The 121,896-nt window shown below is 43.5% G+C and overlaps 2 protein-coding genes and 4 non-coding genes across 8 annotated transcripts; all 6 read right to left on the reverse strand.

Moving 5' to 3' along the window:
- Positions 1-27,215: 27,215 nt before the first annotated feature.
- RPS17 (ribosomal protein S17) lies at positions 27,216-36,110 on the reverse strand. The gene is made up of 5 exons (XM_066592436.1): positions 36,027-36,110; positions 34,306-34,457; positions 32,916-33,021; positions 28,846-28,911; positions 27,216-27,338 (listed from the first exon to the last, which is right to left on the reverse strand). The coding sequence occupies exons 1-5, from the start codon at positions 36,027-36,029 to the stop codon at positions 27,258-27,260; spliced, it is 408 nt and encodes a 135-aa protein (XP_066448533.1). The 5' UTR covers positions 36,030-36,110; the 3' UTR covers positions 27,216-27,257.
- Positions 28,653-28,778, reverse strand: LOC136613688 (small nucleolar RNA SNORA71). Its single transcript, XR_010790912.1, has one exon. It is a non-coding gene; the product is annotated as a small nucleolar RNA SNORA71 (small nucleolar RNA).
- LOC136613689 (small nucleolar RNA SNORA71) lies at positions 31,786-31,913 on the reverse strand. Its single transcript, XR_010790913.1, has one exon. It is a non-coding gene; the product is annotated as a small nucleolar RNA SNORA71 (small nucleolar RNA).
- LOC136613690 (small nucleolar RNA SNORA71) lies at positions 33,099-33,226 on the reverse strand. Its single transcript, XR_010790914.1, has one exon. It is a non-coding gene; the product is annotated as a small nucleolar RNA SNORA71 (small nucleolar RNA).
- LOC136613691 (small nucleolar RNA SNORA71) lies at positions 35,414-35,543 on the reverse strand. Its single transcript, XR_010790915.1, has one exon. It is a non-coding gene; the product is annotated as a small nucleolar RNA SNORA71 (small nucleolar RNA).
- Positions 36,111-71,171: 35,061 nt separating the features above from the next.
- CPEB1 (cytoplasmic polyadenylation element binding protein 1) lies at positions 71,172-117,043 on the reverse strand. Of its 3 annotated transcripts, none has more exons than XM_066592439.1 (11): positions 116,887-117,043; positions 114,145-114,345; positions 101,800-102,017; positions 101,326-101,578; positions 100,607-100,720; positions 98,427-98,516; positions 94,384-94,520; positions 79,257-79,455; positions 78,744-78,838; positions 73,159-73,239; positions 71,172-72,650 (listed from the first exon to the last, which is right to left on the reverse strand). In XM_066592439.1, exons 1-11 carry the CDS (start codon positions 116,960-116,962, stop codon positions 72,540-72,542), a joined length of 1,575 nt encoding a protein of 524 aa, XP_066448536.1. In that variant the 5' UTR covers positions 116,963-117,043; the 3' UTR covers positions 71,172-72,539. The 3 variants fall into 3 exon arrangements, with proteins under 3 accessions (XP_066448536.1, XP_066448535.1, XP_066448534.1); XM_066592438.1 differs by having other exon boundaries at positions 98,412-98,516; XM_066592437.1 differs by lacking the exon at positions 116,887-117,043 and adding an exon at positions 114,593-114,666 and having other exon boundaries at positions 98,412-98,516.
- Between the last annotated feature and the right edge of the window lie 4,853 nt (positions 117,044-121,896).

Consider the following 121,896-nt stretch of genomic DNA (forward strand, 5'->3'; position numbering starts at 1 on the left):
GGAGTATAAGCCAAGGGGAGCTTTTTCAGCATAAAAAATGTGCAAAAAAAGTCGGCTTATACTCGAGTATATGCGGTAAATTAGTTAAACTCCACCCCCTCTAGTCTATAACTCCCTATAGCCCTAACTCACTTAACCCTAGTGAGAGTCAATTCTCAAGTAAGTTTAATTAAAGGGAGAGAAAGTTCTGCTGTTGTTAGGACTAATGGTCCTTTTACATGGGACAAGCTGTTGGGCAAACGATGCCCAACAGCTTGTCCTAGTGATGCTCAGAGTTATGCTGTTAAACAAAAGCGAGTATCGCTGGCATCACTCAAAGGAAGGATAAGATAATCCTTTAAGCACGACTAAAAGATCCTATTGCTAAATGGGTCATAGTGCGAACGAGTTAGCAGTGACATCACTCGTTCGATTGCTTGTTCAAACGAGAATTCGCTCGTCTAAAAGGACCCCAAGTATTAGGGGATTTATTCTTTATAAATCTCTTTACCAAAGACTCCTGAAATAGTTTTCTACCTAAGGAGGCTGACAAAGCTGAAATTTGGACCTTAAATGTGGAGACACTAAGGCCCCTATCAAGACTGTCCTGTAAAAACTCTTAGATACTGCTGACTCCTGGCTCTTATGTGCAAATTTGTCTGTCTTGACACCAAGCTGAAAAAGTCCTCTTTATCCTAGCCTAAGTCCTCTTGGTAGAGTCTCATCTAGAATGGGCTAACGTTCTCAAGACAGCTTGTGATAGCCATCTTGTATTTAGTAGAGACTAATCAACCTCCTGGCTGTCAGGTTGAGGCTCTTGAGATGAGTGCAGAGCTGAGTACCCTGGGACATCAGGTACTAAATGGGGGGCAGCCTCCAGTATTGCCCTCGGTTCATGCAGATGAGCTGAGTGAACCAGGACCTGGAATAATAGCTATAACTGTAGCCTGCTCGTGCCTGATTTTTATCAATACTTTTGGTATCATGGAAATTGGAGGGAAAATGTAGGCCGGCCTGAACCACCATGGAATGGACAGAGCATACATCGTTAGAGGATTTTCCTCTTGATACAGGGAGCAAAATGTCTCCACTTTGGTGTTGAATCATGTCGCTATGAGATCTCTGGCATAACCCATCTGAACATGATCTGATGGAAGATTATCAGATTCAGAGACCATTCCTCTGCCTGTGTGACCTTTGCTCAAACGAATTGCCACCACGTACAGCGTGCCATGGATGTGGATTGCTGATAGATGGGTCAGAGTCTGTCAAATCAAAACTCTGCCTGTTTCCTCCTAAAGGGGACAGGAACAGGTGCCTCCCTGTTTGTTGATGTAATGAACGGCTGTACTGTTGTCTATCTTTATTCTTATTACCTTCATCTTGATCTGAGAATAAAAATGAAGACATGCTAGGCTAACTGCTCTGAGTTCTCTCAAGTTTGAGGCAGCTTGTCTCTCTAAACACATCCAGGTTCCCTGAACTGGCTTGTCTTCTAAATATGCTCCCCAACCTGACTGGGAAGCATCTGTGGTCAACAGGATCCAGCGAGGCAGACTGTGCACCTCCCATACGTTACGGAGCTCCACCATCTTAGGGAGCAGCGTGTCCGATAAGATAGGGCATATCTTTTGTTAAGTCCACTCGGAGTGTCATCCCACTGAGCTAAAGTCTCCCTCAGAAGAGGTCTCAAATTAAAAAGGGCCCAGGGAGCTACATCCTTTTGACTGCCAATAGATGCAGCACCTTCATCAGGGTTCAAATAGGAACCTTTCTGGATACTGGTAGGAATTTGGTAGCTGTTTCAAACCTGTTTTTTTTGGTGGAGGAAGGTAGATTTGAATGCCATCTATTATCAAGACTAAAAATCTTCTTCTGATGGCTGGAACCACCTCTAACTTTTCACAGTTTATAATCCATCCTAGTTACTTGTAGATGATCTAGTAATAACTGACTTGATTCTGCTAACATTAGTCAGTCATCTAGGTAAGGTATGATAGAAAGGCATTGTACCCTGAGGATTGCTGCAACTGCCAAGATTACCTTGGTAAACACACATCACCTGGCAGCAGGGGCGTAACTATAGAGGATGCAGGGGATGCGGTTTCACTCGGGCCCAAGAGCCTTAAGGGGCCCATAAGGCCTCTCTTCTCCATACAGGGAGCCCAGTACTATGAATAAAGCATTATATTTGGGGGCCCCGTTCCAGGTTTTGCATTGGGGCCCAGGAGCTTCAAGTTACGCCTCTGCCTGGCAGCCTCCAGTGAGTGCTAAGCTTCTGGTCAGGTAATGCCGATTCCAAATCACCTGACCAGTGGCTCAATGCTCATTACAGGCTGATGGGTCACATGTGACGGGGTGCAATGTATTGTAAGGTGAGGTGGAACTCTGTAGTTGCTAAAATCAGCTGCAGATACGCACTTGATTCCTGGTTCAAAATCCACAGATTTTGACACTTTATTTATGCAGAAATGCTGCGGAATGTGCCGCTGAATTTTCTGCTGCAGAAATCCTGCAGTATTTCCACTATATGGGAAAGTACCCCAAAGCAAACTATAAGCCTGGGGTTGCAACAGAAAACAATGTGCTGGAACGTTTGTGATGGTTGCAAGATCCCTTGCAACATTTCCCACCATAGAGCATAGTTGGAGCTATATTGTGGCCACAATCCTCACACTTTTTATGTAGGCACATAGCCCTAGCCAATATGGTATAAAATAACAATAACAACATTGTTATAGACCATAAATCAGACTTCACCAACCTTTAGTAATAAGTAGGTCTCTTATCTCCCTCATACATTTATGTAACCGTTCTGAGAGCCACAATAACTCTTTATGACGATCACCATTGTCAGAAGTTTCCACCATTGCTGCTTCTTCCTCTAATGAACGGAATGTAGGTCGTGACTAAAGAGACACCAAAAGAGATGGCTAATACTCCTTAGAAGTTTACACATCTTGTGACTACTGTAGAGTATGTTCATGATATATAAAACATCTAATCAACAGATTCTTTGCAGAAAAATGTCTATAAATATATTCAAAGTTGCTTCAGTAAAAGGTCTAATGTTACAAAACCAGGTACAGAAAAGCTTTCATTGGGCACTAAAATCCTTTGTGGTGATAGCTCCTTTTACTATAGGGCCTCGTATGGCGCTAGAGTGTTAAGGCAGCAGAAATGCAGCCCTCAGCTCTCGCTCACGACCTGAAGGTTGCGGATTCAATCCCTGCTTGCTTCAGGTAGCTGATTCAAGGTTGACTCAGCCTTCCATTCTTCCGAGGTAAGTACAATTAGTACCCAGCTTGCTGGGGGGGCAAAAGGTGACTGGGGAAGGCAATGGCAAACTATCCCGCAAAAACAGGCTGCCAAGAAAACGTCACAATGTGACGTTACCCTAGGAGTCAGTCATGACTTGGTGCTTGCACCAGGGGCCTTTATCTATACCTCCTGTTACTATAGGGAACAAGCCCAACAATCTATCATTATAAACTGTTAAAACCCATGTCACTTTATCTACAGTAAATTAAACTTACTACTGGTCCCATGCTCTCCAATTTAGTCTTGGACTTGCAAACTTCTATCCTGTGAGTCTGTTAGGCTTAAAGCTGTCATCTAAGAATGAATACATTTAAAAAAAATTGCCTGCAAATGCATTAAAATAATAAAAGAAGCAGTAGTGACCTATCCTCTTCCCCGACGATCCAGCACTGCACCTACCGTGGTCCTCTCGGTCTTTGTTTACATACAGCTGCCACCTGACTACTGCAGACAAACAGAGGCACCAGTGGTTACATGACATTCTCCTGGCATCACTGCTTATATGCTGAAAGGCATGATGCCAGGTGAACGCACTGCTGGTGACCGCTGCAACACATCACTGACCACCATGGTAATATGCCAAACCCCTGGTTTTTTTGGCAACCATCGCTGAGTAGTGATGCCAGTAGTAGTGCACATGACCACTGTGGCAACTGACTGGCTGTTGCGGTCACATAGTGCCCGATTGTAGGAATAGACCAGATGGACCACCGGAACTGTAGAGCTGGAATACCAGGAAATGGGGAAGGGGTCAAGGGTAAAGGGCTTTGGTTGAGTCAGACAGAGACACAACTGGAAACTCCTGGGCCCCTATGCAAAACCTGTAACATGGCCCCCATTTACAATGCTTTATTCATAGTACTGGGCTCCCTCTATGGAGAAGAGAGGCCTTATGGGCTCCCTAAGGTTCCTGGGCCCATGTGCAACCGCATCCCCTATAGTTACACCAGTGGGTTCAGTCCTAGTCACCCTAACCTTGTGGGCAAACCTGACTATGAGAAGAAGTTAGAAAATACGTTTCTAAACTGTTCCAATCAATAAGCAAACAATAACCTATGATGTAGCCTAAACATTGTAAACTAACCAAGCAGAAATACCTCATTTCCGGTTTCAAGAAGACTATTGCTCAGTGATTCAGATGACTGGTGTCTAGAATCAGTACTGATGGAGACGATGGATTTCTCAGTTTTTTTTTCTGTAACTTTTGCTTTTGGTGATTCAGTAGGATGGGTTTCTGCAAGAACAGTGTGATCTCAAAACTTGTCAACAGCACTTGATGTTCTTGTTTTATATTTTTTAAATTACTTCAACCTTTATATCATATTGACAAGAAAATGAGGATAGTGGAAATAATATCTTAAGGAGAAAAGCTATGAAAATATAGAAGAAGAAGAAAGGCATAGAATGATGGATTAAAGCAATTGCTTATTTGTTAATGTTAATACCCTGGGGTAGGCTTAAAATTATATGTAGGTCATTCTTTTTGGTCAATAGTTACCTACTACTTATTATTTTCTGTGTTATTCTTTACTTCTTAACTTTGCTCCAAAACATTACCTTTTCTGTCACACCTATGATCGGTATCTGCAGTATTGCAACGTGTCTGGTTCTTCCCCATACTTTGAACTGTAGCTTTACTCGTTCAATGCAAATGGGTCAGTTTATAGCTTAGCAATAGGCAACACAATTATGAAAGTGCTAAAATGTAATAACTGTTAAAAGTAACTATACAGTTACGTATACAGTATATGGATGCAAATGAGTATTAACAGGGTTTAACAGGCAAATACTATTGATAACTTATCCTTTGGAAAGGGAGAGAATCTCTAAAGGCACATTACATTCACAATCAGCAGGAGGCATAGATGCTATTTATATTTCTTTTTCAAAATTGTCATAATATGCACATTTTATTATAATGCCCTAAAATGTCTAAGTTAAATTACTGCTATTTATCTATTCACCTATAACCATAATTATCTAACATGGCTATACAGATTAATTACCTGTTAATGAATTTGACGCAGTACAAAGACTCTGATCCATAGTAATAGTTATATTAGTTACAGGAATTGTTGCGAATGATTGGATGCTGTTGCTCAACGTATTCAGCTCAGTGGTGCGATGGATCGGCGAAAGTGAGTCAAAATATTGAGTTTCCTTGTCAGTTGGTGAAAGTAATATGTTATCATTGGCATCTTTGTCAGGCCCAGAGACTGAAGTAGTGTATGTATTGTCAGTTGATGCTACCATAACGTCAGCAGCTCTAAGAACTCCGTAGGTATTTTCATCCAAAATTGGATTTTTCAAATGGGTATCTGTATTGGGTATATCAGTTGACATCAAAGGATTTACGTCCTCATCAGGCTTGAGTGGTAAGATGGAGGTGGACCTATTGGTGGGAATAAGATGGTTAATTTCACTTTTATTGGCCTGAAAACTCTCTGCTGCCTCATTAGAAATTATATTGTTGTACCTTTTCCTTGAAGAGTTAGCATGGTGTACTTGATCAGTCTCATTGTATGGTGCAGTAGTATCAGATCCATTGCCGGGCAAAGTGAAGGACACATTGCTATGATTTGTTACTTCTTGTGAGTTTGGCTGGGATACTGCAGACTGACTATTTTCATTTGTCAAATAAAGTGGACTAATCTCTTGGGAAACATCAAAACATGTAGCAAAGTTAATTTGTGAACCATCATTGTCTGTCTGATCAGTTTGTATTGTTGGTAAGCTAGGTGGTCTCATGGAAGACTGGTTTGCAGACAGATGTGATGTTGAGTTGTCCTCCTCCACATTAGATAATGTATGCATAGGGGTATCCTTCTCTGTTATTGGGGTCAATGATGTAGTTGAAATATTCTCTTCAAACTCAGAAAAAGATGGACCAGTAAATTCCTTGGACTCAGGTTTTGTCATATCATCCATAGGATTATTGTCAGTGTTTATAGAACCCAATTCCATTGTAAAGCCCTCCATATCATTGTTCTTGTTGTTGATGTCCTACAAGGATCAGGAAATGGGGCATTATTGATAAGAAATACTCAAGTTTTTACTAAACAAGTGTCTTCTCAGCCTAGCAGATTCCATTAAAAAGTACCATGTTAAACAATGTAATCATTTGTCTAATGTGGTATTTTTCCCAATTAACACTAGAGTTTGCATGATTCCTGTCCGCATAACCGCGGTGCCATTTTACAACCTCAATGGTTCTATTATATGGATCTTAGTGATATGCAGTTCCAAATCATGTGACCGCGCGGCATGACGCACTTCCCAACCACGTCATGTGGCCGGACCACTGTGTGTCACCTGATGGAAAATTGTAATTGTTTTTGGCTGTATTTTTGTTACAACCCCTCCCTTTCATGTTCCCCCTATTTATAAAGCTACTATTTGTTCAGCACCCTATACTTAATCAAGGAGGCCCTCTGACCTCTGAAACGTGTTGCATTATCTTTACATTATATATATTTTGGATTTTCTTTGTAGGTCTAATTTCGTCTTCCTGCATATTATAAAATAAATTGGAAAAAGCATTCATGGACTTGGCGTTAACCTTTGGGGTTTTCAGTGGTGACCGAGATAATAGAGGAGTCCTTCCGGTTGAATCAACTCCTCTACAAAGTAAGTGGTGTGGTCCTTTCTATCTAATATTGGTCATCACTTTACATATTACATACCCACCCAGAGTACATGAATTTTTTCTTCTAATTTCTAAGAGTTTCATGCTTGTAACATAATGGAAATTCATGTAAGTAATACTGTACTGCCATCATTTTTTTAAAAGGGAAATGCTTGAACTATTCACATTTGAGTTTACTTCTTTAAGGATGGTTTCACACGCAGGTTTTTGTGGCAGTTTTGGTGATAAATTCAGAGGTGGATGCAATAGAAAGTAGAAGTATAAGTCTTTCTTTTATAATCCCCACATTTTTTTCAATCAATTTTTGGCTTTGGTTTAAAAAACTGCATGAAAAAACATCCACAAAATGCTGTGTATGTGAAACTGCCCTTAAATCGAAATATTACAGAAAAGTATGTCAGAAGGAATGAGGTAGTGAGAAGTAGATAGCATGAGGTAGTGGGAAAATACTGTATATTATAGCCAGGTACTCAAGTAAAGAGAACATAGTAACATTTTATTATATACCCACAATATTGGCTTATGTCGTTATTATCATAACACTGGAAGTATGTGTGTTTATAATATCTTGTATTGGTCAAGAGAGTACTTGTAGAAATCTTATAGAAAGTGGTATTTGAGAGAAATCTGAGTCATTATACATTCATTTTAAAGTAAACATGATAAGAGCTCTACTTTCTGTTGTATGCTGACAGTTTCGTGACGATTAGGTCTTTGAGGTCTCATGCCACCCTTCTTGTTGCTGGTACCAGACTGTGCCTTCCCCAGCGTATCTGTGTGCCATGCTACTCCTTTCCAAGTTTGTCTTTCTCTGGAGTCTCATATCAGTCACACACACTTCAGTGAAGTCTGCTCCCAAATGTTTGTTTTACTACTACAGATCTACAGTAGGATGTGCAGTAAACTTAGTTATAGATTTAGTAACATAACCATGGCATTCAGATAATTATAGCACTCAAAATGCTCATTCTAATATCTGACTATATGAGTTTAACATCATGGAGAAACAGATAACTTAATTCCAGTATATTATCTGCTTGTGCACTACTACCTTTCTGCGTAGGAAGACTTCTCACAACCTCAAGGATCTCAGTGTCACTTACTGTAAGGGGTGTTTCTTGAGCTGCTTCCATAGATTCCTCCAAGTTTGCATCCTCATTATTGGCTGTAATGTTCTCATCACTGCAATCCATTATTTCCCACTAATTGGTAAAAAAGTATAATATTAAAAAATCACATGTGGTGAGAAATGTCTCCTGCCCATGCACACACAGATCTTACCATCTAGCATGAACATTGCACGAAAGGGTTAATGTGCAATTCATAGACATATGTGGCAAATTGATAGGGACTTGCAAATTCCAGCTTTTTGCAAAACCTTGTCGGTATTCAGAATTATTTTCTACCATACTAATATTGACCTGTGTGCTCTGAAAGGATTTTATTGGGCACCAATGAAAAAAAATCAAAAAATGTAATAATATATTGAAACACAACAAATGGTTTGGGGTGCTATGAAACATCAGCATAGGAGAGGTGACACTGACAATGCTTTCACCTACCTGAGTACTGGAGTCAGTAAGCTGTTCTTTAAGAACCTTTTGACTTTCAAGCACTTCCAGTTGTCCAGCTTGTCTCCTAATTTCAGTCTCTAATAGGGAACGTTGAATTACTGTTTCCTCTTGTAAAATTTGCAGACTTTTCTGGAAAACAAAAAATGTCTTTGTGTGACGGAAATTTTGTATCAAAAAGTAACCAAAATAACAAGGATACTAGAAGCCAAACAACAGTTTTATGTTCCCTTGTTAGTCTGTCATCCAATAGGTGTACTTGATGACAGTATCTAGAAAAAAAAGAAGAGCAACTCAAAGGAGATTCAGTTACAGCACAATAGACAGGGCTTTTCATCTTTATGGGAAAATGGACAAACTGTGTTATGCCAAGCGCAGAATGTGAAGAGGTGCTGTGATGCATGACTTCTGTCTTTGGTGTTCCCCCAGGCCCTGCACTAGGCATAGCACAGTGTATCTGACACACTTACATTTGGCCTCTTCTTGATTATGGATCAAAGAAGCAACTAGATTCATTTGTATCAAGGAAGCTATGGTTGATGATTAAGGTAGCACTTAAAACTTTACTAAAAACGGGCATCTATGGATTTACAAAATCTGATCTGGTAAATCTGAAGCTTACCATACACATAAGCACACGGTGCGATGCTGCTAACTGCCCCATTAAAAACAATAGGTGGTGCAATGCGAGAGCACGCAAAGATAAGAGATGCCGCTATGTGGTTCCCGCATCGTGGTGCCATGTGAGAAAGCATTACTCATGTATGACCTCATTCAAAAAAATCTTATATGATTTTCTCGCCAATGTGGAGTTAGCCTTAGGGATATTTCACATTTAGGATTTTTTAGAAAAGCGCAACAGTTTTTGTGGCAGTTTTAAATGCAGTCTTTTGAGACAAATCCAGGAATGGAGTAAAAAAGAATTAGAAATATAAAGAGCAAACCTCTACTTTCTGCTGGATCCCCTTCTGGCTTTGACTAAAAAAACTAATTGAAAACTGCAGTATTGTCTTTCCAAAGAACACTGTGTAAATCCATCCTTATGATAGTACTTCAACAGATGTTATTTCTCAGTTGTGGTTATACGACTACAACGTGTCAATCTTTTGTTAGGGAAATGACAAATGAAGTATTATCAATAGGGATGAGCGAGTATACTCGCTAAGGCACTACTCGCTCGAGTAATGTGCCTTAGCCGAGTATCTCCCTGCTCGTCCCTAAAGATTCGGGGGCCGCTGGGGAGCGGGGAGCTGCGGAGGAGAGCGGGGAGGAACGGAGGGGAGATCTCTCTCTCCCTCTCTCCCGCCCGCTTCCCCCCGTTCCCCACCGCAACTCACCTGTCAGCTGCGGTGGGTCCCGAATCTTCAGGGACGAGCAGGGAAATACTCGTCTAAAGCACATTACTCGAGCGAGTAGTGCTTTAGCGAGTATAATCGCTCATCCCTAATTATCAACATCTAGTATACTTACTTTTGTGACTTCCATTTGGCTTTTAACATGATGGATCTCCATGACTCTTGTTTCATTTTGCTTCTGGAGCTCCTTCATCTGTTCTGTTTTTAATGTTAGCTCTAAATAGGATGATGAGTAAATAAAAAGATTTTAATGCATTGTCAAACACACCCGGATGTGGTATAATATATCTACATTACTAAAAAATTCTGTAGTGCTCCAAAGATGGTAGGGTATGATTGTATATTACTGCAATATAAAGTCAGCTGATGCACCTTTTTTGATATCCAAATCAACAGATAATCATGTGTGGCAGATATGGTATGAAGGAGGAACAGTTATATATATGTTCTTAAATGGGTATTTCATCTCATATATTTATGGCATATCCACAGGATATGCCATAAATGTATTATGTATAAGCGTCCCACCTCTGGGACCCATAATTCTCAGCAGACCTATCAACCTATCAACCCGTCCTGACTCACCACTAGTGGCCAGGATTATGGAAGCAGCTGAACTGGCTGTTCTGCAATGTTTCTGTAACTCCCATAGAAGTTAATGGAAGTTACAGAAATAGTGTAGCACAGCAAGCTATGCTGTTTCCACAACTCCAGAGTTACAGACACAATGTCATTCCCTGTACTAGGCCGTTTCCTTAACTTCCATTCACTTCTATGGGAGTTACAAAACCAGCGTAGGATAGCCAGCTTGGCTGTTTCCATATTCCTGTCACTGGTGGTAGCAGCATTAGGGTGGTTATCTCCATCTCGGCTATGACTGGCAGAAATGGGAATACCCTTTTAATGCAGCACAGTACTTGTGAAATTTTTCCCTGATTTTACATGTGGTAGGTAGTTGTTAGTGGGGAAAGACATCCTTCTACTCTCTCCTTTCATCCCCACATTCCTCAGTTACACAAATCATTCAATAAAAACATTTTTATAAAGTAGGAGGATTGAAAATAATGTTACTAATGTTATGCAACATGTGGCATAAAATATGTTTACATATCCAAAAAAAGCTCATTCTAGGTATAGATGTTACTATTAACTTCCTGTTCAATTGTTACATAAATAGATATACTTATACGTTCTTTAGATAACAGGGACAATATAAAAAGGAAGAACTACATTAACAGATATGTAAGTCTGAGTTTTGTCTCGCTCACCACCTTCCCACCTCAAACTGTCTACTTTAAACTTCTGCCTCATGTCATCTTAAATAAGAATTAAATTCTGGCAGTAGCACTGTTTCAGTACTGTTACTTTGTTACTATATGATTTTACTTGTTTATTGAATAAGTGTGTGGTATTACAATATAGGCATTATATTATCAAAATACTAAAGACAACCTATCCGTCCGTGCGTGAGTGAGCAGCGAGTGGGATTGTGAGTGACTTACATGCTCCGCCCCTGATCACATGACGGTGACACCATCAAACGTCTTTCATCCTCAGTGAGGCAGTTACATGCTCCGCCTCGATCACATGACGGCGACATCATCACAGGTTCGTTGATATTCCATAGCAACTGAGGCCACAGGTGTTTGTAGTCCTTCCGTAATCTGCACAAGGATGCAGGACCTGTGATGACGTCACCGTCATGTGATCAGGGGCAGAGCATGTAACTCCCTCACTGGGGATGAAGGACCTTTGATGAGCGTCACCATCATGTAATCAGGAGTTGAGCGTGATGGTGACATTATCACAGGTCATTCATCTCCACTGCTGTGCTGCTTCTGATCCCTGTTGTATGGGATGAACCATGTATGTAGCAGAGCTCTGTGTGTGACGTGTATGTAGCACAGCTTTGTGGCGCATTGCACCACCAGAAAGTCTGGTACTATAATTTCCTAATAATTACTAGTAAAATTATATGGACTGCATGTTTGCTTTACCTTCATTTGGCACTAAATGATGGATTCATCTAGCAGCACTTACTTGGCAGTTATTATTTTCATATTTCCCAAAAGTGGTAGTTGGGCCCACATGCATATTTTCACTAAGCTGTGTAAATACCTCCAGTTGGTAGTTTGAGGGGCAATCACCCGAAACAGCTGTCTGTACGTTATCCTTTTCTTCTGCAGATGATTTTGTCTTTGGCTCACAATTTCCAGTCATTGTCATAAAACTTGTTAAAAAATTTGACATTAACTGGAAAGAATGAGGCCTTCCAATAGGTGGCGCTGCAGAGGTATTGTTCCATCCTTGTATTTGCATATTTTCCAGAGGAGCATAGATGGCCTTATAAGTCTCCTCACAACTTTTAAGTGTTCTCCCTAAGGAGAAATGATACCCTTCCTATCCAGCTTTCTTGATAGAACCATATGGATGGGAGCCATTGCCTTTGACCATGATTTATTTCTTCACCATTTTACATTTTTTCTTGCACTTGAGTGCCTCAAATGAGTGCTGCACATGGCTGACAGACACTATGCCTCTAACACTGCATGACTATATAGTCAACCTCTGCCTCTAATAAAAAATAATGGCAAAAAACTGCTTACCTTCCTGTGTCTGTAGCAACTGATCAGTCAGCTGTCGTATGTCTTGTCTGGCTTGGTCTAGCAATTTGTCTAGCTTCTTCCTGCCTCTGTATGGACAATAACCATGTTGAGAAATACATATGTTATAATATGATGTGAGGAATATTATGATATTTAAATATTCCTGATAGGTTTGAACTCATATCAGTGTTTGCCTGAATCGGCAGTGCTAAGTCACATACCTATCGTCTAAAGGTTTCCTGTAAAACAGAAGCAGAGGAACAAATATATTAATGTATTAGGAGTTTCCCAATGTCATAATTACTTTATATAAACTGCCTGTGCGAGCTAAATATTTTACTTGTGTTATGTGTGAACATTTGGGCTGTGTGTTCAACACAGTAAAACTGGCAATTTATTTTTAACAAGACTTTACAAAGGGCAAAGGGACATTCTTTACTTTTGGAGTAAAGGCAATTTAAACATCTGCATAGGAAAGGGTTCTTTACAGTGAAGAGTAGTCAAAGAGTGGAACACCCTACCCAAGCTACCACCAGTCTGGAGAGCCCTTACTAAAAAATGGAAAAAAATATTACGAGATAAGTATACTTTTTGCAGAACTTGTCTATAAGACAGACCTATTAAAATAAGAACAGCATTATGGTGCCCTAATAGGGTTATACTAGGTGTAATTGCGTCCAAAGTGCCAATCATGGGATCAAAGATACGAGAGGGACTGTTGAGCACTTTTTCCCTTCTGCTCTATTGTAATCTCCGCAGGAGATGCATCTGTTGTTATGTCTGATCTCTCTGCTCAGTAAGAAGAGCACTTGTAGAAATTATTTATCAGCAAATCTAAAAGGAGATTTCCTAATGAATAATTTAAATAAGAAATGTTTTTTTCTCTGAATCTTCTCTTTGGATCACACTTTGTTTTTTCTTTATGGCTTTTCAGCTGTGTTAATTTGGATTATAGCTTACCATATGTGCTGAGATTCTATTATTACACAATGTATCAGTTGCTTGTACATTTCAGTTATGGCCTACAGTCTCACAAATTGTCATGTTTTTATGGCATTATGAGTCATTATGAAGACAAAGACTAATTTGAAAATAACCAAATACGCAGAAGAAGTGCAAATTATTATGTATCAAATAACCTATGGTACCAATTATCAACAATATTATACATAGTTGTATATTGACCCCCGGAGAGCTGCAAAATTTACCGTTTAGCCTGAGTCCCTGCAGATACTGCCTGACCCAGATGGCTCATGAGTACTTTGTGCAGCTCAGTAAGACGAGACATTGCAGCTTCTGCAGATCTCACTGCTCCAGTTACCTGTTAACAGTTCAGTAGGAGCTAATTATTACCTCAATTTAGATTTTTTTTTTCATTGATTTGTATTAAAAAGTATACAAATACACATTATAGAAGCTGTCAGCATAGATTTTGGACATTCTGTTACAGAGAATAGAAAAATAGTCATATGCTTTTATGCAATCATCATTATTACATAAAAAGTGAAGGAACATAATAAACAATACCAAACAATCATGTTTCTTGGTTAGATACTATGTAATACAGAACTAAAACTAGCAATTAAACTACCAGGAACGCTGTGAATCAACTCAAATTAGGTTTTAGCCATTGTTATCTCTATCAAATTTTGAAGATGTGAGTTTTAGTGCAGGGGTGTCCAACCTTATGATGTCTCTGAGCCACACTGGAAGAAGAAGAGTTGTCTTGGGCCATACATTAAATACACAAACAATAACAATGCAGGGTATCATCCTCCACACAACCCCCACTGTTCTCCAAACAATCCTGCATGGTCCTCCATTGTCCTCCAAACAACGCCCACCACTGCAGTTTGTGGCCACAGGACCATTTCTGGAGGAGAGATACACAGTATCAGCTGGCCAAGATGAGACCACCATCTCTTGTCTTCACCTCGATACTGGGTAGAAGCAGTCAGGAAGGAGAATCGTTGCTGCATGTTGGAACCTGGACCCAAAGTGACTGATTGAGACAGACAATCACAGAGCTGCAAGTGGCGTCCACAGCCTTGTTATCTGTATGAGCCTTTCTGTGAGTGGAAGGCTCACAACCTGCTGCTGCCTGATACCGCCTGCAGCCTCGCCTCCTCCAGATTTAGCCTGCATGGGCCTCACTCCCATTTGAGCTGCATTCATAGCCATCCTGGGCTGCATGCGGCCTGCAGATTGGACACCCTTGTTTTAGGGAATACAGTTGAGGCATGATTTTTGTTTTTCCACAAGGAAATAAATTCTTAGATGTAAGCAAAAACTGTATGGTGCATAATCTCATATGTATCATACAGGTACCATACTCTCTTTTGGCATGTTTGGCTAATAGAAACTTATGGGCATGTAACAGAATAGTATATGTTTAAATATTTTTTAAGTTCTTTTTACTAACCAAATATTTCTGACATAACCAAAAAATGTGATATGAAAGTAGCCTAACAAGAGCAACACTAAAAAACTGGGGTTATATATGCAGCAAGTAGTATTAGGGTCATTCACATGGAAATGATTGAGACTGTAAATCAATTCTATTCATCTGAATGAGCTTGTTTAGGCATGACTGATTGATTTTTTTAAGCGGTGGCATAGCAATATGGGGGAGAGTATGCAGAGATGAATACTAGCTGAAAGGAGTCATCATAACGGTCTGGGCATGGGTAGAGAAAAAAACCCAAAGTGAATGAAGCCAATCAGAAAAGATGTCACTTGTAATCGCTGGAGGGAACTGCACTGTAATCAATATTACTGCATAGATCTGGTATCTTACAATTATGTGGTGACTGCATTATTTAGAGATATAGCACCCCTGCTGCTAGAACTACATCAGTGGGTGTTTAAGAGACCCAGTGATGCAGTTTAAAGTTGCGGGGAGACCACAGCCGGCAGTGTTGAGGAGTAGTTGGAACGTGTGGGGCCCCAAGCATATAGGGACCTGCCTTTAAAGGGGTTGCTCAGGTGGTATTTTTTCAAGAAAACCCGTTCCCCATGCTATAACATAACTAACTAGCATATACTCACCTCTCCCTGTGTCTCACGCCCCCACAATGGGTATGCAAATATAGTACTAGAAGACAAAAGGTTTTGGGGAGCAGGGAGAAGATCTAAAAGGTGAGAATGTGTTTTCTAATTGTTTTACAGAATTTTTTTTATTTTACAAATGTCCCTTCCTGCAGATTTTGAAGCGGCTCATGAGTAGTCCTCAGTAGCAGATTTGAATTTGCTATGGATTTTGACTCTTATATTCAACTCAATGGTGAAAATCTGCATCCCATCCGCAGCATGAATTGACATGGATTTAAAATCTGTATCGCAAGTCAATTCACACTGCAGATTTTTTACACAGCTTGTGAATGAGAGTTCTGTGAATCCCACTCACTTTGCTGATTCTGCAATATGCAGTGAATTTTCCACAAAACTGCAACACAGCTCTTCTTCGTGTGAAACTAGTGTACCCTAATAAAGTAAAAAAATTGAGCTAGGAAGCTGTAAATTGCAGGGTGTACTTGTCTATTTGTTTATATTCAATGATGCAAAAATCAACTACCTGTGATTTTAACTTATCTTTTTTTTCCGGTCCAAAGTGAACATGGCGGCATCTCTAAAAACGTTCAGTGAGGAAGAGCATAGGACATAATCAAGTTCCTGTTTCTCCAAGGGAAAGGTGCAAAGCAGATCCATGATGAAATGTCACAAACTTTGGGTGACAGCGGCCCTTCATATGCAACAGTTAAACGTTGGGTTGAACACCTGGCTCCGTCTGACTCCGTTCCCCAATCTCAAAAAACACCTAAAGGGACAACGGTCTAGGAGTGTTTTGGAGGCAACTAATACTGCAATGAGTGGCTTGAACAGCAGTTGGAAGACTTCTATTTGCAGGGACTTAAAAAGCTGCAGGAGAGATGTGGCAAGTGCATTAACATCCTGGGGTAATGGGTAGAATAGTGTGGCAATTTTAGCTTCCAAGCTCAAGTTTTTCTGGGTATGGCTCAATACTTATCAGCACCCCCTCATATGTTTACTAGAGATGAGCGAACATGTCCGTTACGGACACATCCGCACCCGGACACCGGCTTTGCCGAACACTGCAGTGTTCGCGCGTAAAGGTCCGGGTGCCGCCGGGGGGCGGGGAGATGCGCGGCGGCGCGGGCGGCAGTAGCGGGGAACAGGGGGGAGCCCTCTCTCTCTCCCTCTCCCCCCCACTCCCCGCCGCACCCCCCCGCGCTGCCACGGCGGCCCCCGAACTTTTTCGCCCGAACACTGAAGTGTTCGCAAAGTTCGGTGTCCGGGCGAAAAAGGGGCGGGGCCGAACGTGTTCGCTCATCTCTAATGTTTACCACTACTGTAAGGATATGCTCACATAGGAATTCGTCTGTTTCATTATTTTTTATTGTGTACTGTGCAATTTAAGCCCCTATTGTGGTTTTTTTTATTTTTTCCACTGTATGCTTTGTCCCTGGCATTCTTGTAAATGAAAGATACAATGAAATGTGACTTACATTTTTCAATACAAAATCACTTTGGAAACACTATTTGCCTCATATATAAAAGCTAGCACAAACAAGAACTGGAAATGTTGCCATAGAAACCTATCAGAATGCAGCTTTTACTTCTTTCAAAGCTGGTATAAATGTGACACGACGTTCCATGAGGTTGCGGGTTCCCTGAAGGATAGTCACAAGCAGAAGGACAAACACAATGGTAGAGAGAGTTTAAAAGTTTCTTGCAAACTTTACTTGAACCTATGTACAACATAAATCAGCTCCCAACGCTCACTCTCACTTGGCAGGGTTACACTCAATATCACTTGACTCCTCTTTTGCACAAACAATACAAACACATTTACATTACAATTTACAGTTAGATGAAATTCACACAAGTTTGTTTTTGATATTTACAATTTGTCAAACCAAAGAGTGTATAAAAATAGTAAGATAAGCCTTTGCTTTATAAATGCCTTCCCTTGTAGGGTCTACTCATGGCTTTGACTAGAAAAAATACATTGAAAAAAGCTTTACCAAACTGACCTGTATAACGTAGGCCTCTTAGTGCTGCTCTTTTAATTGAACTACAACCTCACCTGAAATGCTATCCCATCCATATCCATACAAGGCTGTTCGAGATATTGATCCCCTTCCAATTCATTCAAGTTAGAATAGATACTGAAAAACTGAACAGATTTTGTGTTAGGTAGGATGCTTACAAAATCTGAAGCCCTGGTAATCATTATGGTCATTCAAGTGTGTCCATTCTTCTAGACTTATGTCATTGGGAAATACTGTATTTTATTGAATTTTCAGAGGTTTATCACATTTAAGAAGACCTCAGTGGATGGAATGGGACATACAGAGTAAATGTTTTTTTTTAAGTTTTATATAAATACATCCTGATCATTGTAGAAAATGGCTTCCGCACGTGCATAATTGGCTATGAAATACCCAGTAAACCTTAGATTTTGGTACTTTCAAATACATTATGTCCTGTGAACACAGTTTGCGAAGTATGAAGTGTGGCTCTATACAGCAACCCGCAAGGAATGGATTACAATTAGCTATGTGTGGCTTCACATAAGCTCCACAGAATGCTTGCTCAATGTAGAAAGGTTATTCCTTCCCTGATAGGAAATGATGTGTTGCTGGAGTCTCTGTTGGGGTCATTATCCCCTACCCAGTAGCCCTGCCATGCCTTATCATAGCGATCATAAGCTCTGTGCTGCAAGTCTCTCAGAGGGACTCAAATAGTGTAAAAAAAAGAAAAGAAAAATGTAAAAAAAAGAAAAATGTAAAAAAAAGAAAAATGTCAAAAATAATGTAAAAAAAACCCTTTTTGTGCTTTTTCTAATATTAGCATAAAAAAAGGTAAAAAAAATTAAAATGGCACATATTCGGTATTGACGCGTCTGTAATGACATGTACAAAAAGTTGAACATACTTTTTATTTTGTACGGCAAAAAGCGTTAAAAAAACCCCCTAAAAAACAGAGGCAAAATGCTAATTTTTAGCATTTTGCCTCCCAAAAATGCAATAAATGTGATCAAAAAAGCCATATATTCCCCCAAATGGTACCAATAAAAACTACAGCTTGTCTCGCAAAAAATAAGCCCTCATAGAGCTCCGTACATTGATAAATAAAAAAGTTACAGGACTTTGAATGCAGTGATGGAGAAAAAAAAAGATTTCCAAAAAAAGGGGTTTTGATTGCAAAAAAGTGGAAAAACCTAAAAAAAATATAAGAATTTTGGTATCGTTGTAACCGTACTGACCCGCAGAAAAAATGTATTGTGACATTTATGCTGCATGATTAATGCTGTAAAAAAAACACCCAAAAATCTATGGCAGAATTGATGCGTTTTCTCTCCGTTATCATTAAAAAAATAATAACAGTTTTACGATATAGTCTATGTACCCAAAAGTGGCACCGATGAAAACTACAGCTCGCCACGCAAAAAACAAACCCTTATACAGCCATGTCGATGGAAAAATAAAAAAGTTATGGCTTTTGAAAAATGGAGATGAAAATCCGCCAAAAATCGTTGCGTCCTTAAAGGGGTGTGCGGTCTTCTGCTGTGTTCAATGGAGACGCTCCGGCGTGCTCGTGCCGGAGAGCTGGTCTGCGCATGCGCAGAAGACCTCGGCAGCGCGAGCATGCCGGAGCGGCTCCATTGAACACAGAAGACCGCACAGCGCAAGCGCATCTAAATGGAAGGAGAAGACAGCATTAGACGGCACCATGGAGACGAGGACGCCAGCACCGGAGCAGGTAAGTGTATAACTTCTGTATGGCTCATATTTAATGCACGATGTATATTACAAAGTGCATTAATATGGCCATACAGAAGTGTATAACCCCACTTGTTTCCGCGAGACAACCCCTTTAAGCCCAAAATACGCCATGTCATTAAGGGGTTAATCTTGGTTAAGAACATGCTGCTCATACAATAAAAAATTTTCCAAGGATACTATACTCTTATTAAATAGTTTCAAGAAAGGCAAATTGGACTTTAAACTATGTCTTAGATGCCTGGCCCAAGAGAATGTCTTCTTGCACCTTTTGAGAGAGCCCCCATTTACTGGGCTTGTTCTAAAGTGTTTATGTATCTAAAAGTTGGCCTACCTTTTGTCTTTAGATTCCATGTTGAATTTTCTGCTCCTAGTCTAGCAATACCCCCCAAAAACTATACTCATAATGTGAAAAACATCCTCAACTTCCCAAAGTTTACAAGACTGCTTAAAAAAAAATCATTATTTGCTTAATCTTCAGAAATACGGATAAGAAAGGAAGATTTAATGTCACAACAATGTATATACACTCTATGCTGAAACGGACCTCTTGTAATTGTGTCAGAAGATGTCTCCTCTGTCCGCAAGTCTCCTGAAATCCCACAATGAAGACAGTCAACTTTTCCTTGTATTTTCTCTTCTGATCCTGATCATGCAGGACATTCTCAAGCTCATCCTGTACTCAAAACACAGCACAAAACCAGTTGTCTGTATACCAATGCATATGAGGGAACAAGTAACACTTAGTTTGGATATTGTCTGTGTTCTACTATAGTTAAATAAATAATTTAAATTGATTCTCCATACTATAGTGGTCACAGAGCACTGGAAGCTAAATAGTAGTATCAACACAGTACTATGAGTCAAACAGAATGGCTCATACAAGTGTGTCAATGTAATACAATTCTAACACATACAGTATTACTGCCCAAGAAGTATTTCTTGCTATAAGGGTACAATTGTGCAAAATACCCAGCATAGCGCAAGCTATAGAGAACTTAAATAAATGTGCCAATCACATTAGGTTCCATTAAAATATTTTTTGTAAATTCCCTATTGCTCACCATATTCTCCATGATCTCCATGTCAGGTTCAGGCCCCAGCCTGCTGCTTAAAACCCCATGGTTTCTTTCAAAGCTATGAATCATCTGATTGAGGGGAAAAATGTTATTTTACATAGAGAACCATTGTACCTGACTTCTTGTTCTTATATATAGTATGTCTCCGTATTATCTAGGTAAACAGAAGACGAAAGTAGGTTGGCATGTAAACAAAATGAGTTACCATAACTGAAAAAAACATAATTCACTGCAGAGAATGGTGCATGACTGGAAGTCGCTGGGTGCCAAACCAATATCTGCCATTAGTTGACAGGTAAGCAAACAATACTTGGCGACTGGACTCAAATTTACTTGTATACATTCACTCATCATGATCTTGGCCTCCAACCACTATTCTGTCATCTGCTAAAACTCATTACAGTTTTCTTGCACGTTACCCTATCCCACAATACAATGTTACTATTTTTGTTATATAGTCCTACATTTAATAAATCTTGGTCCTGTATTCTTTCTTTGTCTACCACAGGACTAACCATTTGAGATGACGTATTTGGAAAACTTACCCTATCCACCCTTTGTTTTATCTTGCTCACTTCCTCTGTGATCTGCTCGGCTCTTCGTGCCATTTTGGATAAGGTGTTAGATACTAGAACAGCTACTGCTGGTTCATCAGTACCATCAATCCAATCTGGTCTGTAATCCATTCCAATATGGTCTATATCATACCATACATACAATATAATTACATTTGACACTTGTATTATGCAAAGCTGAACATTTATTAGACATTTGCCTACAAAGTCGATCAAAGCCTCAGATTCATGCTAAGTAACTCATATATAACTAATGCCAGCCTACTGACCTGCAATGGCTATTGTTAAAAACAATTTAGTTTACATGGCTCAAACACATTACAATTTTTGAGAAGGTCTACACTTTGGAAGTTGATCATCTGAAAATCTTTGGGGTTCACATGCATGTTAAAAGTACAATCTATCTTCAGTTGTAGAGGACTTTTAATAAAGTGAAAGTTTTATCTCTGACACCAGTTTCAAGCTACATTTTTAGTGTTTGTTATATGCGTATATTTGCCAATATGGGCCCTAAGCATATAAATATATGAAAACCTTTATACTGCCATTTCAATGGCCATTAACAACAAGCAATACTCTATGTATCTACAAAGCATACAATGATAGCTATTATTTTGTATCAAGCAACAGCTTTCTAGATTGCCCTATGAGATGCATGCTTGCCTGTTGAGAATATCACCTTTGTGACTGTACTATACAGTAGTCTGCTCTGCACCACCTTATAACGATTATAGAAATTAGCGTAGAAGAGACAACTTTTCTTCAGCACTTACCTGTGGATGTGCACCTGTGAACACTAGGGAGCTGTTCCCTGCACGTTACTATAAACAGGTATGCTGTAACCTTGCTACTCTGTCAACTAGCAGCTTTTATTCAATACACACCCTCTAATATAGGATTCATGAAAGGGCATCGGTTCATTTAAAGTCTTGAGAGAAATAAAGATTTAGAAGAGCAGCTATAAAGTACAAAATGATTACATGAAAGTAAGAGATGAAAATCACATTGAAGGGGTATACCTGGAATTCCACTTTTTCTAAGATGACCAGTGGGGTGCCGTAGCTCGATATTTCTGACGATCAGCTGATTCCTAGTTCCGGTCTCACTGATTCAGCACAGGAAGCAGAAAGCACTGACCATACCGCAGCAGCCCGGGTTGGCATTATAGGCGGAGCTCCTGTTGAATTTAATAACTCGGGCCACTGCGCTATGCTCAGTGCTTTCTGCACTGACCTAAGTGACAGTAGCACTGGCAATCAGCTGATTGATGGGGATCCCAAGCAAGTGACCCCCGCCTGTCATCAATAGAAAAATTTTTTAAAAGCCCTGGAATACCCCTTTTCTGCAAACTTTATGCAGCTGTACTAAGTTGGCATCTCGGTCTAAAGGACAGGAAGCAATGAGGAATAACCCCTCCAATTACATTCTTTAGTAATAACATTAGACATATATTTTGGGCATTCGGCTCAAAAGATAGGGAGCAATAAAACGGTCTTCGTTGAGGTTACAGGAAATTTAATAACCAAGTAATTTTTATATTTTCTGTACAGCTCCATGATAGGGTTTTCATACCAATGAAACAGCCTGTGTGACTGTTATGGGGCTCCTGGAGAAAGCGGGTTGATTTTTTTTTTTTTTATTTGAGTAGATGGTCAGAGCTTGCATGGGAATGTGCAAACTGAATGTTTTATGAGCAATGAAATTGAGATGGGTAATGGGTGGAGTGTCGTAACATCTGCAAGGGGTCTAATATTTATGTTTGTCATCTGTCTCCTTTGTACGTCACATCCTAAGTCAGATGTAGCAGGAGGAATTAGGCTGGATTCCCATGGGACCGCATAGAAATTCAGCGAGATTTCTGCAGCAGAAAGGCCGCTTCAAAACCCATGCCACTTGGCACTGGTTTGAACCGACTTATTACACTGCGGATATCTCTTCCCAATAGCAATACACAAGCTTCCGGTAGTGTGTGAACGAGATTTTTGCAAATCTTGTCCAATTTTCTGCTTAGTCTCGGGCTTAAAAATGCATGCGGAAAGGCCGCCCTGTGTGAACCCAGCCTAACTTAGAAGCACACCTCTTTATGGGACAGCTGCTGATAGAACTTTACTTGTAATGTCTTAAAAATTCAGACTTGACCTTGTTGCTACCCTGCAGACCTGCTCTATGGAGACAGAACATGTAGAATGGGTCTTCAGCAAATTTGCAAGATAATTCTCTATGAGCAGTTAAAGGGATGGTTCACAAAGGTGGAGGAGGAGAAAAAAAGAGGGGTGGAAAAAACCTGTACAGTTATGTTTGTTGTGAACAATGATACTACATAAGTGGTGGAGAGTGAAGTGGTAACTTCAATAGTGGAGGTGCTGCCTGACCAGATGATGCACCCCCTTTGGGTCCCAAAAGGAACGTCTCCTGCTCTTGCCCTGGCTGACCCGCACTCCACAGGCAAATAAGAGGATTAACCCTTTTGGGACCCACCAATTGCCTGTATGTTTTAAAACACAAGCTGAACTGACGAAGGGGTTATCCCCGAAACGCGTTTTTATAAGCTGTTCACATACTTTATTAAATAAAAGGAGAAGTTTTCCACATCTTTGGTCACTTCCTACTTGCTTTAACCTGAAGTGTTGCGCCTTCTCTACTGCCAGATTTTTAGTCCCATTCTCTTACTCTGTCCACAAAGGTGGAAATTTTACCTGCATTTGTGGTGCTGGAACCTCCACTTCTGGCCTGGTTCTAAAACCTTATGTGGTATGGAGTTTCTCTGAGACCCCCATATGATTGAAGGAGGCTGGCTGTTATGCTCATTAGAATAAATAAGCCAGTCTCCTTCCTTGTCATGGCTGATGCAGACACACAAGAGGGCTGGCTTAATTAAAATGAGCAGAACAGCCATCATCCTCCAATGACACAACCCAGTGATGGAAACAGAGGTTCAGGTAAGGATTCTGCCTCTAGACTACTTTAAAGTGACCCTCCGACCTTGGACAGATGACCCCACCGCTTGTCTGTGTACCTGATGCACACTGTAATAGTATGCATCAGTAGTCTAAGACACTACATGCTGATCCCATTGGTCAGCACGGTTCACATGCGCAGCACTGTTTAATCAAAGCAGGTGTAAGGTCTTAGACCAAAGATGCATACTAATACAGTGTGCATCCAGTAGTCAGAGAAGCAGGTGACACCATCTTGGTTTGTCCAGGCCCAAAAAGTTGCTTTAAGGCCTTCACCAAAGTAGCTGTTTGAGTGTTACCAGAAAGGCTCAGGCACAACTTACGAGTCCATGTGCTGTCCGATTTACTGAGTCAGGAACGCTATCTTTTCTCCCTAGGTAGAGCACCTAGAAGGTGAGTGAGGAGACTTATAAAAAGGCCAGTCATGCTACTCTGGGTAATATGCAAATAAGGGAGATGGAACAATCCCTCTGCAGCACCACCTATTAGAAGGCAGCATTCCCGGGACTATGCACATTGACATGTCCTATTTCTAGTCTGTGAAGCAGGTGGAATAGCACATGCCATGAGCCCTTTACAAAGACTATCAGTCCATGTGAGGGAAAACAAAGAAAATCACAGAAGTTTAACACGTAGGCTATAATGGGACTGTGTGATTTACATGGATTAACGCTGACAGCACGCAGTCCCAAATAGAAAAACGTGCACCCAGCCCAAGGGCTCACACAGGCATATTGTGTAAGAATTTATAGAATATTTATGGACCAACACACTCTGCTTCACAGCGTATCGCTTCCTATTGTTTTTTTTATTTTTTACACGTGTTCATACGCAGCATATTTACGTATATTAAAAAAAAACAAAAAAAAAACGAATCTTATTGATTTATTGTACTTAGGTTTCCTGCATATTTAAGCCAGCCCAATGGGCTATTTCAGCGCCTTATACACACCAAAATAGGTCTTGCTGCTTTTTTTTCATGTGACTGAAAAATACACAGCTGCGAATAAACCCATTGAAAACTATTTGCTATATTCACTATGTATTAAGTGCATAGAAAAAAAAAAATACACGCTGTAAATATGGCCATATGAATGAGCCCAAAGACCGAACTTGTGACCCTTACCCATCTAGTGTTGGATGTCTTGCTAGCGAAAAAAAAAATTTCAAATCAGCTATCCTTTATTTTCAGATTAGCTTTTTAAAGACTCTTTAATGGGCATAAGTTGCTGTGTGAGCATGCAGCAAGTACACAATGACATGCATACTTAGTGTATGAAGATTATTGGCACGCACTATCTTAGCATGTAATACATGCCAAGATGGTGCATGCCCACCGAATATTAGAAATATGTGGCAGCATCAAAGGCGTTTAAAAAAAAAAAAAAACTTCTTTATTGCTCCATGGGCTTGGATATTTTTCCTCTGCAAGACTTGCATATGTATTGAGTGCTGCAGGAGTTCGTTTCTATACCAAAGATGCATGCCATGATTTTTCTTGGGCGCACATATTCTCTGCAGTTTTGAGAGAAAACATGGAGTGTATGGGAGATTGGTACTGCATGTATAATACACAGTGTCCATACGCTCGTCTGAGAGGCCTAAGGCGTGTTTCATACTTAAATGGAATGGAGGACGGATTCTAAAAGGTCACCTTCATGAATCGGTATCCAACCATAAAACAATTTTTTTATTAAGCAAATGCTATGTGCGCACACCAACCATGCAAGTAGCCAAAGGAGGTGTTGGAAAACCCTCCCGGAGTGCATGTTAACACTTTTCTATGCATCAATTCATCAGACAGAGGGCAGAAGAGTGTCCTTTCTGACCAGTATGCATAGGCATTCAACTGTATGGGAAAACACAGCAGACTGAGCTTACCTATACAGTGGGCAACACTGAAGACTATTTAGGGACTTTTCAGTTATTTCACAGGACATTGCAGAATTTGTATCATCCTGCAACAAATTCTACACCAAAATCTACATTGCTAACGCACAGATCTTGATGCAGAAATGAAAATGGCTTAATTCTGACAGCAATTTTGTATCAAAATCCACATTTAGATTTGCAGATTTCCATAAAGGCAAATTCCGCACCATTATGCAGAACATTTGCATCCATGTGAAAGGTCCCTTGAGGTCTCATCCAAATATTATTGACAGTCACAAGACCTGAACCTCACAACATTGCTATATGTATGAGGCCTCAGGCAACATGTATGGGTGTGGCTTTCTTACGTTATTTTAAGCATGTCCCTCCAATAGGTAAAAAGAGTAAATACATCCTTGACTTGCCCGTCTTGTCAGTTTTTATCAATTTCTTTTACACTCCTTTAATGGCTGGGTGCTCTAATACCATACTTCTGCAGCTGGAAGCATGGCAGTCAGTTGAGCATCAGCAGGTACTTAGAGGTGTTATTATACATTGGTAACCTCTAAAGGTAGCCATACACTTGAAATAAAAGTCACCTGAAATGGCTGAATTTGGCCATTTCAAGCAGTCATCAGCCACAACATTTACAATTTTCATGATGGCCGACTTTTGTCTGCAGAAAAAAAAAAAATTAATCCGTCACATTGGAAAATTCCCAATCAAATTGGGCCAAAAACGCTAGCTAATGACTTGATAAGCCGAATTCTGCCAACCACGCAAAAATTTGCAAGCCGCTGATTGATGTAAAAATAAAGAAATAAAGTCTATACTCAAAGTCCATACTTGAGTATAGACTCAAATAAGGGGGACACTTAAGTGTCCCCCTCACCCAGCGCAGGAGTCCTGGTTACTGCCACTCTAAACCCAGAAGCTAGTAGGGGGCAAAATGGTGATCACTGTGCACATGACTCCTACCAGCTTCTTACAGGCTAGGAATGGCAGTGACAAAGGGCTCCCTGCACTGGATAGGAGGACACTTAGAGTAGACTGACTATTTTATACCATGGCCATTGAGCCCCGGAATCTTTACTCTAGGTATGAACAAAACAGATGAGCAAATTCTTAAATCTATGGCTAGGTTTCCACATGAAATCTGAATCATGATTTTACCGCAAAACACCACCTTTTTCAGCTGTAGAAGTCAATCAGCTAAAAACAGTATTACAAAAACAGATGTGCTTTTTAGACCTCATTTTTGATGTGCAATTAAAAAAGTGTCCGATGAGAGTAGAATCTGAACCTTGGGTGCAACTCGCTAACACAGCAAGTGTGCCCCCGGCCTGACAGCAGCGACAGTCAGTATCCATTCGTTTTATCTCAAAGAATTTACATGTCAAATTTTTTCAGGGTCCAACATAACCAATAGACAACACTCGCACAAGCACTTGGTTTTCCGAAATTTATTGGAAATTGTATGATACAAACATTTAAACAGCCCCCCGTGGTGTTTTGAAGTTCATCCCAACAGTAGGCTGTGTCACTTGCAGGTTGGACAGACCGCCAAAGTCCTGAAATTTGGAGGAGACAAAAAAAAAAAATAAATTATATATTATTCGAAAGATGCTTTAGATTTCTACAATGTGTATTCATAAGTAAATCATTCTTCCTCATAAAAAAAACATCCAACACTCACCTCCAGAGTTTAAACGTCCAGGATAAGAAAAACATGGCCGACTTCTTCCAAGCCACCCTTGTTCATAGGGTTGTGTGTGGCATTGCAGCTCAGCTCTATTAAAGTGAATGGGAGCCGAGTTGCAATACCAGACACAATGTAATATAAGAAGTCACGGTTGCATCTCACGACCAGCAGCACATGCTCTGCTGCACAATCAAAAAATAACAGGTCAGCACACAGCTTTCATAAAAAAAACTTTTCTATATTTTATTACAGTTAAAGATGTTACAGTACAAAAGAGATGAGTATCCAATGTGAAGCAGACAGGTGGAAGGCATACACCATATCAAGTTCATAGAATTAGGTATATGCTCAAAAACTGCATGCAAAATCATATATGAAACATTTAATTGTATAAAATGACACATCGAGCATTGAATCTATGCATAGGAGCATATATAGATTCAATGCTGTGTATACTGGATGCGTCATTTTATACGATTAAAGGTTTCATATATGATTTTGCATGCATGCAGTTTTTTATACTTCAATCTATAAACTTGATATGTTATATGCCTTCCTTCCACCTGTCTGCTGCACATTGGATACTCATCTCTTTTGTACTGTAACAGTTTTAACTGTACTAAAACTTTTTTTTTTATGGAAGCTTTGCACGCTGACCTATTATTTTTTAATACCAGACAACCCTATGGAAATAGGTGATGCTGTGTTTAGAAGAAAGAAGCCATGCTTTGTTGTTTTTTTTAACCCTGGACAACCTTATTTTACGGATAAAAAACAGTTCAACAATAAAAATGTAAGATATTTTTTTGTTGAACTATTAGTAGTGTAGAGGCGCATTCTTATTATTTGTGCACACAAACAAGCAAACAATTATGTCTTGATGTTCATATTAAGCAATCTGGAACATTTTTTTATTGTACAATGTAAAAGCTTAGGTAATGAGATGCTGAAATGGACTAGGCCTTAATAGAAGACATCAATGTCTTCTAATCAGGTCATAGATGGTATGTACTATATGTGCATGAGGTGTTTTTCACTTCTTTTTTTTTAACAAACACAGAAACCTGAAAAATATTGCCTTGATATTTTTGCTAAACACAACAAAAAAAAGACCCATGGCAAAATTCCATGTGTGAACATATCTCCATGCTGATGGAGTTCAGACAGTAACCCCCCTTTTTTTTGTTTGAAAGGAACAGGGTTTGGGATGTACAGGTGACAGCCAAACACGGGAAAATCTTTCATATACTTTCCCTGCATTATCAATGACTGGGTCACTGATCAAACCACAATCACTTTCGATGCAGGTGCCAGGAGAAAAACACTAGTACTAATGTGTACAGCTTGCAAGAAAAATGAATTTGCGCAACACCTACCAGCAACTTCAGCATTTCCTTGGTGTCGGGGTCAACCTCGATAATCTCTTGATCTAGGGCAGACACCTGAAAAAGAAAAATTTTAAAAATCACTTATTTCAGTCATAAACCACCTGCAAGGCATTGTCTTGTTTTGGCCAGCTGAGCTATATATCTGGTTTAAAGGGAACCTGTCAAATCCCTACAGCGCCCCAAACTAAAAGTTATGGCGCCGTTGGGATAGGTGACGTGTAACTGGGTGATTTTATTTTATTTTTTTTTTTTAAAAACATACCCACCTCCTCTTAAGCCCCCACTACTCATGAAAATATGATTACTTTTTCAGAGTCCCGTGCCACGCTCTGCCATACAAGTCCATGGGAGAGCACACACTTGAGACTGAAGACTGCAGGACAGGATCTTGTTCTCGAGATCGGCAGTAGCCTCAGCAGTGAGACCCTCACCAATCAGCAAGCTATTCCCTATCCCGTGAATAGGCGATAACTTGTAAATAGGGTAAAACCCCTTTCAAGGGATATTCCCATTATAAACTGAACTCTCTCCTGCTGGCCGACACATCTGAGCTCCAAAATGCAACCAGGTTTTATGGAAACAGCTTGATCCTCTTATACTACATCCTTTCCATAATTTCCATTACCTTCTATGAAAGTTAAGTAAATAGCATAGCACAGTGAACTTAGTGTTGAAGCATCTCAGAAGTTACAGAAACCGCATAGTTCAACGTTTTAACTCAACTACCTTTCACTTCTATGGAAGTTACAGAAACAGCGTAGAACAGGGTCCATAAAACATGACCAAGTGTTGGACTCCAAATGCGGCAGCCATTGAGAATACCTTCTATTAAGTCTCTGTACAACTGACTTTGTACAGAGCCATAATACACTTGTATGTACAAGTCCTAGCTTTGTATACATAGCAGAAGCACTTAAAAGCACTAATCGATTTGCCAAGTTTTAAAGCCTCATCCTGTATGTCCATATCAAAAGGCTTGCTAAAGTCACTTTAAACTCAAGTTACACTTTTGCCATTCATGTTAAAGGGATATTCTATACTTTAATATACTGTCTTCACCAAAATACCTATTTACTTTTTTTGTCTTGAGATCGTATGTGGAGAGTTGAAAACTAGTAGCTTGCGTCAAGAAAACAGACATGCTGTGTTTTAGACAGACAACCAAATATACATAAGATTGCATATGCAACAAAAAAAGGACCAACTTAGGCCCAGCTGAACACAGCAGAGCTGGATTCCCGCAGTGGAATCTTGCTCCGACACCAGCCGGCGACCCCACGTACCTGCTAGTTTTGTATTGAGGATGACTGCGGATGCTCGCTGTGGGTCATGTGCAGCACAGATTTTTTTTTAAACGTTTTTCCTGCGCCGTCGTCAGGCAATGACGCAGTTACTCGCAGCCTATCTGCAATGTCAATTGCGCATGGGCTGCGGGTTAGGGCGGCTTCCATTTCACACAGAAATAGAACATGCGGCGATTTTAAATCCACTCGCAGAAATCACAACCGCTATCCGCTCATCTGAGAGGACTGGTCAATGGTTGATTTTTTTTTCAATAAGCATGAAATAAAGCGTAATGTCTGTGCAGGTGACGATCGCAGATTCTGCAATTGAAATCCAGTCGTGTGAAGCCGGCCTTATGCTGTATAAACTAAAGTTATTACGTTCTGTTACTAGAGCACAAAACACACCAGTATGGCCCTCCGTGGCGAGTTTTCCTAGAGAATTTTGCCCGTGCCCGCATGCACAGGATTGAATCACAAAACGAAATCCCATGCAGACGGCCGCGATTTGTCCGCGTGAAAACACATGTGGAGAACAAATTGCAGCATGCTCTATTTCTGTGTGGGTCCCGCAGAGGCCCGCACAGAAAGGTCTCTTCCAGCACCCAGGCTCCGCTCTGCACATGCACCGGCTGGGCGGCAGCCGGCACATCGCAAAGCCAGAGCTGCAGGAACAGGTGAGACCCGCAGTGGTCCCTGCAGGGAAGGGGGTCGAGTCCCACCGAGAATTCTCGCAGGGGATCCGACCGGGCCGTCTGCAGGCGTCCTAAATCAGAAGAAAAATTCTTTTATAAGATGCAATTTTACTTTTGTGCAACAAATGCAGAACCAAAACAAACTCCTCCCTCAAGGATAGCTAGCAGCTCGTTAAGGGTGTGCTCATACTTAACGGAGCTGTGCCAAATTTCAACTGAAATAGTGAATTCTGCTGCAGATCCACATCAAAATCCCACCAAACGGTGCGATTTTTATGTGGATCCACACTAAATATGGCACATGTGAACGCACCCTTAGGTCAACTTCACACAGGCATATTTACGTACGCAATATGCAGAGAATAGAACCCATTGATTTTAATGGGTTCATACACATTTCTGTATGTTACGTGTGCACTTCGGTTGCACAAAATAAAAAAAACAAAAAAACAAAAACAAAAAAAAACAAAAAACCACACAACACACCATGCTCAATTTTCCAACGCATTTGCACAACAAGGGGCCCCATAGAAGCCAATGGCATGTACGCAAAATACGCAGAGATGCGTGAAACCCTGCGTAATTGTGCTGGAAATATAACAAATCTGGAACCAATTCGCTATTTCAAATGGGTGCAATTGCTTGCCGTGCACAAATGAATATGCCTGCGGGCAGAACAAGTACAGTAAAATAACCTCAGTGCACATATACGTTGTGCTAAGGCAAGCGCTATAGCACATACATTTGGGTAAAGCCAGCCTTAGATTTTTAATCAGAGAACCTTTCGGGTGGGGCAAAAGCCACCATGCATATGTTCTGCTTTGTATCGTTGCCGACAAGTGGAAAGGAAACAAAAATACATGTTCTAGCAAGCTTTCAGATCTTTTATGGACCCTTCCTCAGGCTTAAGCAAACCTTATTTATAAAACATATCACCCAGAAGTAAGTGCTGTCTGAACGTTACAGGGTTTGATAGGTACCACGTAACCCACAAACACGGGAAATCGTTCACTTATGCTTTTCCTGCATTATCAATGACCGGGTTACAAGAAGAGCCACAATCACTTTCGATGCAGGTACCAGCGGGGGCTCGTGTGTTGGTCGTTACTAGTACTGCTAGAATAAGGTTATCAGACGTTCCAATTAGGCAGGACAATCCCTAAGTGGGACAGCCATTTGTCCCACTTTTGGGAAGTAGGGTCACCATGAAAGGGATTACCAGCCAGGGTGCCACGGCTCCCCAGCTGGAAATCACTCAGTGACACTGCTACGGGTGCACAAACTGTGTGCACCCGGGTTTCCCTACCCCTGATCTTTCCTTCGGTCTCACAGAAAGAAAGGAGAATGGAGGAGGAGTCCGGATGGACATACTTCCACCTGCAGCAGTGCTGAACAGAGGCTCATTGAAGACAAGGAGGAGGTTAGTATATCAATATGGGGGCGCTATTACTACTGGGGCCGATATAGGGGACACCATTACTAGAGGCTACTGTGGGGGCCATTACTGCTACTGTGGTCACTGTAGGTAGCAGCATACCTCAAGCTGACTTAGGTGGATTTCACACAGCCGTGAAAACCGCATACGATTTGTGTTGCAAGCCGCATGACTATGAACCCCATTATTTTGAATGGGCTCAAATACATAGGTGATTTTTTCCCGTATTGCGGTGCAGGAAAAATTTGCGGCATGTCCTATCTTGGGGCTCTCCCTCGGAACGCATCGCGTTTAATGAGACAGGAAAACAGATCGGACGGCGTGTGATGAAGGCTTTCCGATTGAAAACAATTGCCAATCCTCCAACACGGCTGAAAGGATACCCAACACAGAATCTTATGTCCAGGTAGGGATGTGCATGAAATTGTTAAGATTATTCACATCCTAAGAATCGAACATAAAATATCCTTGAGATTACCCTTATTTTTCCTCTCTCTAACTTGTTGATTCCCATCCACTGGCAATGTTACTGTATTAGACGCCCTTAACATGGATTTTGAGTCTTGAAAACATCTTTTATCTCTTTCTAACAAATATTAGCTTGCACAAACAGCAGCACCCCTCCCTGTATGCCAGGATCCTTACCTCTGGGACATAGTTATCCCTCCTCTCCCTCTCCTCCTCCTGCAGTTTGATAGAGATGCCTCTGACAGGGCCTCTCTGGATGCGCTTCATTAGATGTGTGACATACCTGCAAAATAAAATTCAGTATACAATGTAACATAATGCAAACCTCATCTATAAACGTATCACCCAGAAGTTAAGTGCTGTCTGAACGTTACAGGGTTTGAGAGGTACCACGTAACCCACAAACACGGGAAATCGTTCATTAATGCTTTTCCTGCATTATCAATGACCGGGTTACAAGAAGAGCCACAATCACTTTCGATGCAGGTGAACATGATACAAGTATAACAATACATGAAGGTCCTTTATTTAGTCCAAACGTTGGAGATTGATACATTTCAGATTCATTCTTGGGCCTCCTTCCCACAGGAGGATTTGAATTGCGAAATCTGGAGCGGGATTCCATCTCTGGATTCTGCAGCAAATCCAGCCCACAGCATGCTACGAGAATACACAATTTCCTGCCCACGAGCGAAAATAGATTGCAATTTTCCGCTCGTGTGTGGGAAAAAGAAAAAAAGAAAAAAAAATAATAAAAAAAATTAAAAAAAAAAATCGCAGCAGGCTGCAATTGTGCGCGAGCTAGGCCCGGCTGGCTTCCATTGAAGTCAGTGGAAGCTGTCCATGCCGCAGCCATTCTGCAATCATTGCAAAACGGTCTCGAGAGCTGCATCATTGCCATAGAGATGGCACGGCGTCTGCTGTACTGCGCCATCCTGCACATGCGCAGTAGAGGGGAAGACCAGCAGACAGGTAAGCGGGAGTCACCTGGTCGAACTCCGCTGCAGGAATCCTGCATGCGGGATCTGACCCACTCATGTGCAGGCGGCCTTTTCCATGACCTCTGTTAATGAGACCAATAAATAACAAGATGGTCGTTGTTCAGTTACCTCAGCAACATCGCCACCCAGCATGTCTCCATACCTGAGGTCAGACGTAGTAAGGTAATATAGTTTATACGGGGGTACAGGCTGAAATGAAGCATCTCAAGTAGAACCCAACTTCAGCTCGCCTCACGCTAGTGAGGAAATCTGAAGGAGAATGATGCAAATCACCTCGAGAGACAGACCCTCTCTGATCAGAATCTTGTATCAACTCCATCCCCCCGGGTTCCGTAATTGCAGAGACTGACATCTACTATCCAGGGCAGTTTTCTAGTCGCCATCCTCCTCAAGATGGTAGCCAGGTGTATTAGTGATCTACAAAAGCTGCAGAATACGAACCTACAGGCACTTCACTTATTTCCAAGCAATGACCCAAATACCAGCTACGATTAGTCACAAAAGCCAAATGTTCCATTTTTCTGCACGTTTGCTAGTGAAGATTGCCTCTTGGCAGCATCTCTTACCCAGCGATCTTGTTGCGCAGCTTTTTACTAGGGATGATGGCGATCTCCTCACACACCCGCTTGTTGGTGTGGAAGTCATTGCCCAACCGGGTGTAGTACTTTTCAATGATGACCCGAGCGGCCTTCTTCACGGTCTTTGTTCGGACGCGTCCCTATATAAACAAAAAAAAGTCACAAGTAAGCAACGTACAATTAACAACAAGTGTGCCGCGAGGCTGCGCCGTCCACGGAAACACCCGGCTGCGCACAGGTCCGTCTGCCAAGCGGATTATACGAGCGCAACTACTAAATGGAGCCTAAAAGGGTTATCCGGATTATTGATGACGCATCGGCAGGATGGGGTTGATCAGCAGGGGTGAGCTGCTGCTCGGGATCCGCAGATAACTGTCCGTCTTACAGCACCGACTGTAGATGCCGAGCGTACGATCCCAGCTGATCAGCCATCGATAACCAATCCTGAGGACAAGTCATCAATAGTATTTCCGTGGAAAACCCCTTTAACTACTCAACGTACAGATGGAGCAAACATTAACTGGACATTTATTATGTTTCACACTTGCGCTGGGGATTTCGCTTTCCTGCTCTGTTCGGGGAGCAGGAAACGGGAATCCCCGCAGCCAAGCGGTTCCATCGCTAGACAGAACCGAACAGTGCTAGGCGGACCCCACTGACTATAATGGGGGCCGCCCGCTTTCTGCCGGAAGAAAAAGCACTGCAGCACTTTTCCGCCGGATCGGCGATGGAACCTCCAACGCAGATGTGAAACCGGCCTAAGGCTGCATGTCCACGGGCGATGATCCGCCGGCAGATCACGCTGTGTGAAGCTTTCCATAGCGTTGCCATGGAAAGCACAGCACCGGCGTCCGTGAGTGGAGGATCATACTGATTCTCCGCTCGCGGGATCAGAATCGCGGCATGCTGCGACGAGCCTAGCTGTTAGATAGGCTCACTGCTGAGACCTGACAGTGCTCCCTCCATGGAATACATTCCGCCTCGGCCGTGGACAGGGGGCCTTAAAGTACCACATCGCTGGAAGTGGAGTTATGATGCGCCACTCCGGGGATCACCGCCACATGGGTACAACACTGGCACGCAGCAACCGTATAAGTGTGTGAAAGTCACAGGGTTCGGAAGCCACCGGGAGTCACCCCAAACACGGGAAAAGCTTTCACAGGCTTGTCTACCTGCAGTATCGATGACCGGGCCACGGCAGAACCGCGGTCACTTTCGATGCAGGTTATGCATATAACAACCAATATCTACATACAAACAGCAGCAGCCTACGGAAGTAACATATACCCAGCAAACACCGCCATACACAAGCCACATATATACCGCACCACACACTAGGCCCCGAACCACACAGGATGCGGCTCCCCCCACCAGCGGCTATAAGCGTCGTCCGGCTGTAGGCCCAGCCCGGCCGCTACCGCAGGAGCTCCTCACCGGGCCGCTCAGGACACAGCGGACGAGGTAACCGACAGCTCCACCTCACCAACACTTCCCACAAGGCCTCACACCGCCGGCCAGCCGCCTACAAGCGGGTCTCCATGACACCCTCACAGGCAGCGGCCCATAGCCCCGTCCGCCGCTAATATCTGCTGCCGCCGCATGACGGGGGTGTCCGGGAGCCTCCGCCGGGCCGAACCAGCCGAGGCTCAGCAGCCAGAGTGCGGATGATGAAGGATTGTACGGAACACAGACTAACATCGCAGACCCACCATGTTGGACCGAGCTGGTAGAAGAGGGCAAAGGATGCCGGGAGCGAGACTATAAACAAGGCGGAAGAGGGGTTGGGAAGGACTCCGGCAGTGGCGGCCTCTAGCGGCTCGGAGGGAGGTTGCAGCAGTAATACACTGGAGAGGCCTGTAATGAAGGTTCTCCCTGTAGATTTATATTTGCGTTGGTAGTGTTCTGCCATGGCCTCACTCTTCCCACAATGTACGGCTGCTGGGGGGTTTACTAAACACAAGTATAGTTTTATATAGTTTATATTTAGTTGTTCTGTACTGTTTCTCATAACCCCAATGGTAGTAAGGGCTCATTCACATGACCGTATCCGCAGCGGTTTACCAGTCGCTATCGCCATGTAGGGCAATGATAGTGCATTGCGGACGGCCGCATATCTCGCGCACGGTCATACGCAGTGTGACTTTTTTAAATAAATTACCGCTCAGTTTCATAGCAGGGCCGTGTATGAATGACCACCCATGCGTCATGTATTGTGTATGAACAGCGTATACAAAAGTATAGGGCTCATGCGCCATGATACTCGGAGAAATGGAGCAGCTGCGATCTTATTCTACACGCAGTGTTTACACGCTAATGAGAACGGATCAATGAAAGCCCATGTACTTTCATCGGCTCCATTCACTGCGTGCCGCATGGCCGTAATACGCACCGAAATCACCGTTGTGTGAATGAGCCCTTACAGAAACATTGTAGCACGGCCAACTACACCGTTTGCACACCTTGGGAATTACGGAAACAGCAAACCTGAGGCCGGCTTCACACAGACGTATCTGCGCACGCGTTACGCTGTGAATAAAACCCATTGATTTCAATGGGTTTTTTCACGTGCTTGTTTTGCATGGGCATTTAGGCTACACAAAAAAAGATAGAAGATGCTCTATTTTCCTGTGTATTTGCACACCAAAGTCCCCATAGAAGTCAATGGAGATGTACAAATGCGTATGCAATACGCAAGAAGATGCATGAAACACTGCATAATTGCGCTTATTCACACAAGCGTATATCAGACACCATTTTCACGGCCGGATGATATATGCTACCATCTGATGCATTGGATTCCAATGTATCATATCGAGCAGACGTATTCCCACGGGGTAAAAGCGCCCGGCCGGCCAATATAGCGGCAGGCAGGAAAGATAGTCCTAGAACTATATTGCTGTCCGGAATTGCTTCCTACGGAAGCCTATGACAGCGGCCGGAGAAGGGGGGGGGGAGAGTTTAGCAGCGTGACCTGCCCCTTTCATGCTCCTCCTTTCCGACTTTGCAATTGGAGGGTGTGGAGCTTAGCTCCGCCCCACCTTCTCCCTTTGTTGGCTGCAGACAGGGGGTGGGTGCGTAGCTCCACCCACACCCCCTCTCATTGCAAACAGCCAGAGGGGAGGAGAGAGGCAGAGAGAGGGGGAGGAGAGAGGCAGAGAGAGGGGGAGGAGAGAGGCAGAGAGAGGGGGAGGGAAGGGGGAGAGAGGGGGAGGGAAGGGGGAGAGAGGGGGAGGGAAGGGGGAGGGAAGGGGGAGAGAGGGGGAGGGAAGGGGGAGAGAGGGGGAGGGAAGGGGGAGAGAGGGGGAGGGAAGGGGAGGGAAGGGGGAGACAGCTTAGCAAACTAAACGGTCTCTCCCCACCCAACAGCATTGCGGCCTCGGCGTATATGCGCCGGGCCTATGCCGTCTGAACGGGCATACAAACGTTAGATTTGTGTGCCCATTCACACGTTTTTTAGGGCACGGTGGGCACACGTAAAAACACCTACAGCCATGTGAAAGAGCTCTAACAAACAGGTTTTAGGTGAATTGAGCACTTAGGGCCCGCTGTCCACGGCCTTTGTGGATTATCGCCAGCGATATTCCGCCATGGGGACCAAGGAGGGAGCACTGACAGGTCTCAGTGGTGAGGCTATCTGACAGATAGGCTCACCACAGAGAATCGCGGCATGCCGTGATTTAGATCCCGTGAGCGGAGAATCGCTATGATTCTCTGCTCGTGGACACCGCGGCTACGCTTTCCATAGCAACGCCCGTGAACATGCAGCCTAAAGGGGTTTTCCATGGAAATACTATTGATGACCTATTCCCAGGATAGGTCATGAATAGTTGATCAGCCGGGGCAGAAGCTTTGTAACTGTAACTGAAATCAATGAGAGCCGTGTCTGCAGTTAGAAGCGCTGGTCACTACATGGGAGGTCGGCGCTCCAAGTACACAGAGGTCAGAGTGGAACCCTCCGTACCGACCCCCATTGATTTAAATGAGAACTAATGTGAACCGATGAATGTAAATGCATGTACTTTCATTGACTCCATGCACGGGGTGTCATGCAGCCATGCCTTGCGTGCATAATAGCTCCTGTCAGCACTGCATCTAGCTCCTGCTCACTGTCTGTACTCAGACCAGCGACAGAGGAAGAAGTCTCCAAATTGCTCTTCTCTGCTCGCCCCACCACCTGCGCTAGCGACCCTCTCCCCTCACACCTCCTCCGTTCCTTCTCCCCAGTGGTCATCTCCCATCTCACCACTATATTCAACCTCTCTCTGACCTCTGGCATCTTTCCCTCTTCTTTCAAACACGCCATCATATCCCCACTGCTAAAGAAACCGACTCTGGACGCGACTGATGCTGCCAACTACAGACCCATCTCAAACCTCCCCTTCATCTCCAAACTACTAGAACGCCTAGTTTACTCCCGCCTTGTAAGCTATTTATCAGAGAACTCTCTCCTAGACCCCCTACAGTCTGGCTTCCGACCTCAACACTCGACAGAAACTGCCCTTACTAGGGTATCCAATGACCTACTGACAGCCAAATCGAGGGGCGATTACTCCCTACTGATCCTCCTCGACCTTTCTGCAGCGTTTGACACTGTTGACCACAAACTCCTCCTCAGTATGCTACGCTCCATTGGCCTAAAGGACACTGCCCTCTCCTGGTTCTCCTCTTACCTATCTGACCGCTCTTTCAGTGTCTCCTTTGCTGGCTCTACCTCCCCTCCTCTTCCCCTTGCTGTTGGGGTCCCCCAGGGCTCGGTCCTTGGCCCCCTTCTCTTCTCTATCTACACAGCCCCTATTGGACAAACCATCAGGAGTTTTGGCCTCAAATACCACCTGTACGCTGATGACACCCAGCTATACACCTCTGCCCGTGACATCTCTGCACCCTTCCTCCAAAACATCACTAACTGTCTGTCCGCTGTCTCTAACACCATGTCCTCTCTCTACCTAAAACTAAACCTCTCTAAAACTGACTTACTGGTATTTCCACCCTCCACTAACCGACCTCATCCTGACATCTCCATCTCAGTGTGTGGCGCCACCATAACTCCTAGACAACACGCCCGCTGCCTTGGGGTCATATTTGACTCTGATCTCTCTTTTGCCCCCTACATCCAATCTCTGGCCCGAACATGTCAGCTGCACCTCAAGAACATCGCAAGAATCCGCTCTTTTCTCACTGTGGAGACGTTAAAAACGCTTATTGTCGCCCTCATCCACTCCCGGCTCGATTATTGCAACTCGTTGCTGATCGGCCTTCCCTGCACCAGACTCTACCCTCTCCAGTCCATCCTGAATGCGGCAGCCAGGCTCATCTTCCTGTCCAGCCGCTACTCGGACGCCTCTGTCCTGTGCCGGTCACTGCACTGGCTGCCCGTTAAATACAGAATTCAATTCAAACTCGCTACCTTCATCCACAAAGCCCTCCACAGTACAGCGCCACCCTATATCGCCTCCCTCATCTCAATCCATCAACCAGCCCGGGCTCTCCGCTCTGCTAATGAAACCAGACTGAGCGCCCCTTTAATTCGAACTTCTCATTCCCGCCTCCAAGACTTCTCCAGAGCAGCACCGGTCCTCTGGAACGCACTACCAAAGGCTACCCGAGCAATCCAGGACTCGCAGAACTTCAGGCGTGCTCTAAAAACGCACCTCTTCAGGGAGGCATACCGCATTCCCTAAACAAACCTCTCTGTACTCCGCCTGATAACATGCTCCCTGACCTACTGACTGCAATCCCTGCTAGCCATCATAAACCGCTCCTGCAGTCACACCGTTTCTGCCGTCACACGGCTAAATGTCTGACCATTGTCTATGTGTATAGCATCGCTCACTCTCCACCTCGCCATACTGTGCACATCTCCAGCCCCTTTACCCTCTGTATCACCCCATTACTTGTAGTATGTAAGCTCGTTGGAGCAGGACCCTCACCCCTATTGTTTCCATCAACTGATTACTATATGTAACCGTGGTTCTGTAATGTTTGTATTTTGTCTTTCTGTATTCCCCCCTGTCTATGTAAGCGCTGCGGAATATGTTGGCGCTATACAAATAAAGATTATTATTATTATTATTATTATTATAATACGCGCTTAAACCATGGGCATGTAAATTAGCCCTAATAGTTTTGCTTCTGGAAACTACTTTAATGATCTTGAGGATGGAACTGAAAGTAAAGTATTTTTTTTGTCAATGATGCAAAACTTTCTAGGGTATTTAAAACTCAGCTTAATTGTAAAATATTGCAGAAAAACCTAGATAAACTTGGAAGGGTGTGCAAGAACATGGTAGAAGAGTTTTAATATACATATATAGACTTGATTTGATGCATTCTTCTCCAGGAAAGTCACAGGTTTAACACCATCAGCCCCCCTGGAAGGATTTTAAATATACCTCAATCCATCAACTCAGCAATGAAATTCTGTCCTGCCTTTTAATCTATTCTCTACCTTCGGCACTGGGTATACATAACACTCTACTCTGCAAGATTTTTCCATTTAGACCCCCTGTCCACGGGCGATGCAAAGTCCTGCGGCGGGAGCTGCCGTCCGGGAGCAGGAGCCGCCGCCGATTCTCCGCCGGTCAGCCCTATCTGATAGATAGGCTGGCCACGGGGAATCGGTGCAATTCGCAGCATGCTGCGAATTGCCCACCGTGAGCGGAGAATAACAATGATTCTCCGCTCGTGTACAGGTGACGGCGCTTTCCATAGCAATGCTATGGAAAGCGTCGGCCGGCGTGATTCGCCAGCGGTTTACTGCCGGCGAAATCGCGCCTGTGGACTGGCACCCTTAGAGTCTAATTTATGACCAATTGGTTTATTTGTCATACTTTGGAATGTAGTCCTTCCACTGACCTCAAATGATAACCTCCTTTTAACTTCACACAGTCTTATAGAAGAGACTTCTCTTGTGCCTCCTCAGTGTTTCACCATTATGGAACTCTCCATCTATCCATCCCACATTCTCCAACCCTACAATCATATAACCTGTCCTTCAACTGGCATTGATCTGCGCTTCCACATAACATTGTATTGTATGAACAATGTTCACTTGTCTGCAACAATCAGTTATTCCTAATATATCAGTGTTCTGCTATTTAAAGTGCTACACTAAGATGCCAAAAGTCATGGGAGAGGAACGAATTTGTAGGATCTACTCTAGCCCAGTGAAGTGCGGCATTGATTCCATAAGCGGATGGAAGGCGTCTGGAGGGTGGTTGAGCCATGTTGTCTGAATAGCCATCCACAAGCTCCATGATATTTGTAGGTGTAGGAAATGGACTTCTCAACCACATACCATAAATGCTCAATTGTGATTATGTCAGGTGAACATGTAAGTCACACTATTTGTTGAAACACTCTAGAATGCTTCTTGAACCAGTTCTAGACATCATGGACCTGATGGCACAGTGCATTACCCTGCTGGAATATCCCAACACTTTGGGGGCACGAGGTCCATGAAGGGCTGCAAATGGTCACCAAGCAGTGAAAGGCAGCGGGCACCGGTCCATGACATGTTCAAGCAGACTAGTAGTTGCAACCAATGCCATGAGAGCACACCCTACTCCAGCATAGAACCATCATCAATCTGTACAGTGCCTTATTGACAACTAGGGTTCATGGCTTCATGGGGTCTTCGCAACACACAAACCCTACCATCAACCTGAAACAATTGGTACTGTAACTTGTTTGACCATGCCACATGTTGACAGTCCAATTAGCAACCTCTCAAGGCCAGCTGAGGCACTGTATCTGGTGGTGTTGTATTAACAGAGGTACTCAAGTGAGACTTTTGCTTTAACATACCGTAGAAGCTAAAGAACATTGCACTGATTGGTGGGATATGCATGTGGGGCCTCCTGTATTGAATGTGGATGCGATGTCTACGGGAAGGCTTATTTTTTCGCCAGACAACTCTAGCCAGAAGGTTCAGTCGTGATCATTAAACACCCATGGGAAGCCACTGTGCTGTCCATTGTGATTAGTAATGCCTTCAGTGTTCTTTTCCTGGGACATATGTGAAACTTTGAATCAAATAATGCTAAATGCCTGCACAACTTCGGAACTGGAATGTCCCATCTGTCTGCCACCTACTATCATGCCTGACTGAATACTTAACTGTTTGTTCCACTGCAGGCCTAAAATAGTTGGCAGCATATACTGCCGCACAAAAGATACATAGAAATACACATCCTAGAAGTAGAGTTAGTGAGACTGGTTATGGCCTCATACATGGGGAAGTGTTCTGACTTTTTACAACCAAGTTGTACAGAACCATAATAGGGTACCTACAGCACTCTACGGGGTAATGTTGTACATCTTTATGTCTCTGATTTTCGTCAGAAACCAAATGCACAACCGGTCATTTTATTATGAAAGTATTCTCCCCTAGATGTAAGAACTACTATGTTTCCCTGTAGATAAGACCCTGCTTTATAATAATCTTTTGCCCCAAAAGAGGCACAGGGTCTTATTTTCAGGGGAGGTCATGCCCAGTCCGGGGCCTCACGCTGCTCTCCGGAGCTCCGACACGCTGAGCCGTGGCATTGATTGGACAATTCATAAATCCCGCTCAGCCAATCAATGCAGTGCTCAATGAACCAATCACAGCCATCACATTGGTCATCAAGCGCTACATTGGTTCTTGAGCACTGCTCAGCCAATCAATCAGAGCCAACGCTTCTTGGAGGTGGGATTTATGAATCTCGTAACCAGGAAGTGATCTTCCATGGGTGAATGAGGACTGCAGGACGCACAGTGGAGCTCCAGACAGCAGTAGGAGGACCAAGACTGAGCCTACTAGGTAAGTATGCCTTTATAAAAAAAAGTTATGTAATGCAGCTAGGGCTTATTTTCAGGGTAGGTCTTATATTCCAAGCCTCTCCAAAAGTCATGAACCATAAGGGTAGGGCTTATTTTCAGGGTAGGTCCTATTTTCAGTGAAACTGGGCACATGTGCATATATTACATGTATGGGATGGGTTCATCTTCGCTTACATTTGACTTTTCAAAAAACATTGCTATAGAGCAGTATTAGCATTAGCACTTTTTACATTCGCCCCACCAATTGCATTTAAGACTGTATAGCAGACTTTATAACTAGATTACCTAAAATAAGACGTTTATTTAGTGGGTATATTGAATAAAAAAGGCATACATCACAATACAAAACATTTTATTCACACTATTATTACCAACACTGTTCTGTTCGAGCATAACAACCAGTCCAAGTACAGCTTTAATTTTTCCAGAGCTGTATAAGAAATGATAACGGAGTTCTAATTGATTGCTCATTGATTTTTTTTTTTATTCTTCTATGCTTCTGCTTAATCATAAGAGTTCATCTTTATGTAGTTTAGATAGTTTAAATGCTTAATCATGTGCTGTGCTACAATCACATGTCCAGATGTTACAATGTCAACAGCACAGGTGTCTGTAGATAACAAAATTTGACAAATTGCGAATTCTGCGATTGCCGTCTCCGGGGCATTGAAAGGCTTGAACTTTCAAATTTTCGCTCACTCACAGGGACGAATAGCGTATTCTGCGAGCGGAAGAAAAATCACAGCATGCTCTATTTTGGCACGAATTCCGCACGGAAGTTCTCCATTTAAAGGGGTTGTCCCGCGCCGAAACGGGTTTTTTTTTTATTCAATAGGCCCCCCGTTCGGCGCGAGACAAACCCAAGGGATGGGTTAAAAAAAAAAAGGTTTAGTACTTACCCGAATCCCCGCGCTGCGGCGACTTACCTTACCAAGATGGCCGCCGGGATCTTCACCCACGATGCACCGCGGGTCTTCTCCCATGGTGCACCGTGGGCTCTGTGCTTTCCATTGCCGATTCCAGCCTCCTGATTGGCTGGAATCGGCACATGTGACGGGGCGGAGCTACGAGGACCAGCTCTCCGGCATGAGCGGCCCCATTCACCAGGGAGAAGACCGGACTGCGCAAGCGCGTCTAATCGGGCGATTAGACGCTGAAATTAGACGGCACCATGGCGACGGGGACGCTAGCAACGGAACAGGTAAGTGAATAACTTCTGTATGGCTCATAATTAATGCACGATGTATATTAGAAAGTGCATTAATATGGCCATACAGAAGTGCTGAACCCCACTTTCTTTCGCGGGACAACCCCTTTAAGTCAATGGATGCGTGTCTTCCGTCACCCATCGTTTGGAACTAGATATGGGAGGAGAGAGAAAAGATATATATAATCAATCACTTGAGGTATGTTCTTCTACTTTCTGGTGTTGTTTCGCTACCTATGATAGGTTTTCCTCGCAGACGATAGATTGTGCATTGCAAGTACTTTCCATGATGTATTGCTGGTCTTCCGCTGCGTCAATCCTACCCTAACAGCTTTATATTGACTACTTCTAAAGTTCTAAAGTTACATTTCAAAAGATTTCAGGTTATTGTTTCCTTCTAAAGGGTCTGTGCTTCTATTTGTTGGCTAAGGTAAGCGATAATTCCTTTTCTTGGTCTTCAGAAATTACGTATATTGTCTACAAGATAAATTTTGCCTACTTGAAACTTCTAGTCCATGGAAGAATGTTATTGGAGTCTCTGGATGCCTTTTTGATGTTGGTCTTGTATTAGATTCTTGAGATGAATGCGCAAGTCTATATACATTGGGTGTATTTTACATCTTCAGCTTGTGTGAGGATTCTATTGGAGTCTCTACCTTTCTTAATGATGTTGAGCTAGTGCTTCGCATTCTTGTTTTAAAGTTGATGCTTAGACTTGACAGAGTTTCTGACATTTCTGAAGATTGTGAAGAACAAGATCTATTTTCCTCAGAGCTTTGGAATGAGTTACAAGAACTTGTATGGGACTCCTCCAGGGAGGTTTCAAAGTTCTGATCTGAATCTTCCAAAGACGTAGGTGTTTTTCTTGAACTTTTAAGTTTTGTTCTACACTCATTACGTGGCTGAGAGTTTTTGCTCATACACTCTTCCTGGGAGGTGTCCTTTCGCTCTGTAATATGTTCTCTTCCTGCAGAAGCCACTTCAGAAAATCGCTTAGCACAATTCTTGGGTTTACCAAAAGACTTTTGATCTGATGGAGATTTTGCCTGGTCTTTATAGTTCACTTTCTCCGATGTTACACTGATGACTGTTCCTCTATTACCCAACCTGGACTTCTGTCCCAAAGGGCAATGGACTTTATCCTCAAAGTCCTTCTCAACTAGTTTTTCAGAGTACATTGGAGTCAGTCTTTTTCTGCTATCTACATAACTTAATTGCTCTTTTTTTCTATGATGACCTGCTCTTTTTGGGATGCTTACAAGTTTTGTGGCTCCTAGAGAAATAACAATATACAATTGTAATGAGTTTACACGTAACTTTAAAACGATTTAATTAATTCTCTAACTTCCCTTTCCTGAGGCACACAATCAGTCTTTTCAGTGTCTAGGTCTCTCCCTGGACATCTCTCTAGCTTCCAGCCCAGGTCTCTCTCTGGACCTCTTTCTGGCTTCCAGCCCACTTTACCACTGAATGTAGCCGGAATGAACACCTATATCCTACTTTCCGTCCACACCCGTGGGTGTTTTCCCTTGTCTCAGGCACCAGAATGCTGTCTGTTGCCCCCTACAGGCCATTCTGTGTAGTGCACCTCTACTAATATATATATATATTTATTTTTTTTAAATTTATTAACAATTACAGTTACATTATAACAAAAGAAATCATCCATAAATCAGCACATATCAGTTTAAATCATCCATTCATACTTCATGATAGAAGATAGATCTACAGGAAATTATAGGCATAGTGCATGTTGGGGGAGCATTTTCACTTTTTGTGTGACCATTTCTGTTACTCACCATTTTGTGTGCTGTCTGTCTCACTTTCTTCAAACAGATTTTGGATGTCCCTATTTCTTTTATAGTCCATAAATGAGACTCTGTGCTGTCTTGCCTGGGAAATACATAATGCACTGTATTCAATATCTATTGTTTTAGATCAAGTTTTACTATCCATCAACCCTTTATGTTTGAATTTAAAAAAAGATGATGAAAAAAATGGTGAAAACATGGTTCAGCAATTAAGGTGCAAAATAAGCCAGTCACTAAGTGGTAAAGGTATTTTATCAATGGCCTTCTGTGGCTGAGATCTCTAGAACTGAACACAGTATTGCAGTGAGGATTGCACATCATCCCTCTTTCTACTGGCTATGTCTCTATGCAGCCGAGCGTCACTGTGGACTCAAATAAAATGTGTTGACTCAAATAAATGTATGGCGTTAGAAATAGTAATTGTAAATAGCTTTCCATTGCTCAGTAATTCTTTTCTCAGCTTCCTGATCTTTAATTGAATTCTATTGAATGATTATATGAATATGAATATAATTATCAATTGTATTGTATTTGATCTCCATAATCTAATATAACTGAAGTCATTACATTATGGTGGTCAGGACAGAGAGAAACGAATAAACCATTTTTTGTGGCAGTTTTTTTCTTATGGCTACCTACACACAGGCGAGCACGATATTGGGACAAGAAACTCAGCCGAACATCGTGCTTGCCAGCTTGCATTTTGACGCCGATGTGAGAATCGGCAAGTGTTTCCCAATGTTTTCAATGAGAAACCTCACATTGCACTTCCATACCAGGCAATGTGTTTTACTGTCCCATTAAAAACAATGGGTAATGCGTTCTGAGGAACACAGAAAAATAGGACATGTAGCGCATCACTTATGTATATGACTATTTAAAAGAATGAGGTTCAGATTCACACATCTTGCAATGCACAAATCCCACACGAGTTTCTCGGCCACGTGAAACCAGCCTAAGTCTGTATGTGAAATTGTACTGAACACAAACTTGATTGAAAAAGTACCTGCACCTTCAGAAAACCTTTGACAAGTCATAGAGAGATGTAAAAAGTATTGATCAGTGAGGTCCCACTGCTGAGACCCCTGGTGATCGCTAAAATGAGGGGGCTGCAGCGCTCACCAAGTGCCGTGTCCCCTCAGCTGTGTTTGCTTGTTTTCGGCTGCTTCTGGCAGCTGCAGACTGCCTCCTAGAGATGTATAGAAGTTTACTAGGTTTTTAAAACAAAGAACTGTGGTTTGTCTCTAGGTAAACTATATTTCAAAAGTGGAGAAGCCCTGTGTGGCGTGAGCACGCCGGAGCGGCCCCTTCAGCGCAAGCGCGTCTAATCCAGGGAGAAGGCGGCTTTGGTCTGCGCCATGGAGACGGGGACGCCAGCACCGGAGGGGGTAAGTGTATAACTTCTGTATGGCCAATATTTAATGCACGATGTATATTACAAAGTACATTAATATGGCCATACAGAAGTGCTTAACCCCACTTGCTATCGCGGGACAACCCCTTTAAGTAGTTAAGTATACTTTTTCCCAGTGACAAATGTATTGAGAAGCACAAGCCTCTTAATAAATTTGGAATGAACTCAATAATAATAAATGCAAATTAGCGTACTCACTAGAGATGAGCGAGCATACTCGCTAAGGACAATTGCTCGAGCGAACATTGTCCTTAGCGAGTACCTGCCCGCTCGGAAGAAAAGGTTCGGGTGCCGGCGCGGGTGAGCGGTGAGTTGCGGGGGTAAGCAGGGGGGAGAGAGAGATCTCCCCTCCGTTCCCCCCTGCTCTTCCCCGACGCTCCCTGCCGGCACCTGAACCTTTTCTTCCGAGCGGGCAGGTACTCGCTAAGGACAATGCTCGCTCGAGCAATTGTCCTTAGCGAGTATGCTCGCTCATCTCTAGTACTCACAACTCCATGGAATCGATGATTGATGGAGTACATGTGAAGTGGTGTTCACTGCAATTTATTTTATGCACTTTTAACCCATTAAGGACCAAGCACCGTAGATGTACAGCGCTTGCTCCAGGTCATTCATTCTGCGTAATTATTTGTAAAAATATGGAGCATATCGCAGGGGCAGAGGACTCAAGAAAAATTATAAAATTTGTCAATGAAGAGATTCCTAAAACGTAACCTTTAATTTATTTCCGTAAAATTTGGCTTCCAAACACACAAACATATGAGAATAAATGTGTGAATATCCCCACCACCTTGCGTTTGGTCCTAGTGGCTTATTAGGACCACCAGATCAGAGCATTAAATCTATAGGGTGGAAAACCTCTACTGGGTTGATGCAATATCACCTCCCAACTTCTTAGTTGATACCCTCAGAGAATATCAATTGTTCTAGGGACCTATTACAACCATGAACAATTGATAATCTCTGAGGGTATCAACTACAGAGTAAAATCAAAATCTGTATAAAAGAAAAACGACCCATCGCTCACGTAGACTGTCGCAATATCTGTCCCGTAATTCGAGACTGTACATATATATCAAAAACATCTAAAACAAGATGTTGGACCTATTCCTCTACTTTATTTGTAAATGTAATCATTTTAAAAATTTAAAACTATAAAACTTTATTTTTTCATGGGCAGCCCAATAAAAAAAATAGGGCCATAAAACCACCACATTTGTAAAATTGCTAAAAAGGGTCTAGCCCTTTAAGATCAAAACACTCTGGTCTTTAAGAGGTTAAACTGTGTTTTTGTGAGTATTATCTCTAAATTCATATTAAATTAACCCTAAAAGGTACTGCACTACATGCAGGGGCGTAGCTACAATCATGGGCCTGAGTGTAAAAGTTCAGTTTTATAATATGAAGTAGAGTAATTTTGAGTTGTGACTAGAGATGAGCGAGCATACTCACTAAGGGCAATTGCTCGATGAGCATTGCCCTTAGCGAGTACCTGCCCGCTCGAGAGAAAAGGTTCGGCTGCCGGCACGGGTGACAGTTGAATTGCAGCAGTGAGCAAGGGGAGCGCGGGGGGGGGGGGGGGGGGGTTAGAGAGATCTCTCCCCTCCGTTCCTCCCCGCCGTTCCCTGACAGCCGCCGGCAGCCGAACCTTTTCTCTCGAGCGGGCAGGTACTCGCTAAGGGCAATGCTCGCTCGAGGAATGGCCCTTAGCGAGTATGCTCGCTCATCACTAGTTGTGACCCTACATGAGTGAGATGAAAACTATAAAGGTTTCTGTAGGAATGTCATTTTTTTAATCATCTGAGATCTCATTTTATGTTCTCCTAAAAATGTGTCATTGTTTATATTCCTATAGTTTAGCGTGGGAACCATTTGCAGCCAAAATACTGCTAGAGATACATCTGTGGATATCAGTTCCTGTTACACAGAAAAACATCCTTGTGAATGGAAACATGGGAATCTATTACACAATGCTGTTTGACTGACTGTTCACTCGAATGAATAAATCATGCATTCCTATCCTGTATCTCCTTTGTATAAAATGGAAGTACAGATTCGGTTTTTATTGACAGATAATAGCATGAGCTCTGTGTATATGTCTGTCTTTCAATTATACTAAAATGTTAACATTAATATAACCACATGAAAAAATGCATTTGTCTCTTACCCAAGTAACTTGCGAATAGCGGGATATATTAGTTTGGATTTGTTTCACCTTTTCCCACTCTGACTCCCATTGTCCATATTCAGACTCTCGTCTCAGGATCCTCTCTAATATTTTTCCATTTTCATAGGAAATCTTATTTAAGTTTTGACGTTGTTGGGCTGCATTAAGACTGCTCATGCAAAAACATAAAAAATGTAAAAAAGACAAGAATAGTAAGGTTTAATTGTAAGCTACATATATTGTTGCAGTAAGCAACACAGGAACCAGAGAGAATACCACTGATGACCTATCCTCATAGTTGATCGGCTGGAATCCATTGCTCAGGACCCTGACTGATCTGCTGATTGTATACATGTTGTCAGTACCACAAATACACAAAGGTCGGAACAGAAGTCTCCACGCCAACCTCTGTGTAGTGGCCGACGCTTGCAACTGCAGCCTCTGTGGAGGCTCTGCAGAGCTGACAACATGCGCCCACTCAGCTGATTGGTCGAGGTCCCGAGGACGGACCCCAGCCGATCAACTATTGACTAAGGATAGGTCATCGGTAGTATTCTCCCTGGAAAACCCCTTTAACTAGCAGGACTGCTTGCTATCTAACAGCAGTTATTCATGTGTGCACGCTTTGTTTGTTATGATACCTAGTTTTTCTATTCAGGTACCTCCGCTGGGGGTAGAAGTTCCAGTTGTCTAGTCGTCCATGAGATTGACGTATAGCACTCAGTTTGTTTGAATGAATGAGATTTTGTTGTTGTATTAGTGTTTGTTGTTTTCTATCCATCTAGGATATAATCAAACGTAACAAATAAAAGTAAATTCACTTGTTGCACAAATGTTAAAGGCAGTAACACAATCCATAGTCTAAAATTGTGACATTTAAAATTAGGTTCAGTTCTTTTTTTGCCTTATAATGGTAATTTGAATCTATTTGTACAAAATCAAAATTTATGTAAATGTTAAATAGTCTTTTATAAAAAACAAAAAAGGTATTATAGAGGTGATCCCTTTATTTGCTAACCAGAAAAAAATATATTTGCAAGCTGTCAGAGCCCAATAGGTTCCTTCATCAGGCATATAACAAATGAAAACAGAGAGAAATGCACAGCCTTTAAATGATGTTAAATCAAGACATTAGTACATAGGCTGCTGTATCATTAAAATAAGTCAGAGCAATAAAAATGGGATTTGTGTATAGATTGAAGTGCAAAAGGTCGCTTAGGATGTCATAGATCTGGACTAAGTAAGGTCATAAATCCAGGGGTTAAATTACATCCTTGTGTCCATAACTGAACTGTTATCAGTTTCAATTCCTGGATTTTTCTCTCCATAGTCAATAAAATGACCTTTCAGAGTGTCCTTTAAATCTGTCACACTGTGGTCTGGTGTAGAGAAATGTTTGCTCTTGTATCAAGCTTCTTCGTTATTGTATGTTTGTGCAAATTCATCCTGAATTGTAGTTTTTGCTTTTTTTCTCCAATGCAGATTCCTTCTGGGCACCTTGTATACCGTATCATGTATACCATATTGGAGGATGTACATGAGAAAGAATAAAAGTAATATATGAACGGCGCCTCGTGGGTCCTGGATAAATAGTAGATTTCTCTATTGCTAGAATGATATATACGAGGACTCACCTGGTGCCTGGTAGGGTTACCAGTGGAATGGGAAGTCCACCAGCACCTAGAGTCCGGGTTCATGTGAAAGTAGCAATCCCCTTCCATGATCCAGAGAGATAACTGGAGAAGCATCCTGGAGTAGGTAAAAGGCTCACCAGACTTAGGGAGCCTTGTAGTAAAATGGAAATCAATAGAATAAAAAATGTGCTCCGTGCTCCTCGGGTTAGGAAAAATTGTTAAAGTAGTCCAAATTGGATGTAGGTTATTAAACCATACTTTATTTAAAGCGATGGCATCATGCTTGAAAAATGCGTCTTAATGCGCCAAAACGCGTTGCAGTCGCTTTGATAAAGTATGGTTTATTAACCTACATCCAATTTGGACTATTTTAACAATTTTCCCCAACCCGTGGAGCAGTTTTTTCCATTGATATACATGAGAAAGTCAGTGATTCTATAATCCTGTTGTGTGTTTCGTATAGTTATTGACACAGAGTGAATATAACCTGTTGATTTGACTCATTACATGGGCACTTCACAGTCATCAGCCTGAGACCAGATCTGCGAACTCCTAAGTCATCACCTTTTCACTTCCATATATACGGAAATTCCATTTTAATGCTCTGGCTTATTTTAAGACTGTATCACCCCATGTACAATATCTCAATTGAAAATCATTTAAAAGTTCCGCATTTCTCTCAGTTTTCCATTTCTTAGGTTCCTCCATAATGCAAATTATGTGGAGGTCTGAAATCCCCATGATTGCTTCCTCATGGAAAAAGAAGGGGCCGTACATTTTGCTACAGGTTACAGCTGAAAACACCTTCACCCTGGCGAAGTCACGCATATGCTCCACATAGATGTGGGGATTTCCCTCCCCCAGATTCTGACATTTCGTTTAACCATACCCCAAAGGTTGAAGGTGGCTTCATCACTAAGCACTAAAGATTCCATGAAACTATTGGTTTCCATTACAGTTTGCATACTCCTGGCAGAAAGAACGTCACCTCACTTTGCAATCAGTGACGTCACAAACGTTTACGCAGAAACTTCTACACAGTTGGCTGTGAAATGTACAATTCTCTGCTTGCTCTGATACTGGACATCTGAGGCTTTGTATGAAACTTGCAAAAACAAACCTGGTGGGTGTCTGCTCTTTTTAACAGCTGACAGCCATGGAGTTTACTCCAATTGCTGTCCTTAATGCCTAAGATGCCACAGCATCTAAGCACTTAGTGAAGGGGTAGCCCCTTCTGTCACACCATGAGCTACCCCTGCTATGAAAATGTAGGGTGCCAATGGGTTGCATTGGCATGGCAGCTCAGGGTCTAGTAAAGGCTCCCATGGCTGCCTGTAGCAGAGCTAAATAAGAAAAAAGCTAAAGTAATGAGTATTAGTGACCAAATGATTGAGTTCAAGTACCCCATCAAAAATTTTAAAAAAAGGAAAAAAAAGTTCATATAATTTTTTAAAAAATTAAAAAATATCACCCTTTAAAAAAAAATCCCTTTTTTGAATTCTCCCATAAAAATGTAAACCAAAAATGAAATTGGTATCCTTGCGTTCATAAAAATGCCTGAACTATTAAAATATTCCACTATTTATCCCCCACACTGAATACCATAAGAAAAAATAGACAACACCACACTTGTATATTTTGGGGCACCCTGTCTCTTTAAAACAAAAACTGAGTAAAAAGTGATCAAGAAAAAGTTATTGGTGGCAGAATATGGCAACAAGTTTTTTTTTTGCTTTTTTTTAAAGTACTACCACATAAAATTACTTTATAAAATTTGCTATAGCTGAAATCATACTGACGTGCATGAAAGAAGCAAACGTAATTTTTACTGCACTTTGAATGTCGTTGAAATAAACCCTTCCAAAATGGTGCAATTATGTTTTTTTAATCACACCCAATTTAAAAATGTTATTAGGGTTTTTCCAAACATTATGTAATACATTAAATGATGCCACTAAAGATACAACTCGTCTGCAAACAAGAGGTCATACAGCCATGTTGACGTGAAAATAAAAAAAATGTTATGGCTCTTGGAAGGCAGAGCAAAAAAAACAAAAATGAAAAGCCAAAAAAATCTCTGGTCTTGGAAAGGTTAAACTGTAATAAATTATACAGTTTGCCAAACACAAAGAGGCTGCTCATTTTTCATACTACTGTATAGTATATACAGCAGTGATGGCGAACCTTTTAGAGACCGAGTGCCCAAACTGCAAACCAAAACCCACATATTTATGGCAAAGTGCCAACACGTCAGGGGGCGGAGCTTATCACGACATATGATTTTACCCCAATCGTTCTAAAAAGGAAAGGGCCGCTTCAAAATAGACAGCATGCAGATTTTGACTGCTTTTTGGATGCCGAAATGCTGCAGAATGTCCTCAGCAGAAATTTCTGTGGTAATAGTGACCCACCCACAGCGGCCCCAGCGATAATAGTGACCCCCCCACAGCGGCCCCAGCTATAATAGTGACCATCCACAGCGGCCCCAGCGATAATAGTGACCATCCACAGCGGCCCCCCACGTGACAGCGACATCCCACAGCGGCCCTCAGCATGACAGCGACATCCCACAGCGGCCCTCAGCATGACAGCGACATCCCACAGCGGCCCTTAGCATGACAGCGACATCCCACAGCGGCCCTCAGCATGACAGCGACACCCCACAGCGGCCCCCAGCGTGACAGCGACACTTCACAGCGGCCCCAGTGTGACAGCGACACCCCACAGCGTACCTCAGTGTAATAGCGACACCCCACAGCGTACCCCAGCATAACAGCGACACCCCACAGCGTACCCCAGCGCAACAGCAACACCCCACAGTGACCCCCAGCGTAACAGCGACACCCCACAGCGGCCCCCAGCGTAATAGTGACACCCCACAGTGACCCCCAGCGTAACAGCGACACCCCACAGCGGCCCCCAGCATAATAGTGACACCCCACACCCCCCTTCTTTGAGACCCATATACTTACCGGCTCCTCCTCTGCTCGGCGTTGCCTCTGGCATTGATCCCGGTGCAGACTGTGACGTCGCTGTGCTGCCGGACGCCTCCTCCCCTGCTCTCGCGAAACTAAGTAGTAGGAGACGTCGGAGGAGAGGGGAGGATCCCGGCTGCACACGGACGTCACAGTGTGCGCCGGAATCAGCGCTGCTGGCAGTGCAGCTGAGTGAATTCCAGCAGGGGAACCGCGGCCCCTGCCAGTATTTACAAGTGGTGAGCGGCAGATGGCGGCGCGTGCCATCAGGGAGGGCCCTGTGTGCCGCCTCTGGCACGCATGCAATAGGTTCGCCACCATTGATTTACAGTATCCCCCATTCTTCGAACATGTAGTTGTGTGCAGCACTCTAGAAATGTACTTGCCTTACATCATGATAAACGGGAAGGCCAACTAAACTAGTATGTGCAGTTGCCTTAGACTACATGGTAACAAGTGTGTAAAAACCCTCCACAATAATGTGTTAGATGCAGAGAAGGAACAAGATATCATAAAATGTGAACACCAAATCTTACCTGCACTTTTTTCATATTCACAAGGAGATGTGTGGGCATTTCCAAGCCTTTGGTGTCTACTGCAGGTACAGCCATTGCTACCTAAAATGAGAAATGTAATTTAAATGGCTTTGTGTGTACTAACATGTATCAAATATAGCGAACAATAAGAACTAAGATACAGAATGTTAATTTAGACTAAGCACTTACTTACAAATCTAAATTTCATGTTCTTTTTAATAGGAATCTGTCAGCTTGAACACGCTGTCCAAACCACAGGCATGTTATAGAGCAGATGGATCTAGAATTTTATGGCAAGAGAGTCAGTATAACTTTATTTTATATATTTATATCTTTAGTAATTCTGCGTTGAACAGACCTATGGGCGGTCCTATCAGTGATTGACAGCTACCGCTGTATGTACAGTCATACACAGATAGTTGTCAATCACTGATCAATCAATGACTGCCCAATGGACCGTTCAGCCCAGAATAAGCAAAGATGTAAATGTATAAAATACAAGTTACACTGAGAAATCCAGCTCAATGTGTGGCTTGTCAACGTGCGTTTTACCCGCGAATGCAAGGCTCTTTTCAGGTAAGAACGTCTCGCATCACTTCTGTGAAATTGTGATCCTCTGGCTATTGTTTCACGGGCGTCGGAGGATCAGCAAGTGTATCCCATTGATTTACGTGGGAAACCTCACACTTGCGTGCAAATGGCATGGCATGCAATGTAAGGTCTTTGACTGTCCCATTGTAAACTATGGGAAATGTGCTCTAAGGAAATACACAAAATTAGGACATGCAGCGATTTTTTTTTTTAACCCCACAACAGCGGCTCTAGTGTCCTGGCCCAACAGCGGCTCAAGTGACTCAAACTTGGATCATCATAAGAATCTATGAGGTTCTGAGTTTGCGTCACTAGATCTGTGGTTGGGCCAGGACACTTGTCCGTATTATGGATGAAGAAATGTGACAGTCATGTGAAACTTGCCTTAGGGTGGATTTACACGTGGCATAAATATATGCCACAAATTCACGGTTTACATGCAGATTGTGATGTAAAAATGGTACGTAATCCAGCATTTGTATGGCAAATCCTCATATAACATACGGATTTTGTGACAGACTTCTTTGTGGTATATTTTTACAATATGCGTAAATCCATCTTTACAGTTTATGTTCTGTCACTTCAGAATCTCACTGTCTACTTTAAATGCTTGCACTAAACAAATGAAGTACCTATAAAAACTTACTATAATACAAGGCTCCTTACCTTTTTCCTGTGTGTTTCATATCTACTTCTATCCCACTTATCCTGCAAGTATAGGCTTGCTGTTGGCAAAATGGGCTGATATGCTCTGTACATTGTGGAAATACAAGAGGCAACTGCATCAGTTCTGAAGAACCATCAAACCCATTCCTTACATGACAAAAGGTTAGGATTGTGTGTCATGGAACAAAGAAATTACAGAACAAAATCAAGTACTCAAGAATGGTGCATCTGATATCCTGCAAATGGTCAAATGTACTGTAGTGCAGCTGCTAAGGTTACCTCTTGCTAAATAGTTAAATAGCTACTGAGCACTGGTTAGCTTCTATAGAGTAAATAGAGGGTTCAGTTCTCTCTATTGCAAACAAGGTACAGTGTAGGATATTTGGCAAAACAGGGGCGAAGAAAAAGTGGTGTAGTTGCCTGTCAGTAGCCAATAAGTGACTGTTCAAGTTACAGTGGCCTCGGGGTACAATATTATTGCATACAACAGTCTTGTTTGGGCCCTTGTAACTTCAGATTCAGCATACAATGCCACACGCAGTCTGGACTGGTGGCACAAGCATTTTGATGGAAAATTCAACCTGGGCATTTCACTGATAAAACAGTAGCATTACTAAAGTGCATGCACTGATTGGCTCTCTAGCACCTTTATCACTATATACTTATGTATACACACATGTGCAGATGCTAAGGTGGGAATCCAGTATTCTCATTACCAATCACAATGTTCTTGGGTCGAAATCACTGCAATAGCTATTATTCTATGCACAGTTCTAGTCTTGAGTTAACCAAAACAGTCGAGCCCTCTTTTGGGTCAAACTTTGCTAAAGGTTCGGTTCAGCACAAACTCAAACCTTGGGTGGTAAGTCTCTGCCGAATCCATTAAAATGACACCTGCTACATAGCAAAAAAGAAAAGAAGGTGCCTGGATCACATGACAACGAAAACCATGATCATAAACAACCATGGCAGTATATGGTGCAGTTGGAACCAACCACGCCTTCAGAAAGGATGGCGAGCTGTATGCTTTGTTGTTTGTGCACCCAGAGCTGTATAGTTACCATGAAGCAAAGAGATGACTAATGGATAGTCACACCTTTAGATCATTGTTATAAAATCAAGCAAGACCCTACAGAAGCAGGAAAAAAAATTGTTTTTTTTTTTACATAAAAATCTGTGTAAATGAAAAACGAGAAAATGAGTTAATGAGCTTTTAATATTTTTGAATTTTTAATCCTACTAGGGGCTTTACCATACGATCACTTGTATAATACACTCCAGTACTTCTTTACTGCAGTGCACTGTGCCAATCAGTGTTATGCCCTGTGTAATAGGAGTATTATGGTGGCAGACCTGAAAAGGGTGCTTCCTGCTTAGATGCCACGGTCACTATTGACTACAGCATCTACGAAATTAGACAACCAAGGTAAGAGTTCCAATCTCATCTGCTGCACCTGGACACAAGGAGCAGGCTCTGCTCCTGAGCCTGCTCCATCCACTCCCCTGTGGCATCTGATAGTTAATTGAAGCAGAACTCCTTGAAGTCAAATTGTTATGAAACAAATGCGTTTATAACTAAGATTATGTTAAGGCATCACAGTAGAATGTGCAGCTTTTTCTTTTCCGTAATTGCAGTTAAAAGTAACTTAGCTTGTTTAAAGGGGTTGTCCAGTTGCAGACTAGTGATGGGCCCATCCTCAGGGTAGGCCATCAACAGCAAATCAGTGAGGATTTGCTACCTGAACTCCCTACTGGTCAACTGTCTTCTGGGTCGATGCGCTCATGCACCAAGCTGATTTCTACAGGAGGTAGACAGCTGTGTTCGCATTGCAGTGACCAAGTTTGGTATTGCAGGCCAAGTTGCCAATGAAGTGAAATAAGTAATAACAAGCCAGCCACTGCAGTTGGACACAGCTGTCTTGCAGAAATTGTCTCAGTCCATGAGCACAGTTGCCCAGAAAACAGCTGATGAGTGAAGGTCCTAGGCAGTGGAGCCCCACCAATCTACCATTTTATTTTCTGCAAGACTAGAAGTAATTTATGTAGTTACCACAGTATTATATATATGCAGTAGTGTAATTTATATTACTTTTTGCTAATGTGCATAAATAAAGCAATTCTGTAGCAGTTTTTTATGGCATACGCTGATTAATGTTAGACATTCATTGCAAAATAGTATGTGCTAATAATACAAAGGCAGTAGTTAGCTTATAACCAAGTATGTCCCAACATAAAATATGCTCAGTTCTACAATGGATAGTGGTCTGTCTGCTCACACCAGGTTTGGCCCTGTTATATAAAATAGAATACATATATTACTATATCTTTTCAGATGTTTCTCCCATCAACCTATGCAAACACACACACACACACATTATATATATATATATATATATATATATATATATATATATATATATATATATTCTTCCTTCTTAGTAAATAACAGCATCTAAATGGTTAACCTATTCAATATTATACACTGGAATGTATTAGATTCTTGTATCTACCTCCCACAGGCTTTTCTCACAAACAGTTCTATATTCTGATAAGGGGAGCTACTCCCCCCCCCCCTCCTCGCATTCCTTAGGCCAAGCAGGGATATTAATAAGTCTACTCTCCGTTAAGTTTCACTTATAGGAAATCACGTGTTTTAGTAGTAACACACATCTTAAGGCATTAACATATATTAGTCATTGCAAACTAAGTCAATCATGAGTTATGACTTTGGGGGCATGTATTTCTATTACTGCATCATTTGGGGTATATTTGTACGCAAGGTTATTAATAAATCAGAAGCATATTGATGTTGACAAGCATTGTGTCAAATTCAGTGACTCTGCATGCATGCACTTCACTGTATTGCTCCAAATTGGTTATGAGAAGTCCGAGGGATGATTTATTTCCCATAACAGCCCCTAGATAAGGAATCCCCCTGGTCTGATCAAGAGGCGGTTCCCATTCAGACTCTCACTTTGTATGATGTAATCAGTGAATCGGTCATCTTGGTGTTTTTTATGGTACTTTTAGACAAAACAAAATCAACTTGTTAAATTGAGTGTCTATAAGCAACTGATACCCTACCGTGCCTTTTCCCTCCAACACCGGCATCTTGGGAGGTGGGTGGGGAAGGAGGGGGGAGGGGGAAGGGAAGCAAAAAAATTCAGTATAGATTTTTCAGAAATAGGGGATTAGGTGTGACCAATATACTTTTCAGTGCATTAACATAAAAAAAAAAACAACTTTAATACACATTTATCAGTGCAAAGTATTTTAGGCGTCACTGGCAAAGGCCTTGTTCGCACTAGTACTTTGGGTTCCATTTTCCTAATTTGTTACGGGACCAGAAAATGGTAGACACTGGCTGAACACAACTGAACAGCCCCATTGACTATAATAGGGTCTGCTCAGTTTCTGGATGGCATATTACAAAATGAAATAGTGCTGAATACAGTTACCTTTGACCTTTATTTTAATGGAGATCAACAATGGAGGCGCGAAACAGAACCTCCAACACGGATGTGAACAGGACCTTAGTTAAAGCAACGTATTTCCAAAGTTGCCTGACTGTAGAGTTTACTTACTATTTCTTTGCAGACCTGCATTCTGGGAGCTTGAGTTTTCACACCAGTTACAGTAATTTGATGTATGAAACCTGTTCTATGACATGAAAGAAATTAAGGCAAAGGATTGTCCTACAAAAGTAACACTTGTCCACTAGATAAGTGCTTGATAGTTGGTGGTACAAAGCTGGGACCTCCACCGATCACGGAAACAGAGGGTTCCAAAATGACTAGAGCAGCAGACATGTCCAGCTGCTCCATACATCTCTATGGGACTGCTGGACATAGCCCCATACAATCACTCATCCATCTCTGGCAGCTCAGACTTTTATACTGTTATAATTATCTGTGACGATAAATGTTAAAATTTGCAGATAGCAGCAGTCTAGCCTCTTGAAAGACTTTTTTTTTAGATTGACCATTAAGAGTTGTCCCCTTGAAAAATAGGTTTAGAATCATATCCAGCCTGTAAGCGCTTGTATTTACATTAAACAATATTTGCATCCTCTGATATTGCACGACTAATGCTAGAATAGCGGTACCTGCCATTTCTATTCTGTGTCAACTTCAGTCTTACTTCCCTCTCTTCTCGACTGGGTTTGTGGAGGGATCCCCAATGTGGTGAGCAGCTGCTTCTGAAGTTACTGCATCTTCTCATATCAGAAGAAATGCTGAGCAAAATGATGAGAGTCTTGCTACTCTGCAGTATTGCTAAGTAGATGTGACCACCTTGGAACATTTACTGAAGACTGAAATGAAGCCAACAGACTCCATAGAAACAGCAGGTGATGCTATTCAAACATTAGTCCTGAAATTTTGGGGGTAAAAAAAAAACAAAAAACTTTATTAAAAGGGTACTTTACATGGGGCCATTATCACCCAAATTCTTGCAGAAAATAACCGTCCCATGTACACACAGCAGTCGACAGGACAATGAGCAAGAAGTCGCTCACCTGTTAGAGTTGCTTGGTTTTTAGCAGAGCTATGTTTGAGCAACTCCTGTTTACTGTGAATGGAGGCAGGCGGGCCGGAATAATTCTAGTCCGCTTCGCCTTTCACTTAAGTAACTATCACTTCTAGACAAGCACAGGAGCGATAGTTGGGCGATAGATAGTTGTACTGTGTAAAAGCACATTTAGTGTAAATAAATATGAAAAGTAAGCAATGTTTACAGTAGAATAATGCTATTAACTTTACAGGTCATGTTCTAAGATTGCTGAAAGTATATATAGATTTTATTTATTGCAACCAGGAATTGCTGGATTTTCTTTTACTTTTTAGGTACATGCACATTGGCAAGTTAAAAGTTGCACCTGAGATTCTTAGACAGAGCTCGTATCAGACAACACTCGGACATCGTTGCATCTATTGGTATATCATACGTGTCCGATATCACGCTCAGCCATGTGTAGGAGGCCTTAGGCCGGCTTCCCACGGCCGTGACGGGCTCCGCCGAGGAATTCCGCGGTGGAGCCCGTCACGGCGCCCCCCCAGGCACCCCAATACTTACCTCCGGATCCGGCGTCTTCCGTCCCACATGACGCTTCGGCGCGCATGCGCAATAGAGCATGTGACGCGCAGGCTGGGTCATATGACACGCCCAAAATGTCATATGACGCAGCTGGCAGGGAAGTGGTTTCACGCTATCTTCCGCTGTGCTACAGCAGAAGATAGCGTGACGGACGGCTTCCATTGACTGCAATGGAAGCCATCCGCGCGTACATCCGCGGCAAATAGAGCATGCCGCGGGTGAGGTCGGGTGATTTCACGGTGCGGAATTCTGCAATGGAATTCCGCACCGTGAGCATTGAGCTATTAGGTTCAATAGAGCCTAATAGCTGCAGGCAACGCGGCAGAAATTCGTCCGTGGGAAGGAGCCCTTAACCGAATAGGTGGAATTTGGATTAAATCAACAGTATAAATGAACAGGCTATAAAACTTAAAGCCTGCAGGTCCATGAATTTTTTTTTTTTTCCCCATACAGCACATGGATGTGGTTTCTTCAAATCTCATGCACTTAGCCCTAGGCTGGACTCACACGAGCGTATTTCAATAGTGTATTACCCATGTATAAAGCCCCATTTACACAGGATAAGTGTCTGGCAAACGATGCCCGAAACTCGTCCCAGTGTCTCTGGGCTCCCGTGCTCCAATTATATTGCGTATGTGCCGAGTTTTTACGCAACGTTACCAAGAGCAGATGAGAGGAAGAGAAGGAAGAGAAAAAAAACAAAAAAACCCCCCAGGAAGCCAATGAATGATAGCGTGTGCAAGATATGCTGTCATGCACAGGCAAAAAACCTGTAAAAATACTGGGTTTTACCATACCATTCTTGTGAGCCCGCCCTCAGGGCATGTTCACATGTTGCAGAAAATCTGCTGGATTTTACAGTACAGGCAATGTTCACTCAGGGCAGATTTGCCACATTTTATGTGCAGACCTTCTGCATGGAAAATCCATGACATTTACTGTAACATTAAAGTGAATTAGATTTTAAAACTGGGGAATAAAAAATTATTTGCTGCAGAAATAGACATGCAGTGCAGAATTTAAATCTGTAGCTTGTCAGATTTTCAGTGCAGATTCCACCTCTTCAATCACTTTTCAAAAGCCGTAGCTTCATTTCAGTCTGTCAATTTAGCTGTATATGGATTTGTATGTTGCATTGTTAGTTTTTTTTAGTGGCACTATTGTTGGGGTACATATGTATTGCACAACTTTTTTTTGAAGGGCAGGCTAAGAAAGAAATCAATTCTGCATTCAGTATGCAGTATAAATGACAGTCGCACTGACACATTAAAATTATGACAATACCAAAAGAAATTTAGGTTTTTCACTTTTACAATAAAAACGTTTGAATTTTATTGAATGAGGCAGTAGTCTATGTCAGTTATTATAGCCCTTCACAGAGTAGACTAAACCATTAAACCTAAAATTTATTAGATAATTTTAAAAACATAGCACGATTTGGGCACAAAAAAAAGACAAATTATTATAGGCTGTGACGGACTATCTTAATAACCGTTGCCCAATGTTAGGGTATCTTACTGTATGATTATCTGACCATTAGAGGTGTGTCTGTCAGGTAGGTCTTATGATTTGGCTTTAGTAAACCTAGTGATATTATTCTGGCACTAGGTATAGATTCAAAAACAAACAAACAAAAAAAAGATTTGGTTATCGGAGTTAAATTTGAGCACATATCTCCGAAAAAAGTTACAAGAAAAGATAAATAGGCGCAATCATCCTAATTGTCAGCTGGATGACAGCACCCAATAACCATTGTGATTCTTGTGCTCATTTATAAAACTTCAACGTGTTTCACCATTTATCACATTGGTGATTAGGGAGTCAAATAAGCTCCTTTAAAATGTGTTATTAGCATATATCAAGAGTTCAGGTAGGCTCCTTTAAGAAGGTTGCTTATACCTACCCGATAAATTGGGTTTTCGGGAGTCTCCACGACAGCACCACCTGAGACAGCCTCCTCCTGGTTGGACAGGAACACACCGACAGGTTAAAAGCTCCCCCGTCTCCCACCTTCCTCAGTGACTTCTAATGAATTGCCGGGGATAGGAGCTTAACTTAAGAATCTTTACATAACTGGTATTTTATCTGTTTCTTCTTAATTGGAAAGAAAATTTCTCTATCATTTTTTTTTAGGGGAGAAATGTACGGGTGCTGTCGTGGAGACTCCCTAAAACCCAATTTTCGGGTAGGTATAATCAACCTTTTCCCAGTCGTCTCCACACCAGCACCACCTGGGACGTACCAACTAAAAATTCTAGGGTGGGATTGCTGCCGAGAGGACCTTACGGCCAAAGGTTATGGCCTCGTCTAGCTGCACTTTTAAGCTATAATGTTTAACAAAAGTGTGCGGCTTCTTCCAAACTGCGGCCTTACATATCTGTTCAACGGACGCTCAACTATGCTCGGCCCATGAAGAAGCTACTGCCCTTGTGGAGTGGGATTTAAGTTCCGAGGGGACTTCTTTATTTAGTGCCTTATAAGCCTCCGTAATAGCCAGGCGAATCTATCTGGCTATGGAGCTCTTTGCTGCTTTCTTCCCCTTGTTTGGGCCGAAAAACTAAACAAGTTGTTGTCTCGTCTCCACTGACTTGTGGCGTTAAAGGAGATGTCCCGCGCCGAAACGGGTTTTTTTTTTTTTAAAACCCCCCCCCCGTTCGGCGCGAGACAACCCCGATGCAGGGGTTAAAAAAACCACCCGCACAGCGCTTACCTGAATCCCGGCGCTCCGGTGACTTCTCTACTCACCGCTGAAGATGGCCTCTTCCTCCGTGGACCGCAGCTCTTCTGTGCGGTCCACTGCCGATTCCAGCCTCCTGATTGGCTGGAATCGGCACGTGACAGGGCGGAGCTACACGGAGCTACACGGAGCCCCATAGAGAACAGCAGAAGACCCGGACTGCGCAAGCGCGGCTAATTTGGCCATCGGAGGCCAAAAATTAGTCGGCACCATGGAGACCAGGACGCTAGCAACGGAGCAGGTAAGTAAAAAACTTTTTATAACTTCTGTATGGCTCATAATTAATGCACAATGTATATTACAAAGTGCATTATTATGGCCATACAGAAGTGTATAACCCCACTTGCTGCCTCGGGACATCTCCTTTAATATAATTTAGGACTGCTCTCCTGACATCCAGACAACTAAGGACTCTTTCCCCAGCAACCCTGGGTTTATAAAAAAAAACCGAGAGGATCACTACATTCTGGGCTCTACGGAAAGGCGACACCACTTTAGGCATAAATGCTGGGTCTGATTTAAACACTAGCTTTGTGTCGGTGATGTGAAGAATGGGGTGGCGGATAGAAAGCGCCTGCAGTTCACTAACCCACCTTGCCGAGGTAATGGCCACTAGGAAGACTGTCTTTATCGTTAGTATTCCTATTGGAAGTGACTCGATCGGCTCAAATGGATCTGATGACATAGCCCTCAGGACCCAATTTAGGTTCTAGTCGGGAAATAGATTTGTGGGCCTGGGTCGCAACCTGTCTGCTGCGGTCATCAATCTGCTGATCCACCTAATCTCTGACAGTTTGGTGTCAAACAGGGCACTAAGGGCCGCTACCTGAACCCTCAAAGTGCTTGGAGAGAGGCCCATATCCAGGCCTTCCTGCAACAATTGTAAGATTGAGGGGATGTCCAGGGAGGAACCCTGGGATTCCCTCTCCTGCCCCCATAAGATATACTTTCTCCAGACATTCTGGTAGATATTAGTTGTTCTTTTCCTACTAGACATTAAGGTCTGTATTACTCTTTTGGAGAACCCCCTCCCCCTTAGTATGGATTCCTCAAAATCCAAGCTGATAGGTGGAGTCTGTCTATGTTTGGGTAGTTTAGAGGGCCCTGCGTCAGTAGGTCCACCTGGGCAGGGAAGATGACTGGGTCCTGGATACTTAGATTTTTTAAAAGTCAGAACCAGCTCCTCGCCCCCTCCCAAAAAAGGAGCTACTAGAATCAGAGTGCATTTCTTGGATTTAAAGTATTGTAGCACCCTCTGGATTAGAGGTATTGGAGGAAAGGCATAAATAAGTCTTTTGCCCCAGTTTTGATTTAGTGCATCCACTGCTGTTGGCTGGTCCCCTGGTCTGAGGGAGAAGAAGTTGTTCTTCACTATGAAGTTCTCTCTTGTTGCGAATAGATCTAATTGTGGGGCTCCCCACCTGTCCGTCAGGAACTTGAAAGCCTCCTGAGAGAGGGACCACTCTCCCGGGTCTACGCGCCTTCTGCCGAGGAAGTCTGCCCTCTGATTCAGCGACCCTTTTAAATGTGTTGCTGAGACAGACAGGACTTGAGCCTCTGCCCAGCGGAAGATCCTCTGTGAGATGACCTGTAGGGCTGAAGACCTTGTTCCTCCTTGGTGTCGAATGTGGGCTACCGCCGTAGTATAGTCCGACAGGATCCTTGGGTGGTGATTGCGTACTGAGTCCCCTAGCTGTTGAAGGGCCTCCGACACTGCCTGGAGTTCCCTGTAGTTTAACGACTGGTTTCTTATTCCCGGGGGCCAAGGACCCTGTAGAAACTGATCTCCTACATGCGCCTGCCCAGGCACTTGAGTCTGTTGTGACGCATGTGGCCGGATTCTGAACCCAGTGAACTCCCCTTAGCAGGTTCACAGATGAGGTCCACCAGCACAGGGATATCTTTATCGAATTTTCTATGCGCATCCTTGTCCCTAGAGAGGACTGTCTTCTGTCCCAGGCTGAAAGGAATGCATTCTGTAGAGGTCTGGTATGTGCTTGCGCCCATGCTACTCCTGGGATGCAAGATGTCAGGCTCCCTAAGAGGGACATGGCCACCTGTATTGTACATGACCGTCTCCCTAAAAACTTTCTCGACCAGCTGTTGAATTTTCCGCACCTTTGCCTCGGGGAGAAAGGAGCATTGGGTCTCTGAATTGAGCATGATTGCCAGGAATACTTTCTCTTTGCTGGGATTTAGGCTGGATTTCTCCCAGTTTACTATCCACCCCAGAAACTGAAGCAGGTTGAGGATCGTCGCTTCCACTAAATGGAAGATGTTCCACTAAAAGCTCTCTGGTTTCTGCTACTATTAGGATGTCATCTAGGTAAGGCACTATTAAGATTGACCTTTGCCTTACGTAGGCCGCTACCTCCGCCATGATCTTTGTAAAGATTCGGAGCACTGATGAAATCCCGAAAAGGAAGACATCTGAACTGGAGGTGACCTGTTCTTCTGCCCATGTGTAGCGCGAATCTCAGGCAGTCTGGGACTCCCTGTGGATCGGCACATGAAAATGTGTCGTTTAGGTCTGTGGACGCCATGCCCCCTTTGGTATCCGCTTCATTGTTGAGGAAATTGACTCCATCTTGAACTTCCGATACCTGATGTAGGTGTTCAGGGGTTTTAGATTGATTATCATGCGTGACTTCCCGCAAGGTTTTCTTATCAAGAAGAGTCTGGAGTAGTGGCCCAGGGTTTCTTTGTTCGGTGGTACAAAAGATACTGCCTGTAGATGTAATAAGTCCCTAACTCCTTGTTGGAGTAGGCACACTTGTTGTGCCGAGCCCCTTGTGGTTACAAATTTTCTTTTGGGGAGGGACACCAGTTCTATTTGGTAACCCTGCTTCAGAACCTCAGGGATCCATGAGCCCTCGCAAATTGAGGCCCATTGGTCCGCAAAGTTCCCCAGCCTCGCCCCGACTGGGATGGCGTCCGGGTTCTTGCTTGGCCGGGTCCCCCTGATGGGGGTTAAAGAGAAAATTCCTTCCCTTAAACCCCCCCCCGCGCGAGGGTTACTCCATCTGCCCGTCTTTCCCTTGCCCCTATAGGACTCGGAATGCTGTGTTGGGGCCCGAAAAAAGGTTTTCCCTTTTTCCTCCGGAAAACCCCTCTACCTGTTGTCTGCCTTCGAGAATCTTGTCAAGGCCTGGGCCGAAAAGGAATTTTCCGTAGAACAGGAGCGAGCACAACTTATTTTTTGAAGTTAGGTCACCTGACCAGGATTTTAGCCACAAAACCCTTCTGGCAGAATTAGAGCAGTCGCCCGTGCTGAGAATTTTGAGAATCAGGAGAGAGTTTAGGATCTGCTCCCTTGGGGTCTTGTTGGATATATGGAGCTCCAGTTGCTCCAACCATACTCCTAAGGTCCTGGCCACGCAAGTGGCTGCTACCCGGGCCTAAGGATGTTAGCTGTTGCTTTCCAGGACCTCCTCGGGAGACCCTCAGTTTTCCGGTCCATCGGGTCTCAGCTTTGTGGCGTCCTCGAAGGGCAGTGTTGATCTCTTCGCCACCTTGGCCACAGGGATGTCGACTGGGTATTTCTTCTCAATTTGCACACACCTTCAAACGGGTAGAGTCTCTTAATGCCCCTGGTGGAAAAGGTTCCGTCAGGTTTTTTCCTTTCTTTCTGGATTAATTTAGATATATTATGCACCGGAAAGGTATGCCTGCGCCTCTCTCCTAATCCACCGAAGATCTCATTTTGGATGGTGCGCGTCTTCCTGGGCTCCTCCAGCTTGAGGGTGGCCCTCACTCATTTTATGAGCTCCGCTAAATCTTCCTGGTGAAACGGGTAATACTTGAAGTCTTCCTAGTCCGCAGATTCCTCCGGAGCTGGTTCTTACCAGACCGAACTCTTTTTGGAGTCCGAATCTCTTTCTGAACTATATGGCCTCTTGTGGTGCCTGGACCTGGAAGCCTGTCAGCGGCACCGTCTGTAGTGTTAGCTGATCATACCTCTTCCTTAACCAGCTTCCTGATGTCCTCTAGGAAAGCACCTGTTTCCTCTTTAACTAGCCTGTCCACACATGCCTTGCATAGAGGCCTGTCATAGAGGCCTGTCATACGTAGCCGGTAGCCTTCTTCTGCACTGTGCGCATTTTTTTTCCAAGCTTTGTTCTGGGAGGGGCGTCTTTATCCCCCTGGCAAACAGACAGAGGTACGCAGGTAAGTATGCAATATCCCTGGAAACAGTGGACTTCTGCATTTTTCCCATCACGGGCTACTTACGACCCCCACTGTGGCTGACGACTTAGCGTTGTCCAGTGCTGGAGTACTCCTTTAGAAATTGGCACTGCAGTCTCGCTGGAGCAATTAAGCCAGTTATAGCAATGGCTTACCTCGTCCTGTATGCTCAAGATTCGTTTTAATTTTTTTGAATTTGGCGCCCCCTCCTTGCAGGACACCAACTCAATGAAGTCATGCCAGTCATGTAATGCAGTACCCCACCCCTCAGCACAGTGCCTAAGTGAGCCAGAGAATGCCACGCCCGGCCCTATGCTGCAGCAGACCTAGGGAGCTCACGGCCCCGGACGGAAGAAGCCGAGGCCCCCCACTTTAAACCTCCCATGGGCCACCGTGGGAGATATCTGGCCTGGGGGAAACCCCATGTGGCGTCCCAGGAGACGATCCTCAGGAAGGGAGGACAGGCTGCAGACCACTGCCCTCTATGATCTTAGGAAGGAGACTTGCCTGCAATGGATCAGAGATGCTGGTGAACACTGGAGGAAGGTGGGGGAGAGAGGGGGGGGGGGGGGGGGGGGGGGAAGGAGCGCTTTTAACCTCGGTGTGTTCGCACAAAAAAAAAAAAGTTGTGCCAGAGGACCACTACAACAATTAGTGACTTTTCTTAAATGGCTGACAGGATATCATGTGCTCTGTCTAATACTGGTATAATGGAGTCTACTACTTGTCAAATCACAGGGGATTAGGGACAAGTCATTGCCGCAGGCCGATGAGCATATAGTGCGGCAGGAAGCCCTGGCTCTGTATTCTTCTTGAGAGCCATCTACATTATGTGCCACATTTTGAATGGCTGAGTGCGTATTCTTGTCATTCAAGTCTCTTCCCCTTTTGTTGATCAAGCAAGGTGGATTAAAAATCCTTACAGCAGGTTAGCTAGATAGTAGTAATGGCTAGGATGCCTGTATTAATCTAATACACACATGACAGACTGCCTATGAATATAGTTCTACCTGCAACAAGAGCTTAGGCCTGCTTCCCTATTCAATGAAGTTCAGCCCCCTTTTAGAGTTAAATTCAGTAGATGGAGAAAAAAAACAAAAAAACTCATAGCTCAGATGGTAGACTAGAGTATACTCTAGCCTACCATCTGGGCCGAGTGATTTTTTAAAAACTTCCTTATCTACCAAATTGAACCCTATGACAGAGCCTTGTGGTACCCCCACTCGATACATTCTTCCACTTGGATGTGTGCTCACATATGACCACTGAGTACAATCATTCAGCCAGTTGTGAATCCACCTAACAGTTGCCTTGTCAATCGCATATTTGGTCATTTTTTTCAATAATTATAGTATGAGAAACATTGTCAAATGCTTTACAAAGGTCGAGATACTATATCCACTGCATTCCCATAATCAACCTAGTCAGCGATACTGTCATGGAACAAAATTAGATTAGTCTGGGATGACTTGTTACAAACCCATGTGGGCTCTAGTTAATTACTCCATTTTTCATCCAAGTACTTGCATACATGCTGTTTAATAGTTTGTTCAAACCTCTTTCCTGATATAGAAGTCAGGCTCACAGGCCTGTAGTTTCCTGGATCCACCTTTTTCCTTTTTTGAAGATGGGGAAATTTGAAAATTTCTGGAACAGGAAAAGTCCCAGAAGACTGGAAAATGAGCAAAGATTATGGCGAGCGGTTCAGGAATTACCTCTGCTGCTTCCTTTAGTATCCTAGGATGCAATTTTTCTAGACCATGAGACTTGAATTCATTTAAGTAAGTTAGCTATGGTGTTCCCTCACCATCTGCTTCTAGATTGCCTGCATTTTTAACCCCTACCCCCCCCCCCCCAATTGCACAGGGAACATGAATTGGTGTTCTGTCTACTGAGAGAAAGCAGATACAAAATAGGAATTTAAAGGTTCAGCCTCATCATTCTTAACCAGTTCACCGTTTCTATCTGGTAAGCATCCAACATCTTTGACGTTTCTTTTGACATACCCCAAAATCCTATTGCTTTTGGCCTCTATTGTAAGCCTCAAATCATTAGCTTTTGACACTTCCCACAGTTTCTGCATACCATATTCTATTTTTTAGTTATCACCCCCACCCCCTTTTCCATTTGATAAAACAGAACTTTCACACGTGTTACAAACGTAGAATAATCTGTGCTTATTCATCCTGATTTTTAAATGCTTCCCCATGCTTCCTTTCAGGCATTGTTAATGATTAGGAATTATTGCAAAAATTCTCAAGGACAGATGTCCAAGAAGGTTGTGCTTTAACATCCAGCTATTGGATTCTTCCCACCCTCTGAGTTCATTAAAATCTGCCTTTCTGAAATCCAAGCTTGAGGTCTGAGTTCTCAGGTCTTCCTCTTTTTATCCAAAATTCAAGGATAGCATGATCACTACCTTTTAAGGTCCCAGCCACCCTGACCATATTGCTGAGCTGTCATTGTACCACTACTAGGAGTGAGTCAATCCTGCCTGCCCCCACTGCTGGTGTGATAGTCTGGAGGAGCCATCATATGCAACAGCCAGCCAGAAATGTCCAAACTAAACCTGGATTCGTTACCAAAGATAACCAGGTTTCACTCTAGTTTAGTTGTTCATTACACTACTGTAAATGAAGGGGTTGGGTGTTAAATTCAGTACCCATAATGGGCCTCGTCAGATCAAGTGTCCTTTAGCCATGCACCCAAAATTGTTCCAACAGACACAAGGACATTTACCACCTGTCTCTGAATGGCACAATGAAACAGTTGGAGCTGCTTGTGCTCAGCAGATCCTCTACTGGTGGCATGTCAAGGGCATCCTGAGTTTGGTTGTCTTGTGCCATCTGAACGGGATGGGTTCTGTAGCATGTGCATATATATTTTTAAAGCAAATTTCCACAAAAAGTATGTTAGAGTGAAAATGCAATAAATTTACAACTTGTCAGAGATTGTGTAATATTAACATCTATAAAAGGGATTCACAAATATGAACAGAAACAATCACTGCTTCAATGTGTTTATTATGTGCCAAACAAAAAGAAAAATGACACCACATCTGTAGGTTAAGTGCATTTTCTGCTTGCATAACTACAATGAGGTAGAGACTTTACACACGCAGCTTCACAGAAATACCCATTTAGGGCAGCTAGTGCAGACTTAGCTTAGCATGTACTGGAAAAAAAAAAAAAAAAGAGGGGGCTACAGACAGTGGGATCTTTGGCACAGAGCTTCCAAACAGAGGGGGGTACTGAAATTAAAAAAGAAAAAACCATGGACACAAATTTTAAAGGCTTGCAACGATTTGCATAAGTCAGCTGCTTCCTATAACAAAATAAATCAAACTAAGAGCATGGGCTCTTTCCCTCCAGGAGAAAGGACTCATCTCTTGCCTCTACCCCATTCTCAAAGAAAATACACAAGAAAAACAAAACAAAAACAGCCCTTTTCTGTCCAGCCAAATTGGAAGTGATTAAAAACTACCATCCCCTGAAGTGCAAATTAAAAAAAGTGCAACATCCTTAAAACTATATATACACACACACACTAATCATCTGTTTCAGCCAAGGCCCCAAGTCTGTCATTTTGTTGCAAATTCTGTTGTACGAACAGCATTTTATTTTTAGGTATTTTTCTTCAACTAGCAGCTCCCAGGAACGGAACACTTGCAATAATGTTAAAAGCTGCCAGGAAAGAAAAAAAAAAATGGACTTAAAAACCATTTAAGAGTGTAAAAAGGAACTGGTAAAAATCCCACAGAGGGTAAAATATGAAATATGATTTTTGGTTTAAATTAAGAGCAGATCCTGCTATTGTTGTTTCAGTAAAAATGCCAACTGAACAGCCTGTTTATATGGTTCAGAAGGACCTTAAAGAACTTAGAAGGCACTGTATGGCAACGGCAAAAATCTGGGTAACAGCTTAGTGAAATATGCATCACCCACAGTATTTGCAAGGAATGTAAAAAAGCGCCTGTAATAAAAAAGGGGAGAAAAAAAAAGACCCAAAGCAAAGATAAATCAGATACTGTCCACACTGCTTACATTCAGCAAGTGTTGCAGCTCAATATGGGTACTGCAAAAATAATGGGGGAAGAGAACTATGCCCCATTACCATAAAGGGAAAAACAAACAAAAGCCGTCAAAAACGACAGTATCCTGGGCAAAACTTCACTGTGCACAAGTGCCGAAGACCATTACAAAAAAGGTACAGCAAACAGTAAGTGCCAAACAAAATTAAGTGACTCCCCACCACCTGCTGACTTTCACAATCCTGAAGAGATTTATGAATGCTCCTCGTGCTGTCTGGAGGGACATAGGGCGCAGTGTCCTTTTCAGCACATTCATTGTGAATTTGATTTTAGCTGGCAATTTATTATTTTTTTAACTGGAGTCACGGCTCTTCTGATTGCGCATTAGAGGGCGGTGGTGACGCAGAACTTCCATGGAGTGTTGCCAATGCCAGCAAGAACGGCAGAAGTACTTGAAGCATACCTTAAAAAAAAAAAAAAAAAGGTTATTAGAGCTTCACATAAGATAAGTTAATTACAAGGTTAACTAAAGCACTCCATGTGCTATGAAAGCCTTGTTTGTATTGAACATGAAGTATACAGCCTACTTTTGATTACTAACCTCAATTCTGAAAAATTAAGTACACCCTTACTGCTTCTGCATTTTGGCCTAGTTTATTAAATTACATGTAGTTTGCCTTGTGTGTATCTGAAGTTGTAAAACCTCCAATGGATTATATTGTATGATCTGATACATAGAATTCAAAAAGCAGGTGCACTTATTTCAATTTGCTCTTATAGCCTTTAATCTTGTATAATCATCAACACCCCACTACCACAGAAACAAAAAGACACCAGCAACTAGGTTCAGTGCCAGGATTTTTAGCTTTGCCAAGTACGGTTAGCCCGTAGCCTGCCTTTAAAACATTAGTTTTACTAGACATGGTGTACATTACAAACCATATTGTAGTGCAGCAAAGAATTTGAGCTACCTGGTCTCTGCAGAAGAAAGGACCTGGCTGAGAATTGCAAATCTGGCACATGGAGTCTTCAAGGTAAGGGTCAATCTGAACCTAAAGTGAAATATATGAATAGAGTAAAATCCAAAGTTTAGAATTCACAGAGAGATCTCCCTCCCCCACCCAGACAAGAATGCAGTTGTTTGAGGCTCGCTCGAGTAACTGACTTATCGGAGTGTGATCGCTCATCTACTGGGCACCAGCTCTTAGAGTAGAGAATGGAGAGGACCCCTGATATCTGCTGTTTAACCCTTTACATGCCGCAGTCTGACCACAGCATGTAAAGGACTGTCACCATTGGACCCCTGCAAGGTGATCAGGGGGTCCTGGTGGTTTCTGTATTAGTCCTTTAACCCCTTTAGTGGAAGATTTCTTACCACAGTGTCAGAGCTACCATGGTGTTTTTTTTTGTAAATTGGAAAATTAGTTGTTGAATGATTGGCCCGTCACGTTCCAAGAGCCATAACTAATTTTTTTATCGACAGCCATATGAGGGCTTGTTTTTTGCAGTTATGCAATACATTATATATCCAAAAATGATGCAATTAAAGTACAACTTTTGTAAAAATAAAATCTGTAGGGAGATTGGGGGAAAAAAAATAAAAATTCTGCCATTTGTTTTTTGGATTTCATATGGCATCCAGAATAATGCGATATTATTCTGAGTCACAATTCCAGCGATACCAAGTTTACAGTTTTAGGTTTTGCCATTTTTGTACATTAAAACATTTTTTCTCAAAGGTTTGCTTTTGTGTTGCCACATTCCAAGAGCCATATTAATTTTTTTCCATTGCCAGAGCTCTAGAAGGCCTTGTTTTTTGCAGGATGAACTCTAGTCTTCATTTATCTACTTTTTAGGAACATAAGAAAAAAAAATGGAATAGAAACATGCAAAATAAAAATTTTACAAGGGCAAGACTAACAAAATCTGTAATTGTCATTTTTATTTTTCACTGCATTCTCTGAGCAGTATATTAAAAGTAATTCTACAGGCCAGTACAATTATGCTAATACCAAATAATTTACTACTTTTTCAGTTTGAATGCAGTGATAAAAAAAATTTAAAGGCCACTAGCATTTATTATTTTTTTTTATCAACGGATCTGTTTAAGGATTTCACTCTGTGGGATGAGTTGTACTTTTTATTAGTACCATTTATTGATCTGTGCATAATTTTGATCACTTTCTATTCTGTTTTTTTTGTATGGTGCGATAGGCTAAAATAGCTATTAACCTCTTCCTACTCCAGGACGTACATTTATGTCCTGCAGTGTCAGGGTATGCATGAAGAGAGATCGCGGCGCGACCCCTCTTCATACAGCACGGGCGTCAGCTGTTTATCACAGCTGACTTCCATGGGCAATAACTGCAATTGTACAGCATTATGTCACACTGCATGATTGCTAGTTGGTCCCCCAGGGGGCTTAAAAAAAATAAAAATCAAGATCAAGTTTTTTACAATAAATAGAAAAGTCTTAAAATCACCCTCCTTTGGCCTTATGTATTTTATAAGATTTTTTATCGCCATGTCCGTAAAAGTCCAAGCTATCAAAGTAGTGCATTATTTACCCCACACGGTGAATGTAGTCCAAAAAATAAATAAACACTAGAAATGCACTTTGTCACCCTGTCGCCAGAAAAAAAAAAAAAATTAAAAAAGATCAAAAAGTCGTATGTATTCCGAATTGGTACTAATGTAAACTACAAAACTTCCCACAAAAAAAAAAAAAACAAAAAAAAAACCCCTTGATCAACTAAGTTGACGGAAAACTAAGTTATTGCGTGCAGATGATGCAACAGAAAATTTAAAAAATCTAATCTTTAAAAAAGTACTATAGCAAAAACAAACAAACAAAAAAAAAAAAAAACATACAAGTTTGTTATCATAGCAATCGCACTTACCCATAGAATAAAGTTATGTCATTTTTTGTTGGTTTGTGCGCTGTAGAAGTAAGACACTGAAAGATGGTGGAATGTCTTCCCATTTTACTCCACTTAGAATTTAGTAAAAGTTTCAGTACATTATATGGTACTTTAAATAGCACCATTGAAATATGCAGCAACGATGTAGTTATGATTTTTTAAAAGGAAAAAAAATGAATTGGTTAAATAATGTACTAACTTCCTTCTCTGGATCATTACGAACGCAGGGATACCACATTGTAAAAAATTAAAACAAAATTACACAAGGGAGAAAGGTGATTATTTTCTCAATTTTACTATTTAACTTTTTGTCCCTTTAGGAGGCTTCCACAGAGACCCATCAGGACCCCCTGATCACATTCCAGGGGTCCGATGTGTCAGCCCTTTACATGCTGCAGTTGCATAGACTGCTGCATGTAAAATGTTAACAGCAGAGATCGGAGGTTTCCCCATTCTCTGCTGTGTAAGAAAAAAAAAAATTTTATGTGGCAAAAATTACACAGCTCCAATAAGACAAATTCAAGTGCTAAGGGGTCTTTGATTGCAGGAATTTAAAAAAAAAATTTTAAACTGAAAAGTAAAAAACTATTACAATTTGGTATTGGCATAATCATATTGGTCTATAGAATGACTATTTATAAAAAACAAACAAAAACCATGCCAGAATTGCAGATTTTGTTAATCTTGCCCTTAAAAATAGATAAACGATCCAAATTTTACATGTTCCTAAAAATTAGATAAATGAAGACTAGTTCATCCTGCAAAAAAAAAACCCAAGACCTTCTAGAGCTCTGACAATGGAAAAAAATTAATATGGCTCTTGGAATGTAGTGACAAAAGCAAACCTTTAAAAAAAAATAAATGAAGTTTTGAATGTAGAAAAATAGCAAAGCATAAAAGAAAAACAAACTGTATAAACTTGGTATCACCAGAATAGTGTTGACTCAGAATAATGTTATCACTTTATTCTGTGTGCTGTTAAAATGAAGTCCAAAAGACAAATTGCTGAATCCCCCCCCCCCTACAAGTTTTTCAAAAGTTATACAATACATTATATTTACCCAAAGATGCCACCAAAAAAAAAAAATAAAAAAAAATAGGACTTGTCCTGCAAAAGGCAAGCCCTCATATGGCTGTGTCAATGGAAAAGTTATGGCTCTTGGAATGCGACTAAAATTAGTTGAAATTAAATGACTGGCCCATTTAAAAATCTGTCCTGGCAGGCCTGACAGGGTGGTAAGAAACCTGCCGCTAAAGGGTTAAAAGGTGAAATTATTAACTTAAGCAGGCCAGAGCCAGCAGATCCAGCTAAATTGTGTTATGCACCGTCATAGGACATGCACATGACTAACCCATTAAGGACCAAGTGCCATTAAATATGCAGCATTTTGTCCTGGATTTAATCCCAGCTGATAAAAATACAGCATGGGTATAAAGCTCAGCAATCCAGTAGGAGCAGGTGATGTGCTTGGCTGTCAGACAGCAGAGGATCCAAACAAGACAGGAGTAGTGTATAACTGCTTCTGCCTTCTTTTGCAGGCTACAGAGCTCTCTAAGCACTGAGGGAAGGGAGGGAGTAGGGGAGAAAAAAAAAGTGCAGATTCCTCTACTGGACCTGGCGATCACTAGGCCAGCCAGTGACTTACTACACTTATGCCACCTGCAGATGGCTGGGTCGGATCCGGCTGCGAGAATTCTCAGTGTGACCCGAGCCGATCCCCTGCAGAGCCCAGCGAGGCACTCCCCTGCTCCTGCTCTTTGATGTGCCAGCTGCCGGTGCATATGCAGACAGGTGCTGGCGTCCGGGGAGTGACAAATAGAGCATGCCGAAATTTGTTTTAAGCGCGTGATTTTGCGCAGAGAATTGCGTCCGTTTGCCTAGGATTGCGTTAGACGCAATCCTATGGCAGCTTCCATAGGCAGAAATTCTGCGGGAAATCCAACTGTGGAATTTCTGCCTGTGTGCAGGGGGCCTAAGGATTATTTTACTTCGTAAATGGGGATCCTATGGAGGCTCCAATTACAATGGAAAACTGACACAAACACGGGGGAATAAAGTAAAAGTGAAAGAACTACCCACACCAACCTGAGCAGTCAGCATATTTACGCTAATCTGAGATTCCTCTATTTTAGCATAATTATACCAATTTAAATTAAGACTAACATGAGCAGAAATAAATTGAAATTTTGCACCCCCAAAAAGACAGGATGCTCTAGTTGTGCAGGCACCACGAGGATGGCTTCGATTGGACTCCATGGAAGCCATCTGACCAATGGCATTTCTAAAGTGACATTGTGAAAAGGTTGCATGGGAAAAGCGGGGATTTAAACAAAAAAAGCCTGCACTGCGCATGTCAGATGGTGAGCCGTGCGGACCTTCCACAGCACAGGAAAAGCAGGCAAGTGCGGACGCTGGCTGGGCACAGGGTCTAATTCCGCATCCAAATTCGACCAGTTTGTGTGCAGCTGGCCTTAAAACAGTTGTTACATACGGTACTAGTGCATCTTGTCTCAACCAGAAGAAATTGTGGAGACATGGGTTGTCCTGTACAAGTTCTAGGGGGAAGGGCAGGTAACAGGCACAATAGACGATTGGCTGCTGGACATAGAGGTGTATCCTACTTTTATCTGTGGCAATGTTCCTGTGCCACCTTGACATCTCAGCATGACAGGCCACTGTTAGTCTTCTCCCTGGCATCTGCACATCACACCATTCTCACTGTTGTGTTGTTTACTGGCACGTCGGCTGTAGCACATGTAGTGTTCCCCCTGGCCTCCCATGTGTGGTGCAATGGTTCCTTTAGTCTGGCTTTCAAGCCACCGCTGTAACATGGCTGCATGTATGGAGCCTCTGTCACTTAACCTGGCAATGCTGATGCCTGTACATCAGGGACAGATGAGCCCCCATCAGGTGTGCCACTGTCCCTCCCTGGAGCCATGTCATCCACACAGGAACATGTAATCCCCCCAGGCAGTGTATGGCTGGCCCGCTGTCTCTCCCTGGCACGTGGCGTGCACTTTAGCCAACGGCAGAAATGTAGCTCAGTGTCCTTGCCAAAAGCAGACCCCACAGCACAGCGGGGTGGTGAGCACATGGCCAAGCCTACCCCCAACACTAACTACGCCTGGGGCGTTCCGTCACTGTGGCTGTCCAACCTATGTCTCCACCCCTCGTTCCAGTGGAGACAAGATGCACCAAGTACCTACACATACTATACTGTGGCCCTTTTCTTGAAGTCCATTGGAATAAACTATAGAAATGGATGACCCAGCATGTTATGGCATTGTCCATGTGGATCACCCCTGCTAGCTGAAGATTGATTTTTTTTCTTCTTAGGAACAGTTTCTAGCTGCATAGCTGAATAGGGGGTTTCTAAGCAGATTTTGCAAAAATGCCTAACTGGCCTATTCTGTACATTTAAAACTAAGTTACTTTTTAGCTTGGCCTGGAGTTGCCATGATGCCACAACTTCTGTGCATGGACATTAAGACTAAATTAGTCTTATTACCATGACAACCCCAGAAGCAGTAATTTTAAAGAAACCATCTATGAACTTAAGTATGATCACATACAGACATTAAGACAAAATCCCATTCTAACAAGACACAAGTATGCCTGTGTCCTTTCACTTTACCTTCTTGGTAAACTTGGCAGTTTTTATCTCCACAAATGCAGCACTAACAGCCTTTAGATAACTGCGCTGGTTGTTGAAAGTCACACGGCCAGATCCTATTTTACAGAGAAAAGAAAGTTCAGCAGTTCAATAATCAAGTTAGCGCTCGTTCACTTTGGCATATGCACATTTCAGTTGTGTAAATATGCTGCATGATAATGTGATCGTAAATAGACTAGACCTGCGTGTTTTGCCTACTCCTGCAAGTTTGTGTATGCAGTGTGTATTTGTGCATGCAGAAAAATATGTAGAAGAGCCCATTATCTGAACTAATACTCATGTTTCCTGCATATTGTTACAGGCCCATTCTCTTCAATGTCTTATTGTGGTGTATAGTACACAAAAATAGGACATGCCATGCATTCTGCACAATTGAACATTCATTTGAGTAGTTTTTCATGCAATCTATTGAAAATTACTGCACAAATACACTTGCGTGAACGAGCCCTTAGAATAGAGGGAACAGAGACATACCAATTGGGTACTTGTGCTTATCTGTGTCAATGCCAGCATAGACCACACCACTGAACAGATCATTCATTATAGAGGCAAGAGCTTCGGCATTCAGCATTCCATGCAAAGCCCCAACGAAAACTGTTTTACTGGGATCCAGACGCTGAGATGGACTACGAACGAAGTTGCTGTCTGCTAGCACCCAAGGAATGACCTGCACCTACAAAAAATAAAAAAGTAGTTTCGGTGCAATTGTGTCCTACATAGCTGTAACATTCATCTGGATGTATTCACAAGCTTTCATCTCCAGCATAATTAATTCCCAGTAAATATATATGATGTACTTTGCAGTGCAACTCACTATGAGTAAGGTTGCTCACACTGGCTGTTTATTGCAATTAGTGTTGCATCTCGAGCACTGTGCTAAATCACAATATTATGCTCTCTCAGACCTGAGCTTGAATGCAGGGTTTCTAATGTGATTTGAGCGCTGCCTGTTCCATTTGTGTTTTTGCATTTAACGCACCTCATTACCCATCACAATAATGGGATGCATTAAAAAGTGCTGTCAGACGCTATAACATGCGTTTAGCTAGACCCTGCTCGAAATTGCAGCATTTTACAATGATTTTGAACAGGGTTTTTAAACGCATGTGCGAGAGTGGTTTTAGACCCAAGTATCAAGGTAACCTTGAAGGTGTTCCATACCAACAGATTGATGCTTAGCACAAGATCAAATGTGCAGCAATATAAACTGTATTCAGTTCGCTGACCTTATACAAAGAGGATGGGATGAAAGCTCTATGTTAAAGGGGTTGTCCCGCGCCGAAACGGGTTTTTTTTTTTTAAACCCCCCCCCCCCCCCCCCCGTTCGGCGCGAGACAACCCTGATGCAGGGGTTAAAAAAAAACCAACCGCACAGCGCTTACCTGAATCCCGGCGGTCCGGCGTCTTCATACTCACCTGCTGAAGATGGCTGCCGGGATCCTCTGTCTTCATGGACCGCAGGGCTTCTGTGCGGTCCATTGCCGATTCCAGCCTCCTGATTGGCTGGAATCGGCACGTGACGGGGCGGAGCTACACGGAGCCCCATTCAGAAAAGAAGAAGACCCGGACTGCGCAAGCGCGGCTAATTTGGCCATCGGAGGGCGAAAATTAGTCGGCTCCATGGAGACGAGGACGCCAGCAACGGAGCAGGTAAGTATAAAACTTTTGATAACTTCTGTATGGCTCATAATTAATGCACAATGTACATTACAAAGTGCATTATTATGGCCATACAGAAGTGTATAGACCCACTTGCTGCCTCGGGACAACCCCTTTAAGCTTTATTTGTAATCTTGTAAACATTTGGGAATTGGTCTGTTTAGAACACCTATACTTTTGGTATATAAGGCATGACTGACAGAAATTAGATGTTGTGAGTGACTGGAGAGGTGAATGGACCTATGAGAATCACTGTCAGGGACATGAGTTTTAAAGTGGTTTGTGTTCATGTCATTAGAGATTCTAAAATGGTCACTTTATTGCAGTTTTCACGAAACACACATGATCATTCCAACCTGAGCCAAAGTTTGTGCTGCAACATTTTAGAATTCATACAGAATTAACTCTACAGGTTGACGACATTTAAGTGAAAGTGCCTTTTTAAAAGAGGTTTCTGTACAAAAAAAATCACATCAGCCAATCAAGTGTTAAATACTCTTGTATTAAAGACAGAGGCAATACCTTTACTGGCCAACTAGAAAAGTTATACATTTGCAAGCTTTCAAGGCTGCTTACCCAGTTAAGGACCAGAAATAACAGCTGCATAAGATTTGCTAGGACCCTGCAGCTCTGCTGTGACAGGGGCACCTGGCAGTCACTATTGCTGGGTCGAATGGCAGAACACTTCTGCTTTCTCTGCACTACATTGCACTCAGAGAGCTATGTAGCCTGTAAAAGGCAGAATTAGTTAACTCCTGCCTTCCCCAACCGAGGACCCAATCAGTTTCATTGCAGGAGCTTTAATCCTGCACTGTATTCTTGCCATTTGCTAGGATTAAACCCCAAAACCAAGTGCTGCAAGTTTTCTGCACTGGTCCTTAAAAGATTACCCCTCTTCAGACAAATATTTTGTAATGGCAGGTTGATGAGGAAACCTAAGGAGCCTCAAAAAGTTAGCATATAGTTTCTGGTTAGCCAATTAGCACCAAAATTAAAAAATTGATAGTTAAGAGTGGTGGATGAAGGTGGTACTGTGGATGGATATCTGGATTTCAGTAAAGCCTTTGACAGTTCTACATACAAGCTCATAGACAATTTAGTTAACCAGGTGAGTTTTTTTAAGTCCAAACTTCAATACCTGCAAATCCACTGAAAACTTTTAAGTGTATTCTAAACTGGGATGCGTTACAAGTGGTGACCACAAGGGTGTGCCCTGGGTCCCATTCTTCATATGTTCAAGTGACAAGATTTAATAGGCAAGGTTTGTCCCTTCAAAAACACAGGAGTAGCAGCCCTATTGCACTGTCATTAGCAAACAAGTTAAGCTTACTGGATAAGTGGTCAAAGTAATGGAAACTACAGTTCAAGGTTTGATTTTTTCCAATCCACTGTCTGACTTCTTCCAACATTCTGCTTGAAGCCTGTGCAGCTCTGATGTTGGAAGATATACAGTAAGAATATCCTGATGGACATTACTGGCTGCTCTATCGGGTGGCCTCTCTGGTATGTCATACTGCAGTACTGACTCTAGCTAGCAGATGGCTCCATTGTATAATGGCAGAAAGAAAGCCCCCCTAGGAAACTCTGAATCCAGAATTGGGATTACAAAGGGTTAAGTGTAAAATGCTGCACTTTGATAGAAGAAATCCTTAAACTGATTGTATTGGCTGTTCTGTTCACCAAGACTTCAGAAGAGGATTTAGCGATTCTGACAGATTAAAACATGAATGAGTACCGTATATACCGGCGTATAAGACGACTTTTGAACCCCGAAAAATCTGCTCTGAAGTCGGGGGTCGTCTTATGCGCCGGTAATACAAAAAAAAAAAGTGTAAAAAAAAAAATCATTACTCACCTCCCCCGGCGTTCTGTCGTGCTCCGGCAGGATGTCGCTCGCTCCTGTGATTGGCTGAAGGCGCACGTGTGTTAGCAATCACACCCATTCAATGATGTCATTGAATAGTGTGATTGGCTGAAGCCACGTGTGTTTTAGCCAATCACAGCCATTCAATGATGTCATTGAATGGATGTAACTGGCTGACGGCATGTGTATTAGCTTTCTGGAGGCGGGGATTTCAAGCCCCGCATTCAGAAAGCAATGCTGCGACGGGGACGAGGAGCGAGCGACATCCTGCCGGAGTGCGACAGAACGCCGGGGGAGGCGAGTACTGATTTTTTCTTCTCCACTGTAATACCGGCGTATAAGGTGAAAGTTGGGGGGTCGTCTTATACGCCCCATCGCCTTATACGCCGGTATATACGGTAATTAGGAAGCAAAGCAAACAAGAATGCTCTGCTACATTAGAAGTAAAACCAGTAGAAAGAGGGAGATGATCCTGCTCTATGGTGCAGAGACCACATCTGAAACATTTTCAAGTCTGCAGACCTCACCAACATAACAGTTGATAAGATAGGAGTCTAAATACAAGCTACAAAAAAAAAAAAAAATAGTAATTCACACACACATTACAAATATGGCACAAAGTATTCAAGAGTTTCTGGTGCAGTTTGCACCAGAAAGACTCATTCTGCACAGTAAATAAGCTGCACTGATTCAAGACAGCTGCTCTTCACTTGCATATGGTTCTAGCAGCAGCTTTATAGCCACATGTTGTAAGGTAGCAAAGAGGCATATAATCTATATTTCACTACTCACCTGTATTCTGCTTTACTAGCCAATCACCTCTGTAGCAATTCTATGCTGTGAAACTGCTCATCGGTGCTTTTCAGCACCATTTGAGCAGTGCATGATTTTTGAGCTTTTAACGCTCTTCAATGAGTGCTAAATGCTGGCAAAAGTTAAATGCACCTGGGGCGTGGCCTAGCCAGCAGAGGAAGTGGTCGCACAGAAGCTCAGCTCCTGTGACCCGGGCGGATAAAACCTCTTTTTCAGGCACAACCGTCCGAGGGAGACACCGCTGAACTGCTTTAGCAGCTCTGCAAGCTGAGCATCGAAAAGAGACGCTCCGGAGGGCTGAGTGATGCCGCTAAAGATCGGGGCCTACTACCACCAGTGAAGCCGGGGCCTAGATTTCAAACCGGAAGTGGGGCAGAGCGGACCGGAAGTGGGGCACGCTCGGGAAAACATCGCAGCGCCGGCTATTTAACAACAAGCGGCTGCCCCCAGAGCCCTGGACGGGGGAGTGAGAGGTCTGCGGAGGGAGAGGAGGCGACGGGAGAAGAGGCAGAAGGTAGGAGAAAACAGCGCTGGGACCTGCGGCGCCCCCCTCCCCCCCCCCCCCCCGCACGCTGGGGAGTGGGATGGTGAAAGAAAGGCTATACTTAGCCTAAACCGCTGGCCCATCCAGGAGAGTACGATCGGTGCCTTCCATCTGAGCGCACCATCGCACAGCTGCAATCGCCTCTTCCCTCATACAAAAAGTTAAAAGCAGTCCTCTACCCTACCCTAGAGGAACAACAAGTCCCACGCTTCCCTCCTCGCCTCACCATACCTGCCATCGCATCACCCCCCCCAACATTCTAAATTACCGGAGGGCTGGGAGGCGCGCGGTGCGCCGTGGGTGCGAATAAACGCCAGTCAGTACCAGCGGCAGGATACCACCCGGAACCCGGAGAAGGACCTCCAGGACCAGGTTTGGAGCGGGCTGTGGGGGGCGCGCTCGTCTCCCAGAGCGCAGCACAGCGGAGGCCCGCGTATAGGTGGGAAAGGAGTGAAGAGGCGGCGGAGGCGCCATTAAGGCGAGAGTCAGGGGAAACATCCCTGATACGGACTGGGAGCACTATTACTAGTTCCTGGGAGTGGTGAATAACTGCCACCCAAAGGCAACAGATAAATACCCATCAGGAGTCTGCCACTGGAGCCGGGTGCTACACCCTCCCCCCTCCTCCCCTCCATCTGCGGTCTGAATAAATTGCACTCATACAAAACAAGATTAGAACAAGAAAGGGCTTGCACAGTCTGACTCCCTGAAGCAGATCTACGACCCATAACAAGAGACACTGTGCACTACCAAAGTTCTAAAGTTAAAGAGCTGACAAGCATTAAAAGCACCAAATAGTACTGAGAGTTGCAGCTTTTCAAACCAAACCAGCTCAATTATAACTGATCTATCTATCTATCGGGCTGACCCTTGAAGAGGGACTGATATCCCAACAACTTAAACCTTTCACAGGCCTAGCCTGAATTTTTACATCACTGCGGAACCCTGTAGCTGGCTTTGCAGACTAAAGCACCCCTTTCCAATCTCACTCAGAGAAATCCTACTAACCCGTGGGCTCTGGAATTGGCAATAAAGCTAATCTCCCCACAGGCATAGCCTGAATTTTTTGCAGAACTGAAAACTGCAGTTCTCCGAAGCAACTACTTCAAGAGCCTCGATCAGGCGCGCACCGCTCCATTTGACACTTTTGGGGGGTCGCTGTAGATTGAAAGACAATCCGAACCAATCGCATCGCCTAAACCTGCTTGGCTCTTTAAAGCTATTAGTATTCTGCAACTAACCAAACATTTCCTCCAAGAACCACATCTCCCAAATGGCCCCGTAAAAGGGCAGGCTGGGTGAAGGGCCCCATCGCATAATCAAGACTAAATCGTAACCCTCGCAATGGGTAAAAACAGCAGAGACAAAAGCAACGACTCCTTATCTACACCACGTCCTTCTAAGAGTCAATCAGATATGCAAAGATTCCTAAAAGAAAGAGTTTCAAGATCCCCATGTCCTTCCAGCAAAAAGTCATTGAATCTAACGGCCCCGGCCACGCAAAGCAGTGAAAGAGAAGGAGAAGAGTCCTCAGAGGAGGAAGACAACGGCCAAATATCAAAAAGCTTTATGAGGGATCTAATGTCTAATTCTCTACGGCCAATCAGAAATGATCTCTCAGAGATCAAAGAGGAAATCAAGGCCATGACAAAAAGGGTTGAGACCCTCGAATCTTCGTCTTCCAAGATCATCCAACACTCCACCGAAATAGCCCAACTGGTAAGAGAACACCACCAACATCTAAACCAAGTTCTTATATTACAAGAAGACATTGAAAACCGTAATAGACGGAATAATATAAGATTGAAAGGTCTTCCAGAATCGTGGGCGTCCGAAGTATTGCCAAAAATTGCGATAGAACTGTTCACCCTTCTTGTAGGTCAAGACAGAGCATCATCTATCTCTATAGAGCGGATCCACAGATCCTTGAGACCTACACCCACAAGCTCAGAACCGCCAAGAGATATAATTTGCAAACTCTTAAACTACCCAGATACTCAAGCGATTTTAAACGCCTCCAGAACCACCAAAGATTTACAATATGAAGGGGCACCTATACAAGTGTATCAAGATCTTGCACCAACAACCTTGGCTAAGCGTCGGCTGATGAGACCATTATTAGAGGCACTTCAGGCCAAAGACATTCGCTACTCTTGGCTCTTCCCGTTCGGACTGGGAATAAATCTAAAAGGCCGAAGGATAAATATCCGTTCCCCTGAGGATCTACAAAAATGCTGGCACCTACTAGAAATTGAGCCAATGGAGATCCCGTGTTGGTTACCGCTACCTGAGCCGCCGACTTTCCCGGAGCTACCTAGCGCGGATACAGAGCCACCCCAAGGACGTTCACGATCACCTAGGGAAAAAAAGAAAAGACCCAAAGATGGCCCACCAAGGGAAGACACCTGAGAAGGATGGGAGCCGTTAACCTTACTTATTGGAGAGTAGAGGTTCCTTGCTTATGTTTAAAGGAACCTCTATAGTTGTCAGTTGACATAAAAAAAAGAACTTTGCCTTTGCATATTCTGCATAAGTGATGGGGCCTGACCACATGGCACAGGCCCACTTAAAGATAGTTACTTACTGTTTTTCTTTTCATTGGTTTGAAGGCTGTCTCAGTTGAGAGCTCATAGGTAGAAACATCACACTCTCTGAATATATACTGAGTGTGGGAGCAGTTTGATTGGATTATCTGCGGTATTCCGACGAAGACCTCTCAACTGACACACTTTTGATTTGTTTGTAAACTACCCCAACCCCCATACCCGCATCCCCACTTCCTTCCTTAACACACCCACTTACCCACCCTCCTCTACCCTTGACAGGAAAAGAAACTTATCTGTACCGATTAATATTTAACTGAGTTGATTTATCTTGTCTTTCTTAAAAATACAGGCACAGAATAGGAGGAAGCAGCTGAGATGGCTCTCACCCGTTTTACTTCATTCAACGCCCGGGGTCTAAACTCGCCGCACAAGAGACACAACGTGATACACCTGCTAAAAAAATGTAAGACAAAAATTCTTTTTGTGCAAGAAACACATTTTAAAAAAGATAGACAATTTACACTCCCGGGGTTGGGGTTTCAGCAATACTTTCACAATTCACACCCAAATTCAGCATCTAAAGGGGTAACCATAGGATTCCACAAATCAATTCCATTTAAACTGGATGCACAGTTCCAAGACGAGGAGGGTAGGATCCTTTTTCTAAGGGGCTCCATTAACAACCTAAAGCTGACAATTGCAAATATCTATGCTCCAAATTCCGATCAGATCCCTTGGCTGATAAAGCAGATGGATACTCTTAAGCAATTCGCCATTGGACACATCATAATAGGAGGAGACTTGAATATTACATTAAACCCGATCCTAGATTCCTCAACAGGTCGCTCACAAATTTCACAGGTAAAACTAAAAAGGTTACAACGTGCTATGTTAGAGTTAGGGGTCCTGGACGCTTGGCGCTCCCTCCACCCCTCCACAAAGGACTTTTCTCATTATTCTCAAGTCCACTCTTCCTTCCAAAGGCTGGACTATATACTGATCTCCACGGGTCTCTTGACCCATCTGAAAAGGGCAGATATGGACCCCATCACTGTCTCGGATCATGCTCCAATCCATCTAGACATCAATTTACCGGACATTGTCCCGGGAGAATGGAGATGGCGTCTGAATGACTCCCTTCTAGATCCCCTGGAGGAAAGACTAAATATAGAAGAGCATCTTGAGGAATACTTCAAGAATAACACAGATGGTAGTGTAGAATCGCCTATGGTGTGGGAAGCTCATAAGGCATTTGTCAGAGGATTGTTGATAGCCTTGGGCTCAAAGGTTAAAAAACAAAAACAAAAAGAAATTGACAAATTACTATCCCAAATTACAAAACTTGAACACACAACAAAACAATCCCAGACTAAACAGAACCTCGAAGAACTTACCTCCCTTCGGCACCGCCTCAAATGCTGCTTAACTGAGAAGTTTAACAAAAAGCACATCTATTTTAAACATGCTGCCTACGCACACGGCAACCGAGGCAGTAAACTCATGACCTCGCTTCTTAAAAAAATGAAGACAAGGAATTCTATCTTAAGTATAAAAACACAATCTGGGTCGCGAGTTTCCTCGACACCAGATATAGCTAGAGAATTCCAACTCTTCTACTCAAAACTGTATAATCTCGAAGAAAGACCATCCCCCCAGGCCAAACAGATTCTGTCTGAGAGGGTGGACGCGTTTCTGAGATCCCTAAAAATACCAAAATTAAGTGACATAGAGGCGACATCCCTTCTGACCCCAATTTCAGGGAAAGAAGTAGAGGAGGTTCTTGACTCTCTTGCTCATGGCAAAAGCCCCGGGCCTGATGGTCTTTCACTTACCTATTACAAAGCCTTCAAGAAGCAACTGATTCCCAGACTCACCGAAACGTTCAACGCACTACTAGAAGGAGCCACTCTACCTAGACAAGCTCAGGAGGCTCACATTACCCTTATCTTGAAGGAGGGCAAGGACCCGACACAGTGTAGTAGCTATAGGCCTATATCACTCATCAATTTAGATGTCAAGATCTGGGCCAAATTGCTGGCGAAGAGAATGAGTGAGTTCATCCCGACTTTGATAGACCCGGAGCAAGCGGGCTTCGTTAAGGGCAGAGAGGGGAAGGGAAATTGTCACAGACTACTACACGCAATCCAATATGCCCAAACCCATAAAATACCGATGGCCCTAGTAAGCACTGATGCTGAAAAGGCCTTCGATAGGGTAGACTGGGTCTTTATGGAAAGAACATTACTCAACTTTAACTTCCCCCCTGCCCTCATCGCGGCTATATTGACACTGTATTCAAGTCCACACGCGAGGCTAAAAATAAATGAGTCGCTGTCCCCACCATTTGAAATTAGCAATGGGACGCGTCAAGGCTGTCCCCTATCCCCGTTATTATTTATCCTCACGATAGAACCATTGTTACAATGGGTGAGACAGGACTCGATTATGGAAGGACTTAGTGTCCAGTCGGGTTGCTTGTCATCAGCAGCATTTGCGGACGATGTCATGTTCGTGATTACTGAACCAGAGAGGAGCCTTCCGAGACTGGCCTCAATCTTACGAGACTTCGGATCTTTATCAAACTTTAAAGTCAACTTCGAAAAATCAACGATTCTAAACATAACGATCCCCGAAGCTAGATGCAGGCCGCTGAGGGTTAACTCCCCGTTTGTATGGTCCGAGACAGTGGTGGACTATCTTGGTATAAAACTTACGAAAAGAACTGGAGATCTTTTCTCGAAAAACTTTTACCCTTTAAACGCCCAAATAAAAACACTATTACGAAAATATGACCTTCCATTCCTTTCATGGTTTGGTAGGAAAAATATCCTAAAATCCTATGTCCTGCCTGTTATACTTTACAAGCTGCGTATGATCCCAATACACCTCCCGTTAACGTTCTTTAAATCTCTACGAACAATGTTTTCGAACTTTGTGTGGAGACAAAAAAGGCCCAGACTGGCATTTAAGCTCATGACTAAGAGGAGATCGGAGGGGGGGATGGACTTGCCGAGCGTCCAGCACTATTACTATTCCACTCAGATCGGATACTGGATGGATCTGACCCGTCCGTCAAGAGACCCGATACTATACGACCTGGTGAAAGCGTCACATGGGGAATCTTTGACGGATGACCTGTGGCTTCCAAAAAAAGAGCGTATATAGAGCTAAGGGATTCAATCCCCTCCTTAAAGGCCCCTGTGAAATTTGGGACAAAACTAGAGAGTCACTGGCCCCTACCCCTTCCCCACTGATACCCACCCGAAGCTTGTGTAGGCTTCTTGAAATCCCCCCAGACCCAGGCTCCCAGAGTATCTGGAAACAGTTACAAGGCAGCAGAGTGGAAGATCTGCAGACCCAAGCGCATAAAACACCAGAAGAAATTGCGACCATACTGGTCACTAGCCCCAAACTTTCGCTCCTGCAGCGGGTACATATAGAAAAAGTAATAAAAGAATTCCTGTCCAAATACAAATCGGTTAGACCTAAAACAGACTTCGAAAAAGCCTTAATAGAAGACAAACCCAGTGCTAGGAAAATCTCTAATATCAGAAAGAATTTCATAAAACCACCGCTATTTTCCAAACCAACCTTTCTAACGTCTTGGGAAAAGGAGTTAAAAATTACCCTCTCCACAGCTGATGCTAAGTTAATCCTAAGACTGGCATATGGCCTCTCTCCATGTGTTTTGATGCAGGAAAGCCATTACAAGCTTTTAGTCCGATGGTATAAAACCCCCCAATGGCTACACGACTATAAATTAGCCCCTGATGATAAATGCTGGAGATGTAGGGCCACAACGGGCTCATATCTCCACATATGGTGGGAGTGCACGGGAATCATTCCTTTCTGGAAAGAGGTAGAAAAGGACTTGAAGGTCTTTTCACCAGGTATAACAATTTCACCAGAGATGATATTCCTCTGGAGGCCCTCCTCTAACTTTCATCCGTTCAAAAACAAATTAATAGCATTCTTATTGGATGCAGCGAAAGCGCTGATCCCTCTTAACTGGCTTCAACAAAAATCCCCAACGGTTTCACAGTGGAGGGAAAAAGCAGACATGATATGTTGTATGGAAGAGCTAACAAGCTGGAATAGGGGGACTAATGAAGACTTTATCTTAACCTGGCATCCCTGGAGAGAGGCTAGGAAGGACCACTAGCTTATAACAAGCTTTCCTGGAAAGAATAAAACATAATACGCAGATAGACGATAATTCCTATTAGCAAAGGAAGTCTCGGCAGGGACGGACTGGAAGGACCCCGGGCGTTGAACACGGAGACACACCCGCGCCCACCCGCTGGAAGGTGGCCGGAGCAGAGGTGAGTGAGCCATCCAGGTGATTAGGAGCTTCATATAGTGTCTCACCTGTACACAGTCTGTAACCAGACTAGTTCCCTTCTATCCCCTCCTTCCCCCCCCCCCCCCGTCTTCCCACCTTTCTCCCTCTTTGCTCTTCACTACCTCCCCCCCCACCCAATCTCCCCTTATAGACCCAACTTGTTCAACACATTTGTCTACTAGACTGATGCAGCTTGCTGCAATGTTAAATTATAACCCAAGATGTATACACAACACTATTAAGAATGTTGTGGACGGGGGTGTTCCCTCGTGTCGCCAACCAGAACTAATAAGAAATAGACGGGCAGTTTTCGCTAAGATACAGCCCGGAAATTATTAGAAGAGCCACTTGGCTTCACTTAGTGGAGCCATGAATCTCGTACATAGATTGGGAAGATAAGGCTGGTGGGCCACGAGAGTCACTCCCGCAGTTCATTGTTGCACTGTTTACTGTCTTACTGTATTATCACCTTAACAGGTGCAAAAATGATAAGTTTTATTTCTGTGATTTCAAGAGAAATGATTGAGTGAATTGTAAGCATTGAAAATATGGAAAATCAAAATTCTTAATAAAAATAAAAGTTAAAAAAAAAAAAAAAAAAGTTAAATGCACCTTTGTCACGCTTCCTAACATCTCCCCTGACCCATCTACCATACCTATAGGAACCTTAAGGCCATTCACACTCAGGACTTTGCAGAGTCCCTACAGTCCTGTGTCCCCTATCCTTCTGCCCCAACCTGGCTGCTGCCTACTACAACACCGCTCTCAAACATGCCCTGGATGAAGCCCCCCCCCCCCATATGACCCAAGCCATCCCATGTAGAATGCAGCAACCCTAGCTCACGCCTTAAACACTCTTCATCCGGCAGTGCCCTAGAAGTGCTGAACGGCTGTGGAGGAAGTGTCAAATGTCTGCAAACTTTCTCCACTACAAATCCATGCTCAGAACCTACAAGCTAGCCATCCACGATGTTAAACAAATCTATTTAACCTCTTGTCTTTTCACTATTGCACAACCCTAAATGGCTCTTGAGACTTTTCACTCCCTTCTCAGCCCTAAACCGAAACCCCCAGTGACGAATCTCAGTGCTGAAGAACTGGCTGCCTACTTCAAAAAGAAAATGTATGACATCTGTCAGGAAAGAACTTCCCAATCCCAGACTAACCCTGACCCTGGTCTTCTCAGCATTGCATCTAGCTCCTGCTCACTGTGTACTCAGGCCAAACGGCAAAGCAAGAAGTCTCCAGATTGCCCTTTGCTCGCCCCAGCACCTGCGCTAGCGACCCTCTCCCCTCACAACTCCTCCGATCCCTCTCCCATCTCACCACTATATTCAACCTCTGGCATCTTTCCCTCTTTCAAACATACCATCATACCCCCACTGCTAAAGAAGCAGACTTGACGTGACTGATGCTGCCAACAACCGACCCATCTAACCTCCCCTTCATCTCCAAACTACTAGAACCCCTAGTTTACGCCCACCTTGTAAGCTATCCATCAGTGAACTCTCGACCCCCTACAGTCTGGCTTCTAACCCCAACACTCAACAGAAACCGCCCCCCTTACAGGGGTATCCAACGACCTACTGACAGCCACAGCGAGGGGAGATTACTCCCTACCGATCCTCTGACCACAAACTCCTCAGTATGCCTCACTCCATCAGCCTAAAGGACCCTGCTCTCTCCTGGTTCTCCTACCCATCTGACTGCTCTTTCAGCATCTCCTTTGCTGGCTCTACCTCTCCCCCTTGCTGTTAGAGGTCCCCCAGTCCTTGGCCCCCCCCCCCTTTTCTCTATCTACACAGCCCCTATTGGACAAACCATCAGGAGATTTGGCCTCCAATACCACGTAGATGCTGACACCCAGCTATACACCTCTTCCCGTGACATCTCTGCACCTTTCCTTCAAAACATCACCGACTGTCCGCTGTCTCCAACACCATGTCCTCTACCTAAAACTCAACCTTTCTAAAACTGACTTATTGGCATTTCCACTCTCCATTAACCAACCTCATCCCGATATCTCCATCGGAGTGTGTGGCGCCAGCACAACTCCCAGACAGCATGCCTGCTGCCTTGAGGTCATATTCAATATGCAAAAAAACCCAAAAAACAGGGTAGCGCTCCCAGAGTACATCGATGAATTATATCATGATCATATTGATATTAATTATATTAAGTCGCACTCACCCGGTGCACAGTGAAGATCCTGTGGATAGGATCCTCACTCACACCCCTTATCCGGATCGTCTTAAGCGTACTGTGCCTCTAATTCCCTGGTGTCCTGCTGGGCCAGTCAGCTGGGGAGCCGCGTCCGTCCTCCGTCTCAATCAGAGAGCCGCTCAGAGAGACACTTGAAAAAGTCCCCACGGAGGGACGAAACGCGTTGTGTGTAAATAAACTTGTAAGTGCTGATTCTCGGAGCGCGGATCCATTTTTTCTAACACGGACTTGGTCATATTCGACTCAGATCTATCATTTACCCCCTACATCCAATCTCTGGCCCGAACAGGTCAGCTGCACCTCAAAAACATTGCAAGAATCCACTCTTCTCACTGTAGACATGCTAACGCTTGTTGCCCTCATCCACTTGACTTGATTATTGCAACTTGTTGCTTATCAACCTCCCCTACACCAAACTCTACCCTCTCCAATTCATCCTGAATGCAGCAGCCAGGCTCATCTTCCTGTCCAGCTGCTACTCAGATGCCTCTGCCCTGTGCCAGTCATTGCACTGGCTGCCTGTTAAATACAGAATTCAAATTAAACTCACTACCTTCATCCACAAAGCCCTCCACAGCGCAGCGCCATCCTATATTGCCTTCTTCATCTCAAGCCATCACCCAGCTCAGGCTCTCTGCTCACCAAACTAGACTGAGCACCGCTCTAATTTAAGCCTCTCATTGTCGCCTCCAAGGCTTCTCCAGAGCAGCACCGGTCCTCTGGAATGCACTACCAAAGGCTACCCGGGCAATGCAGGACTCGAAAAACTTCAGGCGTGCTCTAAAAACGCACATCTTCAGGGAGGCATACCGCATTCCCTAAACAAACTCCTCTGTATGCCACCTGATAACATGCTCCCTGACTTACTGACTGCAATCCCTGCTAGCCATCATAAACTGCCCTTGCAGATACTGATTCTGCTGCTATATGGCTAAATGTCTAACCATTGTCTGTATATAGCATCCCTCCGTCTCCACCTCGCCATACCGTACACATCTCCAGCCCCTTTACCTTCTGTATCACCCCATTCCATAGTATGTAAGCTCGTTGGAGCAGGACCCTCATCCCTATTTCCAAAAAATGATTACTATGTAAATGTGGTTCTGTAATTTTTGTACTTTGTATCTGTATTCCCCCTGCCTATGTAAGCACTGCGGAATATGTTGGCGCTATACAAATAAAGATTAAATGCGGCAATTAAAATTGCAGTGCTTTCGGCAACATTTGTGTGAGGGAGGCCTTATGATATACATAAGTTATATATGTGCTGTTCTAGGTTCAGCCATTGCTCACCTGTATATAAAATATACCAAAATATAAGAGGAAAGCTGAACAGTTACCTTGTTCCCTGAAAAGACCTACCGGGAAAATAAGCCCTAGCATGATTTCAGGATTGAGGATGCTTGAACTACAAGCCCTACTCAAAATTAAGCCCTAGGTACAGTTAATAAAAGTCAGTATAACTAATGTCCAGGCAGCTATGCATTAAAGTAAAATCTTTGCGCAAATATATACAAGACCGTCTTATTTTTGGGAAAACAGGGTAGCAAGTTGATTTGGCTATATCAAGCTTTGTTTTCTATAGTTCGGTTCTTCCCATAGTTTCCTACCTCCTTGCAGCGCATCCTGCGACTTGACATCTTGAAGTAGTGCTCACTCAGTCCATCCTGGCTAAGCAAGTCCTGAGTGCAAGCTTGAAGTAGTGCCCTTACAGATTTTTCAGATTCAAACACCAAGTACACATAGCCTATGGTATAGAGAATAGGATTCAGAAGATTCTTTAAACAGAAGTGACAAGACAGCTCAGATTCTAATTTTTTTAACTAAAGTTTGCACTATAAGTTAGTGTATTGACTCAAGTAAATATTTCCTGTTTTATTGGTGTAACTGGGGTACATAATGCTACCAGAAATGCTATCAATATTCTACTTGCTTCCATGAACAGTTTAAACAAATGCCCTGTAAGAGAACCTGTCGGCTTGTACACCATCTAAACCGCAGACAGTATGTTCTAGAGCAGATAGTTCTGGAGAAAGCTTCAGTATAACTTGCATTTTATTCATCTAAACCTCAGCACATTCTGAGCTGAACAGTTCAACGGAATGTTCCATCATTGACAGCGATCTGAATGTCCAGAGAGCTGTCTATTGCTGATTAGACCACCTATTAAACTGTTCAGCTCAGAATGTACAGAGATATTCAATAAAATGCAAGCTAGTTTATGGGGAAGGACTCAGTATAGCAATCTGCTGAGCTCCTCCTGATCTATCACATGCTGCCCACAGTTTGGACAGCATGTTCCAGCTAATGGATTCCCTTTAAAGCATATGGTAGTTCTAGAGGTGTCCTATACAGTGGCAGACAGAATTTAAATGGTTGCTCACAGCTTCTAAAAAAATAGAGCATATCCTATTTGGAGGAGGGGGGGGGGGGGGTCTTGATGTAGGACCCCTCTCCAACCTCAAAAATGAGGGGGACCACAGTAATTGTTCACCCTTCTATGCAGGGAGCTGCAGCTCTGCCCCATTCACAGGGCCTTGCACAGAAGAGCCCTGTTGAACTGATTTAACAAAGTGAAGGGGCATAGTGCTGTAGCTCCTTGACATTCAGGATTGGTGGTAGTCCCATAGGCCAGGCACCAACACGTTAAATCATAGCATTTTCCCAGGAATACATCACTAAGATGCGAATAGCCTTTGACTGTACATTCCTCAGCAAATTCAGCTGTTAGCAATACTGGAAGCATAATTTGCAGCAATTAAATGAATGCTGTGCTAGGTTTAGTGTGAAAGGACCACTTCTAGCGAGACAATCCCCCCCCCCCAAAAAAATATTTTAAGAGGCTAGGGCAAAAGATTTCTGTAGGTTGATATTGACAGGTCTACCTTGTAGTGTCATACAGCTATATATTGTGACAATTATGTTGAGAAGTGTGCAACTCAAGCTTCAATTTTAATTCTTGTGATAAGGATTAAAGTGAGCTACACTTACTGTCTCTTGCATACATTAAATTGAAAAAACAAAAACCTTGTCATGATTTACTAAAAGCTGCAAGAGCTTGTTCTTGGACTGAACATATTTAAAGAGACAGAGTGTGGAGAAACAGATTGCCGCAGCAGGTTCTCAGACTAACGGTGCATATCAGTACACAGCGTGCAAGACACTACACCTGGTAAATTGTTTAGTCATCTATGCTTTTCCCAGCTCAGAGAGGAGTCTTTAATACAGAGTTAGTTACTCAAGGTACACTAAGATATAGTTTATATATGGAACCTTGCGTAACAAGTTAGCCCAATGTCCACAGGTGGATTTGAAATACGGAATCTGCAGATTAAGATGCCAATAGGGAAGCATGGGGATTCTGCACTTCAATTAACACCTGCAGATTTGATTTGCAGATGCCATGTGTTGGAGGAATCCCATCATGCTCCATTATTTCACAGTGGATTCCATTGATCTATAGAAGCAAGCGATCTGCATTTCAATTGTGGATTTGTAGGCAGATCCCTCTGGTTGCTTGGAGACCAAGCAGAGGTGGAATGCAGGCACTTTGGGCTTGTGATTTTTTTTCTGTGCTGACAATCCAGTGCATCCGTGTGTAGAGAAAAAAAAAAAAATCCACGATTGCTGGCAAGCATTTAAAGACAATTTCTGCACGGACATGCAGGTCTTCCACAGAAATCCACATGCTGTGGACATGAGGCCTTAGACTGAATATACACCACACAAAATCCACCTTCCACAGGATTGCATAAACTTAAGGCCAAACTAGAGCTGGTTATGGGGTTAAGCATCAAGCATTTTTCACTGGCTGATTCCAAGAGCCAGAGTTTATTCTCCAAATATGTAGATTGAGTCAGGCTAAAGACTAACCCAACACATGATATCATGCCATCAGGGAGATTTACACTTTGAGTTATTTACAATGGGTTTACTAGAACAGCCTATTATGTTAAATTAATATAAAATTGTGCTTTGATATCACAATCCAGGTAAAATTTGGTCCCATTTGTCAGCGTTTGACAGCTTTGTGTCTATGACTATACACTGAAGACTCAATCACTGCTTACAGTTCAATGGGCAGGACCAAGAGTGAAGTTTTACACAAATAAAAAAAGTTAAATATTGGGAACTATTCAGTATATCAATCTGTGCAGCTCCTCCTGCTCTATTACATGCCGCCTACAGTTTGGACAGCAGGTTCAAGCTGACACTTTTTAACCCTTTAAGGACAAGGCCTATTTTGGGCTTAAGGACTGTTTTTTGGGGATTTGTTTCTTTGTGTGACCAACTAGTTTTTATTTGTATTATTTTTTGTGTTCATATAATATATTGTAAAATAAATTAGAGACCAGGGACAGAAAACAATTCTGCCAGCTTTTTTACAGCGTCAATCATAGCATAAGTGACAATACTTTTCTGTGGGTTGGCACAACAAAAACTTAGGTTTTTACATAATAAAAACTTTTGGAAATGATTTTTGCATGTTGCATTCAAAGCCACATTTTTTCCATGGATTGAGCACTAAAGGCTTGGTTTCTGCATCATGAGCTGTAGGTTTTATTGGTAGCATTTTGGGGGTACATATGGCTTTTTGATCGCCCTTTAGGAGGTAAAGGGCAAACAAGCATTTTGCCTTGGTTTTTGCTGCACAGGATAATCTGTGCTCAAATTATAGTGCAGGTTATGGACATGATGATACCACAGATGTGGGTTTTTTCCCCCAACTTTGCTCATTTCCTGCTATTTGTTTAAATTAAAGTTTGTTTTTTTTACACCATGTCCCTGAAGGGGACCTAATCCATAGCAGCTATGATCGCCATGTTAAGGCATTGCAATACATAAGACCTGCAGTGCATTATCACTTTATCTGGCGTCCTGCTGCCATGGCAACCCATTGGCCCCCTGCGATTACATCACTGGAGTCCAATGATGTCATAGTGTGCTCATGTACCCCTGCTGTTGCAGGCGGCTAGCTATCAATAACCGGCTCCTGCATGGTGCAGTCTCACTTCTCATCTTGCGACATCCACATGACGCAAGGTTATGTCCAGTAGTGTTAAGTACCCCTCAGCCATTTTGTAACCTAAAATCCTGTAAAGTCAATGGTTGCAGTGATTACTTCGTATGGAAAAAGTTTATTTTTTTGTGCAAAGCAAAAAATTGAAGTTTAAGTTTCACTAGGGGACTTTGCAAAGTGATAGTTTGAAAGTCAATATAATGCTGTGGTATACTCTGTATACCAAAAGGCATTATTGCTTAAATCATTTAGCTTTGCCTCTGGTATGGCCCAGTAGGCATACAAGTGGCCTCAAGGAATTTTAGCACTACAGGATATTTTTAATTCCCCATAAAACCAGTGTTTACTAATATAGACCAATTAAAAGAGCCGATGGGTACTCTTCAGAATTCAGCCAGGAAATCAAGTGATAGGAGTGCCAAAACAGAGCAAGTGAAACCAGCATTTGTATACTTCAGCACCTTAGAAGAGCACCTAGTATAAACTTAGTCTATTTTGAACATTAGTGATTCCATACCTGCCCCATCACCAGCTATTCATCCAATGTAAAGTGCGGACCACCAGTGCACACCCAGAAAGTGATAAAATAAAAGTTTGTTCCTACCATTTTGGCATTACCTTTAGGCATATTACCTTTAGGAGGACAACGGGGATGCTTGCCATCCTTACCAGGCCATTCAACACTCAGAGCTCCAAACACACGGAATGTGTTTATCAGTCCAGCTGCAAAATAAAATTAGCATTTTAGAAAGCCAGAGGGAAAAATAGCTAAGTTTAAGGGAACATGTGAATCACATTGTGTAATGTTCATCATAGGGACTCCAGGCTTACACATCTGTCAAATGTACTCAAGTGTGACCCTGTGATAACAGGGAGCTAGTGTTGGCTCGGACAATTTGGGTGTTCTGACAAGTCTCATTTGAGCTGCATAGTGCTGTGCCATGAGCGCAGGTCCCACAACAGGCCCTCATATCGGACAGTATCCTGCTGGAGGTCATTATGTAGGACTCTGGCAGTGCTCCTTGAATAAAGGGGCAGATACTCTATGCCCTACTATGGTCTCCAACCAGCTCTCGAGTTAGCAGTCACTAGTATCAGCTCCATGCTTTTGAGACCGTGACAGTTGGGAGACACAGCAAATCTTGCTATATACAACTCATGGTCCTTTGCTGTTCTGAAGGTACTGCACTACTTTTACAACCCGATTGGGTTGCAGGTACCACTGCTGGTAGCATGCGGACACTATTAAAGCTCAAAACTCAATCAGTAAGGATAAGCAATAGTTGTCTGGCCACAACCGGCAAAAGCATTTCTTTCTTTTTTGGGGGGGGGGTCTTCCAGCTGTTACTCTAGTCTGTTATCACTTTACTTTATATCACAGCAGGTCAAATAGATTGTGCTTCCCAAGGATGCAACAATCTAATGCTCCAGTAATTGCAAGGATGGCATAGGTACTAGTACCCATGTAATAGCAGCCTAACTGGACAAATTAAAAAAGGGACTATTTAACATTTGTGTCGAAACTAGATGGTAAAAGTTTTCCAATCTGTTTATTTTCTGAGTGCAGATTTTGTACTCATTCTGATGTCTGTATGATACTATGGGGCAGCCATCTTTCCTGAGCTACAATAAACAGCATTAAAAGATTCTTTACAGCAGCTTCATGAGCCATTCACACAATGGACAGGAAGGAACCTATTGAATTTATATAGGAGACTGTTCTGGACATGTGATCTGTGCAGAGGTCATTTTGCAGGGAGCAAGTTGGTTTAGCTAATGGTGAATCGTGTTCTCTATATAGAGGCGTTACCCTGTAGTGTAATCCTGCCTGTGTGATGACTGCTTTAAAGTTCTGTACAGATCAAGTAGCATCAGCCCATTAGGCCCAATGTCCATGGGTAGATATGATGTGACAAAGATCTGCAAGATCTGGAGAATTTAATGGCTGCTGTCAGAAGAGTGGCATATAAAGGGTTAATAGTCACTCGGCTGATTGCAGTCCATTGCCCACAGGCATCAGCTGTAACAGCTGGTGCCCACACTGTGAGAGGTCACCATGTGATTTCTTCATCTATACCCTGATGCTGCATAATGCAAGTAAAAAAAAAAAAAAAAAAGTGTATTAAGGTCATTCTGATATTGATATAACTCCAGGTCACAAAAGGACTAAGGTGTTTCCTTAAACTTAAAATGCATCAAGACACCGCTTAAAGACCAGATAAATGCCAGGTTACAGGGATGCAAGCTGTTCTCTGGTAGATCCCATCCAAGAGTCTGGTCATTAAAGGGTTAAGTGTACAAACACATTTAAAGGGGTTGTCCTGCAATAGCAAGTGGGGTTAAGCACTTCTGTATGGCCATATTAATGCACTTTGTAATATACATCGTGCATTAAATATTGGCCATACAGAAGTTATACACTTAGCCCCTCCGGTGCTGGCGCCCCCGTCTCCATGGCGCCGACCAAAGCCGCCTTCTCCCTGGATTAGACGCGCATGCGCAGAAGACCTGTGCGGCGTGAGCACGCTGGATTGGCCCCTTCAGTGCAAGCGCGTCTAATCCAGGGAGAAGGCGGCTTTGGTCGGCGCCATGGAGATGGGAACGCCAGCACCGGAGGGGGTAAGTGTACAACTTCTGTATGGCCAATATTTAATGCACGATGTATATTACAAAGTGCATTAATATGGCCATACAGAAGTGCTTAACCCCACTTGCTATCGTGGGACAACCCCTTTAAGTCCTACATTAGTTCGTTAACATGTTTTTCCACAGGGGCTTGTCTTTTGTGGCCCTAAAGTGGCCAATGAACTTACTTTCTGTGATGTCCCATGGAACTCCACCAAGAAACACTTTGCAGGAATAAACTGGATTTTTGTAGTTACGAGGGGGCAGTTGGCCACTCCATGTGCATGTAGCTTCGTTTACAGCTTAAAGACAGTAAATATTGCATGACTAGAACACATTTTTCCATCATTTGAAATGTTAAACAGTTGAATGTTAAACCACATACATCTTAACCCTTTAGTGACAGCCAATATGCCTTTACTGACCTTTTTAATTAGCTAAGCCATTGCCTTAGTGTATGCAAATTAAAAAGCTTACTGACAGCCAGACTCCTGCTCTAGTCACCAGATGCAGAGAAACATCAAGTCCTGGCAGTTTACCACCTAACATTTCACAATCCAAAGTACAGCATAGAAGGGGATCCTTCTATCACAAAAGGGTACCAATAAAAAAAAAACAAAAAAAAAAAAAAACTTTTCCCGCAAAAACCCCAAGCCCTGACATAACCATTGCCTGAATAAAAAAAAAATGAAAGTAGTTAAAAATAAGTCTATATAAACTTGGCATTGCAGTAATTCTGCCAATCCAGGTTTACTGAATGGTGAACATTTAAAACAAACCGTCCCCCCCCCCACTTATAGCTACATCACGTTATACCTCTTGCAATGCGACTAACAATTGCTTGGTCCTTAACAAAAAAAACCTCACTAAAGGTGTGAAAATTGCCACAGTCACAAATTTTTTTTACCTGCAGCTTGTCTGTGTAGGCGCGCTTCCCTTTCAATGCTGAATGGATCATCAGCAGATTCCAGCAAATCCCATGATGGCCATACAGAAGTGCCAGGCCATCTTTTTGACATTCCCATGGGGGAAGCGGAGGCTGCTGCTAGAGCAGCATGATCTGGATCTAGCCTTGAGCCAATACTCAACTTCATAGGGTCCCTGGAAACTCCACTTCCCAATGGGAGAAAGGGTAGAGGTGGAGAAATGCGCAAACTAGACTGTGGAAAGGAAGCATCAAGATGGTCAGTTAAGCAGAGCACTGCTATAGAAAGACTTATATCTAATGATCTGAAATCCTACAAAACAAATAGTCATGAATACAAGCCATGCACGAGAAAAAAAAAAAAAGCTTTTAAACATGGATTAAGTGATATGAAATATTGGCAAATTGCTGGAATACAGTGGTGATGCTCAAAGTTCAAACAAATAAACTGCTTACAATCAAATCTGAAAGGTGATCCGAGCCAGAGCTAAATCCACTAGTGTCTGAGTCAGAAGGGCTGCTAGAACGAGAGTCTAAAATAGAGCGGCTGTCTAGTCGAGAGTTGCGTAGCAGTGGAGAAGGGTACTTTTCGACCAAGTCTGAGCCAATTGGGTCCAAGGGCAAGAAGCCCAGAGGTGGAGGCTTTCCTAGAGGGTTGTTGAGTAGGTTGAAAACTGAAAAAAAAATAAAATACTATTATGATACAGCATATCTTAAAGTATTAAGGCTAATGCCCACGGCCGTGACAGGCTCCACAAGCCGAATACTGCAGCAGAGTCCGCCATGGCACACCTCCCCTCCACCCCAAACTTACCTCCCGAATCTGCTGTGCGAGTTCCGCATGATGCGCCGATGCTGTACAGCGCATAACGTGTCGGCAGCGAAGTGTATTCACGCTATACTTCCGCTGTGCTACAGCGGAAGTATAGTGTGACGGCTGGCTTCCATTGAATACAATGGAAGCTGCTGTGTGTATTCCTGTGGCAAACAGGACATGCAGCGGGTTATTTCATGCTGTGGAATTCCACAGTGTGAACATTCAGCTATTAGGTTCAATAGAACCAAATAGTTGCAGTGTTACGTGGCAGAAAGGTAGGATTATACCTACCCGATAATCAGGTTTCCAGGAGTCTCCACGACAGCACCACCTGAGATCGCCTCCTCCTGATAGGACAGGAACACACCGAGAGGTTAAAGTTCCCCCCCCGTCCTCCCCTCCTCAGTGTATTATAACGAAACTGCCGGGGTAGGAGCTAACTTAAATTTTTTCCTATCTGGTATACTTTTTATTTTATTATCTTTATATACATTATTCTTTCTTGGGGAGGGAATGTACGGGTGCTGTCGTGGAGACTCCTGGAAACCTGATTATCGGGTAGGTATAATCCTACCTTTCCCAGGGAGTCTCCACGACAGCACCACCTGAGACGTATCAACTAAAGTAATTCTAGGGTGGGATTGCCGCTGAGAGGACCTTACGACCGAAGGACATGTCCTCGTCTAGCTGCACCTTTACCCTGTAGTGTTTGACGAAAGTATGGGGCTTTTTCCATACTGCTGCCTTACATATCTGCTCTACTGATGCCGAGCCATGCTCGGCCCATGAGGTCGCTACTGCCCTTGTGGAATGGGCTTTAAGAGCCGAGGGGGCCTCCTTCCCCAAAGCCTTATATGCCTCGCTAATGGCCAGGCGAATCCACCTGGCTATAGAGCTTTTGGCTGCCTTCTTTCCCTTATTAGGGCCTGAATATTGGACGAACAGGTTGTCGTCCTGCCTCCATGGGCCTGTGGCCTCGATGTACGTCAAGACTGCTCTTCTGACGTCCAAACAGCTTAGGGTTCGCTCGCTCTCGTCTTTTGGGTGATTATAGAACGAGGGTATTATTATGTCATGGGCCCTATGGAATGGGGATACCACCTTAGGTAAAAAGGTCGGGTCTGTTTTAAAGACTAACTTGGTATCTGTAATCTTGAGGAGCGGGTGGCGTATGGATAGGGCCTGTAGCTCGCTGACCCGCCTGGCTGAGGAAATTGCCACTAGGAAGATAGTTTTTACTGTGAGCATTTTTAATGAGAGCCCCTCCATTGGTTCGAAGGGGTCCCCTGTCATGGCCCTCAAGACTAAATTAAGGTTCCAGTCTGGGCAAATATTGGTGGACCTGGGTCGAAGCCTATCTGCCGCTGCCAGGAATCTATTGATCCACCTGTCCCCGGATAACTTAGTGTCAAACAGGGCGCTAAGGGCTGCCGTTTGGACTCTTAGGGTGCTTGGGGCGAGGCCCATATCCAGGCCGTCCTGTAGAAAGTCCAGGATCAGAGGGACGTCCGCACTGCTGCCTGAGGAGCCTCTCTCTTGTCTCCAAGAGGTAAACCTCCTCCAGATTCTCTGGTATATGCGGTTGGTAGTCTCTTTCCTGCTTGCCATTAGCGTTCTGACTACCTTGGTTGAGAATCCCCTGCCCCTCAGTATGGATTCTTCAGTAACCAAGCTGTTAGATGAAGTCTGCTTACGTCGGGGTAGTTCAGGGGTCCCTGCGTTAGGAGATTCTCCTGAGCCGGAAGGGTAACTGGCTCCTGGATGCTCAAGTCTCTCAGGAGGCTGAACCAGCTCCTTCTTGGCCAAAAGGGAGCCACAAGGATCAGGGTGCACGGTTGTGACCTGAAGTACTGTAGTACCCTTGGGATTAGTGGGATCGGGGGAAATGCGTACGCCAGCTCTCCTCCCCAGTCCTGGCTGAGGGCGTCCACCGCTGTCGGTTGGTCTTCCCGTCTGAGGGAGAAGAAGTTCGTCACCTTGGCGTTTTGTTTTGACGCGAATAGGTCTATTTGCGGGGGACCCCATTTGTCCGTCACTATCCGGAACGCCTCCTGGGATAAGGACCATTCTCCTGGGTCTAAGCGCCCCCGGCTGAGGAAGTCTGCTCTTTGATTCAGAGATCCCTTTAAGTGTACCGCTGACAGTGAGATGATGCGGCCCTCCGCCCAGCGAAATATCCTTTGCGCGATACTTTGCAGAGCTGGTGACCTCGTGCCCCCCTGGTGTCGGATATGGGCCACTGCCGTGGTGTTGTCCGACAGTACCCGTATATGTTGGTTTCTTACCGTCTCCCCCAGGTGCTGCAGGGCCTTCCAGATTGCTTGTAGCTCCCTGTAGTTTGAGGATTGATGCTTCGTCTGCGGTGGCCATGGGCCCTGTAGGAGCTGGTCTCCGACGTGCGCCCCCCACCCCCAGGAGCTTGCATCTGTCGTGATCTGTACTGCCGGGTGCAATATCCAGTGGACTCCTTTTCTTAGATTTCTTGGGGACGTCCACCAGCTTAAGGATACCCTTACCGAGTTCCTGATCTGTATTCTGTTTTCTAACGAAGCCTGCCTGCCGTCCCACGCTGCGAGGACTGCAGCTTGCAGGGGTCTGGTATGTGCCTGTGCCCATGCTACCCCCGGGATGCATGATGTTAGACTTCCTAGGAGGGACATAGCCTCCCGGATTGTGCATGACCGTCTCTGCATAAAGGATTTTACCATGTGCCGAATTTTCTGCCCCTTTGCCTCGGGGAGGAAGGAGCATTGGGCCTCTGAGTCGAGTGTTACGCCTAAAAACACCTTCTCCGTGCTGGGGTTTAGGCTGGACTTCTCCCAATTTATGATCCAACCTAGGAACTGTAACAGGCTGAGCACTGTTGCCAAGTTCTCTACTAGGCGTTCCCTGGACTCGGCTATGATTAGTATGTCGTCCAGGTATGGGATTATTAGGATCGACCTCTGCCTTAGGTAGGCTGCAACCTCCGCCATGATCTTCGTGAAGATGCGGGGTGCTGAGGAGATTCCAAAGGGAAGGCATCTGAATTGAAGATGCCTTGTCTTGCTGCCCATTTCCAACACGAACCTTAGGTACTTCCTTGAGTCCCTGTGGATCGGTACATGCAGATAGGCGTCTTTCAGGTCGATCGAGGCCATGTAGGCCCCCCTGGGGATCAACTTTACCGCTGATGTGATGGACTCCATCCTGAATTTTCGATATTTTATGAAAACGTTCAGGGGTTTTAGATTTATTATTAGGCGTGAACCTCCCCCGGGTTTCTTTACTAGAAAGAGTCTGGAGTAATGCCCCCAGGTCTCCTCTTCCTGTGGCACGAGGGACACTGCCTTTAGATGTCTTAGGTCCTGTACCGCCTGCTGAAGCGGGTACAGTTGTTGTACTGGACCTCGCGTGATAATATATTTTCTCCTGGGGGGGGATACTAACTCGATTCTGTATCCCTCCTGCAGGATCTCCGGGATCCACGGGCTCCTGCAAATCGAGGCCCACCGATCCGCAAAGCCCTGCAGCCTCGCCCCCACTGGGATGGCGTCAGGGCTTCTGCTTGGCTGGGTCCCCCTGGTGCGGGTTGAAGAGGAAGTTTCTCCCTCTGCCTCCCTTGGGGTAACTCCATCGTCCCGTCTTGCCCTTGCCTTTATAGGGTTCCGATTGTTGTGCCGGGGTTCGGAAGAAGGTCTTCCCCTTACGTTGTCTTTCCTCCGGGAATCCCTTCTTCTTATCCGACGCTTTCTCTAGTATTTTATCTAGATCCGGACCAAAGAGGAATTGGCCGTGAAAGGGTAGCGAGCACAATTTATTCTTGGATGTTAGGTCGCCCGACCATGACTTCAGCCAGAGGACCCTCCTGGCCGAGTTGGTTAGGGCCGTTGCTTTTGCCGAAAGCTTCACTGACTCCGCTGCTGCGTCTGCCAGGAAGTTAGTGGCCATCTTTAACATAGGGAGGGAATCTATGATCTGCTCCCTTGGTGTTTTGCTCGAGATGTGCAGCTCCAGTTGTTCGAGCCACACACCCAGGGTTCTGGCGACGCACGTGGCTGCCACCCCCGGCCTGAGCGTACTGGCCGCTGCCTCCCAGGATCTTCTTAGCAGGCCCTCCGCCTTGCGATCCATTGGGTCTCTAAGCTGTGTGGCGTCCTCGAAGGGCAATGTTGTCCTCCTAGCCACCTTAGCCACTGGGACATCTACCTTGGGTACTTCCTCCCAATTCGCACATACCCCCTCCTCAAACGGGTAGCGCCTCTTCACCCCCTTAGACGAGAAGGATCCCGTGTCGGGCTTCTCCCACTCCTTAAGTATTAATTTTGTTACGTTGCTATGGACCGGGAAGGTATGTTTCTTCCTCTCCCCTAAACCCCCAAAGACCTCGTCCTGCATTGAACGGGGTTCCTTGGGCTCCTCCATTTTCAGTGTAGCTCTAACGGAGTTAATCAGCTCCGTTAAATCTTCTCTATGGAAGAGGTACTTTTGGTATTCCTCTTCCTCTGAGGACTCCTCAAGCATCAGCTCTTCCGGTTCAGATCCTGAACTCTCTGAGTCTGAGAGCACCTGCGGGGTATGCGCTTTTCTTCGGCGCTTTGTCCCCGATGCCCCTCTGGGTGGAGTTTTTGGGGTCGACAGTGCTGACCGCACTTCCTCTTGGACGAGTTTTCTGACATCCTCGAGGAATCCCCCTGATTCCTCCTTGACCAACTTGGCTATGCATGCTTTGCATAATGGCCTGGCATGCGAAGCCGATAGTCTTGTGCCACATTCTGCGCACTTTTTAGCTTTGGCTCTGGGAGGGGCAACTCTTCTATCCCCCTGGCAGACAACAAAATTTACGTGTAAGGATGCAAAATTCATTAACAACGTATACGAATATGCATGCCTTGTTTGCCCCACTGGCTACTTACGGTTGCCGCCGCGGTGGAGCATTCCGCGACCTCTGGTGCTGGAGCACTCATTGCTTTATTAACTGGTGCTGCAGACACTCTTGGGGCATTTAAGCCAATACTCACTGAGTGGCTTTCTTGCTCGGCGCCATCTTCTCTCAGGTTCCTTTTTCTTTTTTGAATTTTGGCGCCTTTAAATTTTAGCCCCGCCCCCTCCGAGCGCCGGCCGTGCTGCGCGATGACGTCATCACGCTCGCCGCTTGCCGCGGCGCCCCGCCCCCTCCCCTGCTCGTTAAGGGGAAGCCGGAGGCGCCGCGCACGTTCCTAAGCCGGCGCGTAGGAGAGCTGGAGCCCCGCATTGCACCCCCCATGGGCCGCCGCGGGAGGAACCTGGCCCGGGGGGACCACCCCATGTGGCGTCCCGGGAGTCGCTCTGCAAGAAGGGAGGACAGGCTGGAGCACTGCCCTCCGATCTGCCGGTATGCTTCTTTCTTTCGGGCTGGCGTCTCCACCAGCCCCTCTCGGTGACCCTGCCTCCTGGCAGGACAGGAAAACACTGAGGAGGGGAGGACGGGGGGGGAACTTTAACCTCTCGGTGTGTTCCTGTCCTATCAGGAGGAGGCGATCTCAGGTGGTGCTGTCGTGGAGACTCCCTGGGAAATCCAGCTGTGGGCATTAGCCCTTAAACTGTTCAGTAATGCAAGCAAAACTTAAAGTAGATACTTTGGTAAATAATTTACATTTTGAGGGGTTCAGAGTTAGGCAACTTTTGTTCCAGAAACAGCATCATATCTGTCCATGGTTGGGTTGGCTACTGCAGCCCAGCAGTGAACTGTTTTGGCCTCAACCACAATACTACGCATCCTGTGGATGTGGCACTGCTTTAAAAAAGCAGCCATGGCTTCCTAAAACTGCCTTCACACTGGTGACAAAAATCATGCAGTTGAGCAATGCAAGAAAACAGAATTAGGAAACCCATGCTTTAATGACTTCATCATCATCTGCAATCTTATCCGCCATACAATGTTGCGGGATCTGTAAATCACTGCATGCCCTATTGGTTTTGCCATTTTTCTCTCACCTTTGTTTCTTTATGGAGCCTCCAATTAGCACACGAATGTGCCATGTGTTTTTCCCCAGGAAAAAGTATTGGATGCTCAAAGATTGCATGAGCAAAAGTGATATTGCTGTGTTTTTCTTGCTGCGATATCACACTCTTGAGTATGAAGGAGCCCTAAGGCTTCATGTCCATGGGCAGATTTGAATTGCAGAATCCATGCAGGGCACCTGCACAGGCGAACCACAATTCAAGCGGTCCATAGGGATACATAGGCATCTGCAGCTTAAAGCATGCAGATTTGCTTTGCGGACCTTCTGGTCCAGAAAACAAATTGCAGTATGCCTTTTGTTGCGGATCCTGCACATACGGCTTCTATTGAAGTCAACGGAAGCAGTCTTTTGTGCAGCCTGTCTGCAATTGCTGCGGATTCTGTGGGAAAGCAGGAGATTTATAAAAAAAAAGTATATAAAAATCTTCACACAGCGCATGTGCAGTGGAGAAGATGAAGGGCAAGTAGAGAACCCGCAGTGCTCTCTGCTGCAGGCAGGGTTTGGATTCTGCTGCAGGTTCTCACATGCGAAATCCGATCTGCATGTGGCCTTACTCAACAAACACAAAACCAATTTGTTAAGGGTTGTACTTGTCAAAAGTTGCTTTTCTTAAATGTCTTTGGTCAGTTAAATGCACTGATCTATACATGGGCAACAAATTATGCAGGCTTTCAACTCTACAGAATGCTCCTCTTGTGGATTTGAAATGCAAAAGTTGATATCCAATACCATATCACTCCAACTTACAAGCTTAAAAAAAAAAAAAAAAAAAAAAAAAAAAAAAAATGGGGGGGGGGGGCGAGCTAGCAGCACTTCATGAAAACATTTGTGGACACCAGAACTGTATGCTTTATATCCCTGCAATATCTATTTTGGGACCTGGCACTGATGGCCAAAAGGATGCATTTTGCTGAATCACTGCCTTAACTGCAGAAGAGTATATACAGCATTAGATTCAAGACTGGTCACTTTACAGACCACTAGAAGAGCATCTTTTGTACAACCTCAGAATTGTGATATTAGTAAATTGTTTTACTACTGTAGAAGTGGGATGACATACCTGTGGCTGTAATAAAAAGGAGCGGTTTCCATTAGCTAAGCTACACTAACTTCCATAGGTTATATAAACCTAGCAGTGGTACTGGTGTATCTTATCTCCACCAGAAGAATGGGTGGGGACATTGGTTGGGAGCTTAGAGTTAGAGCGTAGGGCTAGGTGATGGCTGGCACACACCTCCCCACACTGCTTGTAGCCAGACTGCCCGCTTTGAGCATCCATGTCCCACCCGCCAGCAAACAGCAGCAGGCGGCCACTGTAACTGATCACTGGGGGTCCCTGCTGCTGCAGAGACACTGACAGGGAAAGACAGTAGTCAGCTGCTGCTGAGAAACAGGGCATCCCCGTGACATGGCCCACCCAGCTCACACATGTGTCCTGTCTTCCAGATGCTGGGCACAAGCCGCGGTGAGTGCCACTACAGCAGGGAGGAGAGTGTCGAGAGCAGGGGTGTGCACCATGGGCCCCCTCTTCCATCCACCAGGTACAAGCTGCAGAGCTGGCGGGGAGAAGCTGCAGCAAACGCTGCTACAGCGGGGAGGAGAGTTCAGCAGTGGGGAGTGCACCGTGAGGGACACTGGCGAGAGGATCACACCGGGAATCCAAAGTGACAGCAGTAGGGGAGCAGAGCTGTTAGCACCTTACTGCAGCAGGGAGTACAGTGAGCCTTGTCGGCTGCAGCACAGAAGCGAAGCGCAGACAAAGTTCGGAGCGTTAACAGGGCAGTAATGAGGAGTTACCTGTCACTGCAGGTCTCTACCCATATTTCTGCTATGGTGCACTGAGCTATGCTCTTTGGGTTTCACTAGGTAGAAAGTGTACATGCACATCTAAATCCTTTCCATGTATCCCAGTGTACCAAGATTAACCCTCAGTGCCAAGCTGAGGCGTTAGGAGATATAGGGAGGGGGGAAGTTAACATTTGCTTAATGTACACATTGAGTATGTTATGTCCATTCTATACAAAACATGGTAGAAAGACTGAGATGTGTGGGTCAGGAAAAAAACCCCAAACTGATATGTTGGCAAGACCTTTTAAACATATGCATCAGTGTTTTCCTGACCCACATATCACTGGCCAACCCTAACAGGTTGCAGAGTCACTGTATTGGCAGCATTTAACTTTTTTTGCCAAAAAAGGGAATCGCTTCTAGAAAACCTCATGGACTGTTCTTTGTACTGGACCCTCAAATTAGCTCCTTCTCTCCTTTTTACCATTATTATTCACATAGAAAGACTGAGAAGCAGCCAGCGGTTTAAAAGATGCCTAAAAATACTTGAGCAAAACCTCAACATTTGCAACTGTCTATGCAAGAATGTAAAAGTTAAGTTACCTCAATTTCTTAAAATGAAGTTATGTCAAACCTGTCTGCCCAGTCCCTGTCTTATGCAGCACATCACTGCCTCCACCAGGGATCCTCACTGGTAAAGTCTGCTTCGGTTTGAGGCAGTGTTTCAAGCCACTGAGGGGTTTTCCCATGATCAAGGGGAACCCATCACCTGCCTAAAGCACCATGAACTTATGGTGCCGTTAGGCAAGATAGGTAGTTGGGTAATTTTATATCCTCACGCACTCCCTGGTTGACAATGAAGCCTGCCTCTTCAGCATCCCATACAAGTCTATGAGAGAGTGCACACTCTGAAAAGTGGAACAAAAAAATTCCCACCCAAGGTTAGTTTATGCTGCTTTAGGCAGGTGACAGGTTCCCTTTAAGAGGGGTTGTGAGATACCCCAGCAAAAACAGCTGTGTTCCAGGGGTAACATTTCTAAAGTGGTTAGCCACAACCAGCAGGGATTAACCACAAACCCTGCAGGGGTAATGTAGCATCACATGGCCATTCAGATGAATGGCTGTCATACAAAGGACAATTTAAGGCCACCAGAACAGGTGCCAATCTAAGGCTATAGAAGACTTACATGTTTCAATAGTAAATACAAAAGATCACATTTACATGCAAGTGCAATGTGATGGTCTTTGGCCATCATAGCAAGTGGGTGATTCTTGAACAGAATTGCTCAAAAATAGTGAGGGGGAGCTCATGTTAATTAAGCCCTTTGAAAATTGTTGCCTCCATTATTCAACTTCTGTACTTTCCATTTTTGATGTGATTTGAATAGGTTCTGGACTTCAGGTAAACCGATTTGTTGGGCATGGACCTGGCAGCAGCTTTGGTGACCCTTCCAGTCTCGTAAGTTGGGTGCACAGAATGACCTGTCATCTGGTGATAAAGGCAAGTCTCACTTTTATTGAAATCCTGTGTCCTCCACAATTCCTATACTGGCTGGTAAGCTTTTTTTAAATAGTCATAAGGACATTCTTTGCATATTGGGGAATGCAGCCTCTCTCCAACAAGTTAAGCTAGAGACTATTTGCCTGTAGAGTGGGGGCAACCTGGCTATTACTATCTGGCCAGGCTGGTGGTTGTCCCCAACAGTACAACCCAGGGGATTGGTTTGGGGCATAAGGTGGTGGGGCCCATATCGGATTGTGAACTGCAGTTGAGGGGAACCTACTTTTCCTGCGATTGCTTTACTAGTACCCATAAAGGTTATATTAAAACCTGGCATACTGCCCTTCGTTTACTACCTGGAGAGGCAGATAAGTAATTTCATACTCCGTAGCAAAATCCTCATCTACAGCACTTTCCCCAAGTCCTTGCTTTGGCAATGGCACAGGGTTACCACTCTGATATGGTAGATAGCTGTAGTATTGAAGGTACAATAACCCCCAAGTGATAAATCTGTGTGGTGGAGCTGAAAATATCCGAAGGCTGAATCATCTATTTAAACCCAGTCTGGTGGGCTGCCTATTCCTCTTATGCCACCTCCATTGGAGGGTCTAGCTCAGATGTCCATTCTTTTGAAAGCCCCTCTAGTTTTCACTCTAAAGCCCTTTGCTTGACTCAGAAATGGCCTTTAAGGAAGCTGGATATCCCAACCTGGACTCTGATAGGGAAGAACTCTTGGCCAGCTCTGTCCCTCCACTTAGTGCTAGATAAGCTTATACAACTCAAATCTGTCCATAGGATATATTCTACCCCACTTTGGGTATGTTTCCTACAGCAAAGTATACAGTCAGGCTGAGATGCTGAGTGCATGGGTACAAATCATGCACATGTTCTGGAGCACACAGTTCTGTTGAATTCCTGGCAGTGTATTTGAGTGCTTGGGAGTCCCTTCTGAAGAGACATGCCTTGGCATGCAAGATTCTGTGCTCACAGATCTGACTATCCTGGTGGATGTAGAAACATGTACCTTATACAAAAGTTACTAGTCTATGAAAAAAGGGGTTTTGCTTAGCTGAAAGCACCCCAAGTAACCCATTAGGAATGTCTGGAGACATGAAGTTAGTGTAGTACCCATGTACATAGCCAGTGGTACCATTTCCCCCTGAAAATAAGCCCTACTGCCTGAAGACACTGCCTCTTTGGGGGGCAAAGTTTAATATAAGACTCTTTCAGTGAAACATTGTAGTCCTACTAAATTCAAGATCATGGGCCATTGGGTGGATAACCCTTCTACTGCATTAGGTACATTGAAATGCTGTCTATTGCTGTTGTCACTCTTTGCACCTCTGCTCTCAATTCTGACAGTTGTACTGTGGGTGCGCTCTTCCAGTTTTATATACAACTAAGTCATTCCCAACAGGGAAATTTTTTTAAAGTCATAAAATGAAGACAACTGTACTTTGAGAGGGATGTGCTGGAGTGAATTGTGTGTTTGTCAGGACAGCCACATGTTACTTATACAGGGATGCTACACCATTGATCAACTGGATCCAGGCAGCCCAGTCTGAGTTTTAGGATGCTTCCAATTGAGCACTTTTGTTTTATGCCAAGAGAAAAGCTTGTACAGGATGCAGGTTGTCAGATTACTTGGGATATCATTCAAGAGCATAAAAAGGCAAACCTTGGGATGTACGATTTGTGGTGTCCCTTAAGGAGACTCCATAAATGAAAGAATCTCTCATCAGTAGTCCTGCAAGATATTACAATCCCAAAACATGTGAACTGTGCCCATTAGTAAAGCATTGTGGGCAATTTTCCAAATGGGACAAATCCCTAGCATGTAAGCAAGATAGGGTGCAGTTGATTAGATTAGAGTTAAAAATCTATCTATCCCTGACATTGACCTGAGGAGGGCCAGAACATTCCCCTGCAGCATCCAGTTCTGGAGCCCCTTTACCTTAGAAGGCAATTGCATGTCAAATGACTGTAGAGACTGAGTGGCTTCACAAGGTTAAACATTTGGGCCAAAGAGGGAGTGATAGTCAGGCCTTCAAACTGGGCTCTAACATGTTACAGCTGGCAATACCTGTAGGAATCATGGTAGTTACTTTTTTGTAAACACAAGATCTAAGAAACCCAGCTTCCAAGCCTGATGGAAACCATTGCACTTCTCCCTTACACTGGGCACAAGTCTCCATATTGCATGCCGCATCTTTCTCAGCTGTTCAGTATTCTCCCTACACTTAAACATAAGTGCCTTTAACCTTTTCTAACTTAGTAAGCATATATACTGAACCATGTAAAGGCACTACGACAACCAGTGCATTGTTAAACCAATGTCATTAATGCAAGTTGAGTGGAAACTAGCTACATGAAATAAAATGTTAAATGCACATACTCTGTGTAGGCTTTATAATGGAAAGGTTGCATGTACAAGCCTACAGTAACATTTTACAAAGACTGCAAGAATCGTTAATTGCATGATTTGACAGGCTAGTTTGAAGGAAAGTACATTAGTCAATTCAATCACATGCTGTAACTGAACACAAATGTCTAATTTGTGAGGGTCAAGTTTAACCAATGTTCAGACTCAAGTTCTGATTTTGACAAAACTTTCACGACAGACTAACATGATAGAAAATAACCAATATATTAAGTTGAAGTATCAAGCTTGTATAGCCAAGAGTTACCAGCAATGTATAAAATTGCCTCACCTGACTGAGCAGCTGATGGTGTGCTGGACTGCCCAGAAAGCTCCGAGTCCTGAGTGCTCCATGGTCTGTCCCAACCTGTGAGGCTAAGGGATTGCAGACCAAGGCACAAGTCATTTGTGTCAGGAAGGCCACGACGAGACTGATCGTGTGATGTGGGGAAGAGCATCCTGCTTGCCGAGGCTCCCTCTGTATCTGCAAAGTCTGTTCAGGAACAGAAATGAAAGACTGATCTTACATTAAATACAAGGGGATCTCCACCTCCAGCAGGTAGCACCCACTATGCCCCATAGCCACTGCATTGTCCAAACCCTCCCTCTGACTTGCAAGTTATGATCAGAATTCACGCAGTATAGCCATTATACATCTCAGGCAGTAAATGCAGCAGCAAAAAAGTAATGTAGAATCTGCATTTGTCAGGACAAAAAAGGCTACATAATTATATACACACATATACATATAAGCAGAGACCCCTGCACACAAATGCTGGCACTTTGCTTCAAGTGGCCCTGCCTTCATCCCTCTCCCAGCCCTTCCAGAACCCCTCCCACAGAGTCCTGGATAGACTCCAAGCCTGAATCAGCAGCAGCAATGCAAGGCTTCATCATTGTGCTAGCATAATCTGTTTGCCTGGAATACAGACAGGGGCTTGTTCTGTGAGTTGCTGTTTACCAGGAAACAAGGATAAACTTCAGAAGGATGGATTATATTGTAGAATATAGATTTTAACACATGAAGACTTTAATAATTCCAGAGTCCCTTAGATAAGCGTTTAGGGCTCATTCCCACAGCAGTCTGCACAATTGCTGCGTGATACACTGCGCATCTCATGCAGACTATGTAAATGCTGTCTCATAGCACTGTTGTGTATGGACAGTTTAATACACAACCCATAGAGAATAGGGCTGTATGCATGTAATACACTGAAATAGAACATGCTGTGTTTTCACAAGTGCATCTTAAGCAAGTGTGAATAGATAAATGAAAAGCAGTGTACTTTCATTGACTTCATTCACAGTGTAATATGCATGTGCTCTATGTGGTGAAAATATATATTTGTGGGAATGAGTCCCTAGAGCAAGAATAGAATCTGAGAAACTTAAACTGATCCTGTACCCTTAGGCCTCATGTCCACAGGTAACTTATATTTAGCAAGTCCACATGTTAAAAAAAAAAAGCAAGCCTGCATCCTGTAGGAAAGCATTGACCATCCGCAGTTAAATAGCCACAGATGGTATTTTAAGTGACTTGCGGATTTCATGCGCATAAAAAAAAGTCACATGCTCCATGTTAGTGCAGATCACGCATGTGGGAGCTCATCTCAATTGATCTCCTGCATGGAAAAACAAACCCACACAATTATAGTGCATCTGCAGCAAAAATCTGTACAGGCCTGATTCTCTGGACATGAGTCCTTACACTTCCAGTTCTGCATGAGTGCATGTATTTTTGCTGAAAAATGCATCACAGCCATGTACTTGTGTTTTCACAAGCATGGAGAGGAGAAAAAAAAAGTTTAAAGATATCCCAGAGGAAATATGGCCAATTCCAAGAAGTCACCTAAAAAAGACATGCAATATTTTCTTCAATCCTGCAGAGTTACTGAAAAAAAAATTACATATTTATCAATTGCCCATGTGACTATACCCTTGTAGTTTGTATACCTTAGGTTAAGTGATACTGTACTCATGCAGACCTTTGGGGAGATTCATGAAAGTTGCCTGTTGCCCATGGCAGCTTTCATGTCTTAGAATGCTATAAGACAATGTCCACACTTAATATGCACTTGATACAACTGCATGTTGAAATTCATAAACCAATAAAAGTAATAATTAGGAGTTAGTTGTTACTTAAGGGTTCATACCAGCACATCAAATACAAAGAAAATGATCAAACAAGCTGTTAGCAGATTATAGGAGGGGTTGCCATTCAGCAGCCTCAGGCTGGGTCCCTACAGGGCAGAATCCTGCCAGAAATCTTGTGGTTTGGCCACAGCGAAAAACCCGTGAGATTTCCGATGGAAAAGTGCAGCTTCAAAACCCACGGATTTTAAAGTGGCTTGGCTGCATGCTTTTCGTTGCAACCTGCGCTCCTGTAGAGCAGTGCAGTTGCAACAGGGAGGGGAAAAAAGTTGCGGCCAGGAAATCCACGCCACAGCAGACTTTGCCACCATAGATTGGCTGTCCCGTGTGGCTGAGACTTGACAAATCTTGTCCACATGGCTGGTTAATCATAGAATTAGCGGCTGCAGGGAAATTCTGAACGGAATTTCCACAGCAAATCTGCCCTGTGCAAACGCAGCCTCATAGAAAAAAGCTGCAGATTCAGGTTTAATCTATCTAAAGCCACCTTTAAGCTGGCCACACTTAAGAAACCATGTTGACAAGTGTAGGTACACTGCTGTATGGTGTCACATTTTAACACTCAGACTTTATACTAAAGCCATGTATAGTAGCGAATGTTGAACAGCAAGTAGCACTGCAAGAAAGGTAAGGCCTTGCATATGCTAGGCCCTGTGAGGACAAAGATGCACCTGCAGTTACCTGCACTGGCCACTATAGAGTTGAAGCAATCTGCAGCTTTGTGTATTATGCACTAACAGCAAGTGCTTGAACAACTGATCAGTTGGGGTCCTGAGTGGCAGACCTCAGGCAATTGAATATTAGTGACCTATCATGACAGGCAAGTCAATAGAAAAAGGCCTGCAAAATGTTTAAGTCTGTAACTAGTTTCCAGAATTGGTACCTTGGAGATGGTCACATTTACCCTTTGCATTTGGTGTAGTGCAGACCCCAGTGAAGTCCAGAGAGTTATCCAGCATGGCGTTTATCCTGCGGAAGATGTCAGCATTGCTACATGTAGAGAGGGCTGGGGTGTCAGTAGGGCATCCCCAGCAATCCTTATTTCTTCCTAGATCATCCTTCTGCGTTGAAAGAAAGAAATTATGTTTAACTTACAACTCAACTAACAAAGGGAAACAGTGCTGGCAAATTACTCAGTTACACACTAATACAACGCATCAGAATAAAAAGTTAAGGTTTACACGAGTTGTCCCACAAAATTGTTTATAGGTAAATCCAGCCCCTAGTCAAAAACGTTATATTTACTGTAAAATTTCTCCTTGTTCATGGGAGGAGGCATTGACAGCTGAAGACTGGGTATAACTACTGCCACTAGGAGGCAGGCATTAAGCAATTGTCTGCAAGAATTATATAGCTAGCAAGAGGAGCCAACTGGTTTATATGCAAGCGGTAGGAGCAGAGTAGGATATGAAGAAAGGTCAATGTAACAAGAGGGGGGGGGGGGGGGAAGAGTTTAAATCTAACATGGCAAGGCACCATATACAGCACCATTGTGGTACAAAGCTGAAGAATGTGGGCTGTTCCAAAGTAGTTGCTCAGGGGTGGGGGAGTATACAAAGACGGATGTGGTCAGTTTATAGCAGTCTGTAAAACTGACTAGAGGCGTCCGCAGATGTAAAAGTATCTGACTTTTTTTTTTTTTTTTTTTTTTTTTAAGTGGCTGCATTTCACACTAGAAGAGCAGAAGCACTGTTGCTTACTGTCCAAGAGTCAGTCCCCTTTGTCTCAGGTAATCTGGGATCCAAGTTTGCACATCTGAAGATGGATGTCAATTTGGATCAGTTTGTGGAGAGCACATTCTCTGATCAATGAAGGCCTTGTTTTGCCCTCTGCAGTTGATGTGGAATGCTGACACCACCTGGTCCTCATGGAAGATAACGAATGGGGGCTTGGATGACCAGGCTGCAGGCACAGAAACAGTGGATGGAGGTGACCAACACCAAGAAAGCCACCTAGGCCAAAAGGTGAGCTAGGATGTCACATAGCTTGAACGAGCAATTATTGCAGTGCCACCCAGCACCAGATTAAGGTTCCAAGGTGAGACAGGAGAATGGTATAAAGGGCTGGTGTGAGCAACCCCTATGTAGACTGGTACAGGCAGACTGAGGGCAGTAGGACAAGTATGGACAGTATAGACACCTGACCCTTTAGGGAATGGAGGCCCCAGCCCATATCCAGACCCTCCTGGGAAAAAGGACATGAGGCAGGATAGAGAATTATATAGGGTCAGTTACATTTGCACTGGAGGAGTGTCTTTCCAGGCAATGATAAACCCAAGAAAAGTAATTTTCTAGTCTATTATGGTTTGAATGACAGCTTCTGCAAATCCATGGACTCTCATAACTGCAGTTTCAACAGCTATGGTGTTAAGTGATACATGGAAGAGGGGCTGCTGTATGATCTTCTCAAAGAGGATAGCACCACAGAGTCAATGAGATCTGTGTACTGCAATCCAGTCCCGATTTTTGGTACACAATGGCCGTTGCATTGCCTTTTAGAGCTGAACTGGGAGGCCTGTTAGCTGGGGGTGTGAAGTGATGAAGCCACAGGAGAATGGCCTAAGGTTCCAAAATATTTATCATGAGTCTAGACTCCCTTATGGTTCTCAAGACTCCTAAGGGCTTTGTACTATGAGACTCCAGAAAGTATTCCCCTAGCTGAGAAGGCTGGCGTCCATGATGAGTCCCTGCTGTTAAGGGGTCAGAAAGCAGCATCCCAGATGAATCCAGTCACCAAAGAGCACTGTGGATCTTTAGAGAATCTGGATTTGTCCAAGTGAGAGACTAGAATAGCCACCTGGAGAAGCAGAGCACGAAGTTTGTCAGATGGAATCACCTTGAAAGACCATCAGCCCCAGCACTCATGCAGTGACAGTCATGGAGCTCTTGAATGTGCAACCTGAATGGTAGGGCCATGAGTTCGTGAATTGGTAGTGTTTTGAGAAGATGGCAAGGGGGGGGGGGGGGGGGGGGGAAGAATCACTGATGTGCTTGACAGATAACCGCTTTTGTTCCTAGGGACTGGCAGAAGAGTAGGGCCTCCTTCACATGGGCGACAAAGTTGTGCAATTTTGTCACGTTGCGACAAATTGCATGTATGAGAAGCCCATGCTTGAACCAATCACAACCATTCATTGAGCACTGGCTGTGATTGGCTGGTGCTTAGCCAAGGCATCCAGAAAGCAGGGATTTTTCAATCCCAGGCCAGAAGATGAAGATCAGTGCTGGGACCTGGGGAGAAGCTGTGGCAGTGCCTCAAACAGCAGGAGAGAGGTGATGTATACTTTATTTCCCTTCAGCTACAGCTTATTTTTGGGGTAGGGCTTATATTTTAAGACCCCCCACGAAAATCCTTGCATGTGATGCTACAAAGTCACTCAGCTTTGTAGTGCCACATGTGACTTTGTAGTGCTCAAAATTGCGGTATTGCCACGAGAAGATGCAGCGATATTGCAGTGCAGCAATGCAACATTGCTGTGATTTTCTAGTAATGCTGTGCCGCCTGTGTGAAGAAGGCCTTTTCTTCTGCATAGATCTTGCATGTCTGGATTTGTTTTGTGGTAAGAACTGACAGATTTGCTCTGGAGAATTGCAGCATGCTGTAATTTTAATCCCGCAGAGAATTGCTAGGGTTCTCCGCTTGTTGAGGTCGGGCTGCACTTTCCATAGCGTGATCCGCGGGCGATTTAGTGCCACGGATCACGCTATGACTATTGCCTGTGGACAGGCAGGCTTAATATGGCCAAGACTGACTGTTTTGAAGAAATCCACCTGAATTAAAATATTGCAATAGAGTTATTTAAAAGGAGTTGGATAGGGCCCTTACTATTGGTGACCTGTCCAAGATGGATCATAAATAGTTGAACAGGGCCTTTTGCTCAGGATGCCTGCTGATTAGCTGATCAATCTCGATCAGTGTAAACAGCAATGCTTCAGTCCGAGTTGGTACTACAGGCACAGCCCTTACAGAATGCAATGGGAGCTGTGCCTGACGTACCAAGCCAAGCTACTGTAGTATTTGTTCTAGCACTGTCCACACTGACAGCAAGTTCAGTCAGAGATCCTGGAGCTACAGACTCCTGTTGATCAACTATTGATAACCCATCCAGAGGGCAGAAGTGTAAGTCCTGGGCAATTGCGTGCCGAGTTGATAGTTAAATTTAGAGAATGACTTTGTGCTAGACATTTTGCAAAGTTAATAAAGCTATGGCTGCATGTTTTCTTAGCAGGTGCCAAGCGGCACAAAGTTCAGAATTAACGAAATCACACACTTGACACTTCCATATTGTTCCAAAAGCAAGTGTAGCTATACAAGTGTAATTAAAAAAAAACAAACAAAAAACAGTTGCTATGCAGCAATATCTCCATTTAGGAATGTAACTAAGTGACAAGAGTTGCAGCAATAGCCAGTTTTAGCACTACTGTGTTTCCCTCAAAAGTAAGGCCTACCCTGATTTTTTGGGATTGTCACCATCACGTTGGCTGAGCAGCGCCGAGAACCAATCAGAGCCATTGCTTCTTGTAACCAGGAAGCCATCTTGTGTTGGCAGCTGAGTACTGCAAGCATGTGTGCTGGGGTACCTGGATCATGCCTGCTAGTAAAGTATAAGGACTAATTCCCACAGACGGATTTCTGCCATGTTTCCCATGGTGGAATAATGCAGCAATTAGGTTCTATTGAACCCAGTAGCTCAGTGCTCACGTTTGATTCTGCCACGGAAAATAAATCACGGCATGTTCTAATTCACTGTTTTCTGCCACGAGAGGTCTCCATTAATATAGTATTAATGGAGACCTTGGGATTTCTGTGGCGGAAATACATGATCACTTGCTTTTTTTGGTCTTTCTTAAACGTGGTAATCCTGTGGGTGTATCCTGCTCTGTCTGTGGACATGAGGCCTAACAAGACCTCCCCTGAAAATGAAACCACACCTCTTCTGAGGCAAAAAAAAAAATATAAAACTGGGTCTTATTTGGGGGTAAAAAGTACATAAGTAATGCTGTGATGGAAGCCCTAGTTTTAGTATGATTTTAGGTGGAACTATTTCTTAATTTTTGACTTGCAATCACTCAGTAGGTTAGAGAGGTAAAACAAAAAGCTCATGTCTTATTACAGTAAATTACATAAGAATTTCTGGCTCATTTCTTGCATGAGTCAGATATTTAGACCATTAGCCCCTTAGTGCCTTATTGACAGAGCCAAGTTTTGGAAATCTGACATGTCACTTTAACAGAATAACTCAGAAAAGGTTCTGCATATACAAGCGATTCTGGCATTGTTTTTTTGCCACATTGTACTTTAGGTGGTAAAAATAGATAACTAGAATTTGTGTATTTAAGTGCCAAAATTGGGGAAAAAAATTTCAGATTCACAACTAATATTTCAAATATGTGCAAACACTGTACAGATTTCTGATAAGATATTTCCATCTGCTTACTTTATTCTGTATGCACATTTGCGAAATGAACCATTTAGGAGACATACAAATTTAACATAACTTAACATTTTGAGGAACATTTTGTTTTCCTACACCAAGATTGCAAAGGCTCATAAGTGTCAGAATGATAGATACCCCCACAAATGACCCCACTTTAAAAACTATACCCCAGAATGTATTCACTGGGGGGAGGGGGTGGGGGGGTAAGGAGTATTTTGACCCAGTTTCTTTTCAGAAATGAATGCAACCTCTGGTAGCCGTCAGCATGGAGCCATCACATCCATCAGGAAAAAAAAAAATGGAAGAAAGGTTGTGCCATTAAGGGGTTAAAGGCAGACCCATTTAAGGTCCTGAGGACCAATTTGTCAGTGTATGCCTAGACCATAACTAATATTTGTCAGCCATATGAGGGCTTGTTTTGGAGGAACAAATTGTATTTAATGTGGTGTAGAATTT

Source organism: Eleutherodactylus coqui, chromosome 2, assembly GCF_035609145.1.
Source record: "Eleutherodactylus coqui strain aEleCoq1 chromosome 2, aEleCoq1.hap1, whole genome shotgun sequence".
NCBI classification, from domain to species: domain Eukaryota; kingdom Metazoa; phylum Chordata; class Amphibia; order Anura; family Eleutherodactylidae; genus Eleutherodactylus; species Eleutherodactylus coqui.

Bases quoted from the DNA above. Each gene is read 5' to 3' on its own strand.
- RPS17 (XM_066592436.1), bottom strand. The intron at 28,912-32,915 runs GTAAGGATCCTG...TTTCTTTTTCAG, and splicing joins GGGATAACTATGTCCCAGAG to GTGTCTGCCCTAGATCAAGA. The intron at 27,339-28,845 runs GTAGGTGTTGCG...TCCAAATTTCAG, and splicing joins AGGAAATGCTGAAGTTGCTG to GACTTTGGCGGTCTGTCCAA.
- CPEB1 (XM_066592438.1), bottom strand. From the start codon at position 116,962: ATGCTGGATAACTCTCTGGACTTCACTGGGGTCTGCACTACACCAAAT. The intron at 79,456-94,383 runs GTAGGAAACTAT...TATTTTTTGTAG, and splicing joins GCAGGATGCGCTGCAAGGAG to GTGCAGGTCATTCCTTGGGT. The intron at 72,651-73,158 runs GTAGCTCAAATT...TTTTTTTTTAAG, and splicing joins CTTTCTTCTGCAGAGACCAG to GTATGCTTCAAGTACTTCTG.